Source organism: Carassius gibelio, chromosome A23 (genome assembly GCF_023724105.1).
Source record: "Carassius gibelio isolate Cgi1373 ecotype wild population from Czech Republic chromosome A23, carGib1.2-hapl.c, whole genome shotgun sequence".
Classification (NCBI taxonomy): Eukaryota; Metazoa; Chordata; class Actinopteri; order Cypriniformes; family Cyprinidae; genus Carassius; species Carassius gibelio.
In genome coordinates, this window is record NC_068393.1 from 6730094 (window position 1) to 6871815 (window position 141722).

At 37.3% G+C, this 141722-nt stretch overlaps 4 protein-coding genes across 6 annotated transcripts; 1 reads left to right on the forward strand and 3 right to left on the reverse strand.

Moving 5' to 3' along the window:
- Positions 1-11651: 11651 nt before the first annotated feature.
- pnpla1 (patatin-like phospholipase domain containing 1) lies at positions 11652-19489 on the reverse strand. The gene is made up of 9 exons (XM_052540341.1): positions 18618-19489; positions 18172-18404; positions 17448-17513; positions 16953-17162; positions 16496-16556; positions 15538-15768; positions 15327-15459; positions 12512-12634; positions 11652-12424 (listed from the first exon to the last, which is right to left on the reverse strand). The coding sequence occupies exons 1-9, from the start codon at positions 18994-18996 to the stop codon at positions 12157-12159; spliced, it is 1704 nt and encodes a 567-aa protein (XP_052396301.1). The 5' UTR covers positions 18997-19489; the 3' UTR covers positions 11652-12156.
- Positions 19490-20190: 701 nt separating this feature from the next.
- On the reverse strand, positions 20191-27470 carry LOC127944246 (transcription factor ETV7). 3 transcript variants are annotated; one of them, XM_052540117.1, is made up of 9 exons: positions 27217-27470; positions 26601-26721; positions 25877-26041; positions 25674-25793; positions 24748-24894; positions 23396-23560; positions 22706-22848; positions 22520-22620; positions 20191-20858 (listed from the first exon to the last, which is right to left on the reverse strand). In XM_052540117.1, the coding sequence occupies exons 1-9, from the start codon at positions 27250-27252 to the stop codon at positions 20675-20677; spliced, it is 1182 nt and encodes a 393-aa protein (XP_052396077.1). In that variant the 5' UTR covers positions 27253-27470; the 3' UTR covers positions 20191-20674. The 3 variants fall into 3 exon arrangements, with proteins under 3 accessions (XP_052396077.1, XP_052396078.1, XP_052396079.1); XM_052540118.1 differs by having other exon boundaries at positions 26601-26718; positions 27217-27469; XM_052540119.1 differs by lacking the exon at positions 24748-24894 and having other exon boundaries at positions 27217-27468.
- A 4721-nt stretch (positions 27471-32191) lies between these two features.
- On the forward strand, positions 32192-35691 carry ube2t (ubiquitin-conjugating enzyme E2T (putative)). The gene is made up of 7 exons (XM_052540238.1): positions 32192-32314; positions 32559-32676; positions 32773-32842; positions 34193-34298; positions 34519-34617; positions 35204-35287; positions 35450-35691. Exons 2-7 carry the CDS (start codon positions 32568-32570, stop codon positions 35564-35566), a joined length of 585 nt encoding a protein of 194 aa, XP_052396198.1. The 5' UTR covers positions 32192-32314; positions 32559-32567; the 3' UTR covers positions 35567-35691.
- A 1618-nt stretch (positions 35692-37309) lies between these two features.
- Positions 37310-115554, reverse strand: LOC127944241 (leucine-rich repeat-containing G-protein coupled receptor 6). The gene is made up of 18 exons (XM_052540112.1): positions 115145-115554; positions 78100-78171; positions 59341-59412; positions 57444-57515; positions 53455-53670; positions 52955-53026; positions 48920-48988; positions 48124-48195; positions 47724-47795; positions 47158-47226; positions 46524-46595; positions 45121-45186; positions 44798-44869; positions 44349-44420; positions 42984-43109; positions 41986-42140; positions 40705-40785; positions 37310-40267 (listed from the first exon to the last, which is right to left on the reverse strand). The coding sequence occupies exons 1-18, from the start codon at positions 115336-115338 to the stop codon at positions 39024-39026; spliced, it is 2868 nt and encodes a 955-aa protein (XP_052396072.1). The 5' UTR covers positions 115339-115554; the 3' UTR covers positions 37310-39023.
- Positions 115555-141722: the final 26168 nt, after the last annotated feature.

The following is a 141722-nucleotide window of genomic DNA, read 5'->3' on the forward strand; positions in this document are numbered from 1 at the left end:
ATAATGTGTAGTACATCTGCTAAATGTTTATTGTTGTCTACTCTTAGGAGCTATTAGCATGGCCTCAAAGCTAAGAGATTAGCTAAAACTCTACTCTTCACAGGGTAGTGAGTCAAACATAGTTAAAATGAGGATAGCACTGCATTACCTCTTTTCTAATTCACATACTTTACCAAGATCAACTCTGTGGCTTGTTTTATCTCCAGTCACGGTAGCTTCGCTTCCTGTAGTGATCTGACAAAAGCCCCAGGAGTGATCACTGAAGAACAGGTAACACTAGCCTAAATGCTGGCGTGCGCCGAGAGGTAAGAGACAACAATGGCCATTGGTCAAAGTAAAGACTGAAACAGTGTTGGATGAATGCATGAAATGTGACAAGGTACATCAGGGAAAGAAACAGCCGTGAGCAGGAGAGGCAGGCGATGAGAGAGGCTGTCAATGCTGTTATTCATGGACTTATCAAGGGTTTGAGAAGTATAATTATGATAGTCAGATCTATTACATAGCAAACTGCCTGTAACAAGGTCTTAGGAATGATTTAGGTGTGTGCGCAGGGGCGGACTGGCCATCTGGATGTTCTGGGGCAGTCCACGGCCGTCGGCTTGCATGGCTGGTTCATCATCACGAAAAAGTGTCCGATTATGTTGACGACCGACAAAAGGGGGTGCTAATGCAATCTACTTCTGCTTATGAGAAAATCTGAAACTGACACAAAGGGATGTGGGTTCGTGTTGGCAAGCGAAAAACATGCCCTGCATCCCAGTGTTCATACTATCCATCCTAAATAGTATGTGAGATTAGAATAAGTGTGTCCCAAAGCATAGTATGCTGAAAATAGTAAGTGTGGATCCATACACAATTTAATGGCTAATATTTCCCACAATCCATTGCACTTTGACAATGATTCGGTTGAGAACTACAAGCACTAATACAAATTATTTAAAAAAAACTACAAACATGGTGGAAGTTTAGATAAAGATCAATTTTAGATAAATAGATAAAAGGGTTTGAGTTTTTTATAATCAACATTTAACCTGGTAAAATATATTTAATTAGTGTTATCTGTGTTATATTTCATCTGCAATAGCAATGATAAGATGCAGATAGTTTCAAACGTGGCTACACAAATACATTCACATTTTTGAAGAAATTATTTATTCTTGAACATTTATTAAATCCCGATTGAAATTCAAAAAAGACACTTCAAACTTGTGAAGGATTAAAAACAGTATTTTTCTATTATGTTTTTAACATGGATCAGATGCCAAGCCCAGTTCATCTATGTAATGTGCAAGGTGCACAGGCATATTATGCTTACCCTTCACCTAGTGTTGTAAAATTACAACACTGACATAAACTCAAAATCTAAAATGATCAAAGCATTCAACAACACCTTAATATCTACATAATCTAGACATATTACTAATCACAGAAAAACAAATATATATATGTTGATTTATCCGGTACAAGATGATGTACTTTAAGCTCATGGCCAGGTAAACAGACCTAAATCGAGAATCCAATAGCATTGCAAGGCTAAACGATAGGACCCTTATTAGTTGTGTAAATGTGGTCTTAAAAAATAAAATAAAATAAAATAAAAATACCTTAAAGAAAGTTAATTTAGTCAGGCTACAGGGTTTACAGGGTTAAATACTTTTTCCCCATGGAAGGACTTTCTGCATGAGCTTAATACTTAGCTTGGAATGAATGTTTTTAATTTAGTTTTGGAGATTTGGAGTTTCAGGCCTTGGCAAACCTGAACATTCTTTAGATTAAAGAGGAATAAATGTGCTGATTTGGAAGCGATTTAAGTTTAACTCTTCAAAAAGTCACTTTAGTCCTATCTGAACACAGTCTGAATAAACACTTGGTTTCACAAGCTGTTTTTTATTTTTATTCTTTTAGATAAAATAATATTTGTTCTTGTTTAAGACTTCATTCATGCATGGACTTTATATGATACTTTGGACATTTTTTATATTAAATATTTAAGTTCAAAACCTATAGATAAAGTATATTAGCATAGGATTAAAGTGACTACTGTTGATTTAAAATCATTTAAAATTTAATTAAACTTTGTATCATTTTATACTGAGACATCAGTGCATTTCAAAATGGCTAAACATGCCAATCTAATGACCCATGCTGAAATATGTTTGTCTTTAATAACAACTGAGTCACTGTGTGTGGCTGAGGGGAAAAATCGCCATTTTGTGAGTCCACTTGTCATTACGCACCAATGAAGTCGTAGCTATGGGAAGAACATGTGTCGTTGGATGTAAGGTCCGTTCACACGATCGAAGGGGCAATAAATTAGACAACGGACTTTCTTTTTTTCGTAACATTGAGAAACTGGATTACATTATTTACTGGTGTTATTGTAGTATTTTATTTATATCGCGCTTTATACAATACTGAGTGTATCATAGCAGTTTTACAGTGTTACAATAACAAACAGTACATTTTTCAGTTAAAGTCAGTTCATTGATGATTCAGTGATGTCATCATCCAGTTCAGCTCTCCTCCAATAGAGTTTGTGCAATCAGTCAAGCGTCCACAACTAAGCAAGAGGCGACAGAACTCCATCAGTGACAGGAATGGAGAAAAAACCCTTGGGAGAAACCAGTTTCAGGCTGCAACACAAGTCAGATTGTGCAGAGGACTCGTCTGGTTCCTGTGGTCTCGTCCCGGTGGTCGTCGACAAGGTCTTCGCAGGGGATCTGTCTCTGCTTCTGCTTTTCATTACAAGTCTGACAGATCACATAGGCTCATTTTCAGCCAGCTGGAAGCACATCGGATGGGGGGGAGGATTTTCCTTTCGCAAAATAATCTCCTTAAAAAACACATCATTAAAAATGATAATAGCAAGGATTGCCTGAAAATGTAATCTCAGCTTTATTGCTAGAAGAACTTGCTTTCGTGGCCAAAGAGGTGTGCATCATTTCCAGCATTTCACAGACATTCACACAGCTACAAATCTGTCAGATGGACTTGTGCGATGGAAAACTACAACTGGGATGTTCAGTACGGGACTGGTTTGTAAATAATACCATGAAGGACCTTTGAGGTCACTTAATTATAATAGGTTACATTAATCTCAGTATTTTAACAAGCAGCACAACTCGGTCTCTTGAGAAAATGGCACTATTTTATATCTTGTTAAAAGTGGCAAATTTGTACAAATTGTGTTGTAATTGTAAACTCACCCCACCCCTAAACCTGTATACAAATTAAATCATATGAAAACACATACATGATATTGTACGAATTCACCTTGCAATTTGCTAAAGTGTAAAATTGCTATAGCGTGCCATGAACCAGGGTTATTACCATTAGCTTAAAGTAATAAATAAATAAAAAAAAAACATTACTTGACACAAAATAAAGTAAAAAATAAAATAAAAACTAATTTAAGAGCTGAAATATATATATATATATATATATATATATATATATATATATCTATATATATATATAGATAGATAGATAGATAGATAGATAGATATTTTTTTAGCTAGTTGCCTATTAAAAAAATTAAAAAAAAAGTACTAAATACAAAAAGTACTTCATGCACATTTATCCAAAGTGAATTAAAAAGAGGGGAAAAAAGCAATTTAGTCACAGAAACAACAATATTCATAATATATAATGACAGGTTCATTAGAAAATTACATAAAATGACAAAAACACAAAACAAAACTGCTGAAGCATTTAAAAGAAAATACACAAATAAAATCTAATTCAAGATATTAACAATCTATAATAGCATGTACAGTACGTGATACTAAAATAACACTGCTGATCTTCGTTCAATAACCTAATGTAAATGTAAATAACCAGTAAGTGAACGCTGGGAGAAGGACTTGTGCACGTGAGATGGCTTTGCTGATTACTTTGCTGACTCGAGCCGTGGACTTTGACCTGTTGACTGCTCGCTGGAAGCGATTGTAATCAAGCAGACAAGACACCTAGCTGAAGTCCTTGCTTGTCACTTCTCTCCACATTGACACTTGGCCTACAGTCTCAAGTACATGAATGATGAACTGATGAGGGGGGAAATACTGTATGTAATTATGTAATTTAATCATGAGAAATAAGTACATTTGTGGTGAAAGGTTTGCTATTCATTGAAGTGTAAATATGTTTGATCAAGGCTGTATATTTGTTAAATTGCCATTATTATGTACAGTTGAGGTCAACGTTTACATACACCTTGAAGAATCTGCAAAATCATTATGCATGTTATTATTTAATAAATTCAACTTCTCTCTCTCTCTCTCTCTCTCTCTCTCTCTCTCTCGTGGACTATATGTAAAGTCTTTTAAATGAAATATCTATTTAGGTCAGTACTAAAAAAAAAAAAAAAACGTATTTTGTACGATCCCTTTTATTTAGGTAAAATAATTAACATATGTAAACTTTTGACCTCAACTGTATGTTTTGAAGGCAGTTTGAGGCTGGTTTTTATTTGATTTAGAATTGTCCTCCTGCACATGGTTTTGTGAGTATTCATCAGTGGGCCGGGGGTGTGTGTATTTGGCCACTCACCACCCATTGCCACAGAATGTGGGTCATGTTGATGAGGATTTCCCTCCACTCCACTGAGAGACGCTTCGAAGCAGGTGCACTGATGTGCTTTTAATAGTGTTTCACAAAATCTCATCCAGCAGGAGGCCTTAATGTCCAGTCACATGATCAAAACGGGTTGTGAGGTCTTTACTGTGTTACTGAACTAAATACAGTACTTTTAAATGTACAATTAAATTGTAGTATACTGTATGAATTCATATACTGTATGTCACTGTCTATTTGTAGTAGTTTTTATTTTTTTATATATGTTCATATCTTTTTATTATATTTTTAATTATTTTATTTAAGTTTTTTATTACAGTATTTAAGTTGAGAAGTGAGAAATGTGTGTGTATATATATACACACACACACAACGTAAATGTTTTTACTTTTAAAAGTTTACAATTTTAGTTTCAGCTTTAGTTTTAATTAGCTATAATTAAATAGTTTACCCTGGTTGTCATATTGTTGCACATTTAATTTAGCAAATCAGATCATATGAGTCAAGAAAGAGATAATAAAAATATATTAAATATTGTTTTTATATCATTCATATTTATATAATTTTTCTAAATATTATAATTATAATTATAATTATTATTATGTTATTATAATATAACAATATAATGTGTCACACTGTAAATATATATGATTAAGTCAACCAAATTGTACTCTCCTTGATGTTTTATATGAAAAATTGAATGAGTTTTTGTCCAACCGTATGCATATTTTTCAAAAGAACAATAACAATTACATTTCTTTTTTTTATCCAACCTTTTGGGTTCCCTATAATGTAATATTTATATAAGGTTTAAAAATTTTTTTAAATCCTATACAGAGACAAATATATATTTCTTTGATGTTACTTATGATGTATTGCATGCTGGGATACATTACCTGTGAAGTGTGCTCTGCTATGTAGCTCACATTTCAGAGTATTCCATGTGTACACAACAAAAAAGTCAGTAAAACAATGATTACTGAAGCACATTTTACAGATTTAAAGAAAAAAAAAATCAGCCTTTCTACTCCAAAATGCCATATTTAAATACTTGAACTTAATGTGATTTATTTATTTTTTATTCTTTTTTGTATTATTTATTATTTATTTACTTACCATTTCTGAGTGAACATAGTTTCTACACCAGTTCTAATTCAGTGTACACACTGCATACTACAGAAATAGCTAGTATGCTATTCAAAGCTCAGCCTTACAGTAGGAGAATGGAAGACACAGAGAGAAGTCATTCTTTTCCATTCACCACCTCTGCGTCCCTATTCTCATGTATTCGTAACCATCCGAGCACATCTGAGGAACGAGATGGCCATGGCTGCTTAACATTTTATAGCTCTCCAATTTGTCACGTCTTGACGACCCTCTCGTGCCACGTGAACCCAACTCAGTCCAAAACCTATAAGCAGGCATCATTTTAAAAAGACTGCCCCTAAACTATAATGTCAACGAAGATGCATTCCTTATGTCCAACTGCTTACTTTCCTACTACAAAAAAACTTGTATTATGCCTAAATTTATAGTCTAGTAACAGTTGGCAAAAGATACCCAGATGACTTGTGAACCTTAAAAATAAATAAATAAACTTATGCATACTTTTAAACTGAGTATTTATAACAGAAATAATATACTTAAGTGCAATCTGATTGTTGCGTGTTATTTCCAGTTAAATGTATAATAGGTTATATTAAATACATTTAGCTGAACTTAAGAGTGCTTTTTGAAAAACTTACACAGCACAGCTTTATATGTAATTTCATAATTATTGAATTATATGAGCGTCATAATCCAAGTAATACGAAACTCCAGCCCATCAATGAACATCTTGTGAAGTTTGTAAGAAACAAATGCATTATCATGATGTTTTTAACTTCAAAACCCCTGGCTTCTGGCTAAAATACAAGTCCATAATCCATCATAATGCCTCCTCCAGTGAAAAAGTTGTCTCATCTGAATCAGGAGAGAAATATGCACCGATAAAGCACTGATTACAAGCGAAAAAAAAAAAAAAAAAAAAAAAAAAAAATATATATATATATATATATATATATATATATATATATATATATATATATATATATATATATATATATAGGCAATAGAGGAGGCAATAGGAGATGGACTTTTTCACTGGATTATGTTTAATTTTTATTTTTATTTTTTTGGCCAGATGTGATATAAAATATCTTAATGATGGATCTGTTCCTCAAACACGCAGCTTTTCACTTCACATTAACTGGTGGACTGGAGTGCTGTGGATTACTTGTGGATTATTGTGATGTTTTTATCAGCTGTTTGGACTCTCATTATGATGGCACCCATTCACTTAGACTCTACACTGTAGAGGATACATTGGTGAGCAAGTTTTGCAACGCTTCATTTCTCCAAATGTAGAAACATGTAGAAATGTAGAAAGCCTGAGTGTGAGTAAATTTTCAGCAAATTTTCAGTTTTGGCTGAACTATTCCTTTAAGTGTCCAAAAGCGTTACATTAAAGTAAGCTATATAATTAGACTGGATGCTCTGTTTGAGGAAACATTGCAAATCTCACGATCAAAAGCATTTTGAATTCTGCAGTCTTCACTCCATGAACTTAAGCGTCTATAAATTGTCAGTAAGAATTACGCATGTTATTGTTCATTGATTTAAATACAGAAGGCAGGGTGTCCCCTTTAGCTCCCTGGCTGACCAACATCAAGCAAATCTAGGATTAGTGTTAACCTACTTCTGAATAATTCAACTACTGGAGTTGAGGTAAACTCATGTCAATTATTCACTTGGGTGACTTAGAGGTGACATGGTGTTTCCTGACCTGTACAGGATCTCATGATGAGCCCTGTTTTGACGTGCGTGTGGTCTCTTAAGGGAATTTAAGCTGAATGTGATGCCCTACATCATTTCTGCAATGCAAATCGGTTTATTTTCATTCAGAAGAAAAAATAAATAAAAAATCTCCTCATATAGATCTACAATCAAAGGCTCAAAGAAAAATGAACTCTCTCGATAATCCAATACAGGTAAACAAAGTTTAATGCATTTACGTCTGTCAGGCAACAGGAGAGGAAACCAAGGAGCATCTTCTATGTAGGAAAACTGACATTTGAATGCACAGCGCCATCATGAGGAGAGTCTTAAATCATGTGCTACATGTGGTATGTCAATTGTTGTTTTTTAATGTCTAATGACCGTCAGCATGAAGAACTAGCCACTTAAGGCCCGGTTCACACCAAGGATGACAACTATAACGACAACTGCAAAGTTTTAATGAGTGAATGATTATTTAATGATACAGAGGAACGATAACATTTGAATCACTGTATACAGATTTTTATTTGTATTTTTTTCTAGCTGATGAATGATAATAGCATCGACAGCCAATCAGAAGATGTCTTTAAAGAGCTCGAGCATTTAAAGCGACAGACAACAAAAAGGCAGCGTGAGCATAAACAGTACATTATTATGCATTGGCGTGTGAATGCTAATTTAATTATCTAGGGATGGGCAGTCCCTCAGATATATGTATTTAAAATATGCAATTGAAATACATTGGAAATACAAAATGCTATTTTGTATGATAAAGCCTTTGTGCAAAAAGAACTTAAATGCAAAATACATTTGATTTTTTTTTCAGTGTTTTTATGTGTATTTTAAATAAATGTGTATGTATTTGCCCATTTCTGTATTATTATATCTCTAATTATCATTATAGTTATCATTTTGGTGTGAACAGGCCAATATTATGTCTTACCTTAGTTTGTCTTAAGTGCAATTTCGGGAGCAAGTAAAGTTATTTTATTTATTAATTTATTCACTGTCCAAACTCACAAGACTTTCCGGTTACTCTGCAAAACACAAATTAAAATATTTTCATTGAAAACTGAAAGGTTTCTGTCCATCCACTGAAGGTCCAGGTAACCAGAAAATCTAATGAGGAAGCCATAAAATGAATTCGTATTAAAGGACACATTTTTACAAAGTTTGCTAAGCGAAATTCAATTAGGGATGGGAAGATTGGATCATTTTGAACAAATCTCTTTCGTTCTAGTTAATTTTTTTTAAGTATTTTTTTTTCCATTTAAACAAAATAGAAATAAATAAAATGTTATCATTTTCAGTACATGTTCGCACACAAAATCATACATCATAAAATCATAATCATATCACAAAATCAAATCATACAAAATCTTTGATTGTATTCCAAAATTGAAACCAATTTTAATGAAGCAAAAGATGAATTATTAAATTAAAACAAATGATTAGTTCACTTTCCAAGTCTTTTGTTTATTTGTCACATGACAGACGCAATGAATGAATCGACCCATGAACAGCAGAGGAAGAATCCGGAACCGAGTCTTGTCTTTTTTTTTTTTTTTTTTTTTTTTTTTTTGGTCTAGACTGGTTAGCATAACAATTATTAAAAAAATCTGTAAGAAAAAGAAAAGAAACAGAAAGTACCCCCGAAGCAATCTAAAATAGTCCGAATATAAACACTTATTATAGGTGCACCTAGTGATTCAGTACTAGCCAAAAACACGGTTTGCAAAATGGATTCATGGTGTACTCGCTCATTATATACATTTTTCTACATTTTGAACACAAACAAAGTTACGGACCGCAGCTCTGATTGGTTGTTTTTTACCGGGAGTGATGGAGTTTCTGCAAATGGCAATAGGACACTGGGAGGAGCCAGAGGAGCTTGATTTTTTCACAGATTATCTGTCTCATATTCTACTGTCAGGACATAATGACAGGTTTAACAAATATGTAAAAAATATATTTTTTTACAAAAGTTCCCTACAGCACCTTTAAATGTAAGCGTCATGTTGCAAATTGCAACTGTGCACACGTGTGTCTCCTCGGGTGATGACACTACAGAGAGGATTGTCAGCCTGCTGAAGCAATATGGAAATAGTATTGATTTAAAAAAACAAAACAAAAAAAAAAGCATTTCAACCTTGATTCATTTCATTTAAATAATTATAATTGATGTTTAATTATTATTCATTTGGCATAACTTTATCAACTGCATGCAAATATACTTTTTAATCTCTTTACACAAATGTGTGTGGCCCACAGACAGGTAAAAACAGACCGGGAAGCAAAAAAGGGCAAAGGTGTGTAACTGTTTGATTTTACAAGAATGAATTCATCTTTTTGAGCTCTTTTAAAATTGCAAGATGATTTTTTCACATGCAAGGCCATGAGTTTTATATGATGTATTTCACATTGTTTATTTTTCCCTTCAGGTTCACTTGTTAGTACTCGTCAGAGTACTAACCTCTTTTTAGAATTAAATGGTCCATATTTTTTCATATATGAAATGAGCAATTGAGTACTGCCGTGCCCAGTATAGTTTTCATCTTTAATATTCTTAATTAACAGCCTGCTCGCAAAGTCTGCATCCTATTGTAACAGATTCATAAAACAATCCAGACGGAAATATGTTGCACTGACAGGTAACTTGTGTCTCATTTACTAATTATTCTGGGGATTATTTTTATTTATTTATATTTTAATGCACAGGGTAACTTTAAAAAAAATAATAATAATAATAAAAAGAAAAAATGTTTTTGCCTAATTCACAATTGTACATACTCAAATATGTTCTTAACCTTATTCTAAAGTAATATTGCATTAGGAGTATTCCAAATGAATGACTGCATGTCTGAGGTTAGTTATTTGCATAAAACAATCTCCATATCAGGCCTTTCTGCACCTTACCTTTCCTTTACAGGATATTTGTCTCTAAAGATGCTATCATGTGAAAGATGAGCAGCAAGCTCCTCAAACAATGCCAAGTGTGTCGTCCTCAATCCCAACACCATTAATATGACCCAGGCTACAGATGTGTTATTAGCCAGGTGTACATATGCATATTTGCATTTTTGTGCAGAGGAACCTACAGGATACCCCTGTATTTGGTGACATTTATTTAACTATTTAAAAATATTTATGCATAAATCTCATCTTGACACATTTATAAGGCCACCCAGAGTATGTGATTTGTGTGTACAGTTCATGCAGTTTCAGTTCAGTTCCTACAGTACATTTTGTTCGTAAATGTAAAACTTTAAATGTAAAGATTTTAGAATGAAAGCCATCGATGGATCATTACATGTTTGTGAAAACATCCTGCAGATTTTCCTCACCACCAGGAACAGACTTCTGAACCAGAGTCTACGCTGAAGATATTCTGTGACACTTTAGGCTAAACCATGGGAAACTGAACATGTTTATCGAGGCCTCACGCTGTCTGTAAGCTCTTTTCAGAAACAATATTTACGCTAAATAACATTACACTTTGGTATAAAATGTAAAACATGAATCCCAGCTATCGTGTTATTTAGCTAGATCAGGTTGAGCATCTCCTTGCATATGATGGCGTTTATAAAAGGTCATTTGTCATGCTTTTTAACTGAGGCGGTGGCATCTGTTGTAGGACCAGCAGATGTTTGTTCTGATGCTAGTAGATGATGCATCATAAGACTGCATGTTGGAGGCACCGTTTTGATGTGCTCTGTTTTGTGGCTTTGTGTTCAAATCGTTTAGTAAAATCACATTGGTGTCATTTGAAAAGATAATGTCTTTATAAATGGTTGCTATGACATAATGGCAGCATTTGTTAGTGAATGGTAGAAGTGGCGTCTGGAACTGTATTAGCCACCCTTGACATTTCAGTGCGTCCTGGATAAACACATTGTGCATTGAGCACCATTGCCAATCGATCTCAACTGATTCCTGGAGTTTGAAGTCAGAGCTGGATCTAAACAGGTCCTGTGATCTAACCACCTATTTAATAGTCAGCTGTGGCCATACAACACACACACACACACACACACACACGCACACACACACACACACACACACACAGGGGCCCTATATATTCTGAACGGATTCAAAATCTGCTTTTAAACTAGCTCAAAATAAATAAATGCAAAATCATATATATATATATATATATATATATATATATATATATATATATATATATATATATATATATATATATATATATATATATATATATATTTACGCGCACACACACACACACAGGCAGCGGTATATTTTCATGTATAAGAGTCCATTTTAATTGTGTGAGAAGAATATTAAGGAAACGACACAATTAAACAAGTGGCTCTTTTATTTTTATAATACTTAATGTTCAAATGATTAAAACCGGAACAGTTGACATCATAACTGAGATTAATATGTATTAATGTGTTTTCATTTTTCCACAAAACTATATAATGTGTTTTTCTTACTGTTACTACTGTTGATAAAAATAATAGAATGAAGCAGTACTATTATAAAACCTGGTAAATGTAAATGTTTAAAAAACATTTATAATAATAATAATATAAAATAATATTTTAATATGTTAACTTTGATATGTTTTTTTTTTTTTTATATATATATCATCTACAATTCACTTGTTGTATGTTATTATATGCATTTTAGTATTAAGCTATAAAAAAAAAAACAATGAAACTTTTCCATCTTAAGTAGAACAGAACAAATGATCAAGTCTGTGATGAGTAACATTAACCATCTCACATTGCTTGCAGGTTTTTAATTTCTTTTCACGTCAGTCACGTGTTGCTGTAAAGTGTGTTGCACCTCTATCTTGCGTCTTCTCCACTTGCTCTCTGCTGTCTCTAGTGAAATCAGGAGTGTGTAGAGGTTTGGGAGGGTCTGTGCCATGGAGGGACTTGGCGGTAAAGCACCAGAGACGTGACCGTTCAGATTAGAGGAGGCCATGTGTCTCTCAGCCAGCTCACTGCGTCTGTGCTGCTCTTTGTGAACTTGCGCAGGTATGAAACTGATCAGACTCAGCATTCTTTGCAAAAGATAGAAGAGAGTTATGATTTAAAAATTCCACAATAGTAACAGTAACAGTAGATTTTTTTTTTTACTGTGTGCTTACATGTCTCCAAGGGCTTTCCTCATTGAGGACAGTACAATTCTGAGTATGAAGATCATGAAAAGTTTAATACCATGCCAGAGCCAATATGCCACATTCATAGCATTAGCGATCCATTTATGATACCTGTGAAGCAACAAATCATCAGTGCTTATGAGCAGCATTAAAATTATTAATTTTAATTAAAGAAAATAATAAAAGGACCCACTTTATATTAAGTGGCCTTAACTACTATGTACTTACATTTTAATTAATAATTTAGTACAATGTACTTATTGTGTACATACATGTTTTTACATTGTACTTATATTAAAAAAACTACATGTAATTACATCTGTATTTAATTTCTGTAATTACATTTATAATTACACTGTTGACCCATACTTTACACCTTAACCCACCCTTAAACTTACCCATACCTCCAACCCTCTCCCTAACCTTACCCCTATCCCACCTCAATAGCAGCAAAAGTGTTTTACAATACAATATGAACACAATAAGTACATTGTACTTATTTCTTTATGCAAGTACATAGTAGTTAAGGTCACCTAATATAAAGTGGGACCAATAAAACAAATATTTATTAAAATACATGTATTTATTATGTAGCCCCACCCCTTTTCAGCACTAGGCTTGTTGTATTCTGGGCCCTATCATACCCCCAGTGCAACGTGATACCAGGCACGATGCAAGTATTTTTTGATAGTTTCAGCCCGGCAGGGTTATCATTTTCACGTCCAGCACCATGTTGTTTAAATAGCAAATGCACATGCGCCCGTCTGTTCATCCATGGGTGTGCTGATCTCGAAAGAAGGTGTGTTCAGGCACATTGTCACGTTGCTATTTTGAGGCAACTAAAAACTATTGCGCCAGTGACCAACTAAAACCTAGTCTAAACTAAAGTCAATGGTATAGTCAATATTTTTTTTTTTTGTTGTTGTTAAAAGGGCACGTTAGTAATATGCACCCATAGATGGGTGTGCAATGCAATTTACACTCTGTATTACACACACAGCACAAAAGCACACAAACTGATGAAAGGGTTACAGTGTAAAAGATTATTGTGCCCTGTAGATGGTCTGCTTGAGCGCTTTAACCTCACGCATGAGAAGATCCATTTTCTCTCTGGAGAAGTGTTCAGTCTTTGCTCTTGCAAATTCCACCATGCAAATTGTGAATTCTCTATGGTGCGAGTGCAAAAAAAGGGAATGGGAGATGAGATTCTGATTGTTTTACTACATGTCACACCCAAAACACCCCAATGACTCATTAAGAGAATAGGTACAATCATTTTGGACCATGCGTCTGGAGTACTGACCGTTTTTCTTGTTGTTAAACTAGCAAAAGTGGTTTCAGACATGCCCTAAGTGCAACCGCGCCATGCATTTCCATTCAATTAGATCATTAAAATAGGGCCCTCTGTGTTACAGTTTATATTTTTCACAGCGTGAAGTAAAGGTTGTATGAATTTATTAATGAACTGCTCATTGAGATAAGATAAGAGAACGAGTGTTGTGTTACATGCTCATGCAGCTGCACAAACCAGTGGCGCTTCAACCCACCCAAAAGGGGTGGAGGTGACTGCTATGTAAGTTAACTCTGCGCACCATTTCATCAGAATCTTTCGACTGATAACGACAATCATTAGCCGTGTTTCCACTGTCAGGCCAAAAGCAGGCGTGCTAGTGCGTGCCAGGGCCAGTCGTGTTTCCACTGTCACTTCTGGTGCTTGATCGTGCCTCGTCATGGCTTCTTCGGGGCCAACAGCCCGGGTTTTTTGACCCGACGAAAACCTTGGGCCAATGCGGGCCAGCTGGGGCTAGAGGAGGGGTTCTGAACAAAGGCAGAGTTTTTTCATGCATCTGGAGAGCGTCAGTGCCGCAGAGCATTTCAGAAAGTTAAGCTTTAACACCAGCATTAAAGACAGCATTCGTCCCGGTGAGCACAGCTTCTGCTTGGACACTGCCCAGACAGTGGAGTGCACTCGCTGTGCCCATTTGCATCATGCAGGGTGACAACATCACCTGGAAATGTACTCAGATAGATGCCGAATGACCACATGGGAAAGCATATAGCTATCTTCCGCTGCTGGGGCTTTTTCTCATGGTGGCAAGCAGCAGGCTGAGCTTCTTGCTTCGGCTTTTTGAGGGTCCAGCGAGGAGATGATCTTCATTGCTGAATGAGAACAATTCTGATGAAATGACGCTCAGAGCCGACTTATATAGCAGTCAGCTCCCCTTTTGGTGGGTTAAAGCGCCATTGGCTCTCACAGCTACAAGAATGTGTACAAATGAGGCTTCGATATCAGAGTAAGCAGGAGTTTACCCCATAAACGTGTCATGCAATGAAGAGACAGTTAAAAAGCAAACAGAATTTCAAAGACAGAATTACAAAGATGGCTGTGTGCTTGTTTCTCTGAAACAAAGTAAATAGTGTTCACTAACAATTTCATGGACATTGAATGGCTTTACTGAAGTAAATGCAACGTTATAGGTGACATATTGTTTACAAGCTGTTTCATTGACGTCTTTCCACAGTTGAAACACTGATTGAGTGATTACTTTCAACACACCTTATGATTTTCATTCTTATTATATATATATATATATATATATATATATATATATATATATATATATATATATATATATATATATATATATAGTGCTGTATCTACAAGTAAAGCAGAAGAGATCATCGATTCACATGCCAGTGCTACTTGAACTGATGCACTATAGCTAAAGAGCACCAAAACCAGATTGATTGTTTAATAAAGTCACTAAACATTATTCTAAATAAACCATAATTAGATCAGTACCTGTCCCATAAGGTTGTGGCACTCCAGATTGGCAGTGTGAACAATAAGAGCAGGTATGAGAGAGTCCGTTGAGGTAAAGAGACGTTTGAATTACTCACGATCTCCAGCTGCCCCACGATATTACACAACAGCACTAAAACAGAATAGGAGACTCTTACACTTCTGTATCAAATCCTCCATAATCAGAAAAGGAAATGGGACACTACAGTACCTTCCTGAACCTCTACTGGTGAGTTCTTATGTACTGCCCGCTCCTGAAGGGATGGACTCAAAGATGAATAAACTCCATTGACGGTCTTCTGTTCAGGGTGTTCAGGGCAGTCCTGCTGGGATTCCTCTTCTTCAGCACGATCAGTCTGTGTCAGCATCCAGTGATCTGAGCTCACCGAATCATCAGATGCATCAGACTCCTTTCTCCGTTCAGGATACAGTGGCAGCGCATCTGTCGAGGTGTGAGAGACAGTATTAATGACAGCGCTGCTTAAAACAAGTGGACAGAACTAAAACATGCCGACTGGTCAAGACAGCGCTCAAACTGGGCTATGATACACAATATAGCAAAAGACAAAAGTGCCTGTCCAAATAGCTAATAACAATTATGACTATTTCCATTTAGAATAGGTCTCACGTTACATTGCTTAAATAATATTTGTCGAAACAATGTTATGTCAGTAGTATTCATTATACCATTCACAACTTTGGGTGGCAAGACTTTTTAATATATATATATATATATATATATATAGTATATTTATTTGTATACGTCACTTATGTTCACCAAGGCTGTATTTATTGGATAAAAAAAAAAACAAAACATAGTAATACAGTGAAATATTATTACGGTACAATGCACGGTACAATCCATCTAAAATGATAACCCTTTACATATGTAAACTTTAGAAATATTTACAAATCCTCTATTCATTTTCATAGAGTTATTCCAGTTTGTTTTAAGATCAATGTGTCTGAGTATTGAACATTTCCAATCAGTCTTTCAAAATAGGGCAAAAGATTTATATGAATATGTTCATCTCTACAATAGTTTACATGAAAGGGTTTTAGTCATACGTTGACATTGTAAAACATCCAAAACAAAAAGTAAATGTATACATACCTAAATTTAAACGTATTAAAATAAGTACAATACATTTGGTAATACAGTCACTCACTGCTCTGCTGCAAGAAGTATACGGTATCTTGGTATCCACTGTAGAAAGCTTTCTTCAAATTCTGACAATCAACAATAAATGCAGTTAATGACAGAAATTTAGCTGACACAAATTATGTCATCATTTATTCACTCATATTACATTGTTAAGTTTCTCAACGTTGTAAATATGTGAGGAAATACTAATTCAGTCTTCATGTTTAATTAAATGTGGTACTTGCTGTTTATTTGTAATAATTTGTGAAATGTATTAGCCATTACTGTGTAAGAATAGTTTCAATAATTCATACACCTTTTTTGTTTCTTTGTTCTATTTATTTATTCAATGGGCCGAAATGAACAAAGTGTTCAAGCTGTTCAGTGTTTCCACACAGTGTTCATGGTTGTGTTTACTCTGAAAATAAAGAAAAAAAAGCAACATAGAAGTTTCTGTGTTAGGACACAGTTACAAAACTCACCCTCCAGTCTCGAGGGAACAAGGCGTCCACCAGCCTGATGAAGTTGGTGACAGAGCACTGGAAGGAGAGCTGCTGGATGATGGCATCGCACAGGATGGTGGAGGTATCGGATGGACAGATGTCCATGTGTCCAGCAAACGGGGAGATGGTGAGGGTGGGAGAGGAATCCTCTAAGGGCTGGATGTTTGTGAAACCTCCATCCATATAGTGCTGGCAAAGTACAGAGGTGATGAATGTATAGCTTATTCTGGGCTGTGTGTTGGTTTAGTGTATTTTTTTAGTGTTTTAGGCATGTTGTCACTAGGGTTGGGTACCGTTCATGTCCCAAGTATGTGCCCAGATGCATTCCCAGGTACCCAAATTTTGCACTGATTGATTTAATGTGAATCGGTATTCTGTAGTACTGACACAATTCTGTCCGTACTCTTAAAAGTACTGAGTTCGGTACCTGACCCTAGTTGTCACAGAGCACATGGTACACACAGTTTTACTCACCTCTCCTTTATACTGTGGTGGGATCACGCCAGAGTATACAGGGACGAAACAGCTACACAAAAGTGCCTTACAGAGGAAGGAAAGAGGACAATAAAAGAAAATGTGAAAGAGAAAGTAAAATCCAGTTTGACCTGTATTACAAAATGCGTTCTAAAGTTTCGTTGCCTTTGAATTCAATCTACTAAACTAATAAACTAAACTAATAAAGTTTATCTTCTTGTTGGTTAAAAATAACATAGGTGAATTAAGTATGGTTAACAAGTTGTAAAAAATAAAAACAATAAAAAAAAAACGCATAATAGATAAAACATCTAACTCTTGATATATGAGCTAATTAAACAATAATAACTAACGTGACAATAAATGAACAACTCACTGTTACCTATTACATAACCTTGCATAACCTTTTAATGTATTAAAAATGTAGAGACTACAATTTATAAACTATAAATAAACTAACAGTTTATGGTCGCACTTTATTTTACAGTACGTGTACTTACATGTACTTATGTAAGAAAGTTCTGGTAATACAAGGTAACTACATGCGTTAGGGTTAGGTTTAGGGGTGGGTTCAGGGTTAGTACCTAGTTATTACATAGTTATTGTAATTACTATAATAAGTACATAGTATGTACACGAGGAACAGGACTGTAAAATGAAATGCTACCCAGTTTATTTTAAAATGTTACCCTGAATGAATACCAAACTAAATCACAATACGTACTTTTATAAGGTCATCGCTGGAATGAAATTCTGACACGATGACGTTTTTTCCATCAGAGATGCGAGTCATGGAGATGTGCAGACGGCCGCTGGCCAGAGTGTGTGCGTTATCAGGCAGACAGCGCTGCAGTGTGACCTCCAGCCATCGGAAAATATCCACCGTGGGACTGAGAAGACCGAGCGGATGCTGTTTGATAAATCGTGCAAATTCCAGAAGCTGGTCCCGCACACGTCCTGTGAGAAGAAAAGGAGGATTTAATGACTACTGTCTCATTTAACAGTCAGTTATTAGCCATGATTCTTATATCCAAGTGACTTACAGAACATTAAACCCAGTACCAATCTGATGCTCTTTAAGTGGGATTTGAACCTACAACCTTCACAGTAAGTACAATACTAAATCCTAGTCCGTGAATGAAGGTCATGAATAGTATGATCTCAGATTACCTAGATTGGAGCCACAGACGACCGCTGCAGCGACGAGGGAACCAGCAGACGCACCATAGACTCTCGGAGCTCCGTGAAGGATCCACGCCGCGTTATCCAAAAGACTCTGCGCAGCACCGAGCTGGTATGTTGCTAGAAAGCCAGAACCACAGAAAGACACGGAGAGGTTGTCATTTTTAGACAGAAGGCATAACGGCGAAGACATGACTAGATCGATCTCCTCAGTGTCAGATGGTAGGAGTTCTTCAGCGCTCGAACAAACTTTAGATGAGGAGCATGAGTGCAACGTATAAAAACATGTGGTCACGGTGTTGTTAAACCAAAAAGAGTTTTCACAAAAAATAAAACAGAAGTCCCTCCTTCCCCTCTGGGACACCATGAATAATGTGAAACCCCTGAGGAGATCAAATTCTCAAATCAATTCCTCACTTCATGATGTCTAAAGTAGGCCTGTTATGTTTGTGTCTACACCCTTTCAAAGGGCATCGGAGGTAAATGTCTGCATTATTGTGGTCTTTAGAGCAGTCATATGCTTGACATTTAGTAAAATGTCTTAAAATGAGCACAGTCATGTCTAGATTATTATAGAGCTAGAATAATAGCTAAACCAATCATACAGTAGATTTCAAGTGCACACACATTAAGAGGAAGAACTGATCCCAGAAGGACTATGAATCACTAAAATTGAAACTTAAATTTATCAACTTCCTCTTCCAAAACTTGTGAAATTACCTACCATTCACACAGCTAGGGTTTATTTCCAGTGAGCAATAAACAAGTGATGTCACTTCCCCCAGCTGAACGAATTGCTTTTAAGATACTGTTAAAAGTTCCCGTTTTGACTCAAAGGCCCCCCATTGGTCACAGCAACATTCAAAGGCCCCATGACTTTTACAGTTGTTCCTGATTTACGGGATAAGGATTAAGGATAATATATATATATATATATATATATATATATATATATATATATATATATATAGAATAAAACATTTTTTTACTCAGAATGTCTACATATGGATTGTATTAATTTAAATGACTGATTAATAAATGATTACTATAATTCAAACTTTTAAAATTAGATTAGAATTACATTTCTTAGTATAGGTTTTTAAAAGACAGTGGGAACCTTGGTTCTTTAAATAATAATAACAATAATAATTTAAAAAAATGTTGTAGAAGGGGTAAATTAAAAATAAGAAATATAAAATTTTTAGTTGTTTTGTCTTTAAATAATTTTAAGTCATTTTTGACATTTTCCCTTTGGAAATTTGCGGAGGCGGCCTTGTGGATCTGCATGTGCTTTGTATGGTGTTTCATTGCATTGACCCATTCATCAACATTTTTCTTATTATTTTATAATTATTATACACCTAGATTTTATCAAATAAAAATAAATATTTATACTTATTTGTTATAGATAATTATTTACAGTAAGAAAACTGCAAAAGGCCTAAAAAGAAACTGTAAAATATAATAAAATTTTATCAAATACAAAATGCATACATTTCAACCTAAAAATAAAAGAATAAAAAAATTATGTGTCAACTCCCTTCATACAGTTCATAACTGATTAATACATCCACATATTTCATTCTGTAGATTATTCGATTAATGGTAAAAATCAACAATGTAATGATGTTATATAGTATAGTATAATGCAGTACAGTTCATAAATCTGTAAAAATTAACATTGCACAGTTTTACAACCTGAGAGAAAATTTCCTATTACCTCCAATCATCAACTATGAGAATAAATCAGTATTGTTGTGTCAAATTAGTGTCATTCAGCGTTTAACACATACTAAACAGCAAACTACTGCACACTACTACCCTGAGTCAAAATCATGTGATGTGGCTTTAAACTGAGTGTCTCCTAAAATATTACTGAGTCTTGTGGTACTTCTGGGATATCAGCCATCTCTGGTGCTGCTGATGGCTTTTCACATTGAGCTGCATGGGACGTTCACTCTGACAGAAGATCAACTCTGTGTTTCCCATTCTAAAGAGTCAGGTTTATTCATTACTAAAGCTGGTCCTGGATCAGAATGTGAATGTTATGGGGTTGGTGATATGCTGAAGTTGTGTTCAGAGCCGGGGCTCATGGTAGCAGGAGTCGATACAGGTGATACTTCCAGAGCTTCTTCTCTGTAGTCTGGAGACGCAGGACTATCGGGAGACCCTGACGGTTCTCCACGCTCTGACCTGCCTTGCATGATTTCTTCAGGGGTCTTCAGAAACCTGCAGCACATGTAAAAGGAAACATGTTATCTGTTTCGGATGCAGAAAAGCTAGTTCATGCATTCATGATCTCTAGACTGGACTATTGTAATGCACTTCTAGGTGGTTGTCCTGCTTCGTCAATAAACAAGCTACAGGTAGTCCAAAATGCAGCAGCTAGAGTCCTTACGAGGTCAAGAAAATATGATCATATTACCCCAATTTTACAGTCTCTGCACTGGCTACCTATTAAGTTCCGGATCAGTTACAAATTATCATTACTTGCCTATAAGGCCCTAAATGGTTTAGCTCCAGCGTACCTAACTAGCCTTCTACCACGTTACAACCCATCACGCACCCTAAGGTCACAAAACGCTGGACTTTTGGTCGTTCCTAGGACAGCAAAATCCACTAAAGGAGGTAGAGCTTTCTCACATTTGGCTCCCAAACTCTGGAATAGCCTTCCTGATAATGTTCGGGGTTCAGACACACTCTCTCTGTTTAAATCTAGATTAAAAACACATCTCTTTCGCCAAGCATACGGATAATGCATCTCATAATTTGTGACTGCGGTTACATCTGATCAAATGTGCATTATTATTCTTTAGCTTGGGTTAAACTAATTAATTTTACTTGGTTGGAACAGCAGCTACGCTAATTATATCTCTATTTGTTTCTCTGTTTTGGTAACTAGGATTAACAAATTTTGCTATAAGTTTGATTGCATCATATAATAATAGATTAATAATAGATTAATAGATTTTTCTGAAAATTTCTGTCATTTGCACATAAACTGACAGTCACCACTTATAAGCTACTACTAAATATTGTAGAAACTTAATTTTCTATAAAGCTGCTTTGTAACAATTTGTATCGTAAAAAGCGCTACACAAATAAACTTGAATTGACTTGAAAAACATATGATGATTGTACAACATCTGGGCCAATCCAGTATTTTCCATTTTGAGATCATAATGCCCAGTTTAACAGAATTAACAGTTTTAGCTTCATGGTTTACTGGATGACGATTAAGGATAAAAACAAAAAAACAAATATAATATTTTTTTACTCAAAATGTCTACCTGATAATTTTTTTTTCCAGCTTGGCATAACCAGGAAAAAAAAGAAAAAAGAAAAGAAAAAAAGTTTTTCCCCTTTGGAAATTTGTGGATCTGAATGTGCTTTGGATGTTGTTTCATTGCATTGACCCATTCATCAACATTATTCCAATTATTTTCTAATTATTGTACACCTAAATTTTATTAAATAAAAATAAATATTTCAACTTATAAACACATATTTTTTTATAGAGAACTATTTACTGTAAAAAAAAAAAACTGCAAAAGGCCTGAAAAGAAATGGTAATATATATATATATATGTATATATATATATATATATATATATATATATATATATATATATATATATATATATATATATATATATATATATAAAAATCATCAAATACAAATTGCATACATTTTAACCTAAAAAAAAGTTAATAACTAACTAATGAATTCACATATTTCATTCTGCAGATTATTCGATTAATGGTAAAAGTTGATAAATCTGTAAAATATACATATACATATATACACACACACACACACACACACACACACACACACACACACACACACACAGATGTACTTCAAATGCCTTTTGAGTGCCTCCACTCACCGGAAGAGCAGCCTCTGGCCTGTCTCTTTCTTGATAATGTTGAGCTTGTAGTAATGGCGTAATGCTCTGGACATTTTCTCATAGGTCATATTGGCCCTGTTCTGCAATAACAAACAAACAGACTCAATTATTATCAGTTGCACGTAAAGCAATGAAGACATGAGCTGGCGTGGTCTGCTGCAGCACCTTGTGGTTGCCCCAGAGTCGTGCCAGTCCGTTGGAATCCACCACTCTGAAGATCATGGCGTCTGGATCCTCCCAGCGAATGAAGGCCTCGTACCTGCTGTCCGACAGCAGCTGGTACACATAGTTCCATAAGAGTTTGCAGTCTAATGAAAAGCAGTGTTGGGAAGGGCACTTTGTTAATGTAATAGGTTACAGATTACCCTATTAAAAATACAATAGATAGTGTAACTATATAAATTACTTAAAGTGATGTAACTGATTATATTTGATTGCATGTTTGACTACTTGAACACATGTTTTCAACTGTTAATCAGTTAATCAAATCTCAGACAGGTTGTGGCAGGATTGATGTAGTTGGCAGAAGCGTGCTGCAAATTCAAGCAAGAGAAGCAATCAAATGCATCAGAAAAGCATCACTTTACATAACAGCCTTTAAATGGCAGGAGGCATTGTGCAGATCAAAAACTATCCAACGTATGCTTATTTTCATAAGTAACTGTAATTGAATTACACATGTTTCTCAGTAACTGTAACTGATTACTGTTACATCTATTTTGTAATTAAATAACCAGTTACTGCCCAACACTGAAGAAAAGACCAGTATTTTTTTTTTCTCTCCATTACCTATGGCTGGTATCATATATTATTTTGTTACCAGTTTTCTAAGTCTCAAACAAAATGCATGAGCACCTGCAATCTTCCCATTAGCCTCCGAGGTTTGTGTGGTGTTTGCAGGTCCTGTAGGTTTGTTGGACAGGTTGAGAGGCTCCTCTCTAGAGTTAACACTTAAAGGCTGTCTGGTTTTTTCTGGAGGCGTCTGTTGATTTTTTTCCTCAGGAGAATGATGAGAAAGCTCTGCAAAATATGAATAAAAGTAGAGCTATAGAATCTCAAGGGTCAAGGTCAAATTTGTACTTTAGTACTAAAACTCATCCATATCCTGTATCAGTGGTCTTCAGTCAGGGAGCCGGGATCATCTAGGGGCCTCAGTACACTTCCAACGAGTTTTAACATTAGATGTTTACACTTTTAACATTCTTAAACACAAATGTAAGCATATGTTTACAGAGTTCAGCACATGACATGCTGAAGAAAGATCATAGATACTGTGGCCACAAATTCGCTCCCATGACTTTGTGTCCATGTTGACCACATTAAACTAAAACCCATGGTTTAACTAAAACTAGGGAATTCATTCAATCATGGGATTCTTAATTCATGTACAATCTTTTACATTTCATGTGTGGGGCTCGAAAATAAAATATTTTACATTTTTATTAAATACTACAAACCCATTAAAATGAACGATGATCAATGATGAACCCCTAAAGACTTACAAAATAAGCATTCTCAGAAATGTTTTATATACATCTTCGTATCTGCATCTAATCCTGAATAGTTCACCCAAAACGTTTTGCTGGAAATTTACTAGTGCTCAGGCCAAGATGAGTTCACCAGAAGAGATTTTAATGTAGCATTTGCATATCACTTGCTCATCAAAACGAATCCATTGCAGTGAATGGGTGCCGTCAGAATAACCTACCCATAAGAAAGTCAATTTCACATCAAAGTCCACTGACATACTTGTTTAGAACAGTTTTGGACTGTTTTCACTTGAAAACAATGTTTGATCTGAATATTTCTCTCCTGATTCAGACATATTTAAATGTCTTACCCCAAAGTGATGGTTAGAAGTTTAAAACGTTTACACAGATCTGTTTCTTACAAACAAGCTTTTCACTTCACAAGTCATTAACTGATGGACTGGAGTGGTGTGGATTACTTGTGAATTATTGTGATGTTTTTATCAACTGTTTGGAATCTCATTCTGACGGCACCCATTCACTGCAGAGGATCCACTGGTGATGCAATGCTACATTTCTCCAAATCTGATAAAGAAACAAACTCATCTGCATCTTGGATAGCCCGAGGGTGAGTACGTTTTCAGCACATTTTTATTTTTGGGTGAACTATTCATTTAATAAAATGAGATCTATGCCCAGGGCTTTGATTTCATGACTTTTTGAGGTTTAAGTGCTGACCTCTGTGCATGCCATGTGAATGCTCAGGGTCAGCAGACAAAGGTTTCCTCTCCTGGCTCTGATCTGTGTTGCAGCTAGCTGTTAACACCCAGGAATTTGGATTCGCAGGACAAACAGGAACACTTCTGTTAGAGGGAACGTAAGGACCTGCAAGACCAATTATCAAATGCTATTTATAGCTTTAACCGCAAAACGACTGTACATTTTATTCATATAGAGTCAAGTCTTGAAAAATGGCAAATATGAATGAAATGCATTGTACAATATTGTCTGAATGGAGGTAGGTCTAATTTAGCCACACCTATTGGCAACAGCTCTATTTGCGTTACGACCAGGAAATTCCCTTCTGCATAAAGAAATGGATGTTATTTAACACCATGTTACACAAATGAAGCAGATCAGTGTGTTTCCCCTCAGAATCGTTTATAAAGGACTATACAATACTGATATAAAATGTTAAGTACGATATGCCAAATGTTTCCCTTTTCAAGAACTGGAGCAAAAACAGTGGCTCAGTTCCTTCAGCGGTGTGTTTGCTACAAGCTTCGGCAAGCCATTTCATTCATTCTCTGGCACTTGTTCAAATAGGAAGTCAGACATTTATCAAAATGCCCATAATAGAGGATTGCAAAAGAATAACCTGAAATAGGAAGAGTCCTCTTGGCTTGTCACTTAAAAATTATTTGGTAAAATTTTACAATAAGGTTCATTAGTAAACTAGTTAACATAAACTAAGCATTTGTTTGTTCATGTTAGTTAATTAAATAATGTTATTAACTAACATGCACTAATAGAACCTTATTGTAAAGTGTTACCAGAAATTGTGTATAAATATGCAAGTGGTCAAATAAGACGAGCATGACTGTTTAAACTGGATGGATTTGATTGCTTTTAAGACCTCAGCTGTACACTGAAGAACATATCACCTGTCGTCCCGTGCGAGACGGGCATCTGTTGTGACTGTGTGTTGGAGCTGGACAGCGGACTGAAGATGGCACATCTCCTCTGCTGCTTCACATGCTGAAGGAGTTCATACAGAACGTCACCTGTCACAGCAGTTAACAACAGTTATTATGAGAGGTGTGTACAAAACTGTTTGATATGTCTTATTCATTTCATAATCACACACCAGAGCTGGGGCAGCGGAGACGGAAGTCCTCTTTGGTGAGAAGACAAAGTGCCTTTCCGTTCATCTCAAATTTGTTGTGGTCCGCACGTCGCAGAGAATATTCCCTCTGAGCCCAACGCAGCCAGAGATTCACGTCCTCCTTATTCCACAAGGATGGATTGATCCCTGTACATTACAAGCAGAAAATATAGCATTAGTTCACTGAAAAAATGAAAACAGTGGCATTTACTCACCATCATGTCTTTCAAAAAATCTATATGATTTTTTTTATTTTATGGTAATGTTTTTTGAGAATTTTGGAGAATGATGAGGCTGCAGTGGATGTAGACAGTGTCTAGTGGCTCTAAATTTCTATAAAAGTTATAAAAACACCATGCAAGCGCATATATGTCTGACTTACTATATTGCATGTCATATAAAGCCCTTTAGGGAGGAACAGAGCAAAATTCAGGTCATAATTTGGTGAAAATCATCCCCTTCTTATGTGCATTCGCACGCATTCAAAACTGATGTGATGTAATGCAGGTAGCATATTTTCAAGTTTGTATGTAAATTGACAGTAGGTCTTGACTAAATAATTTCTGTCTGTTCCTTTCACAAAACTTTGTATGGCTTTGGACTATAGGTAGACTTATACATAAATATATGAAGACATGTTTACACTATGCTCAGTACATTTGTCCTTTAAAGCTGTTCTTGTAAATTATTTTATGTGGGAACATACGTAGTCTTCCAGGTAGCTTGCAGAGTTCATCAGGCACTGTCTCATACCCGGATGGAGGTTCATTTTGTGGGTCGTGCATAACCGGCGAGCAAACTTGGGGTTTGTTCCCATTACAACTCTGCTGAAGCATGGAAGGGAAAGCAGAAAGAAACATTTACTTCAATAAAAATCAAAGAGAAGTTTTCAGTGATGTATAATAATGCATTTATATGAATGAATCAGAAAATACAGAAACTTGACAATCGACTATTGCTGTATGAACACAAACTGAGATCTCAATGCACACAGCAAAAGTGAAAGTAAATTTGAGACACACAGTTTTTATTTTCAGTTTTGCACTGTTGCCTACATTTTAATGAAGTAAATTTGCAGAAAATCTGCACGTTTGACTTTTTTTTATTATGAAATCTGAGAGAGTTTACATACTAACAACGAAAAAAAGAAAGCTAGTCTAATACATTTGCTTAAGTGAGCAGTTTGATGTGATTTTCGTGTATTTAAAGTACTTTCCTTTCCTTGTGCGCATTAATAAAAGCACTGACTACTAATTTATATTCATAGAACCATACTCGTATTCGGTGGCGAGAAAGTGCTGTGTGTTTATCATGGATCTTACCTTTATCAAAGGTGGCGGTGAGGAGGCGTCACTCATGTTCTGTAGCTTTCAATACTTGACAAACCCTTCTAAATATTCGCTACAATATTAATACCGGATTATTATCAATAGCTGATCGATATATACTCCAAACACAGCATTTGGTGTCGCGTAAAGTCGTAGTTTGCACAGCAGAGTTTGCCTTTCTTATGCGAATCGCTGCAATTTTAAGAATCCTTCCGGGAAATGAAAACGAAAGAGAGGATCTGCCAGGGGCTGTGCACACAGATCGCTCAAACGCTGTAGGAAGAGATCGGTCCGGTTTGGGTTAAGACCGTCTGCTTTGCGGTTTCCCGATAGTCCAGAAAGATTAAATGTGTTTGAAAGAAGACGCACAGTGGCACAACTTTAAAAGTGTCAAATTAACAAAATATTGTAGGCTAAAAGCACTGGGATAAAATAAATAAATAAATAAATAAAATGGAAAAAGGTGGATTTGTTTATTGTTATGCGTATTAATTAAATACATTTCAGTTATCGGTTAGTAAAAATTTTCTGTTGAGGCGCATCTTTCGCAATACGTATGCAACCGTTTATTTGCATATATATATATATATATATATATATATATAATCCAGCGTCCCCATGGTGTAACAAGTAATATGGAAAAATGGATGGATAGCATATGTCTTATTCAGTAATAGAAATGAATAAATATATGAAACGAAACGAAGCAGATGATTTTGTCAAGTACGACATGTTCCTGGAGCAACATCTTCTGATGTTCCCAGATCAACATTTTTGTCCAAAAATATATACTTAACCCAATCCCTACCCCTAAACGTGATCCTACTCATAATTTATTCCAAAAATCATCGGGAAATGATAGCTGATTAACAAGGGAAGAGAAGCACCTAACTCTGGTTGTAAGCCTAAAAAGTTATATCTCAGTTCTGATTGGTTGATTGGAAGGATGTTGATCCAGGAACATGTTGTATTGGTGAAATCATGCTCATCATATATATACTTTAAGGGACAATGGCAAAAACATGAATACTTATAACAGACAATGAGGGTCACATGACATGAACAAACCAATGAGCAAACAGAACTGATAATCACATGACAAGACAATAAACCAATCAGAGCCTGATACAATGAACAAGAACCAATAGCATAAAGACAAGAGGGCAACGGAAGCATGACACAAACAGCATCAAACAATAACAGAATACTGTTATAGTTCCCTTTCAAGGGAACTTCGAACTGTGGGGAACACCTCATCGTGATCAGTGTCTGAAGCATAATTTGAAAAACCACCAACGAGTTTGCAGACGACAGCCTCTGACATCACTACTGTCACGACTATAAATAAGCGCCCAGAGGAGAACACGTCATTCTCATTTTCGTCTTCAGTGACGGTTTTGTTTGAAGCGTGCATCTGAGAAAACGACCACGGTAAGTGGCATCCACTAGCAAGCCGTTTAGACAGTGTGTACATCCGTGTCAGCATTATCTGACACCTGATGACACACACAGTCTTTGCATCTCTTGTTTGGGCGAAGAGCACGCTCACAATGTCCTTGAGGGGGCGATCTGCATGCATTGCGAGTATTTTTCTATGAAAAAGCTCCGCTCTCATCTGTCTCTCTTTTTGAGGAAGAGGCACAGCCATCTGCTTCCCGCGGTTCAGGACCCTCCACTGCTGAGGCATGGAGGATAAGGTGGATCTCGCTGAGGAGTTTAGAGAGGGACTTTCCCTTTCACGCTCTTCGGCGGCAGACGAGAGTGAACTTCAGGAACAAGATGTGTTGTCATTAACTCTCTCTGATACTGAAGTTAGTGCTCTGCTGGGTTCTGCCCAGGAAGAGCAGAAGATGTCTGAGGGTGGCAAAGAAGCTGAGGCTGAGCCTTCTAAATCCAATTTGGATTTGCCATGGAAGCGTGCCAGCAAAGTGAGGTCACCTCAATGAGCGTTATTTGTCTGATCATAGCCCTCCTGCCCAGGTGAGCCTTCCATTCTTGCCTGATTTACATGCAGACGTCGAAAATTAATGAAAGAGGCCATTTTCTTCTCGCATCCATCGGTTTCAGCATACGAGTTATGCCAACATCGAGGCGATGTGCAAAAACAGCTATGAGAGGATGCCCCCTGTATAAGAGACGCTGGCTAGCTATCTTTCTGTGGGGGAAACATCCTCTCATATATCTCCCTGTTTGCCATCTAAGCCCCTCCAGGATACATCCTGCTTAAATGGTAAATCATACGCAGCAGCAGGTCAGGCTGTAGCTTTGTTGCACATGATGGCAGTGCATCAGGCTTATCAGGCTGATCTGCTGAAGGACCTGGATAAAGGCGAGGGCCTTTCAGCTGATCAGGCAGCCGAGCTGTGCCGCACCACAGACCTCTCCCTCTGTGCTACCAAGCAGGCCGCATCCGCCATGGGTAGATCTATGGCAGCCATGGTGCTAATGGAGAGACATCTTCCTGGACATCTCATTCCCTTTGGTTGTTTTTAAATTCTGCTTTTGTCCTCCCCTGCCTAATTCCCCTGTAACCACCAGCTCTCCACCTGATTGAGGTAATGTGGGAAATTTCTTGAATAACAGTCTTGGACCTATGATGTTTTTGGCTGGTTCTATGTTCATAGCAACCACCTTACTGATGGTCCGGACTAAAAGGAGGTGCCCCTTGAGTGGGATCCAGTGCAGGAGGGTTGTTGAGTATGTAACCCTTTCTGTATACTCCTATGTGTATTACATTGCTGGTGGTTATGTGTATACTAACAAACTCTGTGAGTTTCCTTTACAGTGCTCAGTTGAGCTTGCCTCTCCCATGCGGTTCAGCATCTCTGCTATGCTTAGGAACCATAAGTACACACGCTAAGCTCTGTGTACTTTCTGAAATCAACGTAAGTGGTAAGTGTGCACGCAAGACTCTGCACACTTTTCTGAAATCCTGTACGGTAAGGGTTACCCCCTCAGCTTCGTTCCCTTTTCGAGATGGTTAGACCTTAGTTCCTTGGGCTCCATTCAGCCAGAGTGTATTTATTTATACACTTCAAGCAACACTTCCCTCAATGTGAGGGGCTATCTGGGTGATTCTCGTGGTAGTTTAGCAGCGCTCCCCTTTTCCAGGAAGGGTCACCTCTGAGTGTGCTACTCTGAATTTGGAGTTCTCCTCTCATATGAGAGTTCTCTGGTTTTTTTCTTCCACAGAGCACTCCAGCATTATTTCCACAGATCGAGTTTATGACCCTCAACCATATTGTTTGAGATGCACCATTCCATCTAGGAGCTGCTCAATTAGAGTGCAACGAGAGCCCCTCCTTAGAACAATATTTCAAAATCCATGTTATGGTAAGTGTGCATGTCAAGGCTTTGCCCAGTTTCTGAAATCCACACTGTGGTAAGTTTGCACGCTAGTGCCCTGCGTTCTTTCTAAAATCCTTTATAGTGAGGGCTACGCGTGGTTGCTTCGTGCCCTTTCTTGAGTTGGTAAAAGCCCATTCATCTTCTTTGGTGCCACATTTATGTATCCTCGGATACCTATCTTAACAAGGTGTTGCTACTAGGGATCTGTTGAGACCGCTCCTTCAGCAAGCTTATGCGAGAGCAAGCGGTAGCCCCTGTGTGACACCAAGACCTTGTATAAATACTGGGCTCTTAGCCATATCCCTTTAAAGGAATCCTTCCTGATTCCAAGCCTTGAGCTCTACCCCAGGCCTTGGCAAACCTGTTTGGCATGATGAGCCAAAAAAACAACAACAACTGTATCTCACAATAACTTATTCACCTAATTACGTAACACAATAGATTTTATGGATTTAAATCAGATGACTCCTCAGTGGGACACCTGACAGACAGTCCTTGGTTTGCAAACTATTTTTTAGGTCTGGCTTGTATTCAGTAATTCAGCTTTGGTCAGGTTAATGATGACATTCATTAAATTAGGAGTAGCATTAATAATAATATATCGGAAAGTATGAAGGTACAGAGGGAACTAATTTTGAAAGAGAGTGTTGGTTAGAAAAGTGCACATTGGATACAGATTTTACAATGTATAAACTGAATCAGGAAAAGACGAACTATCTTATGAAATGATAAAACATCTTTCACATGTATCTCTGAACATTATTTTAGAGCTTTTAATATGGGAGTTAGGAAAACTCTCTACCTCTCGGAAACATGGAGTGATAATTCCAATTAGAAAGCCTGGGAAGGATCATTCAAAAGTATAATATGAAGAAAGTAAATAGATAGGCTACATGTACAAAAGGAATAAATATTTAGAGATGTTTTGGCAGGCCCAGGGGTAGATTAGGTTGCAATCCCGACAGGCATCGAAAAGAGTATGCAATGATTAGACCTTGATTATAGCAGCATATTATATACAGTAGTTCAGTATCTATGTTAAAGAAAGTAAAGTGGTATTCAGTCTCAAGAACTAAGAACATGAAGTGGGGAGTTGCCTCCGGAGAAATAAGTTAACGATGGCATAGACCTAGGTGGTGTTCTGTAAGAGGGCATATAGAGACCTATCCAGTCAGAGATGCAAAAATTTTGGGAACATGGGCATATAAATTATTGTAGTTTTGGATGGAATGCCAATGCAGATGCTAAGAAGGTAGGAATTAATGATATCAAAATAAACTCAACGGTACCAGTAATTCCCAGTTGGCTGTTCTGAATGGCAATAGATCTCCAGATGCATTTTCAAATAAATTAAAAGGAAAGGTGGGTGTACGTCTAAAGAAATGGTAGTAAACTTTTTAAATAGTATTCAAATATGGATGTGTTGTTTTTCCTAAAAACTAAGAGATGTGGAAATCAATAACAGTTGATTAGAAGAATAAACTTTTTGTTTGTTGAAATTGCTGTTTAAGTATATATTCATTCATCGAGGGCTCACACTCCATCCCAGTAGGTGGCGGAAATGCACCTTAAGATGGTTTGCCAACCACCATTAAACATGCGACGAAGAAGACGTAATAAACTACAATACCCACGATGCACCGCGCGTCGGTCGCACAGTGACGTATGAACATTTCGCGGGCAGAATCAAAAGCACGCTGTTTACTACACATTCAGCAAGCAAAGCTCGGCAGTAACAACACCAGTAAGTGATGATGATAATAAGTTAAATGCCTCATATAATGATAGATTAAATAAGCTGTATTATGACAACTTTTTAGTTGAAAACATCTTGGCCAAACTGAGTTTGCAGTCTACATATTAATGATTAACGTTGGTCTGCTAATGAAGGCAAACGCGCCGTTATTTAATATGTAACTTATTGTGAACGTGATGTGTCAAAATAAAATGTATATTGTTCGCTTGATAGTGGTGTTTCGATCTTGCAGACAGTAGTTATGCAGAGAGTGAGTCGTCTGAAGCGGGAGCTGCATCTTCTGAGCACTGAACCTCCTCCAGGAGTCTCCTGCTGGCAGACCGAGGGACGGCTGGATCAACTACAAGCCCGTCAGTCTGTCCTCACACTTCATTCTGACCATATAAACAAATACATATGAAACACTGACAGCATGCCCTCTTCTGCACTGCTCCTGTTTGATATAGAGATTGTAGGAGGTGCAGACACTCCCTATGAAGGAGGCGTGTTCACACTGGAAATCAACATACCCGAGAGGTGAGACTAAATAATTAAGATTAAATAATCTAACTTTCATTATGTTGTTTTATTAAATAGATTTTTGACATGCGTTTGAAGGAATAGTTAACTTATAAATTTTCTGAAAATCCAATACCCCTTTTCCCCCAGCATGAACCGGGTGTTAGTTCAGAGCCAGTGCTAATTATAATAAAAATAATAAAAGTCCCGCCTCGAACACATCGGCCAAGAAAAATGACAATGGAGACCTTGGCGATTATATCGGTCGACCACTACTTTCCAATCACTCCCTTGGCACCCTGATGCCACACACTGACTGGTGTGTAAAGCGCCGATGCATCTCCAACAAGCCTTCAAAAATGGCGGTCAAAAGTTTCTGTTTGTCTTGTTGGTCACGGTAACCCGCCCCAGCCCCTGACGCAAGTGGTTCTTTCTTCTAGACCAGTAATGTTTTGGTGCTACTCACGAACCACTTTTCCTGGTTCGGAGCTGGTGCTTTGGGTGTGGAAAGACAAAGAACCGATTGAAGCTAGGCTCTGACTCTGAACCAGCACTCAAACTGCCTTGGTGCAAAAGGGGTACAAATTGTAGATGGGTTTGTTTGTTCATCAGAACAGATTTGGAGAAATGTAGCATTGCATCACTTGCTCACCAGTGGATCCTCTGCAGTGAATGGGTGCCGTCAGAATGAGAGTCCACACAGCTGATAAAAACATCACAATAATCCCCACCACTCCGGTCCATCAGTTCGTTTTGTTAAGTGAAAAACTACGTGTTTGTAAGGAACCGATCGATCATTAAAGATGTTTTTAACTTCACACCGTTGCTTCAGGTTAAAATACATGTCCTCCAGTCAAAATATTGCTTTCTCCAGTGAAAAAGTAGTTAAGTCTGAGTAAGGAGAGAAATGTACACATATCAAGCACTGATTACAAGCAGTCCAAATCATGTTGGTGGATTCTAATGAGAAAGACAAAAGGAGATGGACTTTTTCAGTGAAGGAAGTAGGATTGGGCCGATAGACGATGTTGTCGCCGATGGCTCCTAGACATCACGATGTTGCACCGCCCCGCCGATGTCATCGTCCTTCTCGATGTTACACTGTAGACAATGTCCTGTGCCAAATTTGTAGACATCAACCCAACACTAGGAGGAAGCAGTATTATTGGTTATAGACTCATTTTTTGGCCAGAAGCAAAGGTTTGAAGTCAAATGTCTCAGTTTGTCTGTAATGCTAAATTTCTTCAAATCTGTTTTGATGATGAAACAAACTCATCTGCAACTTGGATAACCCGAGGGTGAGTACATTCACAGCAAACTTTCATTTTTGTTAGAACTGTTCCTTCAGCACTTCTCTCATGTTTGAAGGTATCCCTTTGAGCCTCCAAAGATGCGTTTCCTGACACCCATCTATCACCCCAACATCGATAATGCAGGACGCATTTGTCTTGATGCTCTGAAGCTGCCACCAAAGGTAAAGGCTGAAAAAAATACAAATAATTGAACCCAATCCTACATCAATACATAGGATTAACTATCTTTTTAGAAAACATTTTTCCAAATATTATTATTATTATTTTTTTTTTTCAGTTTCTATTTTTGTTTTGAAGTAAGAGAATTGTAGTGATTAACTTAATGCTGTGATTGTAAACTAGTCAACTGTCAGATGTTGATAATATAGTTTTGTTTCAAAGGGAGCCTGGCGGCCAGCACTCAATATTTCAACAGTGCTCACCTCCATACAGTTACTGATGGCCGAACCCAACCCTGACGACCCACTCATGGCTGATATAGTGAGTTTTAGATGCGTTCCCTCCAGTTTTGATGGTTAAGTGTGGAACTTTTGGAATTGAAATCTGTTTCTTTGAACAGCCCTTCATAGCATTGTCTGAACCAGTGGCTTAATTTAGGTGTAGGATTAGCCATTTGTACAAACAATGATTTTATTTTGTGTCACTTTTACACTTCTGACTGTTAATTTGTGGAAGAATAAAAAATAAAAAGGTTAATTGTGACTTTTATTTCACAAATAAACTTGCAATAAATCTCACAATTGCGAGTTTGTATCTCGCAATAAAAAAATTAATAAATAAATGTGTGTGTGTATATATATATATATATATATATATATATATATATATATATATATATATATATATATATATATATATATATATATAATATAAAATAATCGCAATTGCAAGAAAGTCGGAATTGCAAGATATAATCTTGCATTTTTGAGAAAAAAAGACTGAATTGTGAAATAAAAAGTCACAATTACCTTTTTTTATAAGGTAATTATCAGTGCCGGAAACGAGCTTCCATAGATATTGCTCACACATTCCTCTTGAAAACTAATTTTCCTGACATACTTTCCAGTCCTCAGAATTTAAATACAACAAACCACTATATCTAGAGAAGGCAAAGAAATGGACAGCTGAACATGCAATTCAGAAGAACAAGGTAAGATTTGTGCTTTTTAGGACTGTCTTATATTTAAACTGTAGCAATAGCAAAGTCCAGTTTTCATTCACTGACATTACACACTCCCCAACACTAGGAGGAGCCAGTGTTCTTTCATTGCTTCAGTCTGATTGCACGCTTTCTCTTCTCTTGTGTTTAAAGGGTTGTGTGGAGACAGAAGAAAAGACTCCCGAGAATAAAAATAAGAAAACTGCGCACAAGAGAGAGGCACTTAGTGCACAGGAGAATTTAGAGCACACCAAGAAAGTGTGCATGTAGTAGGCCTGTATTTTACAAATGACTGATTTTAAGTATTATACAATTTATTTCTTTGTGGTAATAATTTTTTTTTCTTCTTGTATACAGTTGGTGATATGAATGTAATAAAATATATATTAACATTACACTACATTTGCATCTCCCTAAATTTTCTTAATACACATAGTATTTTATGAATAAAAGTCTTTTAAAGGGTATACCACTTTAAAATACAATGACACTGAAGTAATTAAGCGAAATTGCCATAAATGTTGTAAGCAAAAGTTGGAGAATTGTCTGAAAATGAATTCACTATTGTGAATATTATTTTGCAGTTGTAATGACAGTGGATAGCTGTGCATTTGTTTTTTTGTTTTTTGTTTTTGCCATAAAGCAATTAACCCTTTTCATTTGATTTTGTACCCATTAATGATTTAGAAACTATTTCAAGTAAAACAATAAAATAAAATAATAAAAATGATCTACAGTTATACAGACCATATACAACTGTCAGAATATAAAGTATAGTTATGGTAATATTAAGAAATAGCTAGGTACTGTGCTAGGTATTTGGGGTAGGTAAATAACCCCAGTGGGGGCTTTAGAATATTAGAATATGTCTTATTACTGTTTTTGTTATAACTATCAATGGATGATCACTTCCTACATTTTTATGCTGTGTGAAATTCTCATACGGTTCCTTATTTAACACCAGCAAAGTGTGTCGGAGTAGCAGAAGCCACACTACGCATTGACTGTTTTTAACTAGATGTTTATGTTAATTATACTTCTCGTATAGTTATAGAATCATAAATGTAATTGTGCTATTGCTATCTGTTGTTAGAAATTCATTCCCAGTTAGCATGCCTAGAAGAAAGTGTACATTGAAACTAAACCATCACAAGATCTGAAACCCTGAGTCTACTTTAAAAATAACATGAAGTTCTACCTGTACTGTATGACTTTACACTGGATTAAAACACAATAACTGGACCATGCCTCGCCTGGGGTGCACATTTCTGTACTGAATAGAACTGAATGGATTACACAGAAATTTCAAACACCTTTCTGTCAGTTCTTCTAAGGCTAAACCAAACCTTGAAGTTTTAAGTGAACTGAACTAACTTTAATTTCGTCTGTTGTTTTGTTTACTAGTTTTGTTTAGGGCAATTAATTTGTTGGTGTTTGTTTGCTGCTGCTTTTTCTTCTTCTTAACGCAATTCTCTATTTCTTTTAATAAGTAATGTTCTTAAAGTTTGTTTTGTTGTGTGCATAGAAATGCTGTCTGTCAAAGGGATAGGATATTAACTAGATGGTTGGTGACCAAGTTCTTTGAATGGCACAGTCATATTGTGGAGCAGAATGAAGTGAAATTGTGCAACATTATGCAACCAAAAATTCTTCAAAACATTTCAACAAAGTGCAACAGTAGGCTACAATTTATATGCTGGAAGCCTCTTGGTTCAACTAGGCTGCAGATTATGTTCCTCCCATCACATAAATTACCCATCAGGCCAATAGTTATTTAACACAGATGAAAAGATTTTTCTTAATAAAAATATGAAAACAAGAGAGTCACGGGAAGCACTATAGAGTAACCCAAGAAAATCTTGGAACATCTAAATGATGCTGATCTCATTTTATCCCGTTTATTTTGTGACAGGGTTTTGGGCTAGTTGTTGATGAAAATGTAGAAGTAGCTTACCTTTGAACATTTTTACACATTTATCTTCCTGAATTGTTCAGTAGTCTTCAAGACATGCATTTATGAAACTAATAACTTTATTAAATCATTCTTTGTCACATGTATACAGAAATATGAAAATATTTACATCCAGAAGTGTCTGTTGTACAAAGATCTTAAAATTTTCAATATAAAAATTACATTTTAATATACATTTAATATAAAAAGAATATAAATCAATAAGAAAAAAAAGGTATAGCATGCTAGATCAGAGGTAGTTATAGTTTACAATACAATAGCTAGCCTACTTTACAAACTGTAAAAGATCCTGACCAAGCTTTATAACAACCCAATAAAAACACTCATAGTTCTTCTTAATCTTCAGTTCATAGCGTCGACATGTTCAATATATCTTAATCCTGTGGACTTGACAAAAAAAAAAATAGCGTGAAGGTCAAACATAGTCTATGCAAGTACATGAATGCAAATGCTTCTAGTCATGCAAACTTGAGTTTAATGCAATGTTTAATTCTGAAACATGTTGCATCGCAAATTATTACCAAAACATTTGAAAATGTTTGTATTTTAACATTTTTTACATGTTTTGCATTCTCAGAGTTACTTTCATGGATTATGGTATGAATTAGGTTAATGTCGTCTATGGTGCATTTTTACTTCTGTCATGGTGGAGCAACAGTTTGAAGAAGTCAGTTAGTTAAAATGAGTTATTAACATGTTTATAGCCAGCTTCCTGTTACCATTAATGGAACAAACACTTGAAGGTACCTCTGTCACCCCTCAAGGTTTCTTACTGCTACAATGCATGTTAAATATATACATCATGAACTGGAGCTTACAGAGCGTTGACCAAGCCTTTGGAGTACTTGCAGAGAGTATGTTTCTGGCAATACGTTTTAGCTTATATGGTTTTTGTCATTGTTTTTCAATAGACTAAATATTATTTGATGATATGCATTTACCTTTTTTTATTTTATTATTATTATTATTTTAATTATTAATTCACTAGGGGAAAGTAAGCAAGTCATGACTTGCAAATAATTAAAGATACTTTGATATATACACACTTGGAAATGAATGCATAAAAGTTTGAGTACATAAGAATTGAACATTTTGTAAAGACATTTTTCACATTGAAATATTTAGATGCATAACTCCTTGTACATCAGCAAACATCCCTGTGATATATCCTAATTAAAGGAATGTCCCATGTTCAAAAGAATGAAATGCAATGCTCATGAGATGTGATACCACTGTTGGTGGATTGATTTCTGGTTTTGCATAACCAACAACATTTCTGTCATTGGATTTGTCTTTTTGTTATGGTCTTGTAGAAGCAGTGTGAATTAGAATTTTTATGCCAGTGCAGTACTCTGCTTCATAGACGTCCATTGTATGTACATAATGCATGACTTTTTGTTTAAATACAGTCAAAATATATAATTATTATTTTTTTCTGTGAAAATCAATATTCCATGGATGGGAATTATATTAAACCCAGAAGATTCCTTTAAATCTCATTACAAAACAAGTTACACAAACTGAATGAGGTTTGCTTTTGAATATTTTAAGATTGTTGCTTAAATTACTTAAGGGCCCACAAGATGCTTAGGCTTTCTTTCCTTTTCTTTAAGAATGCCGTAGCAGTTGGGACATTATGGTTATATATAGTCCCAACAGTTCATTGTTCACTAGCTCTGAAGGTTTTTAGGGGTCAGTTCATATTTGGGCTCATGACTAGTGCTAAAAGGGTCCTTAAACAGTTTAAGAGAAGAATTAAAAATGAGTTGAGAGATGCATGGAGTAGTAGACTCCAGAGAGGGAGCTTCCATTATGAGTGTCCAGTCCACTGCTCCTGAGGTCCTCTTGCTCTTTGAGTCCTGCTGTTGACCTGACCAGGTTTTCTGCAACATTATCCCTCTCTGTTGAGGGGTTCATCTGCATCTGGCATGGGATAAGAGGCACTGAGGGTGGGCTAGAAAAACGGGCAACTGTCTCGGAGTTTGGTGTCGATGAACTCTTGAACCCTGCATCTGCTTCAGGGGGAATAGACACCAAGGCTTGGGTGGAGTCATACGAGCTTTTCTCCGTGTCAACAGAGACAAAGGAATCCATGTTGCGGTCATGATGGAGGTGAGCTCTGCTCAAAAGCAGGCGTGCATCTTCACGGAAGTGCGGATTGAAAAGGAGGTAGAGCAAGGGGTTGATGCATGAAGGAAGAGGCAGAAGCACCAGGACGACTGATTTGACAACTTCCTCGCTCACAGGAAAGAGTCCCAGAAGGGAGGAGAAGGTGAGGAAGGCCACGGGGCAGTAGAGAAGGCAGTTGGTGAAGATGAGCCAGGCTACGTGCTTGATCATGGCGCAATCCCAGATGCTGTCAAACTCGCCCTTCATCAGGTCCAAGTACAGTTTGATATAAGTTCCGGTGATCACCAGGAAACACAGGGAGTTCATCATTATCAGAGCGACCATGAATCCCAAAGTGGAAGGTTCGCCGTCCGGCAGTGGTGATGGCATGCAGAGCGGGGTTGCCCCGTACTCCCCGACCCCAATTAGCGGCAAAGCGGCGACTGCCAACGAAAGTGCCAAGCACGCCACTGCGGCAGCTCGCACACTTCCAAGCGAAGGTGACTTTCCATAGGCTCGAGCGCACGACACGGACACGCTGCACTGCACTGCAGCTAAGGTCAGGAAGAGTATGGAGCCCTCCGAGGCTAGAACTGAAAGAAAGCCTGTCGCTTGGCAGCCTGCACCCATTTCCCATTGAGCGCCGTGCAGGGCAAACTCTACAAATGTCCGGGCATCAACCAATGCCAGGGTGCCGGTACACAGGCCTGTAAGCAGGTTGGCACCACTGATGGTGCCGATGATGAACTTAACAGGGGAGAGATAGCTGGGGGATGCAAAGACCGTGATGAGGAGAAGGCTGTTTCCCATCAGCGAGACCAAAGAGATGAGCCACATGCCAAACCGGACCACCCAACTGTCAAACAGGTTATCACATGGTTTAAATGGACCTGAAGGGGAGAAATGATAAAACAGAATTTAAGCAGAAAGAACACATCACCGTGAGACCTATTCACACCAAGACCGAATTTTAGTAAGGACAATGCACAACAAAATGTTATAGGCTACAAAATAATTTTAACAAAGTTTTAATTTGTGCAAATGAAGGACACTTTTTTTGTGAACTTTTTCAGAACATGTAAGATACTGGGGAGTACTAAATGGTTTCGGTCCCAAAAATCATCAGAGCATTATAAAATAACGCTAAAGTGAAGTGTTAGTGGATTTGGAGGAGCATGCATCGTTTTGGTGCGAAAACTGTTTGGAAATATGTCTTTCTTTGCCATGCTTGCTGTTTAGTTCCTTTGTACTTGATGTGAACAGGCCTTTACAGTCTTGATTGCACATGTATGACCTTGAGTTCAGATCTGCTGCTGGTTGAATTTACCTGGGATGGGGGTACACTGTATGCTGGTTTGCAGTTTGGACTCTTCAATAGCTAACTGGAATTCCTCTAAGTCAAGGTCATCTGCAAGTGAACACATGACAAGCATGAAACACCTTTGGTTTGTTCTTATACACCAGTACGATGAATCAGTCTTGAGTGTTCTTTAAGATGACATGATGCACTCAAGTCTGACAGAAGACGAATCACCATGTTATGGACATCTAGTCTGCTTGAACGGATTAATTTATCTAAGGGCTTTAGCGCCACTCAACACCTTTCACATCTCAGTTGCAACTTTCCATTTCAACTTCAGAGTGCAATCAATCATCTGGCTTTGATCGCATTCTGGTTTTGTTATTTTCCGATAAGCCAAATGGTATGTTTTGGACCATGAATTGTTAATGTTTATCTAATTTCCCATTGAATGTAATTACGGAGAGCTCCTTTCAAGTCTGAAACCTGATCAGATCACATCAAGGAATGCATTATTTCATCTGTCAAATACCTGCGGTTACTGTAAAGGCCCTGACATGTTTCTACTGTGCTAATTAAAGATGAAGAGACTGGCAGATAGAACAGAGCAGATAAAAATAGAAACAAACACACAGTGTGGAAAACCACTACAAGTGGTGCTTTTATGCTCTTTTTATGCTCCTTTTATATGATGGATGCGTTTGTGTAGGGTCAATGTTTTCATTTTTGGCTACAGGAACTCTGATAAAAGGTTTAGTGCACAAACTTGAGTGACTTAGAAACTTGCCCCAATAATTTCAACCTATTCAAACTGGTTAATCAAGCTTTTTAGGATTACAAGAAAGTTGAGGTGCGTTTGGTCAAGGTTGGAGCTAAACTCTGTAGGAAAGTGGACTGTCAGGGTCAGGGTTGAGATCCCCTGAATTATTTGGTACTCTAAGGTAAACCATCTGTCCAATGTTTGGACCAGGGGTGTCCAATCTTAGCTTTAGAGGGCCACTGCCCTTCAGAGTTTATCTCCAGCTTGCCTCAGCACACTTGCCTTGAAGTTTCTAATATGCTGAGCAAGAGCTTGATTAGTTAGTTCAGTTGTATTTAATTGGGCTTGGAGTTAAACTCTACATGACAGTGACCTGGTTTAGATCATTGGTCAACCTTTGATAGGTAGGTGTACTTCAAAGAATGCCATGTTTTATCATTGGTAAGTTAAAAGCAATGGTAAATCAACTTTTTTTTTCATAGTTACAAAAAAGTTGAATAATGTTGTCCTGATCTATGATATGGCCTAGTGAAGTTTGCAGGACTTACAGTTGCTGTCAGTGTGAATGGGGAACAGGGACTGAGCTTTCTTCTGGAGGTCTTCCTCTTCACTGCCCATCTGTCCTTCCCATTGGCTGACTGCTTTGTAGCTTTTACAGGCTCCAAAAACACAGCACTGATAGGCATATGGCATCTCGATAACCCTGTTTCAACAACAGTGACACAATGTATAAAACCAAAACCAAAATAATTTATGTTCTGCAAATATCTTTATTCCACATATTTTATGTTTACAGTATATCAACAACAAGTACATATTGCATCAGTTTGAGGAAATATAAAAGGTAAAAGATATAAAAGTATAAAAGATCCCATTTAATAAAAAAGAAAATCAGAGTTAGAATGATTCATCAATCTGCAAATGATGCATGAAGTAAATAAGCAATGGAGAACATCTAACCACAAGGACTTTTGATATATATTTTGGTCACAGTTAAAACTGATTCTCTTTCATTTGCTTTTGTTTAATCAGTTTTGTTTTGGGAAATGGTAATACTTGAAACCTCCCATTTTTTTGAGGTGCTAATCAAATCACCCAAGTACTTAAGACTGACGTTTTGGAGCGTCTCCAAAGCCCTGAGCTGCTGACGAATCGAGACTGGATATTTATAACGGCCTCTCTGTATTGTGAATTCTTGAAATAATCTTTCTGCCTGTCAGATGGTCTTGCATTGAGCCAGATATTCTAGTAAACTCAAACAGAAACATCTACTTGTACCAGTGAACAGAATGTTCCTTAGGCAACAGATTTTCTTGAAACTGTCAATTCTATAAACAGTTGAACGTTTATCTGAAAAACAAAGTAGAAAAAGAATATGTTTTTCAGCTATTCAAGGCATTTGTGTTGTGGGAATCAATAACCACAAGCACTTGTGAATTTTCTTTAATGGTTTAACATGAAAGTATTTTAAGTCTAGCTAACCCATTGTTGTGCGGGATGGCGGAGTTGATTGACTTTGTGGGGTTATTGGTTTCTACTATTGTACCTTATGTTGGGGAAGTCCTGCTCTCTGAAGGAACGTGAGAGTGCCATGTTTCCTTTCAGTTTCAGATGAGTGAGGCTTGTTAGCCCAGTGAGCGAGAGACTGCTCAATCGGTTCCCAGTGAGATCTCTGGATGGAGACAGGAGATACATATGGATCATCATGTGTAATTAAAAATAAATAAATATATAAATAATTCACTTTCAGATGAAGCTACTCTTGAAGTACCTACTTAAAATGTCCCATATCATACCATCACATAATTTTGTTTAATCATGTGCTAACATTGTGCTTTGGGGACTTTCTGTCGGAAATCGTGGTTGTAGAATCATGAGGATCTAGCCTCTATTAAAGTGAAATTGATACCCCATCATACATGCTGTGGTTGAAAAGGCAACCATCACATTGAACCATCACATTTTTGCAGTTACTTGTAATTGGCCGACGAGTCAGTGATTTTAGTGGATGTATGATGTCAGTTCTCCTCAAGTTCACAGAGGTTTCCTAATACCAGAGGAACCATATATTATAATAATTATATATCAGTGATGAAAAGGCCTTTAAAGGATTGTAATGCAGTGTAAATCCAACTGCACTTGTTGAATGGAGAAAGTTTTATTTAAACCAACATTTTTTGGCACTTTTAACCCCGATGAAAACTAGAACATGTCAGTTTAAATAAAACTCTACATGTTCCAGGTTCAATACAAATTACGCTCTATCGACAGCATCTGTGGCATACTGTTTATTAACACAGAAAACTATCATTGCTTGTTTTTACAACTGAGGGATGAGTCAAAATTATTTTCTGTGGTAGTTAACAGCATGCCGTTCACACTGTCGTTGGAGCTGTACTTGTATTGAGCCCAGAACAGTCAAGAAATATTGCTGGTTTTGACTTCTGTACCAGTCTTTTGCCTTTTCCATGCACATTGCTTGCTAGTGAATTTGCACGAGAAAAACCAGAGGTCTGTAACTGTTGCAGTATGATTCTCATTCACCGCTGCACACATTTATCAGCCACACTCTGTCACTCTTTATCACTCTTCCTTTTTCATTCATCACATTCTTAACTTAATGCTGCTTGCATTTAACTACCTGTGACTGACGATGCACATCTTCACCTGCTGTGCAGAGCGTTTAACCGTGATCACAGCCACAATCTTTACACTTTGAGCCAACCAAAGAATTGCATAGATGACAGAAACTCCAAAATGTGCATCATGGAACCTCCGTGTTTGTGCAAATGGTATGGTTGTGCCAAGTCAGTTAAATAACGGTCTTTGTACAACAACACAGACATCTAGACTCTGAGTGTGTGATCTTTATCTTCATGCACTGGCACTGATTTGCATTCATTGTACTCACAGTTTAATGAGCGACTGAAGAGAGGAAAAGGCATCAGGGTGGAGGGTGCTGATCCTGTTCCAGCTTAGATCCCTGTAATGAGATTTCATTTGCTCATCTGTACATCTGTCATCTGTCCTTTTGTCAGAATTGTTTTTTTTTTTTCTTCAAAATCTTGGCAGCCAATATGAACGTTTTTATTATTCTCAGGATTTGACATCTGAAAACAGTCTTGCTCTCAAATTCATATAACAATAATGATTATTTACAATTTTAGCATGTGATTCTCTCTCTCTCTCTCTCTCTCTCTCTCTCTCTCTCTCACACACACACATACATAATTAAATTGTTCACTCAAACTGTTCTGCAAATATGATTTTAAATGAAAATGTCCATTAAATTTGAAAACTGCCAAATTTTGGGTGTAACGCTTACAGCCGGCAGAAGAGGAGCATGTGTAGAGTACTCACAGTGAGCGCAGAGAGCTGAGCTGTTGGAATGTGTTCTTCTCAATCTGTTTGATCAGATTGTGCTGCAGGCCTCTGCCGAGTCAAAACAAAACAAAAAACTGGTATTACCGCCTCACACATACATACACTATGGCAGACATCATACATGGCAACCATGAACATACTTGAAATCTTCCCAAATGTGGACATTGATGGATTGCTACAGTAATGACTGTCATTTGTCAAGTACCATGTGGGTTATTTAGGGCTCTTAGAGATATCATAGATATGTTAGGTGATATTACTCTATAGAGAAAGAGAGAGAGAGAGACGCCTGAACTCACATCTCCTGAAGAGAGGCACAGCGGTAGAAACTCGGCAGCTCTTCGATGGCATTGTGCGACAGCTCCCTGAAAACAAACACATGTAGATTAGGACTGTCTGTAAATGCAAGATTCCCGAAGAGTGCTGACAGTAAAGACTGCATAAAACATTCTCAACCAGATAAGACTTCTTTATCTGAAACATGAAAAAAATGTGGAAAGATGCAAAGTGTATAATGAATTTTGTTGTAAGGGTACATTAACATGACAACGATGTACTAAAAAAAATGATTTTCTTTGCATATTCTTAAAAAAAGTTTTGCATACAGATGGCATGACATCAATGTTTTCACTAATTCGTGTTTTCGTAGTTTACGGAGAGATGATAACTGTATCGTTTGAAAAAAGTTTGCATTCTCAGGCCCCCAAATGATAGCATGAGATTTCCGACAAGTTCCGGTTTTGGCTGGAAATGGTGTTGTGTAAACATCCTCTTAGAATACTTCCTCTTCTACGCCGGTTTATAGTGTAAACATTTTTCACATACTGATCATTACACAGATAAATTATAGACTTAATCAGTGAGCCTCACTGATTAAGTCCCACAGAGGCAAGTCAGTCCTCAAAGAGTCTATCTGAATGTAAAATTACCAAACTGTTTGTCAAGATGTAACACTAACATGTTAAAAAATCTGGTATGATTTTGCATCTTTAGCTCAAATTATGATCTACAATTCTCCCATTCTTCTACATATGTGTCATCTCTCCCTTATACTGTTTTTGACATGAACAACAACAACAAATAATGGATCGATAGATTACTTAATTATATTTATAATTACATTACAATTTCCCCTCCTAATTATTTGCAATTATTTTAGAGTTTTTTAAGTGTTTATTTTTATCCAATTAGTTTATTAAAGTGTTTATACAAGAAGAAACATTGGAGAGAGAATATGTGGCTATATAGAAAGAGAAGGGCATGTTAAGCAGCTACTTTCCCCAGAGGTCTAATTCTCCACTTAACAGTTACATAAAGTTTCACTCGTCCTACAGGACTTTCTCTAACTGAAAACGTCCACCTGGAAGTGGTTTCCCTAAACTGAGAGCATAAAGGCAAAGCAAAAGGTAAAATTTCTAAATGATCTAAAAATTAATCAAATAACATTTCAAATTGTTTCAGAAGCATGGCACAACTGATAAGAAATGATCACATTGTTCTCAGTAAAGTTGGCTAAATATCCACCTCCTGATGTTTTGAAGTTCATGTTAAAAGAGGAGTTTCTTGAAAGTTTGGCTACATTATAATACCTCACGGTGAATTTGAACTCCCTTTGCCAGCTCAGATCTTTAGGAATCGTTTAGAGATGAGCTTTGGAATGTGTTTGTGTGTTGCAGGTGCATATTTGTGTTTGGAAACTCACAGCACTCTTAATTTAGGCAGCAGGTGGCAGAGATCAAATGGCAGGCCGGTTAGTCCAGCTCGGGTCAGCGTACTGAGAGAAAATCAAAGAGGAGGGTTTACACTGAATGTGTGCGTGCCAAACAGCAGACAGAAACAGTGAAGGGAAAACAGGTAATTAAATCAATGTGCATGCACTGCAATAAATGACTTAAAAAAAACAAGGTTTGCTAATGTAAATACAAAATTAAAGACTCTCAAAATACATTACATTTTTGTTTTAATGGAAACAAAATTTTGCTTACTTTGAGCATCCCACCCAGCCCTTAACAGTGGCTTGAGAATTGGGTGAGACCAAAACCCATTTGAAAACCCTTCCCCACTAACTCTAATGAACGGTTTAATTCTCTGTGCTTTTAGTATCAGTAATTAAATTCCAGGACTCATACTAACTGATCATTCAACAGTAAACATAAGTATGCCTGTGCATCTTTTTTAACCTTGTACAAGACTCGCTGACACGGTGAGAGATCAGTAAAAGCATCTCTATTTTGTCAACGGTTATTCCTTTGTCCTCAACGGTGGGAAGAACTTCTGGAAGTGTCTTAAGTGAAACTGATCCTGCGTGAAATGGGGACATTTGATCTCAGACTCACAGAACTTGCAGGCTGCTGGTTCCTTTCAAATCGGGAAACTCTCGGATCTCAGTGGCCCCGTTCAAAGAGCTAAAACGAGATTAGGTAACTCATTAGTGAGGCTTGTTCTGCTTATGAAGATGTCATCCAGCAAAACCACAGGGATGTCTACTGGGACCGTACACACTTAGCTCTCCATCATCTAGAGGCAATATTATTCCATTTGATTCAAAATAACACTCGTAACACTACCCAAAGTCAACAACGGAAGCCAGTAGAGTTCATATCAAAATAATGGAGGATGAACAGATATGTGTAATTGCAGAGAGATAAATGACTTTTTATTAGTTTTATGGAATGCTAAATCTCATATTTTGGCATTTATAAGGTTATAATTGAATCATGCTGTTTTTTGGAGACAAATTACTAGTTTAATGTTTACTTATGAGAGATGTGATGCCAAGAGGTGAGCAAGATTACAGTATTCATCAGATTGAAGATGATGATGAAATGGAAATTATACACATTTGCCAATTGGTACTTTAGAGATACGTTATCGGAAGCCAAACTGCTAGACTTGTACTTACAGTGTGTGTAACTTTGGCAAGAACTGAAATGCTGATCTGCCAACAAACTGAATAGGATTTTCATAGAAATTTCTGAAAAGAGAAGAAAAATACATCTTTTGTTAGAAATCAGATAGTTCATTCAAAACGACTGTTCAGTTTTGACAAGGCTATATTTACATTCTTTTAGCAATGAATGTTTTTAAGCATTAATAAATTACACGGTGCCATATCCTAATGAAATCTTCGTTAATAAAATGTAATATATAATATAACTGTTATATAACTGTGAGATATAACTGTTCCTTGTACCTTGTGGTAATAGGGTTGACAATGTTACACTTCATTTAGCGATTATAAGGTAGGAAATGGTTATTTTAAAATATTATTTTAAGAATTTAATGCTGACAGTAATACTCACATGGTCTGCAGAAGTGGGTTCCCCACAAATGCTCTCTCGGGAATGGCCTCAATGTTGTTGTTATGGAACCCCCTGTAAGACGCACAGAGAGTGAGAATACGGCCATCTGCACATTTGAACACAATCCACTATGGGATGAAGAAATCCAGCGATCAAGACCAGCTTTGCAGAGTGCTTTTGCTAACTGCATTTGTTCCGTATATGCCATAAATTGTAGCGCTGATGTGCTATTAGGAGTGGCCGCGAATTCAACTACTGAAACAGCTTATAATTCATCATCATCTGCCGTCACCGTGAATATAACATGCTAAAGTTAATTTATGGCACACACGTTGCCAGCCAATTGTAATCTGAAAATTCTAAACAGTCTAAAATAATTACGCGTGTAAAATAAACAAGGTTATATGGGTGCCTTTTTGGGTGCTGAACATGAATTTATCACCTTGGACAATCAACAGTACAGTTGAATTGTATCTCAAACTCTTCCATAAGCACACGTGTGAGCCATTTGGTTGCGTCAATTCACATTTGCCCATGTAAACATCTTTTGTATCTTACAGAAACACCTGTCAGGAGGCTGTCCCGCAGGCAAAAAAACACTTTAGGATACTTGAGAAGGAAGGACTTAAACACTCATCTCCCAAGCATCTGCTTTTTTTCAGGAGACTTGTGCTTGAGAACCACATTCTAGGGACTAAGCGGGATTTACAAGGAGCACGAGGCCAGGCCAAGCGGTCCACTTTAAAGGAAGCACACTGAAGCATGTATGCTGGGTAAGTTAGTCTCGGTTACTTACAGTTCCTGAAGCTTGGCGAGTGTACGAATGCCCACGGGGAACTCCTGAAGGTCATTGAAGTTCAATTCCCTAGAGAAAGCAGACCAACCATAAGAGCAGGGAACACTGAGAAACACAAGCTTAGAGAAAAGATCTTATGAAAAGATTTACACAACTTTTATGACTTGATAAGCATAGCTATGTGTATTATTTTATGTTGCGTCTTGCATAAGGCTTTTCGAGCATCAATTAGCTGTCTCGTCACATATTAGCCCAACTGTTTTGACATTTTAATTTAATCTTTCATTCTATGTGTCTGTAATATAAGCAAACACTTAAGAACTGTGGTTCCAATCAGTCAAAATCCCCCTCAGTGACTTTGTGGGTTTTCCATGTTGGTCGTTCCTTGGAGACCAAGACAGCTGTTCTAAGCTAATCTAATGTGACTTGACCTCGCCTCTGCATACATTATTTTTGTTGTATGCATTTCATTAGCCTTCTAGGAAACCTGCGTCCAAAAACCGTGCTTGAACCAAAACATGGGCGGTTGCTAAGGGCGAGTGGCCTTTACACGCAGGTGCAAGAACAATGTGTTTATGGCCATAGTTTGCATGTTGTTTTCCTTGGATCTCAACGTTCCTTTTCATCTCCAATTCTTTTGGAGTTTTTCAGAGAATAATTATTGGAAAAATCCTATAATTAAACAGGAGATTTTTTTTTTTTGTTTTCACAAACCCTCTCTTTTGCCAAGTTAAGGAGACTGGACAGCATTAATATGTGCCTTTGGCCCTGTATCTCCTGCTGAAGGCCCAGGTCTTAGTCATATCATCCGCTCCCCACAGTTACAAAACCCAACACTGAATGTGTCTCTTCATACCCATAATTATATGTCTTAGCCCTTTGTGTTAAGTGTATGCTTTCAAAAAACTTCAAATGTTTATATATTTTATTCTTTATTATCTTTTTTTAAGGGGAAAAACGTTTCTGGCAGGTGGCCAGCGCGTTTGAAGTGTGCTTGTTGAATAGGGGTGGACCTGCATTGGCTGCCATCCAGAATGGGCGAAGCACTTGCTTAACACCAGTGTGTGTGTGAGTGTACGTGTGTGTGTCTATATGTGCATGAGTGTGTCTGGTTTGCACAAGAGTGTTAAAGTGAACTGAACTTGGCCTAAGTTTGAGGTAAAAAGAAAAACTGTTTAAAGAGATTTTTGACATATGACAAATTCGCTAAAAGCTAAAGTCATTCCTGCACCATTAGTGTTGACAACAAAACTGCAAAAATAATGCATTTTCAAACATAGTCCAACACAAAGATAGCCCCGCCCCAAACTTGTGCCATTGGTTGAAGGGCTTACTTCTACACTCTTAAAAATAAAGGTTTCCAAAAGGGGGATTTCACCCAGATGCCATAAAAAAAGAAAAAGAAAATATCGTTCCCCGAAGAACCTTTCAGTGAACAATTCTTAAAAGAACGGTTGTTTCATAAAGTAAAAAAAAAGAAAAAAAAAAAGAAAACTAATAGTTCAAAGCACCTATTTCCACTATGAAGGTTGCATGGAGCCATCGATGCCAATAAAGAATCTTAAACAACATGAGCAATTTAGATTATATGAATGTGAATGAACAGTTAGATTGCTCACTTCTAATAAGTGATGTAAGTGTTTAAGCAATTTCCATCAAACACTGCGTGGAAATCCACTCACAGCATATAAATTGGGCTGCATATTCGAGACTGGGAACACACTGCTGTGGGCGAGCCGTGCCATGTGGTTCTGCCATGTCTACATCCTGGTTTTGTTTAGAACATCCGTCAGTCTTGTTTGGAGACATTACTTTGATATGGCAGAGAAAAGGAATGCCTTTCATTTCCTGGGAAGACCTCATTGTTTAGAATGGGAGCTGTCAGTTTCCTCGATTTACAATTCGTCAAACCACGCAGAAGTTTGTTTGAAAGCTAAATCAGCAGGCATCATAACAAAACAACACTGCGGTGGCCACTTTGTCTGATGGTTGTGAATGCGTTTTCAGAGATAATTACAGTGATGGGGATTATAGTAGCATCAATAAAAAGATGTGCACTGTCCCACGAAAAGATGTCGGAGACCTCCTGAAGAAGGCAAATATGTTTCCCTCTGTTGTTTCAGGAAGCACAGCAATTCCCAAACACACGTGCAGCTGACCTGAGACAGCTGGTGTGTCATGTTACATATAAGAATATTTGCTTGAGGAAGATTAGATTCTTGCTTAGCCATCATTTTAATGGTAAATAATATGTCATTCAATACGCAACATGAATGCATATTACAATCTCTGGGAGCTTTTTTTCATTAGTGTGGTATTTTAATTGTACTGCATACAAGCTTTATACTTTATGCTTAGTACTAATAAATTACTTATTAATGTTTTACTATACTATACATACTATACATGTTTACTATACATTTAATGTATATAGGACTCAAACTTTATCCCTTAAATAAATGTTTTTCAAAGTTTATTTTGATTGCGTAATCCCCTCAGACAGATATATATTTTTAGAAGTCATATTTAAATATTTTGTTAAATTATTAATCTATTACATGTAATATATTTTAGTAGAATATTTTTTTCTTATTTAACAAAGCAAGAAACTTGCTTTGGCACACCCTGATTGAGAATCCCTTTCCTTCTGTATCGTAACTAATTTTCTATCACTCTACCTTGTACAAATTTCAAAAGCTTAAAACTAGTGTGACAAAAATGTTCTCCATGTTCTCTATTTTACTTCAAATCTTCTTCCAAAAGACAAATTTATCAAGCCACACAATTGTAACAGGAGTTTCTCAGCCATTGCTGTCAAATGAAGTGTTCAGTTCAGTGTGTACAATTCTCAAGGTTGAAATCCTTCTGGTAATCAGGAAATCGTCATTTTTAGCACTTCAGCAGGCTGTTAAAAAGCAGGTGTGAACCTCTTGGTGTTCTGGAGACCACCATGACTTCAGCATATGCTTATTCCTTCAAAGCCGAACTTTCATAGCATGCTCATTACATACATTAGTCTTTCATACATTACATTACAAATATGAATTGTCTCTGGTTCGTAAGCCCCTTTCAAAATGTCTCATGAATTGTATTAGCATTTCTAGCGTATTTATTTTTGGCTTATTTAACATTTGATTAAGTCTACCATGTTCAGTAACGTTTAAGTTATTTAGAATGAATTCCAGCAGAGAATGTGCGCTATTGTTCAGCTATGATATGAACATTTTAGTCAGTAGCCATAAAATCATGACTTTTTAACTATATTAATGTGTTCATACTCGTATATAAATATACAATTTATTATGCTATTAGATGCAGAATATCAAGTAAAATGCAGACCATCAGTTAAAAATGGATAGTCATGCAACTGACATTGCTCAAAAAATAAAAAGTGGCCAGTGTAGTGATATAATCTCACGAGTGTTCTGAAAAGAAACTTGTCTTGAAATCTGTTGGTTACATTACGAATGGAAATTATATCCCATTACATTTCCCACTCAGTTTAATGACCTTATGATGAATATATGTAGCTGTGGGACAAAGGGAAGTGTATTGTGTAGCTTGTAATACCAACATCGCCAGATGATAACCAAAACCCCGAAGATCCCCTTAAAATCACTGTATAGTTTCCACACTGCTTACACATATACAGTTGAATAGAACACTAAAGAAACCACCCAACACTGAAGTCATTGTCAGGATATTATCGTTTCTAATGAAAGTCTGCCATACTTTAATAAGAGGTTGTTAGTGTTTTTAGAAAACAAGGTTCTGCAATTAATATGTTCGTATCTCAACGGCGGAAGCACTTTGTAAAGAATGATCTGTTTATAGTTAATACAAAGCTGAACCACTGAACATAAGTAGAGACTGGCTAGTTGGCTACTAATTTTGATTTATATTTATAGACGCAGCCCCTTCCATAATGATTCTGCAAGGACACCAAAATCAAATAACAGATCAGGGTTTGTTTGGATTAAAACCAGGAAATGCTTTCATGTTTTTTATCTTTCATTAAGGGACTACCTTACTTACAGAGTCTCGAGGCTGTGCAGTCCCTCAAAGCAGTTCTGTCCGAGGGTCCGGATCATGTTGTTATGAAGATGCCTAAACATAAAAACAATCATTAGTAATATAAGAAACAACCCTAGGAATGACACCTGCCTGGCCTTGTCCATTGCTTCAAATAAACGTAAACCAGTGGAGGATGATATATAAAAATAAACAAGACTATCATTCCACCGCTTTGTAATTAAATTAGTTTAAGATTCTTATGGTGTCCTGCCAAACCAAGGCATGTGTTCCAACTTCCTCTTATTTCCTGGTTTCCTGTCCTCACACTTAGTCAAAAAGAACATGGTCCTGGATTAAGAATTAGAGTAAAGTTTAAGGTTGGGGTTAGGGGCTTTAAGAACATTCCTAATTTCTCTTCTGATTGAAGGGACTGGATACATTTTGCGGTAAGCTACTAGGCATGTTGACCCAGAAACACCTCCTACTTGGATTATTCCTGTTGTGTGAAAGTAGATACTTACAGCACAACCAGGTTGGATAGGTTCCTGAAGGCATAGTCTGGGATGTGAGTGATGCGGTTTAGAGCAAGGGTCATAGCCTGGAGCGAGGAGAGGTCGTTGAGGGCTCTTACTGGGATCTCTGTCAGGGCATTGTCATCAAGCCACAAGTGTCGCAGGGACCTCATACCCGAGAGGGTCGTTGCTGGCACCTCCACAATCAGGTTGGCATCCAGACGCCTGTTTTTATGAGAATGAACAGTAGCAGACTTTTATTCTTGTAGACAGTTTATGTATGGAGTAGAAATTTAGGAGAAAATGCAGTCAGTCATGTTAAACCAGGATCCCAGGTGGTTTCAACTTTAACCTCAAATATGTGCATTGATTGATTGTCAAATTAGCAGGAGATTAGCTGAAGGAAGTGTTATCAAGACACTGTACACTACCCACCCTCCATAAACATATGCTTGATGTTCTCCACTGATGCCCGACCTGGTGGGACTCCAGTCCCCAGTGTTTGTGTCCCTGTCAGTGACTCCTTTTCCAAGCAGTGTCCTGTCATGGAATCTTACCTCTTTCATTTCATTCATCAAACTGCCACACCTTACATAGGTGCATAAAAAGGATGAACAAAGGAGCCACCAAATATGGATAAACAGAAAGAGATACTGTGCTGTGGTCTGCGGTCACAACATTTCTGCTTTGACGATATCACTATTAAAGGATAATTTTGTTGCCTTTTTGTTTCTATCTTTTGTTGTTCTGGTGTTAGGTTTGGCACCACTATCTGAGTGATTTAGTTTCCCCCCCAAGTGATTTATATGCAAGGTTTTATGAAGCTATCTTTAGTTACTCCAGCATGGACTTGTTTAATGAGAGTTTTGGCATGGTCGCCGCTCTGAATGTTTGATGAAACATTGGGAGCCCACAGGTGGAGTGCTATGCTTTGTGGGTTTTTAATTTTTTTTAATTTAAAGCTTTTGGTGAGAGGGTGCTAAATCACAACAAGTGTGTTTCAGAGGATAAAGTAAAAAGTTGTGCAATCACAGACCAGGCATACAAGGGCTGCAGATGCAAAGATTCCACTCTCGATCCAACCACATGAAGGCGTTTTAAAAATTGGCCATTTCTCTTTCCATTTTCCTTGCACTCATATGGTGTAATAAAGCACCGATTGATAATTTGATGACTTTGCGGCATGGTGACTTGATTTCATTAAAGCCACCAAGCAATTGTTGCTTCACACCGACTGGAAGGCTTTAAAATGCTATTGAACCGTTTTTCTCTCTTATTTTTGGAAATTAAACAAAGAAACTGAGCTGAAGATAAAAAAAAAAAAAAAAACCTTCAGGAGGTTGATAGAAATAATTGAAAGTGTTCTTTCACAAATCCAACACCCCCCCCCCCCCCCCCCCCCCACCACTCCAATTTCTTTGCAAGGCTGTTGTTTTTCTCAGACCTTAGGTCCTTTGGCACTGCCGGTACTTTTTCATAGTACCAGAACTAATTGTGGAAATGGAAGCATAAGCGGAAGTTCTACTAGCAAGACTAAATGGCACACCACATTCTATGGTCTAAACCAATCGGATCTCAACACGAGGTATATAAAAATGCACAACTTGCATGTCATTTCTTAAGTACTGTACATTTAGTTCTGGAACAAAAGTGGTGCCCTAGTGACATCTCCAGGACCAAGATGAATGTCCTCCCTATGTCAAAAAGTTAAGCCTTTGATCTAATGAATGTTGCCCCCTGGATTGAATGGATCAGGGGTGTGCTGAGCATCAGTGATCAGTGAGTCATGATGTATGATAGCAGCAGAGCACATTGAGTTAGCTGCAAGGACTTCCCCTACATTTTTCCCCATGACCTTTCACACACATTAATTTTACACTGGCCTCTCATCATGTCCCCTCTGGCCTCCTCAACCCTGAGGGTAATGCATGAAGAGCATCGATAGAAGAGGATCTTGAACCCAAAATACAATGCCATTTGGCTTGGAAAAACTCCCTTTCTTCTCAGGCTATATTTCCATGCTTTGCAACTCTGCTAGGTTTAGCACCAATGTCTTGATGATTACTCTTAAGACTTGAAACGGCATGTGCAAACATTGCTTTTACGGTCTCTTTTGTGTGGAATTTTATTGTAGGCATCATATGATCAAGGGGGTATGGCATTGCCTCTGATTTAAGGAAGGTGAGTGTTGTTGCTCAGCTTTTACTGGATCTTTATCAGATCTTTCTTTGATAGACTAAATCCTGGAAGGTTGGTCTTGACATCAAAGGATGCTCTGTGCTGAGTGTAGCAAGTATAGCCTACAGTCCTAAACTCTAGTAAAGAAACAAAGATGAGTTTCATCACCAATCCTCTGTCCTGCCCCAACTCATCTTCTCTCTGTCTACATCGGGCGCCAGTGGACTTCAAACCTTATAGCCCCCCAAGTGGTTAACCGATCCCCATCTTATCATTACCCTAAATTACATGTTTGTTGAGAACTAAATGCCTTTCTACTCCTGTGGGAACTCAGGATAGAGCACCTAGCCGAATCACTACAAATTCTTTGTTATGGGGGATTGAAAGTGAGCGTAAGTTGGCTGGACGAATGCCAGAGTATCTGCCTCACTACAGGGAGGGCCTGGACACAGTCTATGCACGTCTGGAGCCTCTTCTGGAACCAGGCATGTCTTCCATGTGGAAAAAACTCTGTTGGTGGCAAAATAATTAAATTTGTATGCCATGACTCTAATGAAAACATCCTCACAAAGGTAGAAGGAAATGAGCACATGGATATTTATGTGGAATTATTCATTTGGGAAAAAAGTGGGTGTGCGGATCCACTCTGGGATTCTGACTGGCATTGGGAATAATTGAAAGGAGTGGAGGGGTGGATGTGAGTGGAGTAGATGGACAAGGCCAGACAAAATACCAGACAATATTTAGATTCTGACCTTTTCATGGGGAGCCTGTTAGGAAGGGGGGCGTGATTCAGATTAGGAAGGAAACTTTGGACATAAGGGAAGAGGGAAGAGTAACTGATGGAAAATGTGTCTCTTCACAGCTCATTGAATCTCCCAGCGCTCACTCAGGAGCCGTTGCAAAGTGTCTGGTGGTTACCTAATGGGTTACAGATGCGCCAACAGCCCTCTTTTTCAGCATTCTGTTATTAAATGTGATGTTGTCATGTTTTGTCTTCATCAAGAAGAGTGGCCTCTGGAATATCATATTAGTCTCTGTTGTGATTTAGCCTTTAGCTAATAGCTCTCAGAGAACAGGTATAAACCCAGACTCACTGAATACATTTTCAAAATGTGAACACTGAATTGCACAGACCACACCAAAACTACTATGAGTTTTGAATCTTTTTCACGACCAAGAGTTAAAAAAAGAAGAAAATCCACAACAAAAAAGTATATTTGGTCTCACTATTATACAGTCAAAGAACACCTGTTTTACCACTACCATGTGTGTCCTAAATTGCAAACTTGATCCTCCCTGGTGGGGAGTTCTTTAATGAAGGGCCTAATGGTCCTAATAGGCATATAAATAACTGGCTTTCCTGCATCAACTCTCTTAGAGATAAATGCCAAGAGTTACCTCATGACTAGATTGCATTGTGGACCAAATAACCCTACTGCTAGAGAGCTTATCTGATAGATGGGTGCTAAATGATTTATTGTGTTACTGTGCTTATGTTGTGCTTGTGATGTTATATTTGATACATAATTCATGATAATGTAAATGTTTCTGGATGAACATTTTTCCTTCCAATTTAGACGTCTTTTGTTGGAGGATGGAAGCATTTCTAAGTAGAATAACATTTCACAGGAGACCAATCACTGAATCAAGTGAATCCATTTTATTCCAGCTGTTAAGCTTAAAGCTGTGGTCACAAGCAAGAGATCTACACTTGGCAGGTCGACCTATCCAATGTTGCTTTAATCTACACCATTGTTTCATGTAAATCTCTAACAGCCCAAGTTTGCTTTTGATAACTTGAACTATGTGATACTTACAGAGAGAGTAAATTGGGTAATTCCCACGGGTCTTCACTGGGCAATCTCTCTAACTGGTTATTCTGCAACATCCTGTAAAGATACGGTAAATTAAAATTAGAAATATAATTAATTTAGCTTTGGTTAGTATTACATAATAAATATTTTGAAACACAATGTGATTATAATAAAATGATTAATAAAAACAATATTATCTCAGTGGCAACGGGTGACCCTCTCTTTGTATTAATGAAATGTTTTAAAAAAAGTTCCATTACTCAGTTCCATATGTGTTTGATGGGTGGTATGGTTGAGCAATAAAGCCATGTTGATATTAATAGAGCATGTCAGTATGGCTCTTGGGAAAAAAATGTTGTCCAGCTTACTGCTGATGAGGTTACCTGTCGGATCAGTCAGGAGATATGATTTCAGGTACTGTGTGGTGCACTTTTCAGTGGACAAAACCAGAACATGGGAGGGGCAGAGAGACTGAACAAGACAAAACAGAATGAGGGGGGAAACTGCCTGGGTGGGCCACTGAGGTCATGCTCATAGGACTCATTGAATTAAAATAAACCTAAAGAAACAGGAAGTGGTAGAACAATGACACTAAGCTCTTTGAACAAAGCAAATTATTCCAATGTTAGAGCACGCGGCCACAGATGTTGAGCTTTAATTACAAGGCAGACAGCTTTATCATGTCCAATCAAATGAAACTCCTGACATTGACCACGCAGCAGAGAATTGCTAATGTTTGAAGGAATAATTACACCTTTTAGTGGGCAGGATGACCTTATCAAGGAAATCACGGCTCCACCATAGCCATCAAGACTTAAAATGTCTAGCAGTCTTGATATGATGCTGTGAACAAACCTAAATTATTTTGTCATTTGATTGCCACAAAGTATGTATTCATTCCCCCCTGTACTTTTAGTTTTGCATGGCATTGCCATATTTTTAACTAACATATGTTTTTGATGTGATATTTTAGTTATGTTTTTCTTGCAGTTTTAAGTTTTTGTTTATATTCTTTGGCATTTACACGTGATTCTGATTCATTGAAAACTGAACATTAGATAAAACATCAGAAGGTCGGGTACTCGGGCCTCAGACAAATTTGGTTGTTGAATAGGATATAATAGAGCACATAAAGCAAACAGAGAAATATGTAACTATTGTTAGACCCAACCCAATCTCTTTTTGTCTACATTGACCACTGAAATGAGATCTCTGACAATGATGTGCATTATCTTGTTTTCAAAACAAACTAAAAACATATTCATATATTAAACTGAACTAAATTAAAATAGTTGTCATTTTCTTACTAAAATGTAAATCTAGCAACAGTTAAAGAAAACGTGTTCAATTATTTTCAATTACTGGAAATGTATATTATGAAGAAATGAATATGATAGGTTAATAAAATGATTTGACATGGCAGGGCAATTTTCTTGAGGTGTGTAACCAAATAAATAAAAATAAAAAATAAAAATCAGTGTCACTGGGTTGTTGAATGACAATATTGGGCTAAATTTTCTATATCTTCCAGGAAAACATAGAAAGGTGCATATAATCCTATGTGGAAATTCTGAGATGTATGTTGGCCTGAATGAAGTTGTTACATCCCTGGCCTTTGTCTGTCCTGTTCCATTCCATCATATGGGTTTAAGACAGTCCATAAAATAAAAATCTGTCAATAAACCATCAGCAAACACCCAGACATAAAGAACAGCTCACTGACCATTCACCACAGAGCAAAACCTGAATCATCACCTGTCAGAGTTTCTGTTCCTAATTTTGCAGTAAATGACACTGCAACAAAAGTATTTTTCGGAATGAATCACCCTGAATTATATTTTCCATAGAAGCTTTAACAGAAACAAAAACGCTCTCACTCTTTCTGTCTTTCATTACTTACAGGACTTTGAGGTTGTAGAGGCCTTGGAGCACGGGGCCAGGGATGTGTCTCAGGTGATTGCCCGAAAGTCTCCTGTGGAAGGACAAAATAAGTGCTTTGGTTCATTTGCTGTCCGACACATTGATGACTATAACAGAGAGAAGAGAATCTGGTGAATTCATAAAGATGAGTATGCATGCGTGTGCATTAAAGAGCTCATGGTGGAAACAAAAGTGAGAGATCTCCTTGGATGCAAGAACCACAGCAGCTGGGGTTCAGATCTCTTTGGCCGCTGGTCTTTTACAGAAATCTCTCTCTTGTATGGTCTCCAAACACATCAACACTTTTTGAAAGAGGAGCCAAGATATGAATGCGCTCTAAGCTCCTTTTGCCTCCCGTGGCAACAAACAAGTCATAGTACAACTGAATTTACAATGGTTAGAGTTGCTACTAAAGTGGAAAATGTACTCTACGGTATATTGTTAGACCTTGGTATATGTATATGTGTATATGTGTATACTAAAATGCAAAATTGTGTTGCTTAAAGAAGAATACAATGTAGTCAGAGTGCATAATGTCACCGGATGCCAAACAGACAATCTCCAACATTATGCATTCAGTGCCAAAATTGGGCTATAGGCCCCAAATCCAATTATAGTTATTTCAACAAATCATCCAAATCGTCAATCATCATTTCAGTTGACCCCTATAAAAATCACTGTATAATGTGCAAACAGCTGCAGCCAGGCAGAGCATCATTGCTGATACCTCTGAAAGTACTCGAAACATGGGGAAAGACGTTCCCAGAAAGAGTGAGAGCAAATATCAACCAGCTGTAGGCTCACTCATCTAGACTAATCAATTTGTTTATCAAACAAACCACTTAAGAGTCCGTGCCTGTTTTTGGGTGGCAGAGTTTGAGGAAAGTCTGTCGAAGCCTCACAAGGAGTCCTGACAAGCTAAACAGGACCACCCATACCTCCTTACTGCTTTGCCTCAAAGTTGCTCCATTCTGCCGGAGTGGCCTCAATCTCCTCTTGTAGTCCAAATGGCTCTTTTTGTGTGACGAGATGAAAGTTTTGAGAATTGCTGCCAATTGTTGTCTGGCAAAGCAACCACCGTGTTGTATATAGGCACATTGAGGGCCACATGAGCCCAGGAAGAAGAACGACATAACCCAGGATTGGGTCTCTATCAAGGTCTGACAGATCACACTCCTTTATGCGCTCACACACACACTACCATCTTCCACCATTGAGCCATGAAGTCTCTGAGGTTTTTAATGGCTATCACTTCATGTTGTGCCAGACCACACTCCCATCCGTCAACTCTATTTCTGGTAAGACCGTGTGCCGCCACTCTTTCACAAACATTTGTCTTGCATAGGGCAAGAGACATAAAGCAGGGAGATGGAGGGGCTGGGGAAAGCAAAAATAAAAGTGTCAGATTTGGAAGCTGTGAAGCTTAGCGGTTCACCCCGTGTAAATAGGCCAGTGATGGTTTCAAATGAATGTCGGATGAGGTTTCATGGAACGTACCACAGCAAGCTGTTCTGCTGAAAGCTCATGCCAGCTCCGCGGTCAGCCTTTATCCCTCGATATAATTCAGTCATGTATCTAAACACTGGAGCTTTCTGCTCTATGTATTTTCTCACATCACAGACAAACATGGCTTTAATGCTAATTTTCTTAAGGCACTTGTGCCAACATACTGTATATTCTTCAAATGATGAGTGTTTTGTTATGGATATCCGGAATGTTTGTAAAGTCTTCAGAATTGAATCTGGCCATGGGAAACAAAATGAGATTTCTTTAATATCTCAATGCAATTACATTTTGATGCATTGTATACACAGAAACACAAATCCAGAAGGATGTCGTCACTCAGTGGAAGGTATTTACAAAATAGAATTTCATTTCTGTATATGAAAAGCATTGAAGTGTAACTGCATTCTGTCATTAAATGCTGCATTTAGTATCATGTAATCCATTCCTTACACAACATTAATCAGGTTACAGTTGCAGACACAGACTTTCTCACTAGAGCAGTGGTTTCTGATCCTCCTCCTGGAAGGACATTGCCCTACAGACTTTAGCTCAAACTTGCCTCAACACACCTGTCTGGAAATTTAGAATACCTGAACTCTACAGGACAACTGCTCTCCAAGAGCAGAAATTTCAATGTGGACTTCTGTTTGATTTTGGTCTTTGCTTCACTTGGCTGGTGTGAAAATGGTCTTCTGAACAGTGGTGTGTTCTAGCAAATCACAGACTTAAGTTACTTGGAAAATTGGTCTGGTTTGGTTCATGTGAACCCTGGCAATATTAGAAGTCAATACGAACACAGTCCATGTTAAATTGCATCTGTGAGCCTCTGTTGCAGAGGAAGCCGAACCTGCTCCTGGAGGTCCACCATCCTGCCTCTGTCAGTTCCAACCCTACTACAACACACCTGTCCGTTATCATCAAGTAATCCTGAACACCTTTATTAGGTTCAGCTGTGTTTGTTTAGGGTTGGAGCTGAACTCTGCTGGTTGGCTACCGATGCTTTGTCGATAGCATGGTCACATTTTAGGAATATAATTTTCTCTGTGCAGATTGTCTCAGAATAAAATGTCTTTGGAGAATGGAACCGTGTGGCATCTTCGTGTCCTGAGTTGTTAACTGATAGTGCTCATTGTTGAAGTCGCATTGATGATTTGGGTAGATGCTGGGGATCTACTACTACACCAGGAGTCGCCAGCGTTGGTCCCGGAGAGTCACACCCCAAATATCCAAATATCCACATTTGCAGTCTTTGCACTTGACCACTTGATAATTTCCATGATGTATTTCCTGTATTTGATCCAAGTGTTCAAGTGAGCATGATGACACAAGTCTGTGTTGAACTTTTCATTCCCTGATGGGACACACTTTTAGTGTTATAAAAATGCAAGTGTTTACAAAGCTTTATTTTTATTTTCAATGCTTTGCATTTTTTTTGCATCTACTTCTAAATGTCAGTTTAGGAGTCCATGTAACACAATTTAATTTAGTGGTGCTTATAATTAAGTGATAAAAAGCAGTTGCAAATGTTGTACAAAACAGTTATCACCACTACTCATTTGCACCAATAAAACGCACCAACTTTTATATGATATCTAACTATATTAATATTTAACATACATATCCACTAACACTTTACAATAAAGTTCATTAGTTAACTACTTTAGTTGACATGAACTAAGAATAAACAACATTCTACAGCATTTATTGATCTAAGTTAATGTTATTTCAACATTTACTAATGCATTATTAAAATCTAACATTAGTTTAATTAACATGAACTAACAATGAACGACTGTATTTTCTTCCATTAAATATTGGAATAAATGTTTTGTTCATTGTTTGTTCATGTTAGTTAATACATTTACTAATGACCTTATTGTAAAGTGTTACCAAATATTCAAAAACACCAATTTGACTTTAAGCTTCTGTATGGATTGATTTGCTCATTCTAGCTTATAAGTTTTATATCCACCATTTCAGGCTTGAGACTTGAATCTTTATATTTCTTATTGATTTAGTACAAAGTCCCTTTCTTCGAGGTCTTAGTCATTTTGGTGTCTTCCTCATGCCTCAGCAGCATTGACGTGTTGAAGAGTTGAAGAACTGGCTTCATATAGTCCCTAACATAATCTTCTCCTGAGAGTGCATCTGTGAAATCCAGCAGTGGGTCCAGTGTCTTGCTGACAGATTCCAGGACATTTATATCTTGCCAGGCTGGAATCGGATGCCTCGCTGCCTTGTCCTCAGACAGGACCTGAGTTAAAGCCCTCTGCTGCTCTAAAATCCTGTTGATCATCATCTGTCTGGAACCCCATCTTGTTTGGCAATCAGATACGAGTGAATGTGTCTGTAAACTTAGATCCTTCTGGGTTTTTCCAAGAGCACCGCTGGCGTTCCAGTTGTGAGAAAAGATACCCACCAGTTTCTTGCTGATACCTGTAGCGCGGCACAAATTGCTCATGAGACTTTTATCGTTAACTGATCATTTACAGATATTTACATATATGTTTGGTTTCTACATGCTTTCTTCAAAAGAGCTAAAATAACCCATTTCATCTCAAAGAATATAATTTGTGAATTATAATATATATTGTGAGTGTAGCTCTAACTCCTTTACCTCATCAAACCCAGATATAGGGACATATTGTTGAATAGTTTTTGCCTTTAATGATAAGTTACTGAACTTAGGAAAATGTTTATTATTTCATGTCAAGTCATGGCATAGTAATGGAAACAGTAGTAAAAATGCATGATCGCTCAGTTTCCACTTGTGCCTTGCATTTGTCTTACAGCTCTGGGATGGCAACTTGAGAAAAATATACGTTTGTGATGGTATAACGTAACATTTGTCAAGGTGACCGATCATGTTTGTAAAACCCTGTACCCTGTCTTACGCGAGGTGAAATGTTATCGCATCAGTGATATCTTTCTGCTGCTTGGAAACCTTTCTAAAATGGTGTAACAGTGGCAAATGCATCCAATAGTTTTTTTTTTTTTTTTTTTTTTTTTTAATTTTGCTTTGGACAGCAATTCGATTTGGCTTTGCACTCCTCATATAGAGCTTTGTGGTGCTGACTTAAATGATCAAACAAATTAGTCGTGTTTCTGCATGTTGTGGCAGCCACTACAAGGCACTCCCAACAAAGTTCCTGTTTTTGGTCAACATCATTCTTTCTGTAGCCAGAATATTTCCATAAAACTGACGATGCGTTTCTTTTTGCAACCAAACCATCATGCGCACACAGAGACTGCATGTCAAAAATGTGAAGCAACAAATGTGTGCTTTGTAAATACAAAGAAAAAAAAAGAAAATTAAAGCAGAATTAATACTTTATATCAGTCAAAAATTGTGCAGGTTTTGTTTTCTTCTTTTGAATCAAACACAAAAATATGTATTTGTTTTTCCCTGCATCGCACCTCTGTGATCTGACTTTTGCTCACGCGCACATCGCAATGTCGATGCTGAAATAATGTATTATGCAGCCATACTACACATACTACTTAAAACCAAATAGTACAAGATGAAAAGAGACCAGTGGAGGCAAGAGGAGGGGAATGGAATCAAACTCAAGTTCAGAACAAGCAATCAAACCAAGTGTGCAAGCAGCCTAAAAGACACCCCTTTAAACAAAACCTCTTTGAACCCTTCCCTAATAACCTGTGCCAGCCTTACTAGTCTTTGCTCTCAGTCCAAAATCGTCCAAACTACCCTAAACACTCCACTCCCCTACAAAGGACCATTGGATATGAGATTAAGGAAGGTGTGAATGAGAAAAATCTGCTATTGGTGGCAACCATTTCAAAAGCTTCGATTGATTTTGGGGTGTCACTCTAAACTGAACTTCAGACCAAAATGGCGTAAACCTCAAAAACTTCAAATTTTTTTCCAAACAGAATTAATGCGTTTGGTTGGATGCTTGTTACACAAGGCGTATTTACTTGCTGCAGTGTGGGATCTCCAGCATCTGTCTAAATCAGACAAAACAATAAAAGCCTTCATCAGATGAAGTGTGAGCTGAGCTTTTTCATACTCCAACTTTACCACAGATGTTTGTTAAAATTACGCTTTTTGACAACCAAATGTGCCCTGACACTTAATCACAACCTGCTCAGAGCTCTATTGTCGCAGCTCTAGTCTGTTTTTAGCATCAATTGCGACCTCATAAAGCAGCGACCTCATGTTTATTGGAAGAAGTTTATGAGAATGTGCTGCTTTGCAGATAGTGTGTGTAAAAAGGTAGAGGCAGTTGTCTTTAGACCACTGAAAGCTGTGTTGACAACAAGCAGCACAAGTCAGAGGCAAAAAACCTTGGAATGGCTGGTTAGTGTTAGGCCCTCTGCAGCACATCTGTCTTCTGTTAAATGCCTCATTGGGGGACAAAATACCGTAAAAATTTAATCATACTTGTTGTTTTTTATTTTATTTTTATTATTTTTTGGTTTGTTCATGAAGAGGTAATTACGGTTGTTTCAGAGAAGAATTGTTAGCAGGGAAAGAACAATAAGGTCTTAATGGCACTCATACTGGTGGAACTCTTAATATATTCTCATTTACTCTCATCTCATGGATGTATCGGTGAGGAATTTGAATTATGTGTTTTCCTCATCCACATGGAATCTATTCCAGCAGAATTGGGTAAAAAGCTTTTTTAGATTTCTGCTAAATTTCAAACATCGGTCATTCATGAAAATGTCAATCTCACGCATACTGTAGCTGTTCATTAGCTGAAGTGAGCAATATTTGCAAAGCAAGCGACACAAAATGGAATTAATGATGTTTTTTAAAAGGTTTCCCCAAACGCTTTGTTGGGCTGGTCAGTATTTTTAACTTAAGATGCACATTTCAGTTTTAAGCGTTTTGGCAAATGTAACATATTCTACCATACTGAAATCCAGTCCGTGGATTTCCTCCCTCAATCAGCACATACAAATGCCAGCAGATTCCTTTTGGCCCTGCTCATGCATAATAAAACTTATCACATATTGTATTAAGATGTTGCAGTATGCAAACATTAAACAGATTTTTTTTTTTTTTTTTTTTTTTTTGGAATGAGGCCTACATGATAAATTACTTTCAAAGCTTTAAAAGGGCTCGCTTTCATTGTCTACCTATTCAATTATTTATTTTTTGCAATTACTGCGAGCATAATGCAACACAATGGCAAATATAAACATGCACAAATAGCGATTACTTGAACAGATGGCTTAAACCACACATGCATTGCATTATTAAACAATTGTATTTGAAGAATTCCCTGACTGGTGAAAATATCATTGGTTTTAAAACCCTAAGAACTGGGTCATATTATTTGCAATGCAGTTTCCTACGATATCAGTTTCATTGCACGATGGAAAAACGTTTCTATAGCTAAATCATTTTTGATTGGATCCTGGCATGAGGAGGATCTGGAAATGAAGAAATGTACACGTTGTGACTGCACTTCCTTTGAAATCCGAACTCTCGCCAGCTCCCTGAAAGTGAGCCTGTCTTCTCAAATATGTATTCATCATCACTATAAACTCTGACCTATGCGGAAATAAGCTGTGCACGGCCCTTTTTGATTCTCTTGTAAAAAATTATTTCACAAGCCAGTGTTGTGGAAGCTACTTCGAAACTTTCGTTTCCCAAGCTGCAATGTGCTTTTTATGAGCGCAAACAACCCAAATCCTGTCAAACATCGCCTGATTATCTTTCATGTCTGACTGTGCTAATGCTGTCAAAAACACACAAGGTCTACATATAAGTTGTTTACACAGTTGTTTATGTCTAAAGTGAAAGTAAACAGTTGAGAGACAGCCTGATGCAAAATTATAATTCAGCCATTATTTACTCACATTCAGATTGGCCCAAACCTGTATTCATTTCTTTCTTGTGCTGAACATAAAAGAAGATATTTTCAAGAATGTGGGTAACCAAACAGTTGCTGTTCCCCATTGACTTTGAGAGTAGTAAACTAAAATACTACGGAAGCCACTGGGGACCAGCAACTGTTTGTTTACACTCATTATTCAAAATTACTTTTACATTCACCAAAAGAAAGAAGCTCATTCAGGTTTACAACTTGAGAGTGACTAAATGATGACAGATTTTTTTTTAAAATTCATTTTATATTTATTTTTTTGGGTGAATTATCCCTTTAATTTTTATAAAACAACAAAACCCAAAGAGAAAATCACTTACTCTTGACCTTGTACAGTGTATACAGCGTTTTATTTATTTTTTAAAAATACAATTTACCTCAATAATAAAGCACTGTTTGTTTTATTTGTATATTATGAGTGAATTTGTAATGTGTGTCTTTGTTCTTATTCTTTTTAAATAACAAAGATAAAATAATAGCAAAGATTTTGGCCTAAATGTCTGATTTTTTTTTGTAATTTGTTACCTTTTAAGGTTTTGTTTTAAAATTGGGAAATTCGTTTTGCGGTACTGCTTAGAAATCAACATAAATCAACATGCATCGCGATATCACCCAACATCATAGCTGTCTAATTATAAGAAATAGTCACAATTAAGCTATGGCTAATATTAATAAAGACATCTGCACAGAACACTCGATTTGCTGATATTTTGAAGAAAGAACATTACATCTAAAGTAAAATACAGATGCAGATGTATATATAGGACATTATTTGTAGAGGCCAACACATTACCTTTTAATCATTTAATCAAACAAGTCATATTTTATTGTTATCATATATTAGTCATATTTAATGTTCCTGTTTCTTCTGCAATGACAAAATTATGTTTCTGTATCTTTATTAAGATATGATTGGATGTGTTTCAATACAATAAATAAGATAGATGCCTTAGGTCTTAAAGTGACTGCAGGCTAATATTCCAAAGCTCATTTCTGCGTTTGCTGTGTTTTTATTGTGAAAGTGAATATACTTTGTTTGGTCTTCCAAAAGAGGACACAACTATAAATCAGTGGATAAGTTGTATTTACAACACTGTTCCAGAACAGTTCAACCCAAATATGTGTGCAATGCATTTTATGGACGATGAGGACTGTTTTCTATGAGAGTAGCTTACAATGTGATGTTTTGTTAATGAATTTCAGGAGGAGCACGCACAGATAATGATAACGCAGACAATTCACTATCAATAACTGCACCATCCATCCAACCACATCTAGAGAGAACCACGCTCAGATAATCAACACGGCCAATTCACCATCAGCAATCACATCATCTATCCAACCACCATGAGAGAGAGCCACTATAAATAATCATAGCAGCTTTACATGTCACTGACTTAAATTTACTATTGGTTTACAGCTAGACCACCAAAATTAAATTAAGATTTTTATCTCACAGAAAGTCAGATTGCTATATTCTTTTCCAGTGATTTTGGTCACATCACAAAACCTGACTAACTCAAACATAAGTCCTTTTGATCTGCCTGCTCCAGAAAAAAAAATACAAATAAATTGTACAGCCATATTTTTTCAGATATAAAGTCACTATGATGTGCGTAGTGAAAATAAGGTCACGTCATTGTGGTAAAGTGGAAGGTGCCGGGTACAGGAGAGGATACAGTGCAGTCTGATGTTAAACTCAGTCATTAAAGCGGATGGAAGCCTTTGTTCTGATGACTGTAAGCTTCTCTGTCCTCCAGTCTGCAGTCACTCCAATTATCCTTCATTAATTACAGGATACAAGACAAACCCAGAACTCTAAAGATAGTTTAATCATGCTTCACTCACTAGTGTTAAATTAATGCTTGATGACAGGGATTAAATATCAATGAGAGATTGAAACGAAGGGAATTAAAAGAGAGTTGTGGGGAGTGGTGCGCCCCAGGAGATCACCTACAAAAGCAGGTGGGTGGCAACCTCCAATCTAGTTATTTATTTAGCTTGAACTGTGCAGTGACCATAGAGACGCAGTTAAACACTCCTCAATATGGTTAGTAACCAACCTCAGGGTAAGAATCTTAATAAAGAAAATGTGTTTCCTGCCATTACTGTGTCATAACAGTAATAATAAAGGTACGTCCAAATGTCTTACTGATATTTGGATATATTTACCAAGTTCCTGTAGTTCAAATATTGGCGTCAGATCCAAGAAATGCCAATTTTGTGGTTTTTAAATCACCGGGAATCCATGAATTGATAAAATAGCAACATAGCATCTGCCTGCATTGCCAAAAAGACTCCTTTACATAAAATCCTCTGCACTTTCCAGCTAAAATGAATGTTTGAGGCTTTGACACAACACCGTTTATTTCTTTGACCCAAATTATAATTAATAAAGATTTTGTGTTACGCAAGTTATGTTATGACCCCAAACACTATTACAATAGCACATGATTTGTAAACTAATACATTTTGACATTTGCATCACATACTCGCCTCCATATATATGACTTTTCTGATGCAGTAAACTTGCTCTCTAGCGCACCTGGTACAGCACTGCACTTGCGCTACGTAGCATTTGGGTATGAGTCCTGTTAAACACAAGTCACAATAAAAGTGTCAAAGACTTGTAGAAGCATGTTAGAATTGCATGGCTACTTCAGCAAATGTGTTTTTATGTGTTGTTTGTTTTTTTAACACTATCGGTTAGGTTTAGCATCGTGTTGCAAAATTCATACATGTAACTTGAACGCAGTGCAAGTCACTTAGGGTGATCATCTTCCAAATGTTTAAATGTAATGCATTGGCTCCGGTAATGAGTTCCTGGCACCTTTCTATAGAGCCGCTATATGAAATTTGAGGAAACAATTTACACCTGCTCAGGTTATTGTGTTCATAAACAACGATTCTTCATAAATAGATAAAAAAAATGAATTAAATGTTACAGAGATGCACAACGGAAACAAGTGTACTCCTGGAAATCTTGGGTGTAAGATATCTAAATAAAGTAGTCTCAGTCCTGGTGCTACGCCGAGCTCTGCCACAGCATGTTTCATTCTGTGTGTCTTCTAGGTGTGTTTTTATATTCACAAGACCTTTCGTTTGATGTGTGTAAGGAGGAGATCAACCATTCACTTTAAATGATTTCTGCAGTCATACTTTCGCGCTAATGGCAGGACTTTGATTTATTTTTTGGCAGCTCGCTGTTCATCTTACTGCCATGGTAAAGCAGATACTGTGTCATGTCCATTTTTTGCCTTTTGCACGAGGTGTTATTTTAACTGCATGTCATCGGCCTCCATGCTGAATATATATGATCGCCCGTCTGTATTTGCTCATCTTCTAGGCAGAAGCTAAGTGTGTATGGAGTGTACAGATTACTTCACATTGATCTGACGACCATCACATTGAACAAGACATGTTACAAATTACTACTCTGAGTCCGTGCATGTGTTCATGTGTGTGTGTTGAGGTTGTGAGGTTGTGTTTGTTGGATATAGCAACACAGGCTGTATAATTTGCTCCATATGAGTGGGGCTGCCGGTTGGGTTCTGGTTTATTATGGCAGGACAGAGAGGGGGAAAGCATCGAGCACTCTGCGGTAGGTGAATCCAGTGCTGTCACCTGCACTGACAGGTGTCAATCAAAATGAGTCACCACCACCTCCTTCAGTTCACATGACTGCATCCTTAAAGAGAAAGGAGGGATTTTCCCGCCCAAAAGGCTAATTTGTTCAAATGTGTTATGTAAACAGCTTTTATGAAGATTACAATTTTGGTTTGTAGATTCTGACAGATTTATAGCTTTATGGCTTTTCTAACAAAGCTGTATGTGGAAATGTTATTTTTGTAAATTAAAGCATAACATGGCATTTAGAGCTTGGGGAAAAAAAATTGTTCTCTTCATTTCAAACGTGTGCATTGCTTTCTTCTGTAGCGCACAAAAGAGGATATGTTGAAGAATGGGTAACCAAAGAGTTTTGGCATCTAGTGACTTCCACATAAGAAAGTCAGTCATACAGGTATGCAATAACATGAAGCTGAGTACATGATGATGCAATTATCAGATCCAACATCCTCTCCACACATACCAGAGTTCTGAAAAAGATTTATCCATCTCAAACTGTTTCTCGTTACCTAGATTTTCACTGCAGCTGAAATGTAAACACATTTTTTTTGTGTGTGAAAATACACAAATTACATGTATAAACATACACCAAACAGATGTGAATTCCAAACATTGTCAAGACGTGATTTGTGTGTTTTTGCTGTGGTTTGTTTAGTAAATTTGCTGAGTACCCCTCTGTATTTCTTGGACAATTAAGCTACACCGTCATTTACCTCCCCTTGTATAGTAAACTATGATGTACCAATGATTTCTCCACTCGAAGCACAGTTGTACTACTGTTTGTGTCCTCATGAAGGTTGTTCTATCTATCTATCTATCTGTCTGTCTGTCTGTCTGTCTGTCTGTCTGTCTGTCTGTCTGTCTGTCTGTCTGTCTGTCTGTCTATCTATCTATCTGTTTGTCTGTCTGTGTATCTATCTATCTGTCTGTCTGTCTGTCTGTCTTTCTGTCTGTCTATCTATCTATCTGTCTGTCTGTGTATCTATCTATCTGTCTGTCTGTCTGTCTGTCTGTCTGTCTATATTAGCTATCGTCTGTCTGTCTATCTATCTATCTGTTTGTCTGTCTGTGTATCTATCTGTCTGTCTGTCTGTCTGTCTGTCTGTCTATCTATATTAGCTATCGTCTGTCTGTCTATCTATCTATCTGTTTGTCTGTCTGTGTATCTATCTGTCTGTCTGTCTGTCTGTCTGTCTGTCTGTCTATCTATCTATCTATCTATCTATCTATCTATCTATCTATCTATCTATCTATCTATATTAGCTATCGTCTGTCTGTCTGTCTATCTATCTATATTAGCTATCGTCTGTCTGTCTGTCTGTCTGTCTGTCTGTCTCTCTATCTATCTATCTATCTATCTATCTATCTATCTATCTATCTATCTATCTATCTATCTATCTGTCTGTCATCTGTCCATCCATCCATGCATCTCTCTTTTTATCTAGCTATTTTGTCTCTGTCTGTATTTTTGCTTATCTCTCCGTTTTCATCTGTCTGTCTTTGTCCTTATGTCTGTCTATCTATTATCTTCATCTATCTCTGTGTCTGTTTTTATTTATCTTTATCTATCTGTCTGCGTCCACGGATTAGTGTTTAAATTTATGCTCCATTGTTGTTCTGTCCTTAAAAGGGTCAGAACACCATTAAAGTCCTCTCCATGGCAGTCACGTCCTCACTGGAAGCAACACAAAGCAACAAGTATGTCTCATAAAATGTTACAACATGAAAGTGGACAGCAGAGACCAACAAAACCTTTTGCACTCCTCCAAGGCTAAAGCCTGCCAGAGACATGAGCTCTATATTTTGTTTTTTTGGCTTCTTGTCATAAAATCTGAGATGGGGAACAAAGCAGGGTTGAGTCTGTTGAGAGGGTTACATTAAAATTGCAGCTGGTCTTTTCCCTAATATGATACCATTCAAGGCTTTCATCTCCAAATGTACCCCCAGAGAACAGAGGAGAGGTAGAGAGAGAGCAGTATTCATCAAATTTTAGTTGATTTGCACAAGCATCTGCAATGAAAACATCAGATTCAGAGGCGTAGTTGGGTACATGGTCAGAGAAGGGGTCTTAAGGGTCATCGCGACTTGGTTCACTCCAACCTTGTTTGATAATATAAATCCTATGCTGGATTAGGCTCTGAAGGTCAAGCGTCACTAGGGTGTCTCTCAAAGCCTGGTGTTCACTTTTAAGGCCCTGAAATACTCATAGCCATGTGCTTTTTCATTCTTTGCTCAGGGGTAAAAAGAAGTTTGAAATACCTAAGCAGTAGTTTAGTTTCTGCAAACATCATAATGCTGCATTTGCTGCTGAGAGACACGTTTAGATGACTATTTAAATATATGCTTCATGCTTTCCTCTCCATAAGATCACAGCGGTGAGAAAACAGCAGTTAAGAAAGCATCAAATATCTGCAATTAAGCAGTAATGTAACATTTATTTATTTAGCACTTTATACAATAGATCGCTTTAAAGTGAGCAGCTTTACAGTATTAAACATGATCTATCAGTGTCAGTGTTGTTTCCAATAAAAATTTTGACTTCATTTTCTATTATAAAAGCAACTCTTCAGTCTGATGTTTCTCGCATCTGGCCTCAACTGACTGAAAAGAAGAATCATATGTGACCCTGGACCACAAACCAGTCTTATTTGTCCTTTTATTTTTAATTAAGCTGAGTAAATAAGCTTTCCACTGATGCATGGTTTGTTAGGATCGGACAATATTTGGCCGAGATACATACATTTAAAAATCAGGAATCTGAGGGAACAAAAAAAAAAAAAAAAAAATCTAAATACTGAGAAAATCGCCTTTGAAATTGTCCAAATGAATTCCTAGCAATGCATAATAATAATAATCAAAAAATATGTTTTGATATTTTTATACGATATGAAAAAATCTATAATAATAAAGATTTACATGTCAGAGAAGGCGCCGAGCCACACCTACCTATTACCGCATCATCATGGACATGGATTTTGTTCGAAATGACATGGCGCCAGTTTGTTCTTCAGAATAGCTTGAAGTAAATTGGGGCCAAAGTCTGGACATACTTGAGTGTGTGAATATTTCTTGTTGATTTTTAAGACTTGTTCTAAACCTACCGGGAAAAAGTTCTCATGCATTTGCTAACAGTACATCCCAGTTAACCTTCACTCGAGAGAATGTGAGAGCTTCCCACTCATTACAAATCGCAATTAGTAAAACAAACACCAGCAAGTATTTCCCGTCAGCTGTAATGCTGTAAGGGAAGCTGATTAATGGCCTTCGCATGAGGGATTAACCGTTCTCAAATGGGGCAACAATGCACCCATTAAACCCCATCAGCAGTGACGGGGCCTGTCCTGTGAGATTGAGGTACCTTAAGCTTCTAATGGCTCAGCATCAGCTTGCAATAATAAAGAAACAAAGCAATCTGGCTGCAGTTTGTTTGGTTGATGACGAAGGAGCCATGATCTGTGATTTCAGCTGAGAGCCATTACGGAAACAGAATGAAAGTTGGGAGAGGGGAGCTGGCTGTGACCTTGTGTCTCACACAGGATGAGGAAGATCGTAAGACTTAAGAAAACAGGAGGACGGGTGTGAGACAGGAATTGCAGGTCTTTAGCATTGAGTGCTCCCTTCTTAAAGGTGCTGATAGGTCACTTACTGCTCAAGCCTGAGAAAGAAACTTGAGTGTGTAATTGAGTGCTAGCAGCCTATGAAGTTTAGTGGGTCTTTCAGTTGGTGGTCTGTTTTGGCACAGGGGCTTTTGATACTTGTTAGCTATTCAGGCTGAGAAACTGGCTGATTGAGTTACTAGACTGCGCTGTATTTTTGACATAAGGGCAAATCATGGTCAGGTTTATGAGATAAGCATGAAATATTTCTTTAATCTAGGCTACACTAAACAAGAAAGGTACATAGACAAACACTAAAAATACTGAAGGCCTGGAATTCATGTCTTTCACCAATCCTCCTGTTTTCTCAAGGCTTCTGATCTTTGTGCTTTTCTATTTAGACCTGATACATATTTAGTTTTCTTTGGTCTTGTCTGAAACTTGTGAAGAATAAGTCAGCTTAATTATACATCAAATCTTAAAAGTACATAAGAAAAATATTGTTCTGTTTCGTAATACACTTAAGCAACTGTATTTTGCACTTTGTAATAATAGAAAAAAATGTAATTACAAGTTTAAAGTACATATTAAATCCTTTTTTCATATATATTTGTGTGTGTGTTAAAAGTATGTTAAGTACAAATGGGTAATTGCAAATATATTTTAATATAATAAGGTTTCTACAGAAATAAATAATATTTTATTTTACAATGAATGCTAGAAGGTGCATTGAGCTGTATTTAACCATATTTCACAGACAATAGAAATAACTATGAAATTACATATAAAAACACTCTTAAGCACACTAAAATGTGTTTAGGCTTATTAGAGTAACAGCAGAGTGTGTTAAGCAGAGTAATTTCTATTTAGTTTAGATTTGCTACAGTATCTAGACAGCACAAACTAGCTTTTGGCTAAGAATTCTTGTGTGAGCTCAGTAAACCATCAGCTTTGAAGACGGCGAGGTAGAGCTGAAGTCAAAAGGTGGGGTTTGGGATGCAGAAGAACATACCCGGCTCAGATTGCGTTTCATCTGTCCCAAAGGCGCACAACAAGACTTCCTCTTCCCCCTTCCACACTCACAGATGACCTTGGAGTCGATAGGACAGCAGCCAGAATCTGACAGCCGCAGGTCATGGGAGTAGTTTATGCAATGCGGAGGGACTTCAGTGGGTTATAGTGTTACAGAAGTGAACAAGCAGATATTGATGGCTCAGTCTCAGTTCTGATTGAAGTAGACACACACCGCATAACTCAAACACAGGATGTGGAGTGATAGCGCTTAGATCGGGTCAAATCTGCCTCTCTGGACGATAAACAAAGACTTGTCTGTGTTCTCTCATCATATACCTTTTATCACATCGGATTGTTTCAATTAATCATTTGAGTTTGGTAGGCAGCTTAAGTTATAACTGAGAGCAAAAGAAAAAGCGAAAACTCCCAAAGAGCCCGCCGTCATCCCCGGGGCAAGGAACTTTACAGATGATCCTCAAAATTGTAATTTAGACTCGTGAAATTACTCAGCGCAAACTGCTGTGCCTAAGGGGGTAAACGAGTGCCAGAAAGGGTGAAAACACACAGATTCATCATTCCCAGCAGCACTTCAAAGAGAGCCAAGCATGGGATTTATCTCTGTAATGTGTTTTCAACTGTCTCGGGGAGTTTATTGCTGTTCATAGTGCAGTTATTGAATAGAAACAACGAAGAACAATAACTATAGTCAAAATAAATAAAAAAATAGATGATTTTAAAGAGGTGTTCAATGTTATGGGTTCTAGTATATAAGTCAAGCAGCACTTGGGGCATTCAAATCATATTTAACTATGACACTTTCTTCTCACAATCTTGTGTCAACACTTCAGATATTGATATTTTTTGTTATTTATTATGTATTATATGTAGTGATGTGTGCGTTTATAGAATTTCTAATTTCAGGGAAATTAAGATGAATAATTCACACTTTTTTTACAGAGTCATTAAAGGTTTAGAAGTGAAGTTTTACTCATGATCTTTGCGAAATAGGCTCTTCACTCCAATTATAAGTTAGGAAAGAATTGTACATTCTAGGTCTGTGCCAAATTAATCATATATTAATAATAAAATATATCACTAATATGATAATGTTGCATTAATATTTTATATATTTGTATCAATATGTTTTAAATGCGTTATTGCATTTCATTTATTTAAATATATTTCAGTTTTTATATTTATTGATTCATTCTGTATTTGTTGAAAGTTGAACTAACAAACAATCAGGAAAACATTTGATTTTAGTATCTTATAATACAGCTCTATGAGTTTTTGTTATTTTTTTTTAATTAGAATTTATTTTTCTATTAATTACATTAACATATATTCATTAGTTTTTATTTCATTAAATATAAATACATTTTCATGTTAATTTTAAAGTTAGTAATTTTGATGCACATATAGATTGTTTTCAGAAATTTAAATATTCCTGTTTAGAATTTTTATTTTCTTTTTCTTTTTTGAGAAAGAAAATTAATGTTAAAAAAATTCAATTGAGAATCAATTATGATGTGATGGCTCTTGATGTATTGAGTCAAGACATTTTGTAATTGCTGGTTGAACAGTTAGTTCGGTTTCAGTACAGAGCGGCTTCAGGTTTGCTATTTTGTTGAAGCTTCAACATCTTCCCCCACATCACCATTTGTTTGAAATGTAGCAACAGCACGCCATTCACAGGGGAGCGAGGACTAATTCAGTCAAGTGGAATGAGGAATTGCTCGTTTGCTTTGACAGCCACACTATAAATATTGACTCCTACAGAAATGCTACATTTCCTGCAGCCCTCCTGCCGTCTGCACGTCTCACAACACTTTCTGACAGCTCTGGCCATTCCCGGTTTCTCCTGTTTGTGTCAGTCAGGTGTCCGAGAGTCCCAGCTGCTCCACAGACCCGCACCATGTGTGAGCTGCCACAGCCGCCAGGTGCTTTCCATTTGAATGTTAGCGCTCTCCAGAGACTCCCAGCGGGGTTACGCTAGGTCTCACCTGAGCTAATTGGTCCTTCAGAGGGAAAAGTGTGAGAAGACATGCTGTATTGCTTTAGTCTTTAACTTCTTTTGATTGATGCCTTACATGTAGAGGTCTAGACAGAGTATGTACAAGCTAGATGTTGGGATGAAATATGTTTGATCTTTTATGTGGCTCGGATGAAGCTGCAGGAAGTACTGAAGCATCTCTGTGTGTCTTTGAGCTTTGAACAAAACATTTCTGTCTGACAGGTGCAGTGTTGCATAAGAAAGAGACGTGACAAAGCTGAAAAAATAATAATTTTCACCAAAAATAAAAGTAAAATAAATATTTGGTGTGATAAAGACCTAATATAAATGGGTAGTTGACATGTCCTGGCATATAACATGCTTTCATACTACATCGGAATATACAGTATATATATATATATATATATATATATATATATATATATATATATAGCAAGTGATTTTTTTTAAGGATAAAATGAACTAGTGAACTGAAATTATTTCAAACCAAAAGGAAAAATACAGTCTCAGCATTAACTAACATTAACAATTAATAATATGTTTGTTACAGTATTTAACAAGCTTTTTTGATAAAATACAGCTGCTCATCGTTACTTTATGTTAGCTGTGGTCTAATAAATAATATAAACAGAGACAACTTTTGATTTTAATAATGTATTAGTAAATGTTCAAATGACCTTTAATTGGTATTAATAAATTCTTTAGAAGTATTCATTTTTAGGTCATGTTAACTAATGGAATCTTAATATACAGTTGGTAAAATGTTGGTAAAAATATAGTGTAATAAATTATATATATATATATATATATATATATATATATATATATATATATATATATATATATATATATATATATATAATGCATGCTGAGGTCATTATCAGCAATTTGATGATTTATTTAATTTATTTATTCCTGATTTAATGCTACACTTCTATCTAGGTCTTGTATAACACATCTGGAATTACATCAGTCTCCAAATTTAACCTTCACTGAACCACTTCACATAAATAACCACTCATCAGCGGGATTTTTGTGTACACCATTTTGTCACACCATAGAGTTGAACACAGCTGAAATAGATGGCAGTCCAGGTTTAAATGCTGTTCAAATGTACTTACAGTTCACTGAGGAAGTGTAGGTTGTGGAAAGCATTGGGCTGAATCTCACTGATGTTGTTCATACTGAGATCCCTAAAAAAGAATAGAAACAGAGAGGTCAACGGCAATGACCATCATATCAGTTATATTACAATTTTTTTTTTTTTTTTTTTTTTTAGGATTTCAAAAGAACAGTGTTTATTGGATTTAAATGTATTTATTTATTTTGTCAATTAAATGCATTTTTGCAGAGTCTTAGTATTATTTTATCATGCATTAAATTATTAATTTCTTTCATAAATAAATAAATACATTCTTTCTGACCCCAATCTTCTGAACGGTAATGTATATCATATATTAAAAGCATATGTGCATAAAAAAATGCATAGTATAAAACTAAAACTCGTAATCAAACATAAAACATATTGGGCCCTATAATACACCCGCCGCAAAGTGACGCAAGGCACAACGCAAATGTGTTTGCTAGTTTCAGTCCAGCACCATTCGCATTTTCCCATCCAGCGCCATGTCGTTTAATTAGTAATTGCATCTGCGCTAATTATATATATATATATATATATATATATATATAGAGAGAGAGAGAGAGAGAGAGAGAGAGATTAGATTAGATAGGTTAGATTAGATTCAACTTTATTGTCGCTGCACATGTAAGGTACAAGGCAACGAAATGTAGTTAGCATCTAACCAGAAGTGCAATAAGCAGTAAATACAGAATATACAAGGTATACAATGTGTACAATAACTGTACAGATAAGTATTATGGACATAATTTACAGGTTTTAAATAGTATTAGCATGATATACAGATAGATGTACTATGAACATACTATACAGATGGATTATGTAAAAGTGTATGTACACTATAGGCAGGACTATGAACATATGAACATAATTTACACTATTGCAATGGACATTAAAGTGCATAGAAAATATTTCCGTGTGCAAATGGATTATACCGTGTTCCTGGATGAACAGACAGTAGTGCAAGTAATAACAAGTTCATTGTTTTTTGGTTGTTGTAAATAAATAAATAGATCTATCAAATGTAGTGATGAAGAGGGTATGAGGAGTCTGTGTGTGTGGTGTGTGTGTGTGTGTGTGGGGGGGGGGGGGGGGGGTTGTCAGAGGGGAGAGTTCAGCGAGGAGACAGCTGTAGGGAAAAAGCTTTTCCTGAATCTTCTAGTCCTTGTCCGGAGGCTCCTGAAGTGCCTCCCGGAGGGCAGGACATTACACAGTCCATGGTCAGGGTGAGAGGTGTCCTTGAGAATTTCTTGCGAGCTCGACGAGCTGGCGGTCAGCCACTGAGCAGTTCCCATACCAGACTGTGATTCAACTGGTCAGGATGCTTTCGATCACACACCGTTAAAGGTTCACCACTATGGCTGAAGACAGCTGGTTCTTCTTCAGTGTCCTGAGGAAGAAGAGGCGCTGGTGACCAGGCTGGAGGTGTTTGTGGTCCAGGACAGGTCCTCCAAGATGGTGGTTCCCAGGAACGTTTAACAACCATCCTGTTAATGTGAATGGGGTCATGCGTGCTTCCATTCTTCTTCCTGAAGTCCACAATGAGCTTCTTTGTCTTTCTGGTGTTAAGAGACAGGTTATTGTCAGCGCACCATGTGGCCAGGTGCTGTATCTCTTCCCTGTAGGCAGTCTCATCGTTGTCACTGATGAGGCCAATCACTGTGGTGTCATCTGCAAACTTAATGATGGAGTTGGATCCATGCACAGATTTGCAGTCGTGGGTGTAAAGGGAGTAAAGGAATGGGCTCAGCACACAGCCCTGTGGTACGCCAGTGTTAAGTTATATATATATATATATATATATGCCTACATGTCATAATGGATAGTCATCGCATGTATCAGAATTAGGCTATCTATTTGCTCACACACGATCAGCTCCGTTTCATCTTTGAGATGCATTATGCCTTTGCGCTTGTGAAATTCCAACATGTAAATAGCAAATCCGTTGCACGATTGCAACTGGCTCTTAAAGGGAATGAAAGATGAGACATCCTATTTGTTTTATTGCACATTACGCCCAAAACACACCCATTACTCATTAAGAGAATAGGGACAACTCCTTTAGACCATGTGCCCAGGCGCATGGTATGTTTTTCCATCGTTAAAATAGCAAAAGTGGATTTGGACTTGCCCTGAGTGCACCTGCACCGTGCGCTTTACACTTTGCGTTTAGATCGCTAAAATAGGGCCCATTATTATCATCATGAACTGCATAGATCCAGCAATATGTTAAATTATTAACATAATAAAAATAAATTATTATTATTGTACTGGGCCAATTATTGTAATTAAAATTAGTCTGAATTTAATTAAGAAGATAATACGTCTATTATAACCACGCCTGGTTATGCAGTTTGTATTGTTTTACTAATATTTAGCATTGTTTTCCCCTGCTAATCAGACCAGAACAGTGACTCATTCTGCTTCATGAAACAACCACTGAATTGTTTAATTAAGGTCTGCTTGTTGTAGAGATATATAATGATATTTATTTTATGAGTTCATGTTTGAATGGTTTATAACTTCATTAATTTAGCATCATGGCGTGGTCACATATTTTACCTTTATCGTAAAAGCTAGAGCTTTTGACAGACACGCTCATCATTGTTGATCAATGTCCTCATCTTGGTCCTTATGATATCCATTAAGCTTTAAGTGCAATCAAGATGAAAAACTGCACAATATTGATTATACGGGAGTAATTATGAGTAATCCAACACAGTAACTCTTATGTTTCTAATGAAAACCTAGATCAGTAAAATCGAGCAACAATACGACCCTTGATTACAACATGTGAAATGTGGCCTTGTGCTTTTTATTATTATCATTATGGATGCCTCTCTCAATTTCCCATTCAATTAATGAATGGGCTCCAGAGATTGTATGTGATTATGCGCACTGTCCGATTCCAATGAGAGCAGACGGACCTGATGTTTTTATCAGCTGTGCCAATTTCGTCTAATCACTAGTGTTCATAATAAACCCTGCCTGATCTAGACAACACCTTCAGTCAGAGACCTGGACGATCCTGAAAAATGAGCGGCACTGGCTTTGACAGTTTCTTCCAAAGGCAGCCAAGAACCCTCTAAATGAAACATGTGGACTCGCATATCAAAGAAAACCCACACCTGCACATTTTACCATCCATCAGAGAGGAAAAAAGACTTTCCACTACAAGTGATTGTTCAACAGATGTAATTTCCTCTCTGGTTTGTAGTAAATGTGTGTGCAGTTGTGTTCCAGATGTTTTCTGCCTTCAGTCTAATCAAAATATCATGATTATCTAATATTTTTCACTTCTAAAATTTGACCTTCTCCATCATTTCAGGGTCAGGTATGCATCTTTATTTTCAGCCCTAGTGTGTCCTGAAGTCTCAATTGACCTATGACCTGTGATGGTTGTCAAAGTTGAACCGATTAGCATAATCAAATTAGCATTGAGCCTGCTGGTTGAAAGTGTAAACATACCAATATTGTCAGTGTATTTGTGTATAATTCATATAGTATTTATTAAAGTATTAGTAACGCTTCATAATAAGATTCTATTTGAACATTAGTTAACTTCATTTGGGAACACAAACTAATAATGAAAAATGAACGCTTGTATTTTTATTAACTAACGTAAAAAAATAGTAATTAATACTGTAACAAATAAATTGTTCATTGTTAGTAAATGTTAGTTAATGCATAAAATATTTTCTTAAAACTTCTTTTCTTTGGGTTTTAACATATAACATCTTGTTTTGTGTGTTTATTCGAGTCTTTATTGATTAACTTAATTGTTTCTTTCAATGTTGTTGATCAGCACTTAGGTCAGCCTTGCCTGCTGTATGTGCTTTAGAAATTGCATGTGCATAGTTTTAATTCATGTATATTAAATGTTTTAGTCATTTGAGTACTTCATCCTAAACTTAATTCAGCTAGTTGCAACAGTTGCAACAGGTTTTCATTTTCATCTAATATAAATGTTAATTATTAGTATTATTAAATTTTTAGGCAAAAATCCATCCATGTCCATTCAAAATTAGCTGTACAATTTTAATAGACCAGTCTCCGAGACTGAAACAGATGATTCTTCTGCACAATCTGACTTTGCTGCAGTCTGGAATTGAACTACTGGTTTCGTCTGGTCAGAGGAGAACTGACCCCCCCAACTGAGCCTGGTTTCTCCCAAGGTGTAATGTATTTTGTTTAAAGCACTATATAAATTAAGGTGACTAGACTTGACTTGACAGTGCCTTATCTACACCTAAATTGTGCAAATTAATACATAGATTTTATGTCTGATAATCTAGAATAAATTCACATGAGCTTTAGACATAACCAAACAAATATTCAATAACTTCAATGCTTATTTATCAATAGAAATGATTCATAAGTTGAAGAAAATTAAACAATTAAAAATGATTCACTTGTCAGGCACCATTATTATTCTTTCCACCAACGGCACACACAAGAGACCATAGACAGCTAAGTTTGCAAAAGCAGCATTTCAGATTCAGCCTGATGGATCTCAGTGGTGTTACTCAACCTACAGGTGTAATAAATTATTCACAACGAGGGTTGTGTCTCTCCAGAAGTGTAACAGTGCTGCAAGATGAATTGGGAATGGGCCAGAGTGGTTTTACTGCAAAGACCTTGAACATCTGAACTAGCAAGGTTTTCATTTAGGCAATGTCGAGTCGTTATTAAAGCAACCAAACTGCAACATTACTTCATTTGTTGTCCCTGGAGGTCTGGAACAGCCCAAAGGGCAGCTTCTCATAACTGTAGACCACCAGGCTTGAGAAGATAAACTGAAAAGTCTGAAAATATTCATCACAGAGACTTTGATACTCAGCTATTTATTTGTTTTGTCAGCGTGTCAGCCATGACAAGGTGAAAAGCTAATTTGCTGTAGATGGGGCCTGGAAAACTTCACTCAGAAAAAGAAACAGATTGAGTTGACCTGACCACCGCTGTTTTCCACTGACATGGTGGCATGGAATGCAGTCATCACAAACCAGTTAAACTGGAGGGAGTATTTGGGTTTTGAACTACTCCCAATATCGCACACATCAGCTGGTATTTATGGCTTAATGAGGTTTTGCCATCGAGGTGTTGACGGCTAGCCTACAGCAGTTACACAGAACTAACTGTAATATTAAACCTTTATCAAAAAAAAAAAAAAAAAAAAAAAAAGATTTATAGCTGTGTGAAACATGTCTCACACCCAGAAAACCACATACAAATCTCAGCATAATCTGTGCACTAAAATGAATATCAATAAAGGACCGTTCACACAAAGGGCGATGACTATAATGATGGCAATAAAGACATAATCTTTCTAAATGCAAAAGACTAGCAGAGCACACACCAAAAATATGACGATAATAGCACAGAGAAATAACATCATTGGAATCGCTTTCAAAATTATGTTTTTGTTTTGTTTTTTTCCAACAGCCAAAAAGTGGAAGGTGGAAGATTAAAAAACTGAAGCATGTGCTTAAATGGAACAGTATACTGCTGGTTTGGATGCTGATGTACAGTGGCGTGCAAAGGTTTGGGTACCCCTTGCAGAATCTGTGAAAATGTGAATAATTTGAACAAAATAAGAGAGATCATACTAAATGCATGTAATTTTTTATTTAGTACTGTCCTGAGTAAGATATTGTACATACAAGATGTTTACATACAGTATAGTCCACAAGACAAAGCAATTGCTGAAATTATTGAAATAACCCCATTCAAAAGTTTGTGAACCCTTGGTTTTTAATACTGTGTGCTGTTTCCTGATGATCCACAATTGTCTTTCTGTTTTGTGATGGTTGTGCATGAGTCCTTTGTTTGTTCTAAACAGTTAAACTGAGAAATGTTCTTCAGAAAAATCTTTAAACTCCTGCAGATTCTTCAGTTTTCCAGCTTCTTTGCATATTTATACCCTTTTCAAAAATGACTGTATGATTTTGAGATTCATCTTTTTACACTGAGGACAATTGAGGGACTCAAACACAACTATTAAAAAAGATTCAAACATTCACTGATGCTCCAGAAGGAAACAAGATGCATTAAGAGCTGGGGGGTGAAAACTTTTGGAATTTGAAGATCAAGGTAAATTGTACTTAATTTGTGTATCGGGAAACATACAAGTATCTTCTGTTGCTTATGAAGGGCAGAACTAATTGGAAAAAATATATATATTTCAACAAAATAAGACAAATCTTCATCATGTTTAAAAGTTTTCACCCCCAGCTCTCAATGCATCTTGTTTCCTTCTGGAGCATCAGTGAATGTTTGAATCTTTTTTAATAGTTGTGTTGGAGTCCCTCAAATATCCTCAGTCTGGAAAGATGTATCTCAAAATCATACAGTCACTGCTGGAAAGGGTTCAAATATGCAAAGATGTTGGAAAACTGAAGAATCTGCAGGACCTTAAAGATTTTTCTGAAGAACGCTGCTCAGTTTAACTGTTCAGAACAAACAAGGGACTCATGCACAACCATCACAAAACAGAAAGACAGTCGAGGATCATCAGGTAACAGAACACAGTATTAAGAACCAAGGGTTCCCAAACTTTTGAGTGGGGTTATTTTAATAATTTCAGCAATTTATTTTGTGTTGTGGACTAAAGGTAAACATTTTATATACAATATCTTACTCAGGACAGTACTAAATAAAAATATAACATGCATTTAGTATGATCTCTCTTATTTTGTACAAATTATTCACATTTTCAGATTCTGCAAGGGGTACCCAAACTGTGTTTATCATCATAGTTGTTGTTTTTTGGTGTGAACGGTAAATTTCAAGTTCTGTAAATTTCCAACAGTTGCTGTATCTTAAGATCTATACTTTGCACAGTTTTTTTAGCTAGTTAGTAGCTAGTTTAGCAATGTGTAAAAGTCTCTTCACACCAATACCAGATGTTTAGCATGACAATTTGGTGCAATAAACATTTTGATTTGATTTTTTAAATGTAATTTCTACTGAGAAATAAGTATTGTATTAATTATTTAATTTTAACCCCCTCTATTTAGTTTTATAGATTATTAAGCTGTTATGCTTCCTCAGAAGTCTGTCCAAAATCAGTTTCATGAGGTACTTTTGTGCACAAATTCTCCCTTCAAAGTTATTGCCTAAGAAAGGTGAAGCCACATTGCTCTGTAAAATGTCACATTTGAAGTCATTCCAATAGACATCCATGCAATCAACAGTTTCGTGTGCAGGCAAAAAACTTCCCATGCAAGTTTAATTTGTTTTTAGCTAGGTCACATGAATTCACTATATTGAGCAACAAAAACCTGCTCGGTTTGAAAGTAGCTTCATTGTGAGCTTTTTTTTTTTTGCTTGGTTTTAACAATAATGTTTTTGATACTACTGTGTAGATGAACTTAAATAATTATCGGCAAGCTTACTTGCATTACAAACTTTATTGCCACCTGCAGGTGGGGTGTCTTAAAATCACCAGAACGACTATGAAAACCATCTTTTGTTTTGTTTGTTTATTTATTTTTAGTTAGCTCTTCATCCACTCTTTTTCATCATTTAGTTAATTTAGTTATTTTAGTTTACGAAGTCAATATCTTATGTCTTCAGTTTGACTGTCTAATAATAACCCTGCTGTTTTCTTTCAATATAAAACCGCTCCATCATGTGGTAAGGCTTAATTCTTTCCACACTCATCTAACACATGGTGTTTTTTTATTGCAATAATTACAATTAATGAAAAAGACGTTTGTTTTTCAGCCAAATGGGCAATGTTGATTTAAGACATTACGAAGTATAACCGATCTCCTGCTGTCTTTACGGAGAAACTCATGTTCTTCACACTGCACATGCAGCTTCATAGCGCAACCACTGCAATCAAGAAGATATTGATTTTCTTTATTTTATTTTTAATTAAAGAAAGGCAGATGTGACCGGTTCACAAGCAGTCATAAGCAAAACAATTTGATACTACAGGAAATATCTGGCAGCCATGTTTAGGCGCTGAACAAATGGTTCCTGATGATTATTTCAATTATTACTAAGTGTGTTCAGGCAATGCAACAGGTTTGTTCCTAACGGTCCCGTCTCCTTCAGGAAACCCTGCAGGAGATGGTATATATCGAGGCTGTGCCGCAATCTCACCCGCCCCGGCGTTTGCACACGTAGGGGTTTTGATGCACGGCCATCTGAAAGATGATACTCGTAAACGTCAACACATGCAATGAAGACTTTACTAGTTTCAAACAGCTGCTGCCTCTCTCCCTTCTTCATAGATTTACATGTTATTCTGGCCTTTGTCTTCATTCTACAGCTGCGGTGGCATTTCCATGTGAAGAATTGGTCAAATGCAACTTATACGGCGAGGAGATGTATTGATCTGTGACTATGTAGCATAGCCTTAGCGTCTTATTGTTTTAGAAAATGGTTAACACATAACAATAGTAAAAAATAATATTTTCAATATTTTGTAATCATTTATGAAATTTACTAGCAGTTTCTGACGGAAAATAGTTTTACAAACCTTTTTTTTTATTGTGTAGGAATTAGTGTACATTGCGGTTTGATTTTTCGCCATCTAAAAGCGAGTGAGCACATCTGCCACTGCAACTGTAGAATGACTCCTTTATATATAGTGGATGATTAAGTGAAATAGGACCACCTGTGTCCCCCAGTCATGTTTTCATGACTTTAACGCTCTGAACAAAGGTGAAGTGTAGGTTACGAAAGCATTTTTAGCTCTCTAAGGACGCATGACGTAATAGCTAGAGAGAAAGACTGCATGTGTTGATTCTACCAGCATAGTCTGCTGTTTACCCCACAAGAGTTTCAGATGTTTATCATTTATAGAGAAATGAAAGTCGGGAGTATGTACTGTATCAGCAGACATATCATATTTGTTTGTATAAGACAGTAATAGTTTCATTTTTGTGCACTAACAACAAAAGTTTTTTTTTTTTTTTGGTAAGTATAGGCTTATGCCATTACACTGCCTTTCCACATAAGGATGTCGAGAAAAACGCCACTCCTTAAATAATTAAGATGTTTTTCATTTACAGAGAAATTATAGTTTGTACAAGCCGATATGTTGTTGTGTGCCCTTAACAAATGTAAAAGTTAAAACAAGTTGCATAATGAGGGTTTATTTTGGGTTGTACTACTTGAATAGTACAATATAATAACTGTAATGCATTTAAAAGAATATACATTTATAATGGTTTATATATATATATATTTATATATAATGGTTTATTTATAATATTTTATATATATTTTATAATGCATAAGGATATCCAAGATTATGAATATTAAAAAAAAATATATGCATATATATCCGCTTGAATGTGCAGTACCTTGTTCTGGACGTAATTTTTTAACAACTATTTTGAACAACTTTTTAACTACATGAAAATAAGTCTAAGAAAATAATATTATTAAAATGTAAAAGAATGAACTAATATATATATATATATATATATAGTAAATAGTAAGTATATATATAGCTATAGTAAGTATAAGCTGTTAATTAATTTTACTTATTATTTCTTTTTTTTATTATTATTGTTATTTTTTACTTTATGCCCAAGGTTTTTTTTATGGTTTTTTTTTAGGATATATATAAGATTTTAATTCAAAGTAGTCTATGTTTAAAATGCATTTTAAATTATTATTATTATTATTATTATTATTATTATTATTATTATTATTTTAAGTAGGCAAAAAAAATGGTTTCATTCATTCACCTATATACTGTATAAAAGTACATGTTAGAAAATGTGGACAGAAGCAAAAGCAGGGTGCTGAAGGAATGCAGCAGTGAGGACATGACTAGACCGCTCTGCCGATCGTGTCCAGGCACAGCAACACAGAGGAGAACATGTAATAACCATCTCTGAAGTGGCTCTGGAGGGCTCACTCCTTCCGCCAAACCCTGGCACAGTTATATTTTAATATCGCCTGCCTCACACCAGCTCCTCTTCAGAAACATGGCACGCTTTTCCCTTTACAGTAATGCCATTTACTGTACAGTTTGCCTAGAATCAGTGTGAGCAAATATCCTCTCCACTGCAGAAGCCTAAAGTTAAATGGAAACTTCGAAATCACAAGAGCGCTCAGCACTTTCCAGTTTCAAAGAAACATTAAGGTGTGTCAGAAGTTGACAAAGATGATGATGATGATGTTGATGATGATGACTTCAATCTCTGAGTCAGACCTGCCACATTAGTAAAAACCTTAGGGGTGCGTCCACTGCGAACATCAAGGAAACTTCTGGGAACTTTATTAGACAAATGCAAAATTCCTGCCGAGGAGCATAAGATTATTTTTAAAGAAGAAAGGGAAGGGGAAAAGTGGGTGAGAGCGATGCATAGATTAGGAGGCTGTTTGGGAGAAGTTGAGACAGTCTCCATGGTGAGAAACCTCAAGCCCTTTTGGGGTGAAACTAAGTGTGGAGGTCGGAGCCATGCTTCAATTCATCATTCACTCCAAGCTGACGTAATGGTGTATCAGACAGACCCGGGGACCCAAAACAACTCCTAAACTTTTCTCTGAATTTGTTTCCTGTAACCTGCGAACAGTTCCCACATCACACACAAAGGACAGCAGAGCGATACGCTTGTGCCGCTTTGTTTGAAGATAAGGCCCATGCAAGTGTTACACGAGTGTTCATTAGAGATATTCTCTGTTTTTCTCACCCTCTTGATGACAGCGAGCCATGTATCAGCACTACGGGAACAATCTGAGCTTTCTTGACACGTTTCCTGTTTTCTGTCTCCCTTCTACGGATGCTCACTAACCCATAAACAGTTTCCTGCAGGTCAGGGGCCAAACTTCTCAAAGTGTTTTTACACTAGCTTCAGACGAGACCACCCTGGAGAGGAAGGAGTGATTGGAGTTAAAGCTTTACAACATAACATGTGATGAGGCAAAAATCATAGTTGCCCTTTAAAAGACAGAATGGGGATAGGGGTTCCTCTTTGTACAATGGAGCACCAGGCCATAATTCTGCACAGTCACACCTCTCTCTACAGCACACTGCTCTTGCTTTATGGCCAGGGATTGAGAATTTGATTACATTTTATATTATTTGTAAATATGTTTTATTTGATTTGCTTTTTTAACTTCTCTCACTTCTTTCACTTCACTTCAATGGCTATTTTAAGGATTTGTTTACTTTTTTAATGTCTCCCACCTTTAGCTTTTTTCCTGTTTTTTTTTTTTTTTTTTTTTTACTTCTTTCACCTGACAAGGTTTATTTATTCTGTTTTTTATTACATTTATTACATTTTTTTTTTACCACATTTCCTTCACATATATTTTCTTCTTATTTGCTTTTTTAGCTTCTTGACCAAGGTTAATTTTAGGTATTATTTATTTATTTATTTGTTTATTTATTTGTTTGTACTTTTCTCAACTTTTCAATAAACAGTGCCTATATTTTATTTTATTTTATTACATCATAATTTTTTAAATTTCATTTCATTTCATGATTTTGTTGTATATGTTTTATTATTTGAATTTTATTACATAATTATAATTTTATTACATTTCTATAACAATTATTTAATCTATCACTTCATTATCAGTGATTATTTTAAAGGGGGGGGGGGGGGGGGGGGGGGGGGTGAAATGCTCGTTTTCACTCAATATCCTGTTAATCTTGAGTACCAATAGAGTAGTACTGCATCCTTCATAACTCCAAAAAGTCTTTAGTTTTACTATATTCATAAGAGAAAGATAGTCTGTACCAATTTTTCCCGGAAAAACACGAGCGTCTGGAGGCGTGACATGTGGGCGGAGCTAAAGAATCACGAGCGCCAGTAGGCTTTTGCGTTGAGAGCGTTTGGAAGCTGTGACATTACCGTGAGGACAAAACCAACCAAAACAAACCATGGCTAACAGTCAGATTCAGCGTATATTTATGATCCAGAATCAGATCCCGAGGCTGAAAGTTAACAAGAGCAGCATTAGCAACGACATCTCTATGTGGTATGTACTGAAACTGTATATATTTGCTTAGCGGTTTTGGAAAATGACTAAGTTCCACTTTGTCATCTTTTTTTTTTTTTTTAAGCTGTGATGTGGAAAGTGCAGTTTGATTACAACATCGCATGTTGTTTACTTGATGTGCTTACGCGCCGATAGCTAAGTTAACAACACAGAGATATTTGAAGCCGTTTTACTCACCGCCTGCGGTTCCAACACACGATCGTGACCCTTTTTCGTTGGGATTGCATTATCCTTAAGAAATAAACGATACGCAAATCCAGCGTCAACCTGGGCCTTGTTTGTAAAACAAGCATCTTCGAAATGTAGGGAACAAACACAAAAACTTGCACAACTCCGTTGATGCTCTGTAAAAATAAACTCCATCCACTGGTCCCTTAATGCTGTTTCTCTTGTGGTAATCTGTGCAGGGTTGTCTTGCCCTGGCAACCAAAAACACACTTCTTTTGTGACATTTCGTGACGCTCTCGCTCTGATCAGTGAATCGCTCTGATCAGTGAAGTCTGTTGTGCTCTCAGTGCTCTGCTATACGGGAGCGCGTGCTCTTCAGGCAGAAGTGCCTCAGGACCCATATAAGGAAATTCCGCTCCATCTAACGTCACACAGAGCCATACTCGAAAAAAACTTTCCGAAACTTGTGACAAACCGGAAGGAGTATTTTTGGAACAGAAATACTCCTTCAAACGTACAACTTAATTTTTGAAACTTTGTCCATGTTTAGCATGGGAATCCAACTCTTTAACAGTGTAAAAAACTCAATATGCATGAAATAGCATTTCACCCCCCCCCCCCCCCCCCCCCCTTAAGTGTTTATTTATATTTATTTATTTATTATTATTATTTATTTATTTTTTTTTATTATGTTTTACTTCTCTCACCTACCAAACTTGTTTATTTATTTATATATACATACTTTTCTCAACTGTTCAGTGAGCAATGCATTTATTTTATTACGTTTCATTTATATTTCATGTTATATATTTTATTTTAATTTTTTTTTTTTTTTTTTTTTACCTAACAGCCAAGGTTTATTTTACTTTAATACATTTATATCACATTTATAAAAAAATAAAAAAAGATAATAATAATAATAATAATAATAATAATAATAATTTTTTTTTTTCCCCAGTTCATGGCCAATGGTCATTTTAAATTAAAATAAAATTTATGCATTTAGCAGAGGCTTTTATCCAAAGTGATTTACATTGCATAGGCTAACAATATTGTCCTAACATGTTGTCTCTGGGATTCAACCTTGTGCTTGCTTACGCAATGCTCTACCACTTGAGCTACTGGAGAAAAGAAAAAAAAAAAAAAATTGTATTCATTTATTTATCGATTTACTTACTTCTTTAACCTAATGACCAAGAGTTTTTGTTTTATTGTATTTTATTTTGATCATGATACAAACTATACTTTAACTTGCGTTCGAACACCCACATTTTCAGGCTGCCATGAATGGCATGATCAAATCACTAACAGTAGAACAATTTATAAATACGGACTCAAAGTCTCTTATTATAAGTATGAAATATAATATTGTAGTTTATTAGAATTTTCCTAATACAAACAATGTAGTTTCAGAGTTTCAGAGTATATAGGGAGATTCGAGTTCAGAGCCTAAATGATGTAAACTATGCACTTGTGCCACTATCCACATTATGAACTTTCCCATTTCTGAATTATTAGTAAGCATTATTTATACCACAAAATAGAGTATAAAAGTGCAGAAGCATGTGCACCTTATTCTGTAAAAGAGAGTAAGCATTTGCTGGCAAGAGACACGTTGCATTTCCTTGTTCTTCACTCTACAGCTTTAATGAAGTATGTACAGAGGATGTAAATGATGTTTTTCCGGTGGTCCCTATCATCTCCAAACTGTTTGACCTCTACTTCCACCCAGTCCCACCCACCAAGCTACTACAGCTCTCCAGTAGCTCTCTTTCTCTCTGTAGTTCAGCATTTTCTGCTCCATTCATACTCTCGTCTTCCTCCCCTTCATCACCCTCCAGCCTTAAAAGCTGACATGTTTGGGTAAACATTACACAGTGCTTTGAATCCTGAGCTACTGGTAGAAAGCCACAAGACAAACAGGTGGTCCTCAGGTGCTGCCGTCTTCTTCAAAGCGCTGGATCCCATTCAACAGCTCTGTCCTTAACACGGCTGCTCTAGTCCCGCTGTTCTTCGCTTAAACCCAAAAGAGAAAAGCAGGCCCTCCAGACATATATCAGTCTCTCTCTCACACTCGCTCGCTTTCATGTGGCTTTATCTTCTCCTGTACTGCTTCCTTCTTGTTGCCAAACTCTTCTTAAATCATTTACACACCCCATGTCGGACCAAACTTGTCTGACTCTCTCTTCTCTCTGTGTTGAACAAAAAATGTTTTTTGAAGAATCTTCATGCAGCTATTTTGCTTAAAGCAACAGTTCATGACAGCAATACAGAGTCCTGCATGATATAAATGACAGAACTAATTAGTACAAGGCCACAGGTGGACTAAAACGAGGGAACAAATTAATAGTATGTGCCCACGAATTAAGTTGTGGCTGGCCACAATATCTGTTTTTCTGCATTCCTTGGGTGGGACTGCGTATTGTTATGATCAAACAATGACAAAAATCTCACCAAAGCACCATAAAAGTAGTCCAAATGTGAACAAACTGATTGGTCTGATTCAATGGATTAAACCGTTCTTACGCTCCAAAAACATAAAGGTACCAAAATGGGGGGTTTCAAAGCAATGCAAAAGAAGAACTGTTTCCGGTTCCCAAAAGAGAACAGTTCTTAAAGGGAGAGTACATCCCAAAAAAATGAAAATTACCCCATGTTTTATTCAAGCCATCAAAGTTGTATATTACTTTCTTCTTTCAGACAAATATAGTCAGAGTTATATAAAAAATGTCCTGTTTCTTCCAATACTTCCAATGGCAATGAATGGGTGTCGAGATTTTTTAGCCCTTCTGAAGCGAAGGAATCCATTTTTGAAAGGCAAATATCCATTTCTAAAGTTTCATAAACCATTATCTCTACTGACTGTCAAACATAAAACATAAAAGATAGTTAATTAAGAAAATGTTGCTTGGATAATGTTGAAGTAAAATTTTTAGTTTGCTAGTTAAATGTAAAAAACAGTCAAATGTTATGGAAAAAAAAATATAAAAAATAATATATATATATATATATATATATATATATATATATATATATATATATATATATATATATATATATATATATATATATATATATATATATATATATATATACATATATTATTATTATTTTTATTTTTTTATTTTTTTTTTGCCATATCCAAGTCCTAAAAGAACAATTTTTTTCTTTGTGTGAAGAATGTTATATTTGTCTAAAGATCTTCCACACTGTAAAGAACCTTTTGTTCAATGGAAAGTTTCCATAGATGTTAAAGTTTTTTCAAGACACCATTGATGACTATATATATATATCTTCATAGAACCAACAATGTTGATAAAGAACCTTTATTTGTAAGAGTGTAGAAAAGAATCCGGGTCTCGGACTCAATGGTTATTCAAAGTGGTTCTTGGGTTAACAGCCCACTGCAATACTTACATTTCTGAAACACATAACAACATATGGGTTTGAAATGACATGAGGTTGAGTAAACAATGACAGAATTTTCATTTTCGACTGAACTATGCCTTTAAATCTCTAACACCACTCAGCTCAAAAGTCACTGTTCCCATGCAAGTCTCGACATGTGCTCCTGTCGATAACAGCTAATAAATACAGGAAAATGCTAGTGAGAACAGGAACAATTTTGAGGGCTTGCTTAAGTTGCTTTGATCATTGAAAAGGTGTGTTTTGAAGTAGGTGCCAGAATGGATTTAAAAAGGAAATGTTTTCAGAGTGACCCGAAAAGAAAAACTGTTGAACATAGGGTTAATGCCATTTTGTAATTGACTGAGGTGAACTCGACAGTGAAAGACATAGGATACCCTGACCAGAACGGATGGAAAACCAAGAGAGAGATTTGATGAAAAGAAAAGAGCAACAATATTTGCCCTTCCTCAAGTCTTGAAAAGGCCGTCTGGCTTAGCATTCTCCTCACACAGATTCACAATGAAACAGGAAGGAGGAAACAATGCTCACTTCCCCTCCTTCTGTTTTCCTAGAGACATGTTTTTCTTTTACATACTGTCAAGCTTCCTGAGCTCCATATTCTGTCTTTTGTTGCTCTGAGTGGCCTCCCTTTCACTCACACACAATGAACAAGAGGACACTCTTTCACCTGAGTGAAAAACACAGGGCGAGTGCAAAAAAAAAAAAAAAAGGACAGAAAGAATAAGGCAGGGAAAGATGCATTCTCCATTCTCATTGGACGTCCTTTATTTTCCATATACCACATATGCTTAATGGTTTAAAAAGAAGCAGAGAGAGAGAGAGTCAGATGTCTGGGTGGCTAAATTGGGTGTTTAGTCTGTGGATGCGTCATGGGAGCTGCGCTTTATACTTCTCTTTCCCTCAGGGCATTGCTAGGATGTCATTTGATTTCACACACACACACACACACACACTGACAGTGAAGCCTTGCCACTATTATGAGATATGAGCTTGCCATTATTCTTTTTTTTATAACACCATCCTTTTTAATTCCATCTGAGATGAATAACTTTCAGTCGTTTTGCCATCACCTTGTTGAATTTCCTCGAATGCACACAGCTGACTCGGCTTTGCGGAGCTTTCAAAGAATTAGTCCCCGAAAGGATGTTTTTGTGCACTTCTCTAAAGCACCAACACTAAACTGAATTCAGAGGAATTCAAATGCGATACAAACACCAGCATCAGAGGGTAAGCCTACACAACATGCGCTTTAACACAGAAGCCTCTCTATATCCCAGAATTCCCTCTACCTCCCACATGGACACAGGCAGAACAGATATTGTACTGTGCGTTCAGCCTCTTTTTGCATATAGACAAAAGATGACGTGGATTGGACTAGAGGCATGAGTCAAAGGTCACACCCTTGGACAACACTCACAGGTCCTACTTCCTCCATACAGACACAGAAACATTCACTTAATGTCTGTTCACGCTATACAATAACTGGCATCCTTTGACCCACATACATGGCAGTGCCTTTATAGCACTGGTTTGAAGCATCCAGCCGCAAGAGGACTATTATGTCAATTTTGTGTATAGTTGCATGTTATGATTTTACAAGCAGTGTTGAGTAATGTGAGTTACGTAATCAGATTACTTTTTCAAGTAACTAGTAATGCATTACTTTTACAAGAAAATGTCTTGTTGAAAAGTTACTTTTCCAAAAAATGCAATGTTGTAATGCATTACTTTTTAAAAGTAACTTCCCCCAATACTGTGTGCAACCCTATTAGTTTCAACCCATCAGTTGAGAACCACTGTTTCGGGATGTAGGCTTTCTACTAGCCCAGATTTTTGATCCAGTTGGAATTGGTTTCTTTTTTTTTTCTTTTTTTCTTTTTTTAAATCATTTTTGAAGATCAGTGTTTTTGTTCCATCTGTCAAACATGTTCAAGCTCAAGTGATATCCTGGTTCTTGGGCATTTTGCCTGAATTGTTTAATAATTGAGCGAGTTTTTGACTCAAGAACAACTGCAATTGAATCAGTCCAATTCAACTGGTTCATTGGAAATAACCAGCTTGTTCATGAATTAGACTTCACTCTTGGGACTCAGAGGGATTGCCGATTTTTTCACAAATAAACAAAATAGTTTTATGAAATATAGGTGAGCAAAAAGTATGATGATATGCTTTGGAATAGTGAAGATATTAGGCAATTTTAGGTACGGTAAACTAATATAATTTATTAGCGGTGCATTCTTCCTGCTGCTTTAGCAGTTTTTAATTATATAAATCTAGTATAGCGTTCCCACAAATGCATTTTGCCCCATTTGACATCTGCATATTTGTCAGCACATTTTAATACAAATTTACCGGCATATACTGTATATGGCATGTTATTTCACTTGTTTGCACACTTAATTATTAGTAACATAAATGTGCATTTTCAGCGTAATAAAGTGTAATATATAGAACAGGGATAGGCAAAGTCGGTCCTGGAGTGCCGCTGTCCTGTAGAGTTTAGCTCTAACCCTTTAACCCTAATCAAACACACCTGCAAGCTAATAAAGGTCTTCAGGATTACTAAGACTACAGACAAGTGAGTTTTTTTTTATTTTATTTTTTATCACGGTTGGAGCTAAACTCTGCAGGACATCAGCACTCCAGGACCGACATAGACTACCCCTGGTTTAGAAAATATAAAATGGGTGTTTGTAATAAAATATTTTTTTCTTATCTGAAGACCAATACATATTATAATGTCTGACTAACAGCTAGTGTGACTGATGCTGGCTAGAAGAAATAATAAACATGGTTCATCGTGCCTTTGTACTTTTACTCAAATAAAATTGAAAATGAGTACTTTGGCTGCAGTAATGTTTCTTTGAGCATCTGTACTTTTACTCAAGTACTTGATTTGTGTACTTCATCCTTCACTGTTGACGGCTAGTAAATGCAAAGGCATTAGAATCACATTGTTAAGGTGAAGATTTGCAGTTGTTCTTGAAATCTACTGAAAATACCTGGATTACTAGCTGAACTTTTAAAGATCATTTTTAAAATGTATCCAAATGTCCAAATGTATCTAATTTACTAAAACATAAAAATGAAAAACAACCCATCTCTCCATGCTTTCATGAGATAGTGTAAGTAACAATGTCAGATTTGTGAATGAATCATTATTTTGATCTTTAATACATTAGTAGATCTAATTCTGATTCACAAAACTGGTTGGAATGATTCATTCATGAATCACACCGACTGAGAATAAGATTTTCAGTGAATAATGAATTTCATTTGGTTTGTCTCATAAAGCTGTTCTTAACAAACTATTTGAACCAAATATGTTTTTTTGTTGTTGTTTTTTTGTTTTTTTTGTGATGTTTAGCTAAACAATTATCATGGGCAAAATAATTCACTGCCATGACATCAATAGGATTTTTCAAATCTTTCTCATCTTTAACTTTGTTTGTGGTCTTGTTTTGGCCAATGCAACATACTTAAAATACAAGTTTGTAACCAGAACTGTACAAAAATGGAAAATAATAATAATAATAATTCACTGTTAAATGGATCTTCTTGCAGTCTGAGGTGCTTAGCACCAGTCTTTTTATGCTTTTTTAGTCTTTTTTTAACTAAAAATCTCAAACTTCTTTTGACTGTGGGTAGAGTGACTTATTTTGGCCTTTTACCTTTGACCTTTGTGCTGCAGTAAGCTACATATTGCATCATCAATGTCTTCTTTATTTCTGTTTTATGACTGTGACAGTGACCAGTGTATTACGTTGGAGTGTCAACCAGCTAGTTACTGGTGCTGGGTTATTTACAACGTCATCATACGAGTAGTATTAACATGATAATAATTATATTTCATTTTTTAAATATCAAGGTTATTGTGACATCCCTAGTTATTTCAAATACAACCAGCACAATCTTTCTGCTTTTGTGTTGCAAGGAAGTTGTACAGTTGTGGATCGACGTATGGGTGATAATGTGATATGGGTATAAATTTTGACATTTTTGGTTGAACTTTCCCTTTAATAAAGACATTTTGAGTGTTTTATTCCCCTGCTTCATCCCAGGACCCCTGCACCCAACCCCTCCCGGTCCTCCACAAAAAATGCATTCCTCCACGTCTCCCGTTGCCTTTGTTGGCTGTAAGTGTCACTGTGATCTTCCGCTTTTTTTCCCACTCGCCGTTGTCTTGTCATTGCGTTCTCTTTTTCTCTGCCGTGTAATCCATCCTTCCATATAGCGGCATTAGCACAGGGACTCTTATCGTCTTTGATGCTACTGCAGGGATTTGGGCAAGCATTAAGTGTCATTAACGCTGGGACTATTTATCACCTGCCTGCCAGCGGATCTGGCTGCTGCTGGAAGAGAGCTTTGAGCAGGCTTTACTCACCACACTTGGCCACAGATCTGAGCCCTGGATGGGTGGGAGGGGAGTTTACGGAGAGCTGGGCCCTCACTGTGTGCTGACTGTGGCCTGCCACGTCATGCTAAGCATGCTGACAAATTCTTCTTTTGGGTTGAATATGTACCCTACTCAGGCAAATGAGGTTATATAATTGAAGAAATATTTTTGAGAGCTAGGAAATGGTGTAAAGATGTATTAAAACCAAGCTGGATAAGGAAAATTCAACTAAAACTAATTCACTCTAGAATATTTAGTCAATTATAGATATGGACATGGTCATTATGAAATATCATAGTATGGAAAAGAGCCAAAAAAAATTCCTGATGGTGTTAAGATGTCTATATAACTATTAAAACCATGCTGGATGATAAAAATGTAACCACAAATGAAAGTGTGTGCAGCTGAATTATATATTTTTGGAAGTATTTTTACTTGTGAAGGAACAGTTCTCCTCAAAAAAGATTTATTGAGACATTGTTTATTCACTGTGATGTTGTCCAAACTCATTTGCGTGGTGAACACAAATAAGATTTTAGTATTTGAGCAGAGAATGTTAGCATTGAATGAGTGCCAAAAACAATTCAATTAAAATCTATATAATATATTATTGATATTATTAATTCAATATTTTTTTTATATAATATTTATTGGAATGTCTTGATTGAGCTGTATGAAAATTTTTCCAAAATTCTCCTTTGTACAAAAAAAAAAAGGTTATGAGGTTATGGGTTTTGGAACAACGTGGTGGTGAGTAGATAATGATAAAATGTTAATTTCTGCTTAAAGACTTAAAAAAGACGATGTTTCGAGATATTCCATATTACATGCATATCAGAACGCTTCACATTGAAAGTTTTAAAGGAGTTCCTGTACACATCATCTTGTCAGCAACTCCAGCTCTCATCTTCCTGTTAATCCTTCTGTTCTAACGAGGTTCACTTTGCCAAACATGATTGGTTTGAGGACAGTCTGCCTGGGTCTGGGATTGAACACAATGTCCCCTTTGTGGGGGAAGAGAATGGGGGTTGATGGGTCCAGCAGATTTTCATGGCGCAGGAGGAATCTCTGCAATGTAAACGTGCACATCCTTCCCTTTAGGAGTGAGCACGAATCCTAGAGTTTGAAAAGAATGGAATCCAAGATCCAAATAGTCTCCAAATCACACAGGAAAACTGTAGGTAACATCTTTTGTTTGCTCTTATACAAAGAAACTTCAATAAATAGGCCTATTCTAAAGCAACTCCTACAAGTACAGACTGGACAAGTCCCACCATATCATCAGCTCTCACTTCCTGCCCTCCCTTCATCACCTTGTATCACCTCCACAATCTCAAACCGTGAGCGCAAACATTGACACTGACACCTTAGCTCTCTTTATTCCATTCACAGGAACAGGAAATATCTCTGCAACTGAGCTTACTCTCCTCTTTGTCTCTCCCTCCACCCTTACTAAAACTTTTGTTGGTGTAATAACCCTGTCATCTAGCATCTGTCCCAGGGCAATGTACATCTTAAAGGTGGGGCGAATGAAACCTCATGCCTGCCACATCTTTCCCCAGGAATATAAATGTACCTTTGTCTTTATCTCCCAAAGGACTTTCATTTAGTGACTGCATCAAGTGTCGCTCAGAATCTAGAATGCGCTGTAAGAAATGTGTAAAGAGCATAAAAAAGTTTTTCAAGTGGTGACATTAACATTTAATAGACTGTTTTTAAGTCAAGCCACATAACAACACACGTTCACAACACAAGGCAAAAATAATAGGTGTGTTTGACTTTGGCTGATGTTGAATGCAAACAGTCGGTGAGATTTTCTGTTTCCAGTTGAGGAAAGAGTTGTAAATAAAGACATTATAATTCCGCTTACATGCCTACTACTGTATATACAATTTTTTTTTTTTTTTTAAGTTTAAAAAAAGTTTGTGTACAGACGACAATGTTGTCAAAATGATCCCCATTCACATGTATTCACGAAAACTACTAAAAAGACTGTATTACGCATCCCAGGACAGTAGTTGGCAATTTTGCTTTGCAAAGAAACGCAATGAGAACACATATTATGCTGTGCATGATGTCACAATTTTCACATATTCAATTTTTTTGTAGTTTACACAGTGATAATGATAGCATTTTGAAAAACTTGCACTTTGAAACCTGTTTAAAAAGATTGTGTTTTCGACTGGTTTGCGCAACTAATTACTGTTTTCAGACAGGTTTTCCAAATACTCCACCAATCTGCTATTGGGCTGCAAGCCGATAGCCCCGCCCCAAACATATGCCATTGGTTAAGCTGTTGCTGTGGCAGTTTGTTTGGAATCTTCAAGCAAACAAAGTGCTTTGATGTGCTCCACAAAACTACTGCGTTATACTGTTGAGAAATAAACCTACAGATGGTTTACTTAAAGTTGTCACTGCACATTAAGTGAAAGAATTTTAATATTGAAAAATTACACACGTCACCTTTAAAGTAACAAAACTCCACAGTTTAACTTTTCACAGTGTGAAATGAAAGAAGAAGCCATTTAGCACTCTTCTGTGGCACATGGTTGTTGTTCTGTCTTGTATTATTAATATATGTTGGTACTAAATGATTGTTTTTGCAATCTGTGCAACCCTCCACAATTACTTCATCTATTTAATTTGACAAAAGGAATGTGGACTGTTGAACTAAATGAGAATGCAGAAGGAAGTTATTCAATTCTCCACTGCAGTGTTGCTGTCAAAAACATATTTTCCTATCCGCCTATGAAACACGGAAGAAGCCACTGATGAACTATGCTGTCACCATAATGTCCTGGGATGAGGGCCATCCACTAATCCAGAGGTTATGAACCAACACTAATGTTGTCATTCCTAATTGAATAATGAAACTCATAGGCAGCACACAGACAGAGGCTAATTCCCTAGTGATTTTGGTGGCGTTCAGTAAAAGTTGTGCTGAGATAAATCATGCAAAGCGAGAAATGTAGACTAAAGGAGAATGCTGAGATCAAAGACAGTTTTCCAGAGGATTGTTGTAATAGTGCTGCAGGGATGTTCTGAATTGAATTTGGATACACACACAACAGTTCAAAAGTATGGGATATATACTTTTATATATTTTTTTAATTATATTTAATATATGTATTCACGTGATAGAAAAGCCGAATTTTCAGCAACTATTACTCAAGTCTTCATTGTCACATGACATGATCCTTTAGAAATCATTTGATAAATACTATAAATGTCTTTACTGTCATTTTTAATCAGTTATAATGTAGTATCAATTGATATTGTAATAGTGCCACCAAAACAAGTCCTAATAGAGACTTTGTGGTCATCTGAACTCTACAGGATCTTCAGTGTACTGGCCCTTAATAATTACAGGCATCTATCTTTCACTCAGTGCTGTTCTCTGACAACATCGTCCTGGCCTGCAGCCAAACACACACTGAGCCGGCAGCAATGTGAGCAACATCAAACCGCACCGTGTCCTCCTCAACAGACTCCCTGTCAACACATTTCTTCAAAGAGTCTTCAAAGAGAGAATTGGTGATTTTCTGAATGTAACTTCTCACTGCATACTAGCGTACACATAGTATATCTATGTACACATGCTTTTTTTTCCCAACAATCTTTAAAAATGCAATTTCATACATGTGACTTGAATGCACCTCTTATTTGATCCGCATGTTAATAATAACTGAATTGAAATTCCTTTAGATATTTTTGGAAGTCATAAATGTCCTAATTCAAATGTCGTAAAATGAGTAATACAACTGTCCTGATAACATAATGAAGAAAAAAAAAAGACACAAAAGCTGTGACCAGAGTTCTGCAAGGATGATGCAGTTTTATAGGCCAACACATGCGTTACCATCAATCAGGGGTGTCACTTTTTACTGGGACATGAGCCCCAGTGAAATATTGCTGTGCCCCAATCTTAAAAATAAAGATGCTTCACAATGCCATAGAAGAACATTTTTGTCTAAATGGTTCCATAAAGAACCTTTAAAGGGTTAGTTCACCCAAAAATAAAAATTATGTCATTAATAACTCACCTTCATGTCGTTCCTCACCCATGAGACCTCTGTTCATCTTCAGAACACAGTTTAAGATATTTTAGATTTAGTCCGAGAGCTCTCAGTCCCTCCATTGAAGCTGTATGTACGGTATACTGTCCATGTCCAGAAAGATGAGAAAAACATCATCAAAATAGTCCATGTGAATTTAGAATTTTTTGAAGCATCGGAAATACATTTTGGTCCAAAAATAGCAAAAAGGATGACTTTATGCAGCATTGTCTTCTCTGTCTATCTTAAACTGTGTTCCGAAGATGAAGTCATTAATGACATAATTTAGATTTTTGGGGGGGTGAACTAACCCTTTAAGATCTGAAGAAACTGATGTCTGATAATGGAAATTATGTATACTCAGCCATGCTGTCTGTGCAAAAGGGTCTGAACTTGTCAGCAATTCCATTTTTAATCAGATCCTCTCAACTTATTTTCATGCACTCTTCAATGATTTCTCACACTGTAATAGTAACTGGATGTTACCTTATAAAACAGAAAACAAAAGGATATTCTACTAAAATCCACTGTAGAAAACATAACCTGCAGCTGTCTTTTATCATTTGTCAGCAATGAGTCACCTGGATTCTGTACTGCAAAACCAGTTTATATATTCTAAATACATATATAATAGGGGTGTAACGGTACGCAAAAATCACAGTTCGGTACGTACCTCAGTTTTAAAGACACAGTTCGGTTCATTTTCGGTACAGTAAGGGAAAGAAATGCAAACATTAAACTGCAGGTTCTTTATTACTATACACTTTAAAAATATATATATATACTTTTTAATAAAATATAGATAAAATAAAAAAAGAATAAGACATAAAATACTGCTGCGAAGTTCTCCACTAAATAAAATACTCTCAGTCTCAAACCAATATCATATAATAAAATATAATTAAAAATATAATAAATAACTATGATTACAGTGCAGCATTACCAATCCCAGCTTGTAGGCCTGCTTCACCAGAACCGTGCCTGACGCAGTGCTGGCACGCCGTTGCTGCTGTAGGTGACAGGGAGACCGCCGACAGACCAGGCTCTTTTCTTCATGACAACAATATCTATACTTCATGTTGAGCATAAATATAAAGCCTACTGATAAAGGACACTGTCAACAGTATTGACGGCAAAATAGACTATGTTTAACAGGTGCAAAATTTGAAAATCAATCATTATTAATTTGTTTAAAATTACATTTATATCTGAATTTATGTCAACCTATAGACTTTCAAACATCAAAGTGTCATAAATTAATATGTATTTGTGTAAAAAATGACATAAACATATTTTCCTATTCTATTTTGCCTGGAAACGCTTCCAACATGCTTGCCTGTCGCGTGAAAAATAGGCGTCGGTTCTATTTCTAGCATGCACACATACACACATGCACCGTATCGAAAGCCCAGTACCGAAACGACCTGGTACGAATACACGTACCATTACACCCCTAATATATAACAGTATCCAAAAAAAAAATAAAAAAAAAAATATTAGAATACTTATTTGAACGGCATACAGATGAAAGGCTAGAAACTTGAGAAAAAGCCAACATGATTTTTCCATTGTTTTTTGGATTATAGCAGAAAACAACACTAGCATTGCTTTTCATAAGTGCTTTTCATCAGTTATCATCAAAGGGCAGTGCAACATGTTAGCCTTCGCATCCACAAGTGAAGTTTTTATCCTTGTCTACTGTGGATTCTACAGCCACATGGAGAATCAGCCACAAGCCAACACCCAAACCAACACCCATTCCCTCCACGGTAAGATGGGGGGCGGGAGGCTCCAGGTCTGAGAGGAGTTTGAGAGGGAGCGGTCTGGAGCCAGCAGTCTGATGCTGGGACTGATAGTGGACTTGTCCCGTCGTCTGGCTTCAGCGTGGTTCCTCTCTCCTCAGCCGCCTGACTCTGAACAGAGTCCTGTTTACAGTGCTGCTTGACCTGGGTCAGCACCGATAACCATCGCTCCAATGACATAATGGTCAATCCGCATGGAAGCCATTTCTGCTTTATGGGGAGGAATGCAACATGGAAGCGGGGAACCTCAGAGGAAGAGATTAAAGTTTGGAGGAAGTCATTGAGAAAAGTGAGACTCTACAGGGCCAAGACACACGCAGACATTTCCGATTTTGATAGGAATGTGTGTTCACTATTTCAAATAGCGCTGATTTGCTACATCCAGATGGACTATGATAGCAAAACAAAAACCAAATTTTGCTAATCTAGATACTAACCGTATGTCAACAACTGTCTCATCTGTGTCTATTTTTATTTCTTCTATGGAACTTTAGGAGAAACTCGGCTGAGAACCCTAGCACTTCTTCTAAACTATAAAAGAACAGCATCTAAGCAATGAAATGGTCCTCTCTTTAGTATATGTAAGCATAAACAAATGGATTCAGCACATTCAACTATATAGCATATAAGTGAAGTGCCCAATGAAATTAATGTATAGGGTCTCATGAGTTTGGCTTAAATTTAACCGACCACAAAGATAAGAGTGTGAGACCAAGAGAACGACCCAGAAAGAGCGATTGAGAAAGAGACAAAGGAGAAACAAACAGATCTAAATATAGACAGAAAGTGAGGGTCTGAAATGCGGGCGGCAGAACAGAGTCGCTCCTGCTTGTGGTCTCACCCTCTGGTTATGAGAGTCTGGGTGGTCCACACACACACAGGCCCTCAATTTCCCTCAGCTCTTAATACGCTTGTCGTGGTTTCCTCCACAGGCCAGAGTCTGGTTAGCCATCACCACTGCAATGCGTCACATAATGACAGCAATTTGTGGTCGTGAAGGGAGAAAATGAGAAATGAAGACAGAAAGACATGAGCGTCTCACTCTTTCTGTGGAAGGCTGAGCCACAGATATCTGAGAGTGAAGGAATGAGTGAATCCAGTGGATGAGGAATAGAGAAAAAGTATAGGGACAGACCTCAGAACTGTCTCTGTGCCTTTGTTTGACTGTACTTTTGCACATGACATCAAAATATATCCATGAGATTGAATATCAGAACTAATGTGTGGATTAAAAATCTGTCAAAACAGTCACAGAAAGTGGTTTGAGTTCGAATTATAAACTGAGCTGAGGCCACTGCCACACGATGCATAGTTTTCTATGACTTAGAATCAGTCTCTATTTCATTCAGCCCAGTCAGGACTAAATTGGCTCAGAACATGCTGATCCATGTCAAAACTTTCTGAGAAGATTATACATTGATATAGTGTTGTTACAGAAATAGTGTGCCAAAATTTTGCACCATAAAATTCACTTTAGTCTTTTAAGTGTCTAAAACAGGGTTTCTCAACTCTTGCCCTTGAGGTTCACTGTCCTGCAGGGTTTAACCCCAACAGTGATCAAACTCACATGTGTTTTTCTAGTGGTCATGAAGACCATGATTAGCTTGATCAGGTGTGTTTGATAAGGTTGGGCCTTAGCTCTGCAGGACAGTGAATTTGAAGGCCAGAGCAAACCCTGCTCTAGAATGTCACTGGCAATGGGAACGGGTATCAGTGTCACTGTCTGAGATATATCTTCATTAAAAACAATATTTGAATGGATGTGTAGTAAATGTATGATGAGACCATAAACATAGCAGATTCGAACCCAGGTTGTGTGCATGTCACACCATATATATTATTCATCAGGCAATGACCGACCTTTTTAGGTAGAGCAGAGGTGTCCAATCTAGGGTGACTAGATGGCCACTGTCTTGCAGAGTTTAGCTGCAATTTGCCCCAGCACACCTGGCTGGAAATTTTAAGTTTAGCTGGTTCAGGTAGGTTTAACTGGAGCTGGATCTCCCTCTCTTCCCTGGGCAGTATCTTTGCTCAAACAAACAGACATTCTTGACATTTAATCAATATCAAAGTTTGCATTGATCTCGGTCTTGAACACTGCGATATTTCAAGCCTCCAAAAGTTTGTTTGTAACTCTGAAAGCCCATTTTTCAGATGTAGTCCAGACTTTATTCCAGTCTTCAAGTGAATTTTGTGCTGCAAAAAGTTAAGTAAATCACACATTTTGATTTATATGATGCATTCAGCATAACCTACTTGCCATTCATCTGGAGCATCTGGAGAGTCATTATAGGGCTCAATCTGTAATTTTGTTCAGCATTTTACAAACTGATCACTATTAACTGCCTATAAATGCATATAAATGCATATATGCATACATGCGTATAAATATTATGTTTTCCCTATTCTGAAGAATTAAGAAAAAATATAATATGCAAATGTATCTCATTTAAAATATAATATACAAACTCAAAGATTGCTCCCTTTATTTAGAGTAAAATAACCAATGAACCGCGTTAACACCAATGGAAGCAAAAAAATAAATAAATAAAATGAAAAATCTACCATCTCTACATGTTAAGACTGTTTGCCACCTCCTGAAAACTTCACTCTCTAATCAAGTATCAAAGAGAACATCTTTCAAAGCCTTTTCAAAGCAGGAGTATGCTGTTTAATGTGCTACCTAGACAGATGATTATTGCAATAAATTTCCTTGTGTCCCCAGTGGCGAGCAGCTGAGACAGCTGCAGGTTGGGTAGAGAAAACGCCCTCGCCGTCTATCCTCTTCACTGGCTGTAGCTCACTCTGTTCCTGGAGGTCTCAATCCCAACTGCAGACTCTAAAGAAGCTGTACGAGAAGGTTTGAGATCTACGAGACAGACTTTGCAAGATGCTGGCCATGGGAAATAATGCATACAGTTGAAGACTGTTCAACAGGCAAATTACAAAGTTTTTCCATTGACATTTGTGAAGAGAGAGAGAGATTCTGTATGCTGGGTTTTTTTATTTTCTACGAAGTCTGTCATATTCAAAGTGGCAGATCATCTGTAATGATGCTTTCACTTATACCTTTGATGTTCACCAGCAGTTTGGCAAGTAAGAACATGCAGTGGATTTAGTCATAAAGGACTTTACCTTTAGAGACCGCAAGGTTCTTGCCTGCTCTGGAGTTTCTCAATAGTATTACTGGAAATTGATCACATTCGTTTATCAGCATTACCGGTTGGTCAGTAGGAAGATGCTACATTCAACCTGAAAGCACACTTGCCCTCAATCTTGTTTAACTTCTCGGCACACAACCACACAGGCCTTTTCTTATCCTTCCAGGTAACAACTATGAGTGGTAATGTTCTGTTTATTACAAAAAAAAATAGTCTTTGATATTAGTTGTTCTCCCACAGTCACTCTTAAAATGAGCAACTCTACGCAGCATCAAAAAAATATCTTATTTACAAGGTTCCTGATATGTAGGTTCCTCACAGTTTAAGCACACCACCTACATTTCAGCATGTGCGGTATGACCGTAGTTGGCTGGTAGTTTCTCTTTGGACTATAGTTCTACTTCTTTCAGAGCTGTTGAGCTGCAAGTGATGCGACTCCGGCACATGCATACCTCATGGCTCCCTCCTTAAGCAACCATTCTCCCATCTTTTCCTGCTAGACACAGCGCCCAGAATAAACTATAGCCGTCTATCAGAAATGCCCTAACTTGAGTCCTCCATGAAAGACTAAGACAGTGTCACTCCAACTTACATTCCTGGATGATTTGAACATCGTTGTCTGGTTACTGAATGTTTCCAGCTGCTGCACTAAAAGCGTATGATGTAAATCTTCCTCTGGTATTGACAGGGAAGCAGGTTATGTTATTTCCCTTTGCTAGTTTGGTGAGGAATCTTTCTTACAGTAACCAGGGTTCAGTGAGTGATCTTTTCTGATGCAAGGCTCAGCCCTAAATAGTTCAGATGAGGAAAAATCTCAATTTAAAATTCCTGTTTGAGCCTGCCTCCGTCTGATCCACATATTGCAATCTTGGATGAGTTGTATATTCTCGATGCAGCAAATGTAAGCAAACTCATTTAAAAAGCATTAGAGGGACTCTGTAATCTGCATGCATGTAAAGCAATCTATTTGGAAACTCACAAGGTTTAATTTGCTCGATTTGAGTAGACAGCGTCACACATGTGGATCCCAAGCATATCTGCATGAGCAGTTAACCATTCCCACTTTGGTGTGACTGGGCTCATTTATAGTTAGGATCCTGAATTTGAAATCTGAGCTTCTGTATTAACCATTTCCACTTAACGAACAGTATTCTGGGTATCTTATTTCCCAGCCATTGTCCTCCCTTAAGGTTTCTAGTGGTGTTCGAGGGGGTGAGAACATTTCACCTTAAAAGCACAGTTTATAGCTTCTGTCAGATCCAAAGAGCCGATGGTGAAATGTGGCTAAATACTTAACCGCAGGTTAAGAGACCCCGACACAGACCCCCACAGAGGTCTGCGATGAATTATCATGTTTGCCCAGGGGGTGATTTACGAACCTCTACCATTGAAAAGGACAGAATCCACACTTAGCCACTGATTCAATGGTTAGTCCCTCACCAGAACCCACAGGACAATTGTACTGCTCAGTGGTTGCTCTTTCATAGACAGGCAAATTCTCACTTAGGATTACTAAGTTTCAGCTTTGTCTCCAAAATGTTTTCCTAAAGCCCCGCCCACACGGAGATGGAGCTTACCCCAATCCGATCTTTTTTTCCTCGTCTCAAGAAATATCCGCGTCCACACGAAACTGCATAATGATGTAGTATACATGCCAGACCAGTATGTGGCGCTGTAATTCAGCCACAGAGATACACTAAAAACAGAGAGGAAGACTTGGACTATGCTGATAAACCTTGCGCGTGGTACACAAACGAACATGGAACAATACATTTATTAATCAGTGTTAATGTTAGTTAATAAAAAGACAATCGTTCAGTGTTTGTTCATGTTTTTGTTGCTGTTACGTGACGTAGAGGTGCCAGACGTGGGCTGATGACGTCATCGTTTCAGAAAGTATACGGATTAGGCATCCAGACGAAAACGCAAAGACGGCGTTTTCAAATTTATCCACTCTGGGACCCGGTTTCAATAAATAGCGGTTTCACCTGATGAAAATGGCGGATCCGTGTGGACGAAACGCCTAGCCGATAAAAAATCTGTGCGTATTCACAGAAACGCGTCTCCGTGTGGACGGGGCCTAAATTTCCAAATGAAGCCATTTGTACAGTCACACAAAACATTTCATATTGAGATGTCGTACTTACGATGGCAGATCTTGGTATCTCGCCATAATCTGATAACAGTTTGAGACTCTTCTGAAACTTTATGTGCTTACATACATTGCACAAAGCAAAGCAAATGATTCCCTTTGATCTGATTACTGTCTAAGAGAACCACTTGAGATATGAAAGATATTGCATTCCTTCTTACATAGATAAAAAAAGGAAAGAGGAAAGCCTCAGGATCAGGAACTCAGGAAGGAATAGGCCTGGAAGGAAAGCATCCAACATTGTTGTGTAATAGATGGTAAAGTTGATGATGTGACCATGTTCTACATCTCTGCAATCCTGCATAATATTTAGGGGGTCCCACACAGAGTTTTTTTTTCTGTTTTACAGTACGCTGAGTAGAAGCATTCAGGTCTTCTCCTCCAGCTCTGGATCTATTTAAAGATGTTCTGGAGATGAGGCAGTCTGCGGTAGGTCCACTGGTTTATTTATCCTGCATGGGCTCTGACTATTTTCGGGCTGACTTCACAGGGAACTAATTGCTCTCGTTTCACTGTTAGGTAACGGGAAGAGAAGGAAATGAACAATCACTCCCATGTTTGTTTGAGGGTGAGGTTGAGTCTGCAACTCTCGGTATGTGTACTAGCTTGTACACAAATGGAGTCATGTGTAAATGACAAGACATTCTGCATGGAGAAAAAAAAAATGCACGGTCTGTTTTTTGTTTATCTGTTTTTCTTTCCATTCAGCCCTTTTATCCGGAATTTTAATTGAGGAACTAAGCAATTTATGAAAGAATGTTTTGTTTTTTTCCCTTCAAAAATTTTGGATGTTCAGGAAGTAAATACATAAAATCTGGCCATTAAAAAAAAATGCTTGTAGTCATGTATCATGAAGGTGATTTGATTCTGCAAGTAGGATGATAACACTCTCAGGTGTAAACATACCTCCCTCTGTCCTACAGCCTGGAGGGTATGTTGTACATCCAGACCCCTCTCACTCACTCAATACATTGCACATTGGTGTGACAGATTCCTATGTCTGTTTGAATTGTCCAGTGCTCTGAAAAGATCAAACTCCCTCCCCATTGCCTTGTTTATGACCTGTCCTGACAGACAAAGCAGGTAAAAAGGCCACTGGGGTACTATGAGCTGAGTTCTACAGTCAGAGTTTAAGACGTCTTCCTGCTTCTACCAGACCTAATACGTTACTTTTACCTCTTTCTCACTTCGGTCACGAACCCATATTGAAATTTCCCCCCAGCATGCATGCACTTTTCTGTGAACTATGGACTTTTGTCAGCTGGAGGTTTTATAAAACTCACCATTCCAGATATCCCGTTGACATTTGGAGCCTTATTTGAAGATTTTTTTTTATTCTCTTTCTCTGAGGATTAGTCAGAGAGAATGCCAAATTTGTCCATGTGTTTCATATATTTGTTAACTTTCGAGTATTACTTCTTGGAGACTCTGGGTTTTGGTAATGGCCTGTTGATGGAGGGTGTACGCACAGCAATATAAATCGACTGAAGCACCTCAGCTGTGATGTTATTCCTCAGCACTTTGCTCTTTGCAGTGGCACCGTAAGCATCAAAGAGGTGTGTGTTTTTGACTGTGCAGTTTGTCTGCTAGCACCCCTGGGAGATCAGCCTACAAACTTACCACATTATAAAGCTCAAAGTGTTCACCACTGCCAGGATGAAAAGACCATTATCACCCTGTTTCATTGAAGAGCTTAGGTGGTTAAATGGAGAGAACATTAGAGCGCTTGGAGCCGTTTAATGATGTAGGCTGCCAGAGTTATATTCACTAAATCTGAGCTCTGAACCAGGAGAAGGTCTTCATCTAAACTTTTCACTCATGTTTTTACCATTTTTTTTTTTGACAGCATAGAGAGAGGACAGGAAATGATGCAACAAAGCGACAGGAAAGAGATCGGGAAATGACATGAACTCTATTCAAACTTCTCTTCTCAATATGAGAACCTTGTAGCAACTTGCGTGCGCTAACTACTAGGTACTAGGCTAACTACGACTTCAAAAATGAAACATCCTTTTAACATCTGTTTTGTCAACAGCACTTAGTCGATATGAAATCAAAACTGAAAAAAAGAACTAAGCTCTGTTGTCTTTTATCAAATTATAGTGGCAGCCAATAGCATCGTAGCTCATGTTCAAATCTTGTGCTCCTTTCCTAATTCTGCCCACTTCTGTCTCCCACCTTGCTTTCTGTAAATTATCTACTGTCATCTCCCAATAACAGGCAACAACTATATATGTGTAGGTATATAGCTTGTTCCGCTCTTATTTATTTTTTAATATATGTATTTATTCATAAATAATGTTAGATTACAGATTTAAAATGGGTTCCGAACAGCATATAATATTTATTGAACTAAACTAAAATGTGTTTCATGGTTATGCGACATAATTGATAAGTGTAAATCCAATTTGTTGCAGCTGTTTATAATATTCGGTACATCATGATTTAGGTGTTAACTCTTCCTGTTTGACCCTTTTAAAATATAAAACACTGGCCAAAAGGCCCGCAAATAGATTTATGGCCCTCAAATCAGATAACACAACACACTTGAAGGCATCTTTCACACACTCGTTCTGTTCTTTTTTCTGACTCTAAAAGGTTTCAAGGCCAAAGCACTGGAAGTTGAGGCGGGCCAGTAAGTGAAAACATGTGTCTGCAGCCCTCAGCTCGAGCTCAGCATTAATTTGTGTTTGTGTAGAAAATTGCCCTGAGAGAGATGAAAATATATGGACCTTGGCTTCAGGGAATGGGCTGACAGCTTTGAGGTTTGAGCTGGTTGTGTGATGATGCTTTAGCTGGTCGATGCTTGTACTCATCTTCAGCTGAGCTAGCCTGATGTTAACTGGTTTCAGCACAGTGGTAAAAAGACAAGGTCAGTGTTTTCTTTGAATTTAAAGGGTTTTATCTTTATTGTAATTATTTAAATGTCGTGTTTGCTAAATAATGCCTTCAAGCTCAGTTCAGTACCCCATACTTTCTTAAAATATGAACCAGTTGTCATAGTTGTTATTATAATATACTGTTATTAGCTTAAGTTATATACTTTCAGCGTAATAGTAGTATCAGTAGCATTTTTTTATTTTATTTTTTTACAAAAACTGAATATACTAAATATTGTTAACTATGGTAAACTGACCGTTCAATGAAGGCCAGTGGGACTCATGTTGTTTTAGGCCTCACTGACTTTCATTGAATGGACAAAAACATTCACACTTTAAAACATTCTTTAAAACATCTTATTTTATGATCTGCCGAAGACAGAAAGTCATACTGGTTTGAAAAGGACATGAGGTTGAGTAAATTAAGTTTTATTTTTGGGTGAACTATTGAACAACAGGTTCAAAACAGCACATGGGTCAAAATATATGCTGTTTGCACATCTTTGGCCATGCTTTTATATATCAGCATATATTTACTGAGATCATATGCAATGAAAATATACCTGATGTAGTGCTGCTTCTCAATACAACAACACAGTGAAAAGTTTGTGCGAGGACTTCGTTTCAAAGCTTTTTAGATCTTCCGTATCTACAAATATAACTCAGTCAACAATCAGCGTGTTTATAGGAATGCGAGTGTTATTCATGTTAGTGTACAAAACAGCAATGTCGAACTTCCTCGCCTGATATACCTAACGTCCACTCCTGTTGAAACCAACAGGAACAAACAAAAATCAGTGCAAAAACAGACTCTCTTGGTGACAGACTTTTTCCACGCCCCAGGGCACCTGTTGTCCCATATGGGCGATCGCTGCAGAGCGAGACAGGACAGGCATTTAATACTGGCAGAATGTCCAGCACTGCTGGCTGCTTTCTCAGTAGCACGTTCACACAGCTCCCACTTGTGCTTTAATTTTCACTCTATGATCTATTTTATTTTAAATTAATGTTAAGCAAGACCCATGCATACAATGATGATGATAGTATCTGTTTGTTATGTGCATAGAACAAATAAGCAGTAACTGAAGCATACGCATGTTCTGTACATGTCTACGGCAAACACCTTTTCTTGGTTTGTCTAAAGGTTTGGCATAAAAAAGATTGCATATCAATGAGCACTTTGAGTAAATGGAGTCAGAGGAACAGAGCTTTCTTGCAGAAGGATCCCCGTTGTGCTTAAACACACACTTTGACATCTCAACAATGGCATGCACATCAAAGCTCAGTCAATATTTACATCAATCTGCTTTCCTCTGGTGCAGAAATAAAGTGTTAGACAAGGCATTGCATTTGAAAGACTGCTGGTCTAATTTGCACAGACTCACCATAAAACTTAAAAGTCTTTATGGAAATGTTTGAAATACCTGGATGAATCAGTTTGACCAGTAGAATTAGCTGGATTATTCATTGAACACAGTGATTCACTAGTGAGATTATATTAAAAGTTTGTTAAGACAGGATAAATCCTCATTACATTTCTACAATTATCAAATAAATTAGATGGAGCATTTTAAAAAGATTGGTAAATGGACACAAATTTCATATATGAAGTCAAGTGCTATATTGCGCAATGCAATACAACTCCCTGCAACACTGGCGGTATAAAAAAAAACAAGATCCAATCTTATGCACTTGCAACTGTCTAGAGTCACTGCTCAAGATGTTTCAATACGTTTGAAAGGTTGTGGTACATGTGTTTGCAATCCAATTCCCCAGCCATGAGCCTGAAACACAACTCTCTCCAGTTATTGATTCACGTGAGCTGCACAACGTTTTATGAGCGAACATCTGAGTCCTCCTTTGCGTCATCATTCACAATCAGGGGACATATGGCATGCCTTAGCGATTAGCATGGACTTAAACCCAACAGGCTTCCAGCTGACATGGAGAAACCCAATACTGTATGGAGCGCCCAACTGCATCACTCTACACACACGTTCCCATCAGATACCGCTGCACTGAGAACTGTCACAGGACACATGGGAACCAAGCATTGCTGTACATGTTTGGTAACGAACAGGCATGCTCTGTAGGGTTCGCTCGCACTGAAAGTGTCCCGTTTGGGTCAATATAGTTAGTAAGTGTTTGTATTACATTGCTGATTGAAGGTGTATTTTCAGCACCGATCATGCATGTATATGTCATACATCCTAAACTGGTGGGTCACAATCTGTAAATGGGATCAGAAATAAAATGTCACAGGGAAAAACAAATAATGCTAAGTCTTAATAATATAATGTATCTAATCTCATAATCAAAACCGGGATAGCATAAGTTAGTTAAAATATAATGATAATTTAAAATATAAGATGAAACAGAGGAGAAAAACACTTCCCATATGGTTCTCGTTGACTTGAAGGTCATGCGCTCAATTAAACAATGCCATTTTAGCACAAATCCATCTATCACTTGGTAGAAACAGTCAAATCAGACAAATGCCAGGTAGCCTGACTTGCACTCATCCTAATAAACCACAAAGAAACTACTCAAGATAAAAGAAAACATGCCACAGACTACATTAAACACAGGTGCACTTGAGCATAAATATGATTTATGAAGACCAAAATTAGTTTTGTGCAACTGCTGAGAACACAAAACCACAGATTCTTTTTGTTTAGAAGCCAAAATTGTCAGCTTATTTCTAGTTAATAACTTTGCATGTGTTTGTACCTCATGTTAATATATATATATATATAAACGTGTTAACCTCTGAACAGTCACTAATATTTGAGTGATATTAGTTCTCCAAAGCAAATCCAGCTGAGAACCAATGATCTTAGATGACAGAGCCTGTTATTATCCTAGAGTCTTTGATTTTTCATATTAAACAATAACCCCACAGCATCCTTTTGAAGATATTTAATGTAATCAAACCAAACATCCGTCATGAACTATTCACAGCCCCTCAGTCTCAGCAGAGCAGGTGATGGAAGCAGGAGGTCGTACTCACAGGTAAGATGTCAAAGGACTTAGGTTGGTTGGCACACTGGATAGTCCTTGTTCGGAGCAGTCCACGAGTAGTAGGATGCCATCCTCCTCACACTGGCATGCAGACGGGCACTGCTCACCAGGCACGGCGGCACCTGGCGACCCGTGAGAATGAGCACACGAGACGGCATGCAGGATCAGTAACACCACCAACATGACAATGACTCCAACTCTTGTCTTTCTGTGGGTGAGCTGTATATCTGTCTGTCTCTCTGCAGTCTCACTCAGCTGTAACTCTGTTTTAGTATGTCCGCTCTCAGCTCTCTGAAATGTTTTTCTGAGCCTCGTCTCTGTAGATTTATTCTGTCACTTTAAACTCCCATGGGTGAATGATTCAGTCAGGGGCTTACACAGGTCTTCTCTCTCTCTCTCGTCTCATCTCACTTAGGAGGACATTCACCTATTGTAGTGGAAGCTTGCAGCACTCCTCTGATTGGCCGGAGCTTTTGGAGGGCGGAGCTGCCTGGCACAGCACTCCTCCTACTTTGTCTTGCGCGCTCTTTCTGCCTCAGGCAGCTGGAGTGGATGGTTGGAAGAAAGCAGGAGAGCTGAACTCTGAGAGGGGGGACTGTATGCGTTAGAGACAGACAGAATGGAGATCTCAGTTTCACTACGCCTTCCCATCATACCTTTAGATGTAGCACAATCTTTCCCTCATAATTACTTTTGTTCAACTGCTGCAGTCCAGACTTTCATGGAAAGTTCCCCTAGATCCTGCAACGCAAATTTAGCTGTCAAAGCACCAGCAGCTTTTCCTGCTGTTGCTCCTCGTATAAATCCTCGTTTCGCTCCATTTCTCTCGGAGCAACGCTTACATGGTGTTTTATAACCCGAACAACAATAATTGAGTTAAGCTGCGGGCTCCCCTCAACCTCATGCTCAGCCAAACAAACTACAGATTTACTACTTTGCTGTCCCCGCTTTTACAGAGGGGTGTCTCTTTACCACAAGAGACATGAATATACAGATCGAGAGACATTTGCATGGCTTGCTCGGTGGGTCTCACTTTATCTAGTGGAAGGAACAGAGATGAATTGCACTGTTTCTTCAGTTGGAAAAGCGGACAATAGAATTCCGGTTCACTAGGTGATAAATACTATTTGTTTATGTCTCAAAGAATCATGGGAACTCCTGACTGATTGTCATCAAGGGATCTTACATTGGCAAGAGCTACATTTTGCCTAAAAAAAAAAAAACTCCATAGAGATGTACCACAACATACAAGCTTCCGGGAAATATACAGTATATTTCCAGAAGCTGTGTAAGTTTTCCTCCATGATGTTACTCCAACTTTATTACTTTATGTGTCTATAAAACTCTTTAAGTTCTCTCACCGGGGCTGTGTTATTGTGCATGTGATGTTATACAATGTGAATGTGAAAGAATGCAATATTTGTGTTATTGTGATCCTCTTCTACTATGTTGACGTTGACACTGGTTTCTGGAAAAACTCCAATTATGGATCTTGCGTAGTAGTGCCCAAAGCACTATCCTCTCTCGTTGTGCTTCATTTTACTATTTTTGAGCTTGTTTTTGTTATGTTCATGGAGGGTCTTGATTGTTAGCGTGACATTTCCTTTTGTGAAACTGTGGCCAGTTTTCTGAGAATCAAATAGCATTAGTTTGAGTGCTTCAGTTGTTTTGCATTAATCTTAGTCATCCCATCTGTTTCGAAATCTTTTTCTAGTAGTTGATGGCTTTTATGTGTTCAACATTGCAGTCCAGCATGAAGATCTCCAGCACTGCTCATTCATCTGATTTAGAATCATTCACAATGGGCTCAAACGAATTCCATTAATTCATTAAAATTCCTCAACTGAGGCCATTTTCTGTGGAGCCTTTGTTGAATTCCCAAAAACACATACACACACACACACACACACACACACATACACAAAAAAAAACACATAGAACTGTAGTCATTGCTGCAAATTATCTCTGCATTATCTACACACACACCAGCAGATCAGTCAACCTTTCACACACCAAACACTATCTAGAGCTCAATTCTCATGCAAACACTCATTCCAGTAATTGCTTTGCCTGAAGACATCCTCATTATAGATCCACAAACATTCAATACTCCCCTGTCTCTGAGGTTTAATTTATGTCAGTTCAGTTTCCTGGCATGTCATGCAAGAAGTGATGTAAGGTAAGAGATGCTGAATGAGAAAGATTAAATAGATAAAACATGAGGATTGCCTGTACCCAGAGGAAAATATAATTGCTCAAAGGATGCTCTGTCATAGGTCAGAAGACTTAACAAGGTTCTCATATATTTATGTTTTTTTTTTTTTCACTAAAATTTCTTTCAATAGAAGTAGAAATAAATAAGCTATAAAATGAGTTTTTTTTTTTCGTTTTGACTGCAAACTTGTGTGAGACTCTCTCTGTCTCACTCTGTCTATCTCTCTCTCTATCTTTCTCTCTCTCGCTTTTTCGCTCTCTCTCTTTGAAAGAAGGATTTTTAAGAATGTCTCCATCTACTCTATTAAATCTCATTTCTCTATAGAAGAAAGAGGTGAAATATTAATATTTTATTTGTTCTCCAATTTTTATCATACTAAGAACATACTAAGAAAACACGTTTACAGTGTTGTGTGACTTTGAGGTTTGTGCTTTTCTGTACAGAATGAATGGAATCTGCTCTCACTATTTTTCCTGAAGAGCAAAACAGAAAGTACAAGCTATTCTGAAAAGCTCAGACGCTGAAAAGCAGGGATTTGTGAACAATGTGCCGACAGTAAAGGAGAACTTGAAAGTTAGACGTGCTGTCACCAAACACAGCTCTGCAAACAGTTCCCACCTCTGGGCACCTGCTCGCTGAGTTGGAGGCCAAAACAGGGTTGGGTTACTTTACGGCTGGAGCTACAGGGACCGCTGGAAGATCTGCCCCATTCCCTGCCCCTGAAGATCAAAGGCCTACACTCCCCTCTCAGTCTCATATCCCCCCGCCCCCACACACACACTCTATCCAGGCATCGGCAATCTTTTAAGACACAAAAGGGAAGCAGCTACCTGGCTCTCACCTGTCTGAATCTGCCACAGGTTATTCGAGCTCCGTCAAGCACGGAAGTCTTTTCAGCGGCTGCCTGATGAGAGGAGAAACTGGAGACCTGGTTCTACCCACTTACCAAGGCTGGGAATAGACAATTACGGGTAAACGCAGTCATATCTGGCTGCCATGACCACCTGCTTAGTTCACTTGAGGAAACGTCTCAGAATAAAAGCAAACAGCTAGCAAAACAACTCTCAGTTTCTTTATTTCTAAATATTGACCTTGCTGTGGTGATCAACGTGCTACAATGTATCAGTGTATGAAATGGCTTTTAATGGGCTTCCTTCTCAAATGTGTGTGTGTTTAGGCCATTCCTAGTTATTTGCTTCACTGGTCAGTGTGTCTATCTAAGAAAGCCTGCATTTAAGCCCCATAAATTAGATAAGGCTTATATCAAACAGAAAACATCCAAACATTTATTTATTTGAATAAAAGTTTTTTTTTTTTTTCATATTTTAGCAATATCACACAAATGCTGCGTTTCCACCAAAATTACCCAGGACATTTGTACCAGGAACTTTTCCCCCCAGACCTGTTGCTTTCTGCATTTCCACCACGGTGTAAAGTACCGGGAAGATTAGGCAGATAGACTGATTTCTCAATACTATAGTACGCGATTTTGGATGTGCATCCTCGGTAGTTCAGACTTTGTTCACTTGACTCGGTAGTGTGATGTCCGCGACGACGCAAATCCTTGATAACATCAGTCAGCTCACCTTGGCTACTGCTATTTTCCTCACTGTACATTTACAATAAAGAGAAATAGGATATCAAATACCACTGCCTCCTTTCGTTTTCATTTAAACATACTAACAGCTGCAGAAATGTACTTAGTTCAAGGATATGTGTATATATATACAGCCATTACAATAAAACTAAATATTATATAAATTTGCCTTTTTATTTTCATTTTAATATATAGATAAGTTGAATACAGACCAAAGATAACCTGTTAGATTTACCCAAAATGAATGATATTTTATGTTTAACCATTAAAGAGACATCAGAGCCAATGGCACATATCAGAAGGTCTAGCCGAATTGAGAGTGCTCTAGGTGGATACATGAGGACCGAGCTCCCGCTGATCGCGTGGAGCTCACCGTCTCCGAGATCGGCGAAAAACAATTTTAAATAGGCGCTGTCTTTTTCAATAAACCACAGATTTGAGTTTTAAACAACTACATTCTCACTTGAAATACTTTTAAAATTACATTTCATGACACAATAACTGTAATATTTTGAAAATTATCCAAATAAATGGTGGTTGAAATCAACCAATGCTGCGTGAACTCAACCAATCAGGATGTTTAGCGCCCAAGTCCCGCCCCCGAAAGTTCTGGAACTTTGAAAAAGTACTACCTCGCCAGCAGGGACTTTCTGTGGGGCATTTTTTACCCAGAACATTATTTAGTTCCTGGTCCCTGCGGTGGAAACACACCGAGTACCAGGCCAAAGTCCCTAGTTCCTGGGTAAAGTTCCTGCAGTGGAAACACAGCAATACAGAGTGTTGTCTAAATAGCTCAGATTATTAACAGCACAACTATAAGTGGGATATTTATAAAAAAAATTACTACTTAAAGAACATGAAATGAATATCAAAGGGGTGGTTGATCGTGATTTCGTTTTTTTACGTTAGTTAGTTAGTTTGTAATGTTGCTTTTTGAGCATAAACAATATATGCAAAGTTGCAGCGCTGAAAGTTCAATGCAAATGGAGTTCCCTTTCGGAAGCTTCAGTCTATGCTGTGCTGCTCAGCGCATTGGGAAACGTCTTATTCGTGACCAGCTGTGAATAATGCTTCTTCGGTTAAGGAGGAGCATGATATATTTCTTGGGTCTTCGGGCCATGAGCAGCCTGCTGCTGAGCGTTCCTCTCGCAAGAGGAAATTGGTCGAGGAACTGCTTGAGGTGGTTACTCGCGCGGTGGACAGGTTACAGCTTGACTTGTCACGCGAACAAGAGACCCCCAAACGTAGTAAGCTGGAAGGGAGGTTTCTGTCAGGTGGTAGGAGAGAGAGACCGCAACATCAGTCTCTCCCCTTTTTCGAGGACCTCCATGATTAGCTGTCGAAGTCATGGAGCAAACCATATACTTCCCGCATGTTTGTGCCCTTTACGTATGTTGACTTTCTCAACTATCTTGGATGTAAAGTCGCGGGGGTATTCGGAGATGCCACGGTTGAAGAGACGCTTGTGAGCTATCTCTAGAAGAAGCATTCGTTCAGTTCTTTCCTCGCCACACTCAAGGGGAAGGGCCATCAGCCACCCAGCCTCGCCTCGTTCCTTCAAAAACCAGGGAGTTTAAGAAGCAGAGTGTGGCGGACCGTACTCCCCCTCGCAGGGATTGGGTACAGGTTCGCCATTCTCAGCAACCTCCCAAGCCAGACCTCAGGACTATCATTAATAAGAAGGGGAAGTCCTGACACTCTGGCACCCGTGCTGGTTGGGGTAGTCCCTCACAGGGTGGTGCGAGGTCGAGTGCTTTTTGCCCTGCCCCGTTACCCTCACAAAACCCCTCCATCCCCACCACTTCTTGTGCTTCAGGGGGCAGTGGTTTCCAGCAAGATATAAGATGTTCCAGTGATTACTGCCGTCATTCAGAACACGGAACATCTAACATGCCCTTAAAAGGAAGTGTTAAAATTGGTACCACTCCCAGAGAGTCTGGCAGCGTGGAAACTTCTGCCGGGCATTTCTGCATGGGTGCTGAACAGAGTACGGATAGGATACAGGAATTTATTTGTCATCCTCCATGCTACAAACGCTTCTGGGCAAAGAGGCCATAGAACTTGTTCCTCTTCCAAGGAGAGAGTCGGGCTGTTACAGTAGATACTTCCTGGTTCCCAAAAAGGGTGGGGGAGTGCATCCAATCTTGGATTTTCGAGGCTTAAACCGTACAGTCAAAGTGCTCACGTTCAAGATGTTAACCATCAAGATGGTTGTGTCGCAAATTCGGCATTGATTGATTGGTTCATCAAAATCGATCTGAAGGATGCATATTTTCATATAGACATTTTGCCACAACAAAGGAAATTCCTGAGGTTCGCTTTCAGCGGCGAAGCATACCAGTTTCGGGTTCTTCCATTTGGCCTAGCCTTATCCCCCAGCACGTACACAAAATGCATGGATGCAGCACTGGCTCCATTACGACTCCAGGGCATTTTGAATTATATCGACGTTTGGCTGATACTAGCACAATCGCAAGAGATGGCGCTACAACACAGAGACATCATGTTAGCTCATCTAGTTTCTCTGGGGTTGAGACTCAACACCGGGAAAAGACAGTTGTAGGCACAACTGTCTCCCACTCTGATCGAGACCATTTGGCAGATCATGAGCAAGGTCAGGCTAGGCCTGGATCACCCTGTTCGTCAGTATCAAAAGATGTTAGTATTCATTGCTTCAGCATCCACGGTGATTCCTTTGGGGCTGTTGCACATGAAACCGTTTCAGTTGTGGCTAAAAGCCAGAGGATTTAATCCAAGAGACAATCCTTGATGGCAAATAAAAGTGACGCACCGTGGGCTTCGTACACTATTTCTGTGGCTCAGACCCCGGTTCCTTCCCTTGGGTCCACTCTAGGGGCACCGTCATCGCAGACTGCTAACGACAGATGCCTCCCTGATGGGTTGGGGAGCAGTCTTGGATGGCCAACCAGCTCAAGGGGAATGGGGGGTCATCAGCTCGATTGGCACATCAATTGCCTCAAGCTGATGGCCGTATTTCTGGCTCTGAAATATTTCCTCCATCATTTGAGAGGCTGTCATGTCCTAGTCCGGGTGGACAACACAGCAACAGTCTCTTATATAAATCACCAGGGGGGTCTGCGCTCACGCAATCTGAACAAGATAGCGAGGCAGATTTTTCTTTGGTCCCAGGACAAGGTCCTGTTACTCAGGGCAGTTTACATTCCAGTGCGTTTGAATGTGGGAGCAGATTTACTGTCCAGACAGACACTACCGATGGGGGAATGAAAAACTCCACCCAGAGGTAGTGAAACAGTTTTGGATAAAATTTTATGAAGCAGAGGTGGACCTCTTAGCCTCCCATCAGACAGCGCAATGTCCCCTCTAATTGTCTCTGAGTCACCCAGCCCCCCTGGGTCTGGATGCAATGGCGCATACATGACCCAAAATATGCCTGTATGCATTTCCTCCAGTTTATCTGCTTCTGGAAGTCCTAGCCAGAGTTAGACAACAAAGGAATCTTCATGTTTGGCCCCTGAAGGGAACCAACTGAGGAACACATTGCTTTCGCCGGATGTTATTGATACCATTCTTAGTGCTAGGGCTTCCTCCACCAGATGGAGTTATGCCAGTAAATGGGGTGTCTTCGACAGGTGGTGTGTGGTACACAATGTAGATCCAGTCAACTGCCACATTGCTTCAGTTCTGGACTTCATGCAAGAGAAATTTACACATGCCCTGCTACTCTTAAGATCTATGTGGCCACTCTTTCAGCTTGCCACACCTTGATTGAGGGTATGCCACTCAGGAGACACCCACTGCTCTCTCGCTTCCTTCGTGGGGCCAGCCGACTGAGGCCTACAGTAAAAACCAAGATGCCTTCTTGGGACTTAGCTATAGTTTTAGAGGGTCTGGTTGAAACCTCCTTTGAACCTTTAGAATCAGCGTCTGATGTATAAAAATGTTTTTTTTTTCTCTTGGCAATAACTTATTTGAAGAGAATTGGGGATATGCAGGCTCTTTCTATCTCACCATCATGCTTAGACTTAGCCCCAGGGAAGGTAAAAGTGATTTTGCATCCTCATCCTGATTACCTGCCTAAGGTTCCGTTTTCGACTGTATATCCGGTCATTCTAGAGGCCTTCTGCCCTCCGGTGTTCACAATTCTAGAGCAGGAGAAATCTTATAGATTGTGTCCAGTCCGTGTTCTTCAGACTTATGTCCACCTCACTAGCCAGTGGCGTAAGTCGGAGCAACTGTTCGTCTGTTATGGTGCTGGTAACAGAGGAGCATCTGCCACCAGGCAGACCATGTTTCACTGGGTCAAGGATGCTATTGCTTTGGCTTATGAGGCTTCGCCTATAGGTCTTAGAGCTCACTCCACAACAGGTTTGTGATGCTGCAGGTTGGTCCTCTCCACACACATTCATAAGATTTTATAGTTTGGATGTCCATGCTACTCCGGGCTCTCATGTCCTTGAGTCAACATCACAAGCTAATGTCTGAGGCCTTCTTGTGGTTTGGTAGCACAACTGCACAACTTTTTCAAGCATGACGGCGTGGGTATTCTCGTTCTCAATGCGCTGAGCAGCGCACCATCGACTGAAGCTTTCGAAAGGGAACATTCCCGGTTACTTGACTGTAACCTTGTTCCCTGAGAAAGCAGAACGAGATGCTGCGCTGCGTTGCGCTTTCTCAGGGAACAAGGTTACAGTCAAGTAACCTGGAACAATACCGTCTCTCAAAATTCTGTCAGTTCAATGCCTACAAAAACGTCTGGTAAGGGACTACAACAAGCTTCTTCCTGGGTCCGTTAAATCACAAACCCAGATAAACCCTGACCCCAGGAACACACAAAAAAGTGGGCGAGGCCATGCTGCGCTGCTTTAGAGAAGAGGAAGAGAAAACTAGGGGTGCACCTAAAAATCTTTTGATATATGTATTGCAAGTCTGTCTTCTAACGATTCTAATGGATTTGGTTTCAAAACCAATGTTGTAAAGCAGCGGTTCTTTATACTGTTCCTCACGTTGCCCTGTTCTGCATCTCTCTCTCTCATTAAGATCGTCAGATCAGCTCCAACAAACTTTTCCATTTATACACTTATTTTTAATGAGAAGCATTATACATGGATGCACATTCGGTTGCTGTGCTTTATTAAAGCTTTAATCAGAATAAAAACGTATATTAAATGCTAACAGAAGCAGTAGCATTTACAAACAACAGCGTATCTAAAAGTATGAGATGTTCAGATGCGCTCGAGGCAGTTTAGCAAATCACAACACAGAGCAAGCTGACCAATCTCAGCACATCGCGTATTTCTGTGGAAGGGGCTTCATAATAACAGGAATAATCAAGGCTTTGTCAGAAAAGGGGAGTCGTGGCCTAATGGTTAGAGAGTCGGACTCCCAATCGAAAGGTAGTGAGTTTGAGTCTCAGGCCGGACGGAATTGTGGGTGGGGTGAGTGCATGTGCAGTTCTCTCTCCACCTTCAATACCACAACTTAGGTGCCCTTGAGCAAGGCATCGAACCCCCAACTGCTCCTGGCCGCCACAGCATAAATGGCTGCCCACTGCTCCGGGTGTGTGTTCACAGTGTGTGTGTGTTCACTGCTCTGTGTGTGTGCACTTCGGATGGGTTAAATGCAGAGCACAAATTCTGAGTATGTGTCACCATACTTGGCTGAATGTCACGTCACTTTCACTTTCAAAAGTGACAGATCAGTGTGGAATAAAGGTAAATTATGTGAAAAATAATGTGTTTTAAAAACAAAAACAAAGCTTGAACACATGTTAGACTGAACCCCATAAACACAATAAAAAAATAAAAAAACAGTCAACCACCCCTTTAACATTTTAGTTTTTTTGGTTCAATCAATGATTGAATGACTCACTTAAAATGGTCAGTTACTGTCACTTACATGCGTAAAGATGTAATCAGGAGAAAATCCCCACTTAATGCCTAGACTGCTGTCTGAATGTGGAATGATAGCCACTGCTGGAACACATCATATTAATTTGAGTAACGTACCATAACTTAATGTTGTCTAGCTAACGGTAAGCTACTCCACTGACTGTTGTATAACAGTACTCTGTAGCATTTCTGCACAATACCCACAGCAGTCATTCAAACTCTTCTATGCACCGTATGTTTAATGTAAGAAGTCATGATATTTGAATTTATTATAGTAATCATAAACACACTGGTTCTTCGTGCAAATAGTTTACTCCATTGAAAAGAGAACCAAACAAGCCAAATTATTTTGGGATTATAAAATACGAAACTGAAAAAAAAAATACCCCTTGGCCTTTTAGTTTAGGTTTTATTCTTATTCTTTGATTTGAAATGCCGTTACCTGAAGAATTTTACCTGTGACCCTGCACAAGAGTTCATGTCCCAGAATGTTTACCCCAAAGACAGCAAGCTGAACTCATGTTGGCTCTCTCGTGAGAATCACGTTGACAGTATAAAATACAGTCAGCTAGTATACATGATAACACATTCACGAGTCAGAGCCTGCCAGGAAGAACAGAGGAGAGAAACGGATATTATTTTGGATTCTGTTTTAAGCCTTGCCATTGGCACTCCAATTATATAATCAAAGGTAAAGAGGGGGGCAAGAATTAAATAGCAATAAATAAGGATGATAAATTAGCGATTGTCTCAAATTTGATTGCTCCAATTATTTCCAGGCAAATAGTTGTTGCACATGTTACTTTGAGACAAACGGGTTATATGGTTAGAATCTAAACTTTGTTTCACCAACTCTGCATCACATTCAAAGTATGCAAGTAAATAATTCAATTGATTCAACGTGTTTTTGCAGGGATATTTCATTCTTATGAACAGTGGTAGTAATGCCTACTTTGTGATGGAAATCAGACTTAGAAACTGACATGCTACGCTTCTCGACTTCACACTTACATATAATCGGATTGCTGTCAAATTTTTCTCTCTAAGGAATAAATGGTTCTTTTGAGAATTGTTCACTGACAGGTTCTCATTTCTAAACATCCTCTTTATAGGATAGGTATTCATGTGATGGAAATTTAGCCTACAACAGTTATCATTTCACAACAGCGCAGTAGAAAGAGAGGACTGAGATGAGATGGCACTTCTTAAACTGTATTTGGATTCATGTAACAGATATGTACACCAGCAGAGGGAGAGAGAGAGAGAAACACAGGTACAGTGAGCTATGATTGTATCTGGCATGCAAGCTTGCGATTACAGCTCAGGTGGAATGTTAACATTGCCCGATAATATTTTACTGTCTCCATTTGAGTTCAGCCAACCAGAACCACAGAAAAACGATTGACCTGAAAAGCAGGAGGTGTGTGTGTCTATAAAGGCGATGTGAGAAAGAAGGACCTCTTTATCTCTGTCAACAACAAGACCAATCACGACACGAAAAACCTGTGTTGCCTTTATTTGTATTACAATTGTAATTTCAAGTTCCTAGAAGATAACTCAGCACGGAGGCTTGTGAGATTGTGTGAGTTTTTCTTATTTTTTATCTCTTATGACAAATAGGCAATGCATCCTTTAAATGCATTTCTTCTATAAATACTTAAATATGTAACCCATAACATCACTGCTTCATATTTGTATATATAAAGCTATAATAATAATATATGTGAATGTGCTGGTACTGTAATATGACAGCTGTCTTTGTATAAAAGCACAGGTTTTTTTTCTATGTATTTATTTTTATATATATCCTGGAGCGCCTCCTAGAGCAAGAGAATAATAATTGACACTGAGGTGCAATCGATAGCAAAAAAAAAAAAAAAAAGTATTGTTTGTGAAACTATAATAATTATCTATTATTATTATCTATTATTATTATTATTATTATTATTATTATTATTATTATTATTATATGCAATATATAATTGAAAAAATCTGTAGAGTTATCAGTGCTACATTTGCTTAATAATAAACACACTGAAGTGTCAAGTGCACCCAAAAATAAAAGCTATGTCTTCATTTACTCAACATCACCTCATTCCTCACCTCATCTATGACTTACTTTCTTCTGTAGAACACACACACACACACACACACACACACACACACACACACACAAACACACACACACACACACACTGGTTTCCATGTTTTATGGGTTTAATCAGACGTAATTTCTATACTGCACAAACTGTATTTTCTATCCCCTAGACTGTTGGTAGCCAAGCAGTTTTGTTTACCATTGACTAAAGGATAAAAAAAAAAAAAAAGAAGAACACAGATACATATTTCTAAACATGTTCCTTCATAAAAAAGTCACAAAAGTTTTGAGCAATGTCAAAAAGTTCTGTGGGGAAAGACATGCTTTCTCCTCATAACACTTCATTTCAGTCACCAGTTTTCTGCCTGCTTGCAAGATGCTACGTTTCTCGGGGAAACGCAAACTTTTTGTGACCGCTGGTCAAAAAAAAATAAAATAAAGAAATAAATTTAAAAAATGCAGTCATATTACTTGTTTTTTCCACTGTATAGCATGAGCAGGTGGATTCAGTGTCTGTTATCTATTGCTCCCTCTTGTGGCAGAGGAAAATACTCTAGTTTGACGCACGTGATGATAACGTGTAGGTCTCGGCCAAGGAAATCTCAAAGATCCACATAGATCCATATATATATATATATTGATTTCAATATTGACTGGCTGTCATTGGAGAAAGGCGATTTTTTTTTTTTTTTTTTTTTCATCAGCATATACCAGTAGGACAACTTGCCAATGCTAACCACTAAACCTTGACCCCTTGGGTTCTGTATTTAACAAGGCTCAAAAATTGGTTTGGTTAGCATAGTGCAGTTAACCCTACTAACTACCATACATGCCCTAAAGAGTTGGGATAAAAAATAAAAAATATCTACATAAATATACACAAACAGTTAATGGGAAATGTACTGTATCATTGCCAATATGTCTTTACTCTCCTAGAAGATGTTTGATGTTCATCACTAGGTTGATGGCAAATAATGAACAGATGATTGCTAACAGCAGATGGAGAATGAGAGTATGTATAACCAGAGGGACTACAGTTTCATAACAAAGCCTGCACGTGTGTGTGTGTGTGTGTGTGTGTGTGTGTGTTTGTTTGGTGTGTGTGTGTGTGTGTGTGTGTGTGTGTTACTTCACATCTCGTACCGTGGGTCTTTTCAGATCTTTGTGGTTTCAAGCTCGTCCTGCATGAGACGCTGGATGGCCTTCTCCCATATCTTATCTTTCCCACTTAAGAAAACATGATTTACATTCATGTATGTTCTACTGAGCCACAGATAAAATGGCCTTTTGTTTGTCTAGAGAGGTTTATTGCCTTTGGATACTGTCTGGGAAAGTTGTGTCCCGTGGGATAACTCTACTGGATCCGTAGGGCTTCATGTTTGATCAACAACATTCCTGCTCCTAAATCATTTTTGGAGAAGGGAGGATATGTAACACACTACACTATAACCTCATAGTTTTCAGGGGACAAACAAAAAGGAACATTTTCAGATTATATCCACATTTGCCCTAATTTGTCTCCGATCATCAACTTTTATGACAGGTGTAACTCAGTTCAGTCAGTTCTCTGGTGTCATAGATCAGCAGAAGTGCCATAATGTTGCATGAATCAATAGCACTCAGCTGAATGAAGCGTTTGAAGGGAAGGGTTTTCCCAGCTTTATTGTAGACATCTGTGAAACTGCAGATTTTGACTCATCAGCGGTTATTTGTCAGATGAGTCATTATTGATCAGTACTTGACTATAAAACCTGTAGTATATGCTTTAGGCTTTTATTAAATATTATTATTATTCTGATTATTCATTTATTTTTGACTATTACATTTAGATAGCAATGAAGCAGAGTAAACACATTAATAATGTTACAAAATATTATTTTTTCTATTTTTTCTATTTCTATTTTTAACTGAAAAACTATAATATTAAGCAACACAATTGTTTTCAATGATACCCAAACAATGATTAAATAGATATATTATCAGCACATTATAGATATATTATCAACATAATGCTTTTTGAAGATCATGTGACACTGAAGAATGGAGTAATGATACTGAAAATTATGCTTTGCCATCATTAATATAGGTTATAAGTTAAAAATATATATTCAAAAAGAAAACAGTTCATATATTTTTATCAAATTAATGCGGTTTACAGACTCCAAACTTATGAATGGTAGTATACATGTTGGGTTTTGTACTGTATATCTTGTTTCTGAATTTTCAATATAACATATAACCCTTTATTTAAGGCACTTTCAGGAGAAAGTATGATTTCTCTACAGTTTTGTAGATTGATTAAGGTGGAGGTACAATCTTTTTCTTTATGATATTGTGACAGACACACCGAGAACTGATGTTTGTTATTACAAATTGATTTGCTTTTTATAGTTATGCTAATTCAGATTCAGTCCATGGCTTACTTGCAGTGTAAATGCTTGCAAAGTTGAATCATTTTCTAAATATTACGTATTCTAATTTAAAAATCATCCCACCCAAATTTGGGTTTGTTTATACTCCGCTCTATTTGTTCAAAGCTTGAAACTGTCCATAACATCACGCCTGTGGGCCTTTGGGGGAAATTCCCGGCAAACCTCTATCTGCATGTAACTGATTTGCTTATAGTTTGCTATGTGTGAATTCAGTTGGGGATTCTTTCTAAACTGTAAAGTACACCTGCACTGTGCTGACAATGACTCAATTACCCATAAGTTTTCCGAGCAGCTAAGAGCTGTGAAACGACACCCCCAGAAATACACAACACAGAGCTCCATGAAGGCCTGTTTGTATATCAGAGAGATAAAGGATTTATTTGCATGCTGGAGTACACAAATACAGTCAAACAGACACCGCTTATGAAAAACAAGACGAAAAATAGATGATTATCTAGCTCAAACTACCTTTCCAAAAAGTTATGTTAGGAATAAATGTAACACAATCACAGTATTCATATATATATATATATATATATATATATATATATATATATATATATATATATATATATATATATATATATATTTTTTTTTTTTTTTTTTTTTTTTTTTTTTATAGCGCCTTTCAACCCAAGGATGCTTCACAAAATAATACAAGCAAATTGGCAAACTAAATACACCAGACAGTCAAATAAAGAAATACACCAGACAATCAGAGGGGATATTCATCCAAACAGGGTATTAAAATTAAATTATTAAAAAAAAAATACATTTTAATACGTTTTTAGGGAAATGTTGTAATATTGCAACATTGGCCCTAGTTAGGAGCAGCATTTCTGTATTTGTATTCACTTTGTCTGAACAGATATAAAGAGCATTTAAGCATGCATTTGCAGGGTTGATTGCTTACTTAGCCCCATAACAGTATAAATAATGAGTAATAATCACACAACAATCATATTTTATTATTAATAAACATTCATACATACAAGGCATACATTGCCTTTGCCACACAGTGTGTTTGTTTATCCAGTATTGCAGTGTCTGCAGAGTCCTCTCTTTGTCTTTACTGGGAAATGTGCAATCATGTCTTTGCGTACATCCAGTGGGGGGTGGTCCGATGACCTCTTAGCTGGGGGACTCACATCTGTTGAGGATGGTCTCTTCTGAGGATCCAAAATGCTCCCTGATGTCACCTTCTGTGTGATGGTGTGCCAGAAGATGTAAATGTACCAGCGATGGGATTTCGTGGGGGAACTTGTAATTGGCAGCAAATGAGCACAACAAATCCACTCCTCGAGAACTATTCATCCGATCGACTTCACGTGTGCCAGGTGTGTTGCTGTGGACCAAAGGGAGTGTAGTGTTGCATTTTGGTGTAATATGTACATGCAACATATTCAGAATTAATAAACTTTTAATAAACTGCAAAACAGCGCGAGCCAAAATTGGCACGCCTCATGCCGGCAAAGTTTGTTTCCGAGAATGGACACTGCATTAGAGATACAAAACACACAGGTGTGTTAAGAGCAATACTTTTAATATAGACAAATTATTATTAGGCGGGGATACTGTATGTTGCTTTTTTTATGGCTGCCGTATTCGCAAGTATTTTCTAAGCAAATTAGGTGCATGTTTTTATCATGTGTAAAATGACTGGTTAACATGGAGGATAAAAGCAGCTTGTTTTTTACACCAACAATATAGTAAAGGCATCCTAACAAAACTCTTTTCAAACTTGATTTTGTAGTGTCTGGGCCAATCAGACACACCATTTTTCATTTGAGTCTGCGAATGTCTCCAGACCCATGGTTAGCATTGCAATGACACCTCAGCAAGACAAAATAACTTTTACAACACAAGAGTATATGGAGAGAATCTTCGTCCTACTAAGTTCATCTTAGTGCACAGTGCCAATTCTGATGGTCGGAAGATCGTATGTCCACGAACATGTCACGATTGAGTTTATCTGAAAGTCGTACAGGCAAGGTTATATATGACACGATTTTATGACCTGACGATTTCTGAAGCAATCGCACGAAGTTCCGCGCCAAAAACAGGGAGTCAGAGGAAGGGATTGCTTTTTTTGTGGCAGCAATGCGAAAAGAATAAAAAAGAAAAGAAAAAGAATTGCATGGCAAATAGTTTGGCTGAAGAGCAGAGAAAAGTATGGACGTTCTGTTCTTCAAAGGTAAGTGTATCTGTGTGTGCATGCTTTGATGTGGTCATGGAAGATATGGCGAAGTATATAACCATAGCCATATAGCGTGTCACGCAACTTTGTGCATATAGTAACATTGTTTTTATATATTTTTAAACAAATGTAATTGCTGGATAGTCTTTTTCTAGTTCGTGATTGGTCAACTTCAGATAGATCAACAAATCGGCTCGTTCAACTGCACACATGCCACAAATTCAAACCGATAGCTCACAAACTTTTTAGACATGTTTAAAAATTTTCGGGAGGTCGGGAAGTGCTCATAAGGTATTCTGCTCGGCTCGTAATTCCTCTTTTCCACTGGGAAAAAACTCCTAATCACCATAGAGTCATCTTTGGAATTCATCACTCTTCAGAACCGGAAGAACGTGATCGTGACTCCTACACCACCAAAACCTCCAAACCATCAAGACTGCATCCAGAAGCTCATTCCAGGCCAAGGAAATGCAAGTATCTTACTTTTAACTAACGAAACAGATTTAGTATATTAGTATATATTAGTATTTAGCTATAGACCCCATTATAAACGGCACTGATGGTTTTACTCAGGTGGTTAACTGACTCTTTTCATAGCTTCATTCTCTGGTTTTCCTGATGGTATCATCCAATAACTTTAATTTGCCCTTTCCTCTGTAGGAGTGATTGTATGTTTGCTTGTTCGTTTGTTAGACTACTTTGCATTAGTGTTTAGTTAATAAAACTCTTGTGCACAAATTACGTGAGTTTCTGATTCCACCTTCTAAATCAACGTCACTTTATGATTCCGATTTTGCTACATGCACTAATGCATTAATACTGTATAAAAGTATTTTCTGTGGCCACGATAATAGCCTTTCTTAGAGTTTATATGGAATTATGGACGTTCATGATGTTCACTCATGGGCGATTCATAACCCATTTTTCCACGAATGGTTCTCTTTGCTTAACCATTCCATTCTGTGCCGATCTGTTCCAGTCAGCAAGGATACGCTTTCATTTTCCACTGGTGTGCTTATAACGGAGCTTAATGAAAATGCGTCAGTCGTTACCTTGATTGTGTAATATAAACAGCAATATGGACAATGATCAGATATTTCTGTTTTTGGGACTCCTTTTTTATCTTATATTTAAGCTACTTTGTTCAATAATAGATAAAAAGACACTCTTGACGTGAAAAATAAAATAAACAGAAGATGATGACCTGTATAAAATCAGTAAGCGCAAATGTTTCCTCCACAGACCAAACTGTCTCTTTTTTTTCCTTTTTTATATTGAAAGTAGCATAGCTGTTTACTTGCCTGTTTAAACAAATAGCACACTTCCACGGTGCTTAACCAGCTATGGAGAAACTGGTAGCCAGGCAACATGCACTCTTAACAGCACAGCTAAACACGGTTGTCTGACCGTACCCTAGAACTCTGGGTCGAGAAAGGTTTGTAATTGTGCCATGCTGTACCAGGCTCACATGGAAATACAGCTGTAACTATACCTGACAGTACCTTAGAACTGTTCGGCCTGATAGTTAAAAAAAAAAGAAAAAAAAAAAAAAAAAAGCCTACATTCAAGCATATACCATTTTCATGGGGGATCCCAGGTGTTATTCGAATCTCAAAATTTAAAAATGCCAACCCAACAAACGAATATTCAAACAATTAAATATTCTGGCCCAGCCCTAACAGTGGCAGCACCTTAATGAGAAATAGAAGTGGAACAAGTAAAGAACCTTGGGGGACACCATAGAAAATATTGACAGTGTGCGATCTATTCTTATCTATCCTTAAAAAATTGCTGTCTATCCGATAGATATGAAGTTAGCCACTGAAGAAAAGGCACCAGTGATTACTACAGTATAGCCGATAGTAGTGAAAGAAGTACAGAGTGGCAAACAGTATCAAAGGCTGCACTCTGATCAAGGAGAGCCAGGATACATTAGGCACCTGTAGCAGAATACCTATATCACCTGGTTGTTGACTTTAGGAGATCACATACCAACCACTCTCCACTGAACATCGACGGCTCCTCTGTGGAGATCGAAAAGAGCACCAAATTCCTTGGTGGTCATCTGATGGTGAACCTCACCTGGTCTCTCAACACCAGCTCCATAGCAAAGAAAGCTCAGCAGCGTCTTTACTTTTTACGCAGACTGAAGAAAGCACATCCTTCACCCCCCATCCTCATCGCATTTTACAGAGGGACTGTATTCAGAGTATTCAGAGTACCTACATCACTACCTGGTTTTGGAATTGCACCATCACAGATCATAAAACCCTGCATCAGATTGTAAGGACAGCTGAAAAGATCATTGGAGTCTCTCTCCACTCTATCACAGACAATAACACCACTCATTAGAAAAGCCAGTATGATTACTAGTGACCCCACACACCCCTCACAACAGCTCTTCACCCTTCTGCTATCCGGAAGAAGGTACAGAGGTATTCAGACCAGATTTCGGAACAGATTCTTCCTTCGAGTTATCAGACTCCTCAACTCTATGTGAACTGACCTGACAACTACACTCACACATATACACCCCTACTGTAATCCCTGAATTACAAACACCTGAAACCTAATTGCATACATTGCACGTCCCTACATTTGCATAAAATCTACCTCAAATTGTGTGCCTTGTCTATTAATATTGTCACCTGTTCTATGTATATATTTTCTTCTCTGACTCTGAGAAACAAGAAGGAGATCTTTAAACACTTTTAAAAGAGCTGTGAGAGGGGTGGAATACAGATTGAAACTGCTCATAAAGATACAAATGAGACTACAGTTGTGTTGCAACTACCGTCTTAAGTATTTTAGCAACAAATGGGAGGTTTGATATTGGTCTAAAACTGTTCAGATCTGTGTTATCAAAACCAGGTTTCCTAAGGTTTGAGGTGATGGCAGCTACTTATGTCTTTTTGGAATGTAACCAGTGGCAATGGATCAACTTATAATATGAGTAATATGTTGGATGAGTGAAAGCAAAAGAGTTTTGAGTATGTTGGAAAAGGATCAAGTGTGCTTGAGGCAGAGTTATATTTGATGTTCAGTTGTTCGACTGCAGATATATTTGTGGGTAAAAAATTGCTGAGTGGGTGACCTATCAGACATGGAAAAAGGTGGGGAAAGACAGATTTTTGGTTTTAATTCTTAGTAAATGTTATCAATTTTACGTAGGAAAAAAACTTAAAACTTTCACAAAGTTCAACAGAGCCATTAATAGCTACAGGCAATGTTTAAGCAACTTATTTTTTTTTTTACTCCGAGAATAAAGCTTTAGGTTTGCACTTGGCTTTATTAATGACAGTAGAGAGATAGGTGGAACATGCAGTATTAAGTGCATCTTTATAATTCAGAACTTAATCTGAATAAGCAACATCATGCACTACACGGGAGGATTTTTTTAGAAGTCATTAAAGACACCTACATTCAGCTTTCATTACTCTAAGTTCAGGGGTGAACCAAGGACAGGAGTGAGTAGAAGGGACAGTTGTAGTTTTTATTGAGGCAAGGTCATCCAAAACATTACAAATAGATTAATTATAGGTTGAACGTATCTCATCAAAGCTCAGGAGGTTGAGTGTGGATGAGAGAGGGGAGGCAGCAATAGCAACAGAAAAACTGTCAGTGGTTACAGGTTATTGTAGGATATAGTAGTTTTAGTTTTTGGCTTTACAAGGGGAAATTAAAGACAATAAGTTTATATTCCCAGAGGGTGGTATTTTTAGAATAACTTATAAAGAACATTCCTTAATGGTTATTTTTACGTTTTTTGCAACCATAAAATAACATTCCCAGAACATTGTGTAACAAATGGACTCACAGGCAGAAGGTTATATTTCAAATGGTTTATTATAAAAGCAGGTTTGAATATGAAACTGATTAGAAGCAGGTGAGAGTCCAGAGGAACTGAAGAACAGAGTTTGGATGACTTGGTTGGATATGGGTTTACTCCGTAAAGCAGGTGGGATGACCAGAATGGATCATTCTTTGCACACACCTCACAGGTAACGCTGGAGTGGAGTACTTCGAAGAGGGGCCTGCTGGAGGCATGTTGGAGGATCGCTGGAGATACACAGGAGTCTAGGAGATTCGGGTAGACAAGAGGTTAGTAGCAAGGTATGTATGCGACTCAACGCAAGTAGCTGCAAGTAGCTACAGGTAGCTACAGGTAGTTCCAAGAGAGTTCCAAGTAGTAGCTTCAAGATCGGACAAATCAGTGACTGAGGTGTGTGCTTACATATGGTGGTGAGCTGATTGGATAATTGTGATCAGGTGCTGCTGATTAGTACTCAGGTGAGGTGGTGCCTTGTGATTGGCTGGATGGTGAGTCTGACTGACCTGTGACACATTGCAGGGTGGTTATTTTTAAAATAGCCTAAAAGTTACTTATACAGAACGATCCCTAATGGTTATTTTTAGGTTATATTTTTTGTAACCTTAAAATAACGTTGCCAGAACGTTGCATGGTGGTTATTTTTAAATAACCTAAAAATAACTTATAGAGAACGTTTCCTAATGGTTAGTTTAAAAAAAACAAACAAACAAAAAAAAAAACTTCCCATAACATTGCAGGGTGGTTATTTTTAAAATAACCTAAAAATAACTTATAGAGAAAGTTCCCTAATATTTTTTATTTTTATTTTATTTTAGTAGTATATTAGTAGTATATTTTATATTAGTAGTAGTAGTAGTAGTAGTATTATCCGCATCCATAAAATAACGTTCACAGAATTTTGAAGGTTGGATATTATATTATATTAATTTTTTTCCTTATAACGTACAATACAGAGCCCTGAAATTTGTTTAATGTAGCATTTATTCAACATTCTGGGAACCAAAAACTAAAATTAGGGGAACATTATAATAACGTTACGGGGACGTTAGATTAACATAAGAATAACATTCTGGGAACGTTAAGAAAACTTCTGGGTAACCATAAACAAACTATAAAAAATAACATTCTGGGAACCAAAAACTAACGTTCTGAGAATGTTTTGGAACCAAAAAGGAACGTTCCGGGAATGTTCTGGGAACCAAAAATTGTTAGCTGGGTAACAGTTCAGGACGCTCTGATATGGTTGTGTCGCTGTTTATTCAGAAGTTCAGACGCTTCGCCCAAACATCCAAGCACTATTCCAATAAATCCAAAAACACATCCAAACGCTTGGATATGGTGATATCACTGTTTCTTGCTACATCCAAATAGCACTGTTCTATTAAATCCAAACTTTAAATCCCAAGAAAATACATCAACACTAACGATTGACAACATAAACAATTGACTAAGTAACAAGATAACCAAACAACTATAGCGATGAGAAGCGGCAGCCACTTCACGCAGAGCGTACTCTCACCAGAAACTATAGTGCCAATAACACAACACATCTGACTGACAGTAATGCGATGTACATATTTCAATATTGTACTATAATATGATGCATAATGTACTATAATCTAATTATTTTATTAATTTGACACTTTTTCAAACAATAGTAAATTACAATAAAACTCTAAAACAAATTGCAAACATAAAAACAATACTGTAGTAAAAAAGTGTGTATTAACATCTTAAAACATAGTAACAAAAAACTTAAAAATCCCTCATTTCACATTACATCATTAGTTCATTCCCAGTTGATGCCGTGTTTCTTTGACTTGTACAGTAAGTCTAACTATTAATAGACGCTAGCAGTTATTTTTAGAAAACACTTTCCTCATTCCTGTCAAGGTCAGTTGCATTCTGAAAGCAGTTCTTGATCCAACAACAAAGCATCTCAAAACACTTAAAACAACAGAAAACAACATAACTTTACCTGCCTAAATCAACTGATTGATTTGATTGCCCATTCATTTTGTGGGTAATGATCTATTCAATAATGATTTATTCTTTGTTACAAACCAATATAATATATGCATATATATATATATATATATATAGAGAGAGAGAGAGAGAGAGAGAGAGAGAACTGGCAAACAAAAAGTGTATTTTTTATTTATTGATTTTTTTGATTATTATAGATTTGTTTATTTTGTATATTTTTTTTTATTGCTAACACAATATAAAAGACATTGACATTAATTGATTCCTGATTCCCAAAAGAAGGTTTTTGTAACAGTGTTTTGAACTGATATTTCTAGTGTTCTCTAGGCAGTGAAGTAGTGTGTGAATTTGTCAGATTTGCGTGTCACAGGCCAAAGTTTGATTCTGGCAAAAGTTTTTGGGAAAAGTTACTTTGAATATTCTCCGAACCATCTGAAAATAGTAAATAGTAATGTTTACTGAAAAAAAAGTTAGAATTCCAATTAAAATATTTAATGAAAAAGATCCATGATTGATCTATAAATAATGTTTTTGTGCCAATGGTTTGAGAACAATATTGATGAGCAAATAACCATGAACGAATATTCTATTAATGTTATTGGAAGAATGTTTGTTTGAACACTGAGAGAACCTTACCAGAACGTTGCTAGGACCCTCCTTGTAGTTGACTTTTATCAGTATCAAGCCTATCACATATGCCATATTTAATAATGCATGTATAGTATGAATTCAATCAAATATTAACATGATAAAATTCTGCTTGCTCAGGTCTCTGAAAACTACACCTGCAGCTATCTCTCTTTTTTGTCTCTTAACATTACTAATCGGCAGCAGGTGCAAGAAAGCACAACTGTCAGATATTCTTCGAGCCAGGGGATTTTCCAAACAAGCTCTTCTGCTTTACAGCTCTCCCTTGTAGAACCAGTTGTGTCATTGTTGGTATTATTGTTTACGTCTTGTTTTTCTTGGCTCGTCGTTAAGAAGGCAGTAAGTGTTGAAAAGGCATCTGTGTTTTAATGTCTTATTCAATACATCGACATTCCAAAAATCCAGTTTCACCTCTCAGCGGTTGCTAAGAGTCAAAACAATGCAAAAAAAAAAAAAAAAAAAAACTTGGCAAACACATTTAAACAATTATGGGTAAATTACGCAATCCAAGCATTGCTTATGACCAGAGGCAATGCTTCTGACGACAACTACTGTATCAGTCTTCAAGCCTGCAAAGGCAAAATTACTTTGGATAATAAAAATGAAAGTGAACTTTCTGGCCGGCTAAATCTGGAAATTCACAGAGTAAATTCCTATCTAGGGTTCACATTCAGTCAGACAGGCTGCATGCATGTGTCTTTTATCAAAACAAAAACAAAAATATATAAACTGCTCCAGAACCAGTGTGTCCACAAACGAGTGAATTGTTGTGGGATTCTCACAGGACTAATGCTGCAAAGAGATTTCAGAGGCCTGTTTGCAGAGTAAACACCCGCTCGGGTCAGTTTGATAACTCAGTTGAGGTTAGCATGAAGTGATCAGTGAGGTAGTTCATAAAAACCGTCATATTCCAGATGGTGGACTTTATCTAAAAAGGCAGAGCCAGAAGGTCAGAGAGCCAGATGTCTTAGAAGCCAGCGATGTCATTACTAATCACTTTTCACAACTAAGAGTTGAAGGCATTGTTATTGTATTGACTGTGATTTAATAAAACCCAACACAGAAATCCCCCCTTATGAAACAAAAATATATTGCAGTATATTGGAAAATATCATGTAATATATTAGGCATATATTCTTATATATATTTATTTTTTCCAATATATTGCAATATATTGAAAGCGGCAATCATTTGTATATTTAAATTAAAATTAAATTGATGTATTTAGCAGACGCTTTTATCCAAACAACTTACAGTGCATTCAGGCTATCATTTTTTACATATCATGTGTTCCCGGGGAATCGAACCCCCAACCTTGCGCTTGCTTGCTTGCTAGCGCAGTGCTCTACCAGTTGAGCTACAGGAACACTATATACATATTTATACTATATGTATATAAATATAAAATATTAGAAAATAAAAAGGGAAAATAATATGTTACAATATATCACAATATATTTTAAGAAATATATTGGTAAATATATTTTCCTTTCGTAAGGGCCCCCTCCATTGATATTAGCAGATGCCAGTTAGAATGAGGTCTGTGCATTGACCTTTCACCTCACTGAAAGGAAGCATCTATGAACAGGAGAAATATGCCTTTTCACATGAAGATCTATTGTTGTATTTGAAGAGATATTAAAATGTGCGTGCGGATACTCTGTTTTTGCACTTAAAAAAAAATAATTGTGGAGAATATCATATTTAGTGGCCCTCCGTAGGTCTAACTTGGGAACTGTGGCTCTTTCTGAGCCTGTCTTTAGGACTGGAGCCCTCCTTGGGCTGGATATGTGAACTGGAGCCCTTTCTGGGCTAAACTTGGGGACTGGAGGACTCACTGGGCTAAACTCCACCTGGACCCTGCCAGTGGCATCCACTGAGCGAACCCCTCATCCAAACCATCCCAGAAACAATCCACAAGAGTCCACCAGTCGAGGGAAATCTGCTTAGATAAGGTGAGGAATCACAGATATATTCTTCAAGGGGGCAGCCGTCTTGATACACAGAACATAAACGTTACAGGGGATTCGTTGAAAAAAAAAGAAAAGGAAAACAGATCGCTGCAAACTGTTTCTGTTTCGGTCCAGTATTCTGTGCTGGAGCGGGGAATGAGGAGACTTGGAGAATTCAATTCAATTCAATTCAAGTTTATTTGTATAGCGCTTTTTACAATACAAATCGTTACAAAGCAACTTTACAGAAAATTATATTTCTACAATATTTAGTAGTAGCTAGTAGTTTGTGCACGCTTGACAGGATTTTAGAAAAAAAATAAAATAAAAAAATAATAATAAGACAAGACGTAGTCGGCTAGATGATGAACTATCAATATTATTAATTAATAGTTATTATATGATGCAGTCACACATGTAGCAATAATTGTTAGTTCTGTTTGTTGATTCAAGGTTAGCATCATCTGGATTCAAAATATATATAAAAAAATCATATTTCATTAATAAGCCATTTTAGAAGGATATTAAATGCCATCCTTCTGTAAGAAGATATAGTTTTTGTCTTTAAAATGGTCCAACTTGGTCTGTGATATGGTGATCAGACATATAATGTTACAGATATTTATAATGTTTGTATTAGAATGACATGAACACCATATAAAAAAATAAAACTGATGACAGTAACATTAAAGACCTTGGACTGGAACTTTATAATATATATCGGATCAGATTCTTTTGTAAAAAAGAGATTTTAAATACTGTAAAAAGCATTTTTTCAACATTTCAACATAATTTAAACCATAGAATTAGGCTTAGTGGATATAAACTAATGTATTTAGGTTGATTCATTGTTGATATATAATATCTTTGAAATATATTTTAAAACCAATTAATTTAAATGCTACCATACTATATATATATATATATATATATATATATATATATATATATATATATATATATATATATATATATATATATATGTATACACACATACATACATACAGTACATCCAGGATTATTTGCCATTTTGCTGTGTTATTGACTCCTATTTACAATAAATCTCATATTTATTTAGCCCTTCTGTTGTACCTGGACTTTAAATTCGCTGTGGCCTTGAAATTGTTTTATTTTTGACATTTATTACCTCGTTGCTAAATTAGAGGTTGAGCCAACAAAGACTGTCAAGTTTTACAGGCTCTTTAATTTATTCCCGACAGTAAGATAATATATCTATATAATAAGATAATAATAATAATTCTTTTAAATCATTCAGCTTGTCAGTGCTGTTTACAAAGGGTTTAGTGACCAAAAATCATTTTATTGCTGACAAAATCATTTTTGGAAACGGTAATGAGGGACTCAAGCCATATCCAGAGATCAGCGGTGGGAGGGGGGTGGTGGTTTGTAAGTGTGAGTTTGCAGTAAGCCTAAAGCTGTTCCTCATTTCACTTTCCAGTCCTCTTCTCTGTTCCTCTAAGGTGTACATTCTTGCTATGCCGAGTTTTGGATAGGTATTTCCCCGTTTCTAACCAATGCAGTAACAAGCATTATGTCACAAAAGAGCTATTCCACCACAGGCCATCCGACTGCCTCGTGCCCAGTATGTAGTTTTTCATGTTTTATCATGTGACATCGTTATCGTAAAATATATGTTGCCGAAGAACATTATCTTCCAGTCAAGGACGTTATCATGAGATAAACACATTAGACAACTAGACCAAAATGATTGGATTCATA

Coding starts and splice junctions, on each gene's coding strand:
- pnpla1 (XM_052540341.1), bottom strand. CDS start 18,996: ATGGTGTCCCAGAGGGGAAGGAGGGACTTCTGTTTTATTTTTTGTGAA. Junction 17,163..17,447: donor CACCACAGTATAAAGGAGAG/GTGAGTAAAACT, acceptor GTACTTTGCCAG/CACTATATGGATGGAGGTTT. Junction 12,425..12,511: donor AGGAAAGCCCTTGGAGACAT/GTAAGCACACAG, acceptor TCTTTTGCAAAG/AATGCTGAGTCTGATCAGTT.
- LOC127944246 (XM_052540117.1), bottom strand. CDS start 27,252: ATGAGTGACGCCTCCTCACCGCCACCTTTGATAAAG. Junction 23,561..24,747: donor TTCACATGGCATGCACAGAG/GTCAGCACTTAA, acceptor CATATTTTGCAG/AGCTTTCTCATCATTCTCCT. Junction 22,849..23,395: donor GGCTAATGGGAAGATTGCAG/GTGCTCATGCAT, acceptor GCTTTTCATTAG/ACTGCAAACTCTTATGGAAC.
- ube2t (XM_052540238.1), top strand. CDS start 32,568: ATGCAGAGAGTGAGTCGTCTGAAGCGGGAGCTGCATCTTCTGAGCACT. Junction 32,677..32,772: donor GCTGGATCAACTACAAGCCC/GTCAGTCTGTCC, acceptor TGTTTGATATAG/AGATTGTAGGAGGTGCAGAC. Junction 34,299..34,518: donor CTCTGAAGCTGCCACCAAAG/GTAAAGGCTGAA, acceptor TTTGTTTCAAAG/GGAGCCTGGCGGCCAGCACT.
- LOC127944241 (XM_052540112.1), bottom strand. CDS start 115,338: ATGTTGGTGGTGTTACTGATCCTGCATGCCGTCTCGTGTGCTCATTCT. Junction 48,989..52,954: donor CTGCACAGCCTCGAGACTCT/GTAAGTAAGGTA, acceptor TGCTTTCTCTAG/GGAATTGAACTTCAATGACC. Junction 45,187..46,523: donor CTGCCTAAATTAAGAGTGCT/GTGAGTTTCCAA, acceptor GTTTGTTTTCAG/GGAGCTGTCGCACAATGCCA.